The sequence below is a fragment of the Oncorhynchus mykiss genome, unplaced genomic scaffold (assembly GCF_013265735.2).
Source record: "Oncorhynchus mykiss isolate Arlee unplaced genomic scaffold, USDA_OmykA_1.1 un_scaffold_173, whole genome shotgun sequence".
In the NCBI taxonomy this organism is placed as follows: Eukaryota; Metazoa; Chordata; class Actinopteri; order Salmoniformes; family Salmonidae; genus Oncorhynchus; species Oncorhynchus mykiss.
This window is the reverse complement of record NW_023493670.1, coordinates 125,543-269,721: the sequence shown is the minus strand read 5'-3', so window position 1 is coordinate 269,721 and position 144,179 is coordinate 125,543. Positions and strand designations below refer to the sequence as shown.

At 41.7% G+C, this 144,179-nt stretch overlaps 9 protein-coding genes and 1 pseudogene across 15 annotated transcripts in view; 1 reads left to right on the top strand and 9 right to left on the bottom strand.

Annotated features, from left to right (window-relative positions):
- The window catches only part of LOC118947626 (zinc finger protein 501-like), a 9,007-nt gene extending 5,043 nt beyond the window's left edge, over nucleotides 1-3,964 (bottom strand). The window contains exon 1 of the mRNA XM_036972571.1: nucleotides 3,354-3,964. Within this exon, the coding sequence (XP_036828466.1) occupies nucleotides 3,354-3,696 (343 nt within the window). The 5' untranslated portion in view covers nucleotides 3,697-3,964. The remainder of the gene's footprint in view (nucleotides 1-3,353) is intronic.
- Nucleotides 3,965-11,323: 7,359 nt separating this feature from the next.
- On the bottom strand, nucleotides 11,324-24,517 carry LOC118947627 (zinc finger protein 664-like). 4 transcript variants are annotated; one of them, XR_005041830.1, is made up of 2 exons: nucleotides 24,174-24,517; nucleotides 11,324-12,710 (listed from the first exon to the last, which is right to left on the bottom strand). XR_005041830.1 is itself a non-coding variant. In XM_036972572.1 (2 exons), the coding sequence occupies exons 1-2, from the start codon at nucleotides 20,934-20,936 to the stop codon at nucleotides 11,932-11,934; spliced, it is 1,233 nt and encodes a 410-aa protein (XP_036828467.1). In that variant the 5' UTR covers nucleotides 20,937-21,182; the 3' UTR covers nucleotides 11,324-11,931. The 4 variants fall into 4 exon arrangements, 2 of the variants coding, with proteins under 2 accessions (XP_036828467.1, XP_036828468.1); XR_005041831.1 differs by having other exon boundaries at nucleotides 11,324-12,707; nucleotides 24,174-24,516; XM_036972572.1 differs by lacking the exon at nucleotides 24,174-24,517 and adding an exon at nucleotides 20,483-21,182.
- A 155-nt stretch (nucleotides 24,518-24,672) lies between these two features.
- Nucleotides 24,673-27,258, top strand: LOC118947618 (piggyBac transposable element-derived protein 4-like). Its single transcript, XM_036972554.1, has 2 exons — nucleotides 24,673-24,921; nucleotides 25,193-27,258. The coding sequence occupies exons 1-2, from the start codon at nucleotides 24,740-24,742 to the stop codon at nucleotides 26,940-26,942; spliced, it is 1,932 nt and encodes a 643-aa protein (XP_036828449.1). The 5' UTR covers nucleotides 24,673-24,739; the 3' UTR covers nucleotides 26,943-27,258.
- A 1,156-nt stretch (nucleotides 27,259-28,414) lies between these two features.
- LOC110514247 (zinc finger protein 501-like) lies at nucleotides 28,415-44,327 on the bottom strand. Of its 3 annotated transcripts, XR_005041829.1 has the most exons (4): nucleotides 43,541-44,327; nucleotides 35,569-35,651; nucleotides 31,439-31,672; nucleotides 28,415-28,739 (listed from the first exon to the last, which is right to left on the bottom strand). XR_005041829.1 is itself a non-coding variant. In XM_036972567.1 (3 exons), the coding sequence occupies exons 1-3, from the start codon at nucleotides 43,956-43,958 to the stop codon at nucleotides 28,678-28,680; spliced, it is 714 nt and encodes a 237-aa protein (XP_036828462.1). In that variant the 5' UTR covers nucleotides 43,959-44,269; the 3' UTR covers nucleotides 28,432-28,677. The 3 variants fall into 3 exon arrangements, 2 of the variants coding, with proteins under 2 accessions (XP_036828462.1, XP_036828461.1); XM_036972567.1 differs by lacking the exon at nucleotides 35,569-35,651 and having other exon boundaries at nucleotides 28,432-28,739; nucleotides 43,541-44,269; XM_036972566.1 differs by lacking the exons at nucleotides 28,415-28,739; nucleotides 35,569-35,651 and having other exon boundaries at nucleotides 30,531-31,672; nucleotides 43,541-44,283.
- A 6,070-nt stretch (nucleotides 44,328-50,397) lies between these two features.
- On the bottom strand, nucleotides 50,398-58,519 carry LOC110519500 (zinc finger protein 436). Its single transcript, XM_036972564.1, has 4 exons — nucleotides 57,822-58,519; nucleotides 57,261-57,358; nucleotides 56,882-57,059; nucleotides 50,398-52,508 (listed from the first exon to the last, which is right to left on the bottom strand). Exons 1-4 carry the CDS (start codon nucleotides 58,183-58,185, stop codon nucleotides 51,433-51,435), a joined length of 1,716 nt encoding a protein of 571 aa, XP_036828459.1. The 5' UTR covers nucleotides 58,186-58,519; the 3' UTR covers nucleotides 50,398-51,432.
- A 9,703-nt stretch (nucleotides 58,520-68,222) lies between these two features.
- On the bottom strand, nucleotides 68,223-107,077 carry LOC118947602 (zinc finger protein 271-like). Its single transcript, XM_036972530.1, has 6 exons — nucleotides 106,339-107,077; nucleotides 105,927-106,024; nucleotides 105,776-105,797; nucleotides 95,293-95,451; nucleotides 89,001-89,710; nucleotides 68,223-69,864 (listed from the first exon to the last, which is right to left on the bottom strand). The coding sequence occupies exons 1-6, from the start codon at nucleotides 106,733-106,735 to the stop codon at nucleotides 68,659-68,661; spliced, it is 2,592 nt and encodes an 863-aa protein (XP_036828425.1). The 5' UTR covers nucleotides 106,736-107,077; the 3' UTR covers nucleotides 68,223-68,658.
- On the bottom strand, nucleotides 76,542-77,821 carry LOC110512362 (protein MNN4). Its single transcript, XM_036972570.1, has 2 exons — nucleotides 77,107-77,821; nucleotides 76,542-76,792 (listed from the first exon to the last, which is right to left on the bottom strand). Exons 1-2 carry the CDS (start codon nucleotides 77,522-77,524, stop codon nucleotides 76,635-76,637), a joined length of 576 nt encoding a protein of 191 aa, XP_036828465.1. The 5' UTR covers nucleotides 77,525-77,821; the 3' UTR covers nucleotides 76,542-76,634.
- On the bottom strand, nucleotides 100,030-105,664 carry LOC118947624 (gastrula zinc finger protein XlCGF26.1-like). The gene is made up of 2 exons (XM_036972565.1): nucleotides 105,617-105,664; nucleotides 100,030-101,895 (listed from the first exon to the last, which is right to left on the bottom strand). Exons 1-2 carry the CDS (start codon nucleotides 105,642-105,644, stop codon nucleotides 100,244-100,246), a joined length of 1,680 nt encoding a protein of 559 aa, XP_036828460.1. The 5' UTR covers nucleotides 105,645-105,664; the 3' UTR covers nucleotides 100,030-100,243.
- Nucleotides 107,078-114,268: 7,191 nt separating the features above from the next.
- On the bottom strand, nucleotides 114,269-143,697 carry LOC118947623 (zinc finger protein 883-like). 2 transcript variants are annotated; one of them, XM_036972563.1, is made up of 4 exons: nucleotides 143,213-143,697; nucleotides 142,661-142,758; nucleotides 142,358-142,505; nucleotides 114,269-116,374 (listed from the first exon to the last, which is right to left on the bottom strand). In XM_036972563.1, the coding sequence occupies exons 1-4, from the start codon at nucleotides 143,427-143,429 to the stop codon at nucleotides 115,020-115,022; spliced, it is 1,818 nt and encodes a 605-aa protein (XP_036828458.1). In that variant the 5' UTR covers nucleotides 143,430-143,697; the 3' UTR covers nucleotides 114,269-115,019. The 2 variants fall into 2 exon arrangements, with proteins under 2 accessions (XP_036828458.1, XP_036828457.1); XM_036972562.1 differs by lacking the exons at nucleotides 142,358-142,505; nucleotides 142,661-142,758; nucleotides 143,213-143,697 and adding exons at nucleotides 121,858-122,038; nucleotides 122,168-122,265; nucleotides 122,580-123,312.
- On the bottom strand, nucleotides 132,068-138,364 carry LOC118947629 (annotated as a pseudogene).
- Nucleotides 143,698-144,179: the final 482 nt, after the last annotated feature.

The window sequence follows — 144,179 nt, the reverse complement described above, 5'->3', positions numbered from 1 at the left end:
TAGATTCTACTAGGGTTTTACTAGTAGGGTAGGTTTTAGTAGGGTTTTACTAGCAGGGTAGGTTCTACTAGGGTTTTACTAGTAGGGTAGGTTTTAGTAGGGTTTTACTAGTAGGGTAGGTTTTAGTAGGGTTTTACTAGTAGGGTAGGTTTTAGTAGGGTTTTACTAGTAAGGTAGGTTTTACTAGGGTTTTACTAGTAGGGTAGGTTTTACTAGGTTTTACTAGTAGGGTAGGTTTTACTAGGGTTTTACTAGTAGGGTAGGTTTTACTAGGGTTTTACTAGTAGGGTAGGTTTTACTAGGGTTTTACTAGTAGGGTAGGTTTTACTAGGGTTTTACTAGTAGGGTAGGTTTTACTAGGGTTTTACTAGTAGGGTAGGTTTTACTAGGTTTTACTAGTAGGGTAGGTTTTACTAGGTTTTACTAGGGTTTTACTAGTAGGGTGGGTTTTAGTAGTAGGGTAGGTTTTACTAGCAGGGTAGGTTTTACTAGCAGGGTAGGTTTTACTAGCAGGGTAGGTTTTAGTAGGATTTTACTAGCAGGGTAGGTTTTCGTAGGGTTTTACTAGCAGGGTAGGCTTTACTAGGGCTGATCTTCGCACAATTTGAGGAGTTGCCACATAAGAATGGTATCGTGGGAGAGGTTAAAGTTCTCCTCTATTAAGGTCATGTCTCAATGTGTTTCAGTGTCCAAATGACCGTTTCTATTAGACCAAACCTCAAATAGCGAGTTGAAACTGCTTGTCGTCAGAGAGGAAGAAGTGATCTTTAGTCTGTTGTTGTGAGTAACAGGGGGAGAGGCTTGGTGACAGGGGGGGGGGGGGGGGGGGGGGGGGGCTTGGTGACAGGGGGGGGGGGGGGGGCTTGGTGACAGGGGGGGGGGGGGGGCTTGGTGACAGGGGGGGGGGCTTGGTGACAGGGGGAGGGGCTTGGTGACAGGGGGGGGGGGCTTGGTGACAGGGGGAGGGGCTTGGTGACAGGGGGGGGGGCTTGGTGACAGGGGGGAGGCTTGGTGACAGGGGGAGGGGCTTGGTGGCTGTACGGTGGGAAGGTGCACAGTGAACACAGAAGAAGCGAGTGTGAATACTTATGTAATTGAGATATTTCTGTAATTAATTTTCAATAAACTGGCAACAATTTCTAAAAACATGCGTTCACTTTGTCATTATGGGGTATTGTGATGTCATTATGGGGTATTGTGATGTCATTATGGGGTAGTGAACAGTGTGTTTAGATGGTTGAGAAAAGACAAATGTATTAAATTTTGAATTCAGGCTGTGACAACAAAATGTGGAATAAGTGGTATGAATAAGTACTGAAGGCACTGTAAATTGAGGGGCTTTCATTTGTAGAAAATAAATAGACAGATTGTTGATAGGTGGCAGGGTAGCCTAGTGGTTAGAGCGTTGGACTAGTAACCGGAAGGTTGCAAGTTCAAACCCCCGAGCTGACAAGGTACAAATCTGTCGTTCTGCCCCTTAACAGGCAGGAACGTCATTGAAAATAAGAATTTGTTCTTAACTGACTTGCCTAGTTAAATAAAGGTAAAATAAAATAAAATAAAAAAATAAACACCTTAAATCATCTTTCTATTAAAACAACAGTTTTCATTTCAGTATATTTTCTAAGAGAATCCAATTGCTTATGGATGTTAATGATATCAGAACGCTGAAAAATGATACTGAAAAGAGAGAAACCAATTATAGACCATGTAAAACCTTGATGAAAGTTAGCTTTAGAGAGAAAGTTTCAAGATGATCCGAACATTACATTGCCTGTCCCAGTCAACCCCCTATCTCTACAAGACTCCAGAACAGGCAAACTAAACTCAAGACACTTCAATTTGGCCTGTATGGCTTCTTTAACATCTTCTTAACTAATACTGGAGGAAAGCTGTGATTGGGGGAAAAAATAAGCTTTCTAAAAGCCATGAAATATGATTGACTGAGAACGCCTCTTTATAGACTTGGCCTCCTACTCTGTAATAGTCCAAATTAATGCAATTTCCTACTTAAAACGTCTCAAATGAAGCCCGGAACTCCCAACATATAGACTTTAACAGTCCTTAAGGATGAAGCCTGAACTCCAACATATAGACTTTAACAGTCCTTTAGGATGAAGCCTGAACTCCAACATATAGACTTTAACAGTCCTTTAGGATGAAGCCTGAACTCCAACATATAGACTTTAACAGTCCTTTAGGATGAAGCCTGAACTCCAACATATAGACTTTAACAGTCCTTTAGGATGAAGCCTGAACTCCAACATATAGACTTTAACAGTCCTTAAGGATGAAGCCTGAACTCCAACATATAGACTTTAACAGTCCTTAAGGATGAAGCCTGAACTCCAACATATAGACTTTAACAGTCCTTAAGGATGAAGCCTGAACTCCAACATATAGACTTTAACAGTCCTTTAGGATGAAGCCTGAACTCCAACATATAGACTTTAACAGTCCTTTAGGATGAAGCCTGAACTCCAACATATAGACTTTAACAGTCCTTAAGGATGAAGCCTGAACTCCAACATATAGACTTTAACAGTCCTTAAGGATGAAGCCTGAACTCCAACATATAGACTTTAACAGTCCTTTAGGATGAAGCCTGAACTCCAACATATAGACTTTAACAGTCCTTAAGGATGAAGCCTGAACTCCAACATATAGACTTTAACAGTCCTTAAGGATGAAGCCTGAACTCCAACATATAGTCCTTAAGGATAATTATGAACATTGTTTCATTTGGAAATGACTCCCTTTATTTGTGCATTGCTCAGGTTGAGCTTTCCACAGAATTAACCACAGACTTGTGCTAATATGTTCAGTCTGCCAAAAAAAAGCTTCATGTAACATCCAGCTTCCATTTGTTTTTATTTCTCCAACATGCCAAAATGTAGATTCCAGATTTCTTGGGTATACACTCTGCCCAAGGGGTACTACAGTACCCCAAGGGGTACTACTATTTTGTCTATCTATTCTGTGAGACTTAAATAAAGTTTTGATTTGCGTACAAAATGTATTTTATTTTACCTTTATTTAACTAGGCAAGTCAGTTAAGAACAAATTCTTATTTTCAATGACAGCCTAGGAACAGTGGGTTAACTGCCTGTTCAGGGGCAGAACGACAGATTTGTACCTTGTCAGCTCGAGGATTTGAACTTGCAACCTTTCGGTTACTAGTCCAAAGCTCTAACCACGCCACAGGTACAACATGTAATGTCCATAGAACTGGAATCACCCATAACTTCAGTAGAAATACCCTTTAAAATCACATTAGTTCGACAGAAAGAGATATTCAGAGACATGGATTCAACAACAACATAGTTTGTGCCCCAGTTTAAGACAGTACTCACTGGTGTTAATCAGATCTCCATTATTCTCTTCTTCCTCTTCTTCCTCCTCCTCCTCCAATGTGACAGTAATCTCCCCCTCCTCCTTCACTCCAAAAACTTGTTCCGTTTCTTTTACTAATACAGTCATATTCTCCTCTTCAACAAAAACGACATTCTCTTGTTTATCTTCCTCCTCTTTCACTCCGAAAGCTTCTTCTTCTTCTTTCACTGTAACAGCTTCACCCTCTACTTCCTTTTTAACTGTAACAGCCTCCTCTTCCTTCTCCTCTTTCACAATAACTTCTTTCTCCGTCCAGCAGACCTCCTCTTCTTTAGCAGGAGGGGAGTAGCTTAATGAACTCATGGTCGGGGACGTTAACTAGCTAGTTAGCTTTAGCGACTAGCCTAGTGCTCGGCTAATTTAACCAGTCAGCTAGCTGACTAACAACGTAAATATTAAATGGAGTATCTAGTAAAGACGCAGACAGTATGTTAAAAACACTGAAGTTAATACAAACCCAATGATCTACAGAGCTTCAATGTTTCGGTTTTATGTTAGCAAGCAAGCTACCGAGGTGGTTGAATCAGCCGTTTTGTTGTTGAGGAAGCTGTTCCGTCCACTAGTTAATACGTCACGCAAGAAGCGCCACCTGAAAGACGCATATCGCCATTTGCTGACTGGAGTGGGTAACACAGTTCAGGAAAATATTCCCAAGGTTGTGTTTGTTCTGGCATGCAATATCATGGCATGCAATATCATAACAAGTCATTTCAAAACCTGTTGTTTATTGTATTTAGCCGATTGTAATACTCAAATGCTAGTTGTACTGTTCAGCATGTTGCTGCCATTTGTACAATGTGCTGTTGAAAAAAACCTGTGAAAAACAACATTCCTTCTCTCGCTCCCTCTCAAATATATATATGTTTTTTACAGTTATATATATATATATATATATATAAGAGGGAGCGAGAGAAGGAATGTTTTTTTTTACTTTACAGTTTATATATATGTGTGTGTATACATATATATGTGTGTGTGTGGCCGTAACTAAGAATATTTGACTGTAGATATGCAAAAAACGCATATCTAAGTTTCCTAATGTCCCATCCCCTTCCGAAATGTGAAATATGCTAACGCCTGCAACGTCGTGAATTGAACAAATCGCCGGAAGTAATCGTTATCTCACGCAATTTGTAAATTGCAGTGCATGGAGAATTGTGTTATTTCGATCGAAAAAAAAGAAATTCGATGTTTTTCCACTTGCTCAACTTTATTCATGGTTCCCTCGCACAAAAGGTGGTGGAATTATGAGGGAATGAAGCCAAGGTCAGAATACACTTATCTGTAGACGCACCCTTGCCACGACTCTGCGATCTCCACTCCAAACAAACAGTTCAACGTCAGAATGTGTGAGGAAACTGCGTGAAAAGGGAATGACGTTTCATTTTCGTGTGTGTTTCTCAGGTCTGAATTCCCTCCATTATTAATAAATACTCATTGTTTAAAAAAAAGTTATTTTTAACATCTAGATGTGACCATATTCCTGTCACAGGCAGGCTGTTGCCTGGACCGTATCAATGAAAGGAATCGCTGGACCACGTTGTATAATGGATATTTATAACAAACATGGTACGGTAGCGGTGGCAATGAGAAGGCCTCCTGGTGACGTCTTCCCTCATGGTCTCCCAGGTCCTGGGAGGGGCCAGACATTTTTGAAGCGTTTAATCTGAATCAGAATGAACCAGATTCTGTATTTTGTAACATTGATTTTTCAGAAAATAAACTGACACGATCTGATACCACAATATCAAGATCACAGAATCCATATTTTCCAGAACTTTGAACAGGCCTCCACTTCGATATCTACTGTACAGGTGGTGGTACTAATTCTACATGGAGATTATTTTTATTTTTATTTAACCGTTATTTAACTAGGCAAGTCAGTTAAGAACACATTCTTATTTACAATGACGGCCTAGGAACAGTGGGTTAACTGCCTTGTTCAGGGGCAGACTTTAACCTTATCAGCTCGGGGATTCGATCCAGCAACCTTTCGGTTACTGACCCAAAGCTCTAACCATTAGGCTACCTGCTGTAAACTACATGAATAAAGATACCTTGATGGAACATAATAGAACCTTTCACTTATCAATATACCAACTGACCACATACCTTTACTGCAGTCAACTTAACACAATGAACCTTTCTGTTTTCACATGTAAGAACGTTTTCTAAACCTCCTCACCTTAGTTAACATCACAGAACTCTGTCATACACCCGATAATGACATCACAGAACTCTGTCATACACCAGATAATGACATCACAGAACTCAGTCATATACCAGATAGAAGGATAAACACATCAACATTCATACAGCCACTCTCTCATACTCAGCCCTCTCATCAACATTCATACAGCCACTCATACTCAGCCTTCTCATCAACATTCATACAGCCACTCATACTCAGCCCTCTCATCAACATTCATACAGCCGCCCTCTCATCAACATTCATACAGCCACTCTCTCATACTCAGCCCTCTCATCAACATTCATACAGCCACTCTCTCATACTCAGCCCTCTCATCAACATTCATACAGCCACTCTCTCATACTCAGCCCTCTCATCAACATTCATACAGCCACTCTCTCATACTCAGCCCTCCCTTCCAGATAGTGAAGCCCTCCCTTCTAGATAGAGAAGGCAGGGCACCAGTGAAGGTCTCCCTTCTAGATAGAGAAGGCAGGGCACAAGTGAAGGCCTCCCTTCTAGATAGAGAAGGCAGGGCACCAGTGGTGTTCTAGATAGAGAAGGCAGGGAATCAGTGAAGGCCTCCCTTCTAGACAGAGAAGGCAGGGCACCAGGGAAGGCCTCCCTTCTAGATAGAGAAGGCAGGGCACCAGTGAAGGTCTCCCTTCTAGATAGAGAAGGCAGGGCACAAGTGAAGGCCTCCCTTCTAGATAGAGAAGGCAGGGCACAAGTGAAGGCCTCCCTTCTAGATAGAGAAGGCAGGGCACAAGTGAAGGCCTCCCTTCTAGATAGAGAAGGCAGGGCACAAGTGAAGGCCTCCCTTCTAGATAGAGAAGGCAGGTCATGAGTGAAGGCCTCCCTTCTAGATAGAGAAGGCAGGGCACCAGTGGTGTTCTAGATAGAGAAGGCAGGGAATCAGTGAAGGCCTCCCTTCTAGACAGAGAAGGCAGGGCACCAGGGAAGGCCTCCCTTCTAGATAGAGAAGGCAGGGCACCAGGGAAGGCCTCCCTTCTAGATAGAGAAGGCAGGTCGTGAGTGAAGGCCTCCCTTCTAGATAGAGAAGGCAGGTCATGAGTGAAGGCCTCCCTTCTAGATAGAGAAGTCAGGGAATCAGTGAAGGCCTCCCTTCTAGACAGAGAAGGCAGGGCACCAGGGAAGGCCTCCCTTCTAGATAGAGAAGGCAGGGCACAAGTGAAGGCCTCCCTTCTAGATAGAGAAGGCAGGGCACAAGTGAAGGCCTCCCTTCTAGATAGAGAAGGCAGGTCATGAGTGAAGGCCTCCCTTCTAGATAGAGAAGGCAGGGCACCAGTGGTGTTCTAGATAGAGAAGGCAGGGAATCAGTGAAGGCCTCCCTTCTAGACAGAGAAGGCAGGGCACCAGGGAAGGCCTCCCTTCTAGATAGAGAAGGCAGGGCACCAGGGAAGGCCTCCCTTCTAGATAGAGAAGGCAGGGCACCAGTGAAGGCCTCCCTTCTAGATAGAGAAGGCAGGGCACAAGTGAAGGCCTCCCTTCTAGATAGAGAAGGCAGGTCATGAGTGAAGGCCTCCCTTCTAGATAGAGAAGGCAGGGCACCAGTGGTGTTCTAGATAGAGAAGGCAGGGAATCAGTGAAGGCCTCCCTTCTAGACAGAGAAGGCAGGGCACCAGGGAAGGCCTCCCTTCTAGATAGAGAAGGCAGGGCACCAGGGAAGGCCTCCCTTCTAGATAGAGAAGGCAGGGCACCAGGGAAGGCCTCCCTTCTAGATAGAGAAGGCAGGGCACCAGTGAAGGCCTCCCTTCTAGATAGAGAAGGCAGGGCACCAGTGAAGGCCTCCCTTCTAGATAGAGAAAGCAGGGCACAAGTGAAGGCCTCCCTTCACATTCCCTTAAAGCTGTAAGATACAGATCCAGCCACTGTAAACAATATAGCACCATGGAAACAGCATCATGGAAACAGCACTTGGAAACAGCACTTGGAAACATTGGAAACAGCACTTGGAAACAGCACTTGGAAACAGCTCTTGGAAACAGCACTTGGAAACATTGGAAACAGCACTTGGAAACAACACTTGGAAACAGCACTTGGAAACATTGGAAACAGCACTTGGAAACAGCACTTGGAAACAGCACTTGGAAACATTGGAAACAACACTTGGAAACAGCACTTGGAAACAGCAACATGGAAACAGCACTTGGAAACAGCACTTGGAAACAGCACCATGGAAACAGCACTTGGAAACAGCACCATGGAAACAGCACTTGGAAACAGCACCATGGAAACAGCACCATGGAAACAGCAACATGGAAACAGCACCATGGAAACAGCAACATGGAAACAGCACTTGGAAACAGCACCATGGAAACAGCACTTGGAAACAGCACCATGGAAACAGCACATGGAAACAGCACCATGGAAACAGCACTTGGAAACAGTACCATGGAAACAGCACTTGGAAACAGCACCATGGAAACAGCACTTGGAAACAGCACCATGGAAACAGCACCATGGAAACAGCACTTGGAAACAGCACCATGGAAACAGCACTTGGAAACAGCACCATGGAAACAGCACTTGGAAACAGCACCATGGAAACAGCACTTGGAAACAGCACCATGGAAACAGCACTTGGAAACAGCACCATGGAAACAGCACCATGGAAACAGCACCATGGAAACAGCACTTGGAAACAGCACCATGGAAACAGCACCTGGAAACAGCACCATGGAAACAGCACTTGGAAACAGCACCATGGAAACAGCACTTGGAAACAGCACCATGGAAACAGCACCATGGAAACAGCACTTGGAAACAGCACCATGGAAACAGCACTTGGAAACAGCACCATGGAAACAGCAGCATGGAAACAGCACCATGGAAACAGCACCATGGAAACAGCACCATGGAAACAGCACCATGGAAACAGCACTTGGAAACAGCACCATGGAAACAGCACCATGGAAACAGAATCTTTGCCAGAGTTGAAGAAAAGGACCATTTAATCACAGTCCAATGAGATAAAAAAATATATTCAATTAAATGTTGAGATAAAAAAATATATTCAATTAAATGTTGAGATAAAAAAATATATTCAATTAAATGTTGAGATAAAAAAATATATTCAATTAAATGTTGAGATTTAAAAAATATATTCAATTAAATGTTGAGATTTAAAAAATATATTCAATTAAATGTTGAGATTTAAAAAATATATTCAATTAAATGTTGAGATTTTAAAAAACATAAATGTATTTTTTTGTAGAAATTTGATTTCATATGGCACAAACAAAAGCACAACATTTCAGTAAAAAATATGAGACAATGGGAGCAATGTCTTCTCTCATGAATTGTAAGTTTATGTGATGGTAAATATATTTTACACACTGGGAGCAGAGGGAAGGCAACTCCCCTGTGTTTCCTTGTGTTCATTTAGGTCTCCTAACTGAGGAAATATATTTTCCACACAGGGAGCATTGACAACACTTTTCCCAGGTGTGGATTCCTTCATGCTCTATCTGTTTCCGTAACCAGGTAAACTTCAATGCACAGTGGGAGCAGTGGAAAGGCGATTTCTCAGCTCTGTGTGTGTTCTCTTATGTGATTTCAGGTTTGTTAGCTGGTTAAAACTCTATCCACGGTAGGAGCAGGGATGAGGCTTTTCTCCTGTGTGTGTTCTCTTATGTATTGTCATGCTCCTTAACTGGGTAAAACTTTTTCCACACTAGAAGCAATGATGAGGCTTCTCACCCTTATGTCCCCTTTCATGCCTTTTCAGATTCCCTAACCAGGTAAAACTCTTTCCCCGACTGGAAGCATTGGTAAGGCTTCTCTCCTGTGTGTAATCTCTCATATATTTTCAGGCTGCATAACTTGGTAAAGCTCTTTCCACACTGGGAGCATTGGTAAGGCTTCTCTCCAGTGTGCATTCTCTCGTGGTCTTTAAGGTTCCCTAACTTAGTAAAACTCTTTCCACGGTGGGAGCAGGGGTGTGGTCTTGCTGATTTGGACATCTCTGGCTCTGGTTCCTCTGAGTCTGGTCTCTCTCCTGCCAAATACAGAGTATTTAGTTTAACAGAGAGATCAGGGTCCTTTTCACTTGAAACTAAATGGAAGAAAACAGACCGAAATGGCAAGGGATGACTAGTGGAACTTGTACATTTAAGAAACGCTTGTTTTTTGTTTTCTGTTGCAGAACTTTTGCTACGGTGTGCACTAATTAATACAACCTAGCAACAGCTGAAAACCAAGCCAAATCTAGCATTGTCTTCATACTTACACCAACCCGTAGCGTGAGTAATATCCAAGACATTGGTCACCAACCTTTTCTGAGTTAAGACACATTTCTCAGTCAAACATCAAGCTTTTAACATGAAAAATAATGTAATGCTATGCAACATTAACCTATCAAACAACACTTCTGTAGCAATGAGGTTTGTGCAGTAGGCTAAAGTCCCAGTACAGATGTAGGATCTGCAGGAATTTTAAAACCTTTTTTTTTTATTTTGAAGTTTATAAAGACTTCTTGAGTTTGTAGTTTCCACTTTTACATTTCAGACTTGATTTTCCCTTACAAACATCGTTTCAACCGCTACAAATTTATTCATTAATTATAATCCACATAATAATTGGGTTAAATGCGGAAGACACATTTCAGTTGAAGGCATTTAGTTGTACACCTGACTAGGTATCCCCCTTTCCATAATGATCCTACTGAAAGGACGAAGCACCCCATTTAGCCACGGTAAAAGTCAAGTCAGGACTTATCCTGTTAACTGAAAGGACGAAGCACCCCATTTAGCCACGGTAAAAGTCAAGTCAGGACTTATCCTGTTAACTGAAAGGACGAAACACCCCATTTAACTACGGTAAAAATGACTGCAAACATGGACGAGTATGAAACAGCTATGAGCTCCATAAGACAATCAAAGAGGCAAAACAGACAGTATAGGGACCAAACGGCTCAGACATGGGATGTATGTGGAAGAGATTACAAAGGGAAAACCACACCGATGCCTCACCTCCCCAGCCAGCTGGTCTGCACATGCTCTGAGGACGCTATAAAGGTGTTTGTATGGACACCATTGTTCCTGTACGCAAGCAAGCAAAGGTAACAGAACTAAAAATGACTGTCACTCCCCCGTACTACTCACTTCTGTCATCGAGTGGCTCCCAAGTGGCGGCAGCGAGAGGCGTCACTAGAGACACCCTGGTTCTAGTCCAGGCTGTACCACAGTGGTCTGAGACACTGCATCTCTACAGACACCCTGGTTCGATTCCAGGCTGTATCACAGTGGTCTGAGACACTGCATCTCTACAGTACCTGGTTCTAGTCCAGGCTGTATCACAGTGGTCTGAGACACTGCATCTCTACAGTACCTGGTTCTAGTCCAGGCTGTATCACAGTGGTCTGAGACACTGCATCTCTACAGTACCTGGTTCTAGTCCAGGCTGTATCACAGTGGTCTGAGACACTGCATCTCTACAGTACCTGGTTCTAGTCCAGGCTGTATCACAGTGGTCTGAGACACTGCATCTCTACAGTACCTGGTTCTAGTCCAGGCTGTATCACAGTGGTCTGAGACACTGCATCTCTACAGACACCCTGGTTCGATTCCAGGCTGTATCACAACCGGCCGTGATTGGGAGTCCCATTGGGCGGCGCACAATCGGCCCAGCGTCGTCCGGGTTTGGCCGGTGTAGGTCGTCATTGTTCTTAACCGACTAGTTAAATAAAAGGTTAAATAACAAAAAAAACACATGAAGTCTTCTCCTTTATTTATTTATTGAACTGGGCACGTTGGGCTCGGGGAGGGAACAACTGTTGAAGTACCTACATCATTATATTATTCATCAATAGTGGGAATATGGGTTAAGACATGCAACATCATGTTGTATATATAGTGTATGTAAGATTACCCCTTCAAAATGAGTGGATTCATCTATTCCATCTAGTTAGCACTGACTCACAAACCTACCTCAAACTTCCCCCATACTGGACACGGACACCTAAAAAAATAATATCCACGAGTTCATCGGACTCTGGTGAGGTAGATAAAGGGCCTCGTTGCCAAAATCACAAAGTATCCCTTTAATGACTTGTATACGCCCACAACATTCTGTAGTCTGGATATGCACACTGTTCCAACACAGAAAAGCTACCTTTTTTAATGTACTTAATTACCATTTTTTGGGAAAATGATTTCACTCATATTGTAATTAATTATACGTCATAGAAATCTGGGAAAGCCATGCACTTACTCACTCCATATTTAATTTATATTTTAAAATAAAATAAATAAATCATAGAAATGTATTTTTGAGTCCACTTTCTATAATTAGATTTCATGTATAGCATAAACAAAAACACATTCTCAGTCAAAAATATGAGACAATTGTGGGAGCACAATGTGTGTTTTCTGATGAATTTTAAGTCCATGTGAGGTGCTATATCTCTTTCCACACTCGGAGCATTGGTATGGCTTCTCCCCTGTGTGTGTTACCTCATGGACTTTCAGGTGCCCTAACTGCATAAATATCTTTCCACACCGGAGGCACTGATAACTTTTCTCTACAATGTGGATTCTTTCATGCTCTTTAAGTTGTTGAAACCATGTAAATTTAATTCCACAGTGGGAGCATTGGAAAGGCTTCTCCATTGTGTGTCTTTGCTCATGTTCTTTCAGGTTCCATAAATTCCTAAAACTCTTTTCACAATGAGAACAGTGGAAAGGTTTTTCCACAGAGTGTGTCCCCTCATGTCTTTTCAAGGACCCCGATGAGAAAAAATTCCTTTCACACTGTGAGCAGTGGTAAGGCTTCTCTCCTGTGTGTGTCCTCTCATGTGATTTCAGGTCCCCCCGTTGGGTAAAACTTCTTTCACACTGGGAGCAGTGGTAAGGCTTAGAGTGTATTTTTTCATGTTTTTTCATATATTCTGATGAATTAAAATTCTTTCCACACTGAATGCATTGGTAGGGTCTCTCCTTTGTGTGTGTCCTCTCATGTCGTTTCAGGTTCCCAAACCAGCTAAAACTCTTTCCACACTGAGAGCAGTGTCGTCGTCTTTCTGGTTTGGACGTCTCTGGGTCTGGTTCCCCTGAAGCACTCTTCAAGCTGTCACAGTGAGAGTCTGTGTCTGGTCTCTCCCCTGCTGAAGACAAACAGAGAGTTTAGTTAAACAGAGAGACCTCAATGAAACCTCCACATAATAACAGTCTTCCTATGAGGTTTAATCTAGACTAGAGCTTGTCATCACAGAGTGGCTGTAGTGCTTTGTAAGCTAATAAAAACACTATTAAACTTAGTGGTGTTGTGCATTTATTAGACCTAATGGGTAAATAGACAGTCAGTATAGGATACATGTAATAGACTAGTCAGTATAGGATACATGTATTAGACTAGTCAGTATAGGATACATGTAATAGACTAGTCAGTATAGGATACATGTAATATACCTAATGGATAAATAGACTAGTCAGTATAGGATACATGTAATAGACTAGTCAGTATAGGATACATGTATTAGACTAGTCAGTATAGGATACATGTAATAGACTAGTCAGTATAGGATACATGTAATATACCTAATGGATAAATAGACTAGTCAGTATAGGATACATGTATTAGACCTAATGGATAAATAGACTAGTGATGGTATTAATGACAATTTTAAAAGCGTCTATGAAAATCTATATAAATCTGAATTAAACAACTGTTGGACTGATCCTACGGCATTATTAGACTCAATACCCCTGAACAACTATCAGCAGACAAAAAATGATCGACCCCCCCCCCCCCAAAAAAAAAATACTAGACACTTTCAAAACATTCACGTGGAGAAAAGCACCAGACTGCTTTGCCATAGAATTGTATTTAACATTCTGGGAAAAAAATAGCACCCCTATTTACTCAGACTAACAACACACATGCAACTCAACAAAAATATGAACGCTACATGTAAAGTGTTGGTCCCATGTTTCATGAGCTAAAAATAAAAGATCCCAGAAATGTTCAATTTCTGCGCACAAAAAAGCTTATTTCTCTCAAATGTCGTGCACACATTTGTTTACACCCCTGTTAGTGAGCATTTCTACTTTGCCAAGATAATCCATCCACCTGACAGGTGTGGCAAATCAAGAAGCTGATTGAACAGCTTGATTATTACACAGGTGCACCTTGTGCTGGGGCCAATAAAAAGCCACTCTAAAATGTGCAGTTTTGTCACAACACAATACCACAAATGTCTGACATTTTGAGGGGGAGTGGAATTGGCATGCTTACTGCAGGAATATCCACCAGAGCTGTTGCCAGAGAACGGAATATTCATTTCTCTACCATAAAAGCCACCTCCAACATAGTTGTAGGGAACTTGGCAACAGGCCTCACAACTACAGACCACGTGTATGACGTCGTTTGGGCGAGCGGGTTGTGAACAGAGTGCCCCATGGTATCGGAGGGGTTATGGTATGGGCAGGCATAAGCTACGGACAACGAACAAAAACTGAATTTTATCGATGCCAATTTGAATGCATGAAAATGCACGGCTCAATGTCGCAAGGGTCTGTACACAATTCCTGGAAGCTGAAAATGTCCCAGTTCTTCCATGGCCTGCAGACTCACCCAGAACACCACCCAGTTTTACTTCACATTATGGGGCATGTCTTACCTTGCTTCAAAGTAGCCGAGGCAAAATATAACCATAGAAACATGGAGGCTATTATTTATAAAGACTGCCTCATGTCAGTGAAACCAGCATTTATAAAGACTGCCTCATGTCAGTGAAACCAGCATTTATAAAGTCTGCCTCATGTCAGTGAAACCAGCATTTATAAAGTCTGCCTCATGTCAGTGAAACCAGCATTTATAAAGTCTGCCTCATGTCAGTGAAACCAGCATTTATAAAGTCTGCCTCGTGTCAGTGAAACCAGCATTTATAAAGACTGCCTCATGTCAGTGAAACCAGCATTTATAAAGTCTGCCTCATGTCAGTGAAACCAGCATTTATAAAGTCTGCCTCATGTCAGTGAAACCAGCATTTATAAAGTCTGCCTCATGTCAGTGAAACCAGCATTTATAAAGTCTGCCTCGTGTCAGTGAAACCAGCATTTATAAAGACTGCCTCATGTCAGTGAAACCAGCATTTATAAAGTCTGCCTCATGTCAGTGAAACCAGCATTTATAAAGTCTGCCTCATGTCAGTGAAACCAGCATTTATAAAGTCTGCCTCATGTCAGTGAAACCAGCATTTATAAAGTCTGCCTCGTGTCAGTGAAACCAGCATTTATAAAGACTGCCTCATGTCAGTGAAACCAGCATTTATAAAGTCTGCCTCATGTCAGTGAAACCAGCATTTATAAAGACTGCCTCATATGTCAGTGAAACCAGCATTTATAAAGACTGCCTCATGTCAGTGAAACCAGCATTTATAAAGACTGCCTCATACGTCAGTGAAACCAGCATTTATAAAGACTGCCTCATATGTCTGTGAAACCAGCATTCATAAAGACTGCCTCATGTCAGTGAAACCAGCATTTATAAAGACTGCCTCATATGTCAGTGAAACCAGCATTTATAAAGACTGCCTCATGTCAGTGAAACCAGCATTTATAAAGACTGCCTCATGTCAGTGAAACCAGCATTTATAAAGACTGCCTCATATGTCTGTGAAACCAGCATTTATAAAGACTGTCTCATATGTCAGTGAAACCAGCATTTATAAGGACTGTCTCATATGTCAGTGAAACCAGCATTTATAAAGTCTGCCTCATGTCAGTGAAACCAGCATTTATAAAGACTGCCTCATATGAAACCAGCATTTAGAAAGACTGCCTCATATGTCAGTGAAACCAGCATTCATAAAGACGGCCTCATATGTCAGTGAAACCAGCATTCATAAAGACTGCCTCATGTCAGTGAAACCAGCATTCATAAAGACGGCCTCATATGTCAGTGAAACCAGCATTCATAAAGACTGCCTCATATGTCAGTGAAACCAGCATTCATAAAGACTGCCTCATGTCAGTGAAACCAGCATTCATAAAGACTGCCTCATGTCAGTGAAACCAGCATTCATAAAGACTGCCTCATGTCAGTGAAACCAGCATTCATAAAGACGGCCTCATATGTCAGTGAAACCAGCATTCATAAAGACTGCCTCATATGTCAGTGAAACCAGCATTCATAAAGACGGCCTCATGTCAGTCAAACCAGCATTTATAAAGACTGCCTCACAGTTTAAAGCTATGATCCCCTTATTGATGTCACTAGTTAAACCCACTTCAATCAGTGTAGATAAAGGGAGGGGGGGGAGACAGGTTAAAGCTATGATCCCCTTATTGAAGTCACTAGTTAAACCCACTTCAATCAGTGTAGATGAAGGGGGGGGGGGGGGGGGGGAAGACAGGCTAAAGCTAGGGGGGGGGGAGAAGGATTTTTAAGCTTCGATTGAAACATGGACTGTGTTCAGTGCCTTCAGAAAGTATTCACACCCCTTGACTTATTCCACATGTTGTGGTGTTACAGCCTTTATTCAAAATGGATTCTTATTCCACATGTTGTGGTGTTACAGCCTTTATTCAAAATGGATTCTTATTCCACATGTTGTGGTGTTACAGCCTTTATTCAAAATGGATTCTTATTCCACATGTTGTGGTGTTACAGCCTTTATTCAAAATGGATTCTTATTCCACATGTTGTGGTGTTACAGCCTTTATTCAAAATGGATTCTTATTCCACATGTTGTGGTGTTACAGCCTTTATTCAAAATGGATTCTTATTCCACATGTTGTGGTGTTACAGCCTTTATTCAAAATGGATTCTTATTCCACATGTTGTGGTGTTACAGCCTTTATTCAAAATGGATTCTTATTCCACATGTTGTGGTGTTACAGCCTTTATTCAAAATGGATTCTTATTCCACATGTTGTGGTGTTACAGCCTTTATTCAAAATGGATTCTTATTCCACATGTTGTGGTGTTACAGCCTTTATTCAAAATGGATTCTTATTCCACATGTTGTGGTGTTACAGCCTTTATTCAAAATGGATTCTTATTCCACATGTTGTGGTGTTACAGCCTTTATTCAAAATGGATTCTTATTCCACATGTTGTGGTGTTACAGCCTTTATTCAAAATGGATTCTTATTCCACATGTTGTGGTGTTACAGCCTTTATTCAAAATGGATTCTTATTCCACATGTTGTGGTGTTACAGCCTTTATTCAAAATGGATTCTTATTCCACATGTTGTGGTGTTACAGCCTTTATTCAAAATGGATTCTTATTCCACATGTTGTGGTGTTACAGCCTTTATTCAAAATGGATTCTTATTCCACATGTTGTGGTGTTACAGCCTTTATTCAAAATGGATTCTTATTCCACATGTTGTGGTGTTACAGCCTTTATTCAAAATGGATTCTTATTCCACATGTTGTGGTGTTACAGCCTTTATTCAAAATGGATTCAATATTATTTTTCTCTCACCCATCTATCTACACATAATACTCCATAACGACAAAGTTATTTTTTTTGTTGTTGACATTTTTAGCAAATGTATTACAAATGAAATATCTCATTTACTTACGTGTTCTGTTCACACCCCAGAGTCAATACATGTTGGAATCACATTTGACAGTGATTACAGCTGTGAGTCTTTCTGGGTACGTCTCTAAGAGCTTTGTATTGGATTTGCCCCAAACATAACACATCTTATTCAGGACCCTTTCTTCTTTAAGGTTGCTGCCCCTATCATCTTCAACCTTTTTAACCTGACTCTCCTCTCTGGGGAGGTTCCCATTGCTTGGAAGGCAGCTACAGTTCGTCCTTTATTTAAAGGGGGAGATCAAGCTCATCCTAACTGTTATAGGCCTATTTCTATTTTGCCCTGTTTATCAAAAGTGTTGGAAAAACTTGTCAATAATCACCTGACTGGTTTCTTGATGTCTATAGTATTCTCTCTGGTGTGTGCAATCTGGTTTCCGCTCCGGTTATGGATGTGTCACCGCAACCTTAAAGGTCCTCAATGATGTAACCATTGCCCTTGACACTAAGCAATGTTGTGCTGCTATTTTTATTGACTTGGCCAAAGCTTTTGATACGGTAGACCATTCCCTTCTTGTGGGCCGGCTAAGGAGTATTGGTGTCTCTGAAGGGTCTTTGGTCTGGTTTGCTAACTACCCTTCTCAAAGAGTGCAGTGTATAAAGTCAGAAAATCTGCTGTCTCAGCCACTGCCTGTCACCAAGGGAGTACACCAAGGCTCAATCCTAGGCCCCACACTCTTCTCAATTTACATCAACAGCATAGCTCAGACAGAGGAAGCTCTCTCATCCATTTATATGCAGATGATACAGTCTTATACTCAGCTGGCCCCTCCCGGATTTTGTGTTAAACGCTCTACAACAAAGCTTTCTTAGTGTTCAACAAGCTTTCTCTACCCATAACCTTGTTCTGAACACCTCCAAAACAAAGGTAATGTGGTTTGGTAAGAAGAATGCCCCTCTTCCCACAGGTGTTATTGCTACCTCTGAGGGTTTAGAGCTTGAGGTAGTCACCTCATACAAGTACTTGGGAGTATGGCTGGATGGCGCACTGTCCTTCTCTCAGCACACATCAAAGCTGCAGGCTAAAGATAAATCTAGACTTGGTTTCCTCTATCGTAATCGCTCCTCTTTCACCCTAGCTGCCAAACTAACCCTAATTTAGATGACCAACCTACCCATGCTAGATTACGGAAACATAATTTATAGGTCAGCAGGTAAGTTCGCTGCAGCTAGCGACTGGAACGAGCTGCAACAAACACTCAAACTGGACAGTTTTATCTCAATCTCTTCATTAAAAGACTCAATCATGGACACTCTTACTGACAGTTGTGGCTGCTTTGTGTGATGTATTGTTGTCTCTACCTCCTTGACCTTTGTGCTGTTGACTGTGCCCAATAATGTTTGTACCATGTTTTGTGCTGCTACCATGTTGTGTTGCTACCATGTTGTGTTGTCATGTGTTGCTGCCTTGCTATGTTGTTGTCTTAGGTCTCTCTTTATGTAGTGTTGTCTATCTTGTTGTGATGTGTGTTTTGTCCTATTTATATTGCATTTATTTATTTATTTTAATCCCAGGCCCCCGTCCCCACAGGAGGCATTTTGTCTTTTGGTAGGCCGTCATTGTCAATAAGAATTTGTTCTTAACTGACTTGCCTAGTTACATTAAGGTTAATTTCTTTGCCACATTCTTTGCAGTTTTGCTTTAGTTCCTTAATGCAAACAGGATGCATGTTTTGGAATATTTGTATTCTGTACAGGCTTCCTACTTTTACTTGTCAATTAGGTTAGTGTTGTGGAGTAACTACAATGTTGTTGATCCGCTGGGGCGCTACTTGGCTCATCGTGCTCTTTAGTGACTCCTTGTGGTGGGTCAGACGCCTGCAGGCTGACTTCGGTCGTCAGTTGAACTGTGTTTCCTCTGACACATTGGTGCAGAGTTAAGCGGGCGGGTGTTAAGGAGCGCGGTTTGGCGGGTCATGTTTCGGAGGACACATGACTCTACCTTCGCCTCTCCCAAAGCTTAAGTATCTTTAAAACCAAATACTTTCTTGGCTTATTTCTCTAGTATTTTTCCATTTGAGTCATTTTCATTAAGGTATCTTTTACTCAGGTATGACAATTAGCTACTTTTTCCCCCCACCCCTACTTGTCAATTAATCCAGGAATATTTTGGTAACTTTGTCAGAATTATTGAATAGAGGAAAAGCCAACGTTGAGTTCTTGAGAGACGGTTTTCCAACCGGAGTAGGCAGTGTTTCATTTCAACAACTGTGAACCTGTATTGACTGCTGCGTGTCGGGCCAATTTGCGGTTAAACACGAGTGCAGGTGGTAAATTATTTTAGGACAGTGGGGACAAGACATTTACATTAATACATGTCAATGTACTGTCAGTAAGCATTTCACTAAGGTCGACACACCTGTTGTATTTGGTGCGTGTGACCAATAACATTTGGTTTGACGCTACTAGCTCAATAGTTAACTAGATGATTTGAATTGCCTATCTAGTTCCTCTGTTGTCTGACTATTATTTTTTTAATTTGTGCAAGCGGACAAAGCGTTAATATCGCTATTTAAAAAAAATGTCTACATTATTTTACCTTTATTTAACTAGGTAAGTCAATCAATAACAAATTATTATTTACAATGATGGCCTACCAGGGGAACAGTGGGTTAACTGCCTTGTTTCAGGGGCAGAACGGCAGATTTTTTTTACCATGTCAGTTCGGGGATTCGATCTAGCAACCTTTACGGTTACTGGCCTAACACTCTAACCGCTAGGCTGCCTGACCACCCCGACAACCTTCCACATGATTCGGTTCGGCTGGCGAACCTAACGAGTGTGCTCACATAAGTACTATTAAGGAGAGTAGCCTAAAACTGCAATAGTACTGTTTGTCCATCTTGAGATGCCGGAGGCAGTATACATTTCTTCAAAATGGTCAGAATTAATCTAAGATATACTGTTTATACAAAAGTATGTGGACACCACTTCAAATTAGTGAATTTGGCTATTTCTGTAAGTCTCTCTGGAGATGATTGTCTTCTAAATGACTCAGTACTGCAAGTCTCTCTGGATAAGAGTGTCTGCTAAATGACTCAAAAGTAAATAGGCCTACCCCTGGGGTACGACAGTTGAACTAAGCTCATTGGGCTTTTATAATTATCCTAGAATCAATGGCTAGGGCTGTTGACCACAGAATTGAGTTAAACAAAACACGCATGTACCATTGGCCATCTTCTCCTTTAACAACTCATACAGTACTGAACAACATATTCAAGAGTAGAACTTCAGTAGAATGCTCCTTTAAAAGTTCCTTTAAAAACACACAGCCTAGTTCAACAACTGCAGAGCTTGTGTCCCCTGTTTTTAAGACAATACTCACTGGTGTTAACAGGATCTTCAGTCTCTTCCTCCTCTCCATTTTCATCCTCCTCTGTCACTCCCAAAACATCTTCCCCCTCCTCTTTTATTGAGATAGCCTCCTCTTCCTCTTTTATTGAGATAGCCTCCTCTTCCTCTTTTACTCCAAAAGGTTCCTTCTCTTCTTTCAATGTTATGGCCTCTTCCTCCTTTTTCATTCTGAAAGCTTCTACATCCTCCTCTTCCTCTGTGACAGCCTCTATCCCCTCTTCCTCTTTCACTCCAAAAGGTTCCTTATCTTCTTTCCCTATAACAGCCCCTTCTTCCTCCTGTTTTATTCTGAAAGCTTCTTCCTCTCCTTTCACTGTAATATACTCCTCTTCTTGTTTTACAATAATGTTCAGCCCCAGAGCTTCTTTCTCCGTCCAGTAGACATCCTCTTCTTTAGCAGGGGGGCAGTGGCTTAGTGAACTCATATTAGCTAGCTAGCTAGTTAGCATTAGCAACTAGCCTAGTGCTAAACTCAGTACGAATTTAACAAATATGCTTATTTAAGTAAACAAGCAAATTGCATGTAAGTTAAGGAGTGTATATGTAAACAGAATTGTGTTTAAAACACTGGGATTCATATTAACAGAAATGGTCGAAAGAGCTTCAATGTTCAGGTTTTGTGTTTGCTTGCAAGCTAGCGAAGTGGTTGAATCAGTAGCCGTGTTGTTGTTGAAGAAGCATCACGCGCCGTCCACTAGAATACACGTCACCAAGAAGCATCACCTGAAAGACACGTCGCCATCTGCTGACTGGAGTGGGTAACGCTGTTCAATTAAATAAAAAATGTTGGCAAATAACCAGATATGTTTTCTCTTACTTCTAAGTACCTTTACACAGATGTAGAAGCTGAATATGAATATGTACATAATTAATAAATCCTGTTTTGAAAAGATAATGTGTTAGAAACAATTATCTGTTGTTGTTGTTGTTTGTTATGTTTTCACCTCCAGAGTTTTTATCTCGATGAGAGCATTTTATTACTTTACAGGGGAAATCTGCAGTTCAACCAATAACAAGTCGCTACCCCGCCACTGTTTTGGTAAAAAAAAAAAAAAGGATTATAGTTTTAACCAAACTGTGAGAATATACAGCGTTTGTTTAGAATTACATTGTTTTACAAACAACGAGGTAAAAACAGGCTTTTATGTTCTGATGGGGTACGGCAGTTGAACTAAGCCCATGAGGCATGTATAAGTTATATTTGGGTTCTGATGGGGTACGGCAGTTGAACTAAGCCCATGAGGCATGTATGTATAAGTTATATTTGGGTTCTGATAGGGTACAACAGTTGAACTAAGCCCATGAGGCATGTATAAGTTATATTTGGGTTCTGATAGGGTACGGCAGTTGAACTAAGCCCATGAGGCATGTATAAGTTATATTTGGGTTCTGATAGGGTACAACAGTTGAACTAAGCCCATGAGGCATGTATAAGTTATATTTGGGTTCTGATAGGGTACAACAGTTGAACTAAGCCCATGAGGCATGTATGTATAAGTTATATTCTCCAATAATCCATGAGTGTATATCATTATTTTAAAAGTTTGAAATTAGATGTAGCAATCCCAGATTTCCCCTTTAAAGCCACACTCTGTAAAATGTGAACATATATTTCCTTAAAATCACACACTGGTCAGGTCACTTGCACTTTCCATTCAGCTTCAGGCAACCTGGATGTAAAGGCTTGTTCACACCTGTAGTGACTCCTTCTATCCGTCACAACCCCATTGTTACGTATCCATTGTTTACTAGATACATCAACGTAATTACACCCAACACAATGTTGAAAAATCAGAATGCTTCCCGCCACTAGATCACATGACGAGACGTGAGCTGGACGTGATCCCAGTGAACCGGTAGAGAGAGGACTCTTAACCAGGAATCATACGTGGTAAAGTAACCCTCATGAAATCAGACAGCACCAGAGTCCCAAAGTATTAAGCGAAAACAAGCATAGAGAACAGTTTTGGCTTTAATTTTAAAAAACAACGGAAGACTACTATTATAAGTATTTCGGTGACAACCTGGTTGATTAATAACAATATTGGATTGTTAACACGTTTGTTTTTTTAATATAAATAAATGTGGGACACAAAAAAAGCCAGTGTAGAACCCCATTACCCAAAATGCACTGCTCCAATTACTTTCAAATGTTTGTCCCCCCCAATGTATTTTCCGAAAAATGAAGTCTCACAAAAACCTGTATTTTCCTACGAATTGAGTTGCACAAAAATGTGTATTTTCACACTAATTAAGCCACACAAAAACGAAACAAAACCTACAAAAACGGACAAAACTAAAAATACTTTTTTTGTACATATTTGCAGGAATTGAGTGTGAGACAGTCTTTATTCAGGAGCCTTTATTCAGGTGTCAGACTTGATGCCCCTGTACCGCTTGCTGTGCAGAAGCAGAGAGAACAGTCTGTCTTTTGATTGGTTGGAGTATTTAGACTTGACGCTCCTGTACGGCTTGCTGTGCAGAAGCAGAGAGAACAGTCTGTGTGTTTTGATTGGTTGGAGTATTTAAAACACTGCCTATAGAATGTCTACACCTCCCTTGTATTTCTTCACATATTATTGTGTTACAAAGTGGGATTAAAATGGACTGAATTGTCATTTTTTTGTCAACTATCTACATAAAATGCTCAGTGGAAAATGTTTTAATTTTTTATTAAAAAATGTACCTTGATAAGTAATTCCCGATAAGTAATTCCCCATCCTGACTCAATGTTTTATTTTACCTTTATTTAACTCGGCAAGTCAGTTAAGAACAAATTCTTATTTTCAACGACAGCTTTCAACGACATCTCGGGGATTTGAACTTGCAACCTTCCGGTTACCATCCCAATGCTCTAACCACTAGGCTACCCTGCCGCCCCATGGTAGAAACCAGTGGTGGGAAAAGTACTCAATTGTCAGACTTAAAGGTAAAGACACCTTAATAGAAAATGACTCAAGTAAAAGTGAAAGTCACCCAGTAAATTACTACTTGAGTAAAAGTCTAAAAGTATTTGGTTTTAAATATGCTTAAGTATCAAAAGTAAAAGTATAAATAATTTCAAATTCCTTATATTAAGGAAATTGTGTGGGCAAGAGGCTCGTTTCAGCCGTCACCTCATGTTTCAGCCGTCACCTCATGTTTCAGCCGCCACCTCATGTTTCAGTAACCACCTCATGTTTCAGCCGTCACCTCATGTTTCAGCCGTCACCTCATGTTTCAGCCGCCACCTCATGTTTCAGCCGTCACCTCATGTTTCAGCCGCCACCTCATGTTTCAGCCGCCACCTCATGTTTCAGCCGCCACCTCATGTTTCAGCCGCCACCTCATGTTTCAGCTGCCACCTTATGTTTCAGTAACCACCTCATGTTTCAGTCGTCACCTCATGTTTCAGCCGTCACCTCATGTGTCTAGGACATCCATTCCCCTAGTGGAACGTTTGACCAGAAATTGCCTGATATGTCATTATTATAAATATTTAACTTCAATTAAATCAGAAGTGCAGCACATCAAATGAAAGCTAAACCTCTTGCTAATCTAGCCACCATGTAAGATTTCAAAAACCTTTCCAGCAAAACCGCTTATCGATCAGTAGACAACACATTGGGTACAGTTACAGCAAAGTAGATTTGTCAAAAATAGCAATAAAATTCATCACTTACCTTTGAATATCTTCTTCTTTTGGCAACACTAAAGGTCACGACGAAACAATAAAGTGTTGTTTTGTTCATATAATCCATTTCTATAGCCTAACTGAAACATTTTGTAAATGGCTTGTGTAGTCAATTCCGTGTCCTCCAACTTTGGATGTAACGTTCGATGTAATTACTCAATCTAAAATGACGTTTATCGAGTCATGTTTGGTCTCATTGCAGTCCTCTGTTTGTTAGTAGAACAAACAGCATGGTTCTTTTCCGGGACATATTGACCGAAAGGAAGTGATTTGAACCCAGCAAACAATGACCTAATTGCGCACCAACGATTGGATCGGTTCTTCGTTGATTGACTGGATTTCGGACCAATGACCACTGATCCTCTTGAAATCTACCTGGTTAGATAGCCAATGAGCTCAGGTAAACGACAACATGTGATGGTTCTATCCAGGAAGCCTATCTTTTGTGGGAAAGCCATGCGTGTCGACAACCATTCTCCATTGAAAATTCTTCCAGACGCACCGACTGTGGTTACACGCAGCATTTCTTTCGGAGAGCATTTTCAAAGAATAAATATGGCAAGTAAATCTTTAAAATCGAAGACCAAGACAAAGCATACAGATCTACACGATATAATTGATGAGATTGATAGAGATAGTGACAGTGAATTACTACAAGATGAGTCAGACAGTGACAATTCTTTTGACTCGGTTTCTGAGGTTATGTTCTTATATGGAGAAGATTCTGTGTTGGATTGGTGAGTAACGTTGTTTGAAATTAATAATATTAAATAATAATATTAAATATTCATTTGAGTTGTTTGAGATATTTATATTTTATTTGCCATATATAAAAATATGACATGAAATATAAAGTACATATAAGTATAATGAAATGTATAAAGTAAACATTGCTCTACATTGTGGGTGTATGTCTGTGGGCCTGTATATATTACATGTTTTTTATCTAAACATGGAATGAACAACACCTCACTTACTCTGTATATAATCTGTGTCTTTATTTCACAGTCCCAGTGATTCTGATTGGGAGCCCATACTGCCAAGGTGCAAATCCCCCACTGAAGCTGGTCCATCCAGCCGGACCCCTGCTGTCTCCGGCACCACACCTACCCCCGCCCGGCCATCAAGAGGTGTGAAGTCGGTGACAAAGAAGCGGAGGAAGGGAAGTGTGGAACCTGCTGGCAGTGCGGAGGAGGGTCGTTGGCACTCTGTGCTGGAGGAGGATGTGGCCCCACCACCTCCAATTTTCAGACCAAAGAGGCCACCAGGTCCTCAGCTAGACATGAACTCAAAGTACAGCCCCATACAACTTTTTCAGTTGTTTTTCACCCCACGAGTTGTTGATTCCCTGGTGTTGAACACTAATAGGAACGGAGCTAAGAAGCAGGAAGGCAAGAAAGAGGCATGGAAGCCCATTTCCATGTCAGATCTTTTTTGTTACTTTTCTATGGTCATTTACATGGGTGTTGTGAAGCTAAAAACCCTGAAGGACTACTGGAAATCTGCACCCCTCTATCAACTGCCTTTCCCCACCACGGTCATGTCGTGCAAAAGGTTTCTGACAATTTCACGGGCACTTCATATCAGTGACCCAGAAGTTGATAAGGACAATGAGATGAAACGAGGCACGGCGAGGTTTGATAAGCTCTGCAAAATTAAACCTCTCTACCTCGACATCATTGAGGCCTGCAATACTTATTTTCAGCCTGCCCAGAACCTTTCCATAGATGAGAGGATGGTAGCCTCAAAGGCCAGAAATGGCCTAAAACACTACATGCGTAACAAACCGACTAAATGGGGTTACAAACTGTTTGTTTTGGCCGATTCTGCGTGTGTATACACGTGCAATTTTTTTGTCTATGAAGGGAAGAACAGTTGTGCGACCGGGAAGGGACTTAGCTATGACTCCGTTATGCAGTTATTAGATTTTCAGCTGCTAGGGAAGGGCTACAAACTGTTTGTGGATAACTTTTACACAAGCCCTACCCTGTTTGCAGACCTGAGAAAGCTGGAGATGTGGGCCTGTGGCACCATTCGGTCCAACAGAGTGGGCTTTCCGAAAACCAGGGTGAACGACATGCCTAAGCAGGCTGAGCGGGGTACCATGAGATGGATCCGTGAAGATGGCCTGCTGTTTGTGAAGTGGATGGACACCAGAGAGGTGGCGATGTGCTCCACTATCCACAAGTCCTTCAGTGGTGATCACGTCGTCAGGCGTGTGAAGGACGCTACTGGGGCATGGACCACAAAAAATGTCCCCATTCCAACTGCAGTAAAGGACTACAATAAGAACATGGGAGGAGTCGACCTGTCGGATGCGCTGATAGGATACTATAATGTTCTCCACAAAACCATGAAATGGTACAAGACATTGTTTTACCATTTCATTGACATTGCTGTGGTGAATTCCTTCATCCTCCAAAAGGAAATGGCCAAGAGCTGTGGACAGCCCCCCATCTCACAGCTAGCCTTCAGAGAGCTGCTCATCCAGGAGCTTGCTAGCTACAGCAAGACCACTGTAGCACCTTCATTCCCCTCTACCTCTGTCCCTTCTGCTCCTTCAACCAGTGGTGTGCACATGCTTAAATTCCTTATTGCAGGCAGGAATGAGTGCAAAAGGGGCTCAGTAAGGAGGCTTCGTTGTGCTCTTTGCCACAAGAAATCCTCTGTCGGCTGCACCACCTGTTCAGTGACCCTCTGCTTCACAGCAGAAAGAGACTGCTATGGGCTATGGCATCAGCAGCACAATATTGTGTAGAGGGTCTTCACATTATTGAACATTGAGTGTAAATAGTTACCCATGTTATTTTCCTGGGTATGTTTGAATATTTTTTTTGTGTTTTGTATATAGTTATTTGCATCAATGTTTCGATGTTCCAATTCGGCCACTTGGGAAACTTGTGAGGGACACCTGGGTGACTTCATGCCCAATGGCATGTACCTCACTCATTCCTGAAGGTATCTGTCTGAAACTTTGGTCAAATACTGTAGCCTACTTATGCTCTTATTTGAAATTATCCCCAGTATCATAACTGAATGTTTTTGTTTATTTTAAAGATGCAACAACAATAAAAGAACAGAAAAATGTATGTTTATTTCCTTGTATTTTCTTCTACATTCAATTCACATTTACACAAACTTCAGAGTGTTTTCTATGAAATGGTAACAAGAATATGCATATCCTTGCTTCTGGGCCTGAGCTGTTAGAATTGGGTATGTCTTCAGGCGGAAATTGCACAAAGTAACAGGTTTTAAGAACAAATTCTTATTTACAATGACGGCCTAGGAACAGTGGGTTAACTGCCTGTTCAGAGGCAGAACGACAGATTTGTACCTTGTTAGCTCGGGGATTTGAACTTGCAACCTTCCGGTTACTAGCCCAATGCTATAACCACTAGGCTGCCCTGCCGCCCCATGGTAGAAACCAGTGGTGGGAAAAGTACTCAATTGTCAGACTTAAAGGTAAAGACACCTTAATAGAAAATGACTCAAGTAAAAGTGAAAGTCACCCAGTAAATTACAACTTGAGTAAAAGTTTAAAAGTATTTGGTTTTAAATATGCTTAAGTATCAGAAGTCAATGTAATTGCTAAAATATACTTAAATAATCAAAAGTAAAAGTATAAATAATTTCAAATTCCTTATATTAAGCTAATTGTGTGGGCAAGAGGCTCGTGTTTCAGTAACCACCTCATGTTTCAGCTGTCACCTCATGTTTCAGCCGTCACCTCATGTTTCAGCCGCCACCTCATGTTTCAGCCGCCACCTCATGTTTCAGCCGCCACCTCATGTTTCAGCCGCCACCTCTTGTTTCAGCCGTCACCTCATGTTTCAGCCGCCACGTCAAGTCACCACCTCATGTTTCAGCCGCCACCTCATGTTTCAGTCACCACCTCATGTTTCAACAAGATAATGCACAGCCCCATGCCGCAAAGATCTGTACACAATTCCTGGAAGCTGAAAATGTACCAGTTCTTCCACGGCCTGCATACTTACCAGACATGTCACCCATTGAGCATGTTTGGGATGCTCTGGATCGACTTGTACGACAGTGTGTTCCAGTTCCCGCCAATATCCAGCACTCCATGCGAAGGAGATGTGTCGCACTGCATGAGGCAAATGGTGGTCACACCAGATACTGACTGGTTTTCTGATCCACAACCCTACTCCTTCTTTATGGTATCTGTGACCAACGGATGCATATCTGCATTCCCAGTCATGTGAAATCCATAGATTAGGGCCTAATGAATTCATTTCAAATGATTAATTTCCTTGTAGAAAAAAAAGAGGAGGAAAGGAAGCACTGCTAAGGAACACAACATTGTGGTAGATAGAAGGTGCTCTTTGGTGAAAGGGGTAAATTGGTCATTAAAAAGAAAGGAGGACCAATGCACTCTTCATATAATTAATTAAAATGGCTTTATTTGTATGGCATGTTCAATTGGAAACAAAGTTTAAAAAAATATTTCACACGTTTCGGCTGCACGGCTTTCGTCAGGGAGTACAGAGAAATGTTAATACGTTGTCCTCTTTTGAACAGCTTTTTCCAATCGGCCCTAATTGGAAGAGGGGGTGGTTACACAATTGATTGGACAACACCTAGTAAGAAATACTATACACGTTAAAATGTGAAATACTGTAGATATGTTATTAAAACAAAATTCAACTCAAAGCTAGAAGCATCAGAATGCCTGGAAAGGTAGATCAAACCTTTAAATATGACTTTGCCCAGTCATATATAAGGGTGGAACTAATGACTTTGCCCAGTCATATATAAGGGTGGAACTAATGACTTTGCCCAGTCATATATAAGGGTGGAACTAATGACTTTGCCCAGTCATATTTAAGGGTAGAACTAATGACTTTGCCCAGTCATATATAAGGGTGGAACTAATGACTTTGCCCAGTCATATATAAGGGTGGAACTAATGACTTTGCCCAGTCATATTTAAGGGTAGAACTAATGACTTTGCCCAGTCATATTTAAGGGTAGAACTAATGACTTTGCCCAGTCATATTTAAGGGTAGAACTAATGACTTTGCCCAGTCATATTTAAGGGTAGAACTAATGACTTTGCCCAGTCATATTTAAGGGTGGAACTAATGACTTTGCCCAGTCATATATAAGGGTGGAACTAATGACTTTGCCCAGTCATATTTAAGGGTAGAACTAATGACTTTGCCCAGTCATATTTAAGGGTAGAACTAATGACTTTGCCCAGTCATATATAAGGGTGGAACTAATGACTTTGCCCAGTCATATTTAAGGGTAGAACTAATGACTTTTTCCCAGTCATATTTAAGGGTAGAACTAATGACTTTGCTCAGTCATATTTAAGGGTAGAACTAATGACTTTGCCCAGTCATATATAAGGGTGGAACTAATGACTTTGCCCAGTCATATATAAGGGTGGAACTAATGACTTTGCCCAGTCATATTTAAGGGTAGAACTAATGACTTTGCTCAGTCATATTTAAGGGTAGAACTAATGACTTTGCCCAGTCATATATAAGGGTGGAACTAATGACTTTGCCCAGTCATATTTAAGGGTAGAACTAATGACTTTTTCCCAGTCATATTTAAGGGTAGAACTAATGACTTTGCCCAGTCATATTTAAGGGTAGAACTAATGACTTTGCCCAGTCATATTTAAGGGTAGAACTAATGACTTTGCCCAGTCATATTTAAGGGTAGAACTAATGACTTTGCCCAGTCATATTTAAGGGTAGAACTAATGACTTTGCCCAGTCATATATAAGGGTGGAACTAATGACTTTGCCCAGTCATATTTAAGGGTAGAACTAATGACTTTGCTCAGTCATATTTAAGGGTAGAACTAATGACTTTGCCCAGTCATATATAAGGGTGGAACTAATGACTTTGCCCAGTCATATTTAAGGGTAGAACTAATGACTTTGCCCAGTCATATTTAAGGGTAGAACTAATGACTTTGCCCAGTCATATTTAAGGGTAGAACTAATGACTTTGCCCAGTCATATTTAAGGGTAGAACTAATGACTTTGCCCAGTCATATTTAAGGGTAGAACTAATGACTTTGCCCAGTCATATTTAAGGGCGGAACTAATGACTTTGCCCAGTCATATTTAAGGGTAGAACTAATGACTTTGCCCAGTCATATTTAAGGGTAGAACTAATGACTTTGCCCAGTCATATTTAAGGGTAGAACTAATGACTTTGCCCAGTCATATTTAAGGGTAGAACTAATGACTTTGCCCAGTCATATTTAAGGGTAGAACTAATGACTTTGCCCAGTCATATTTAAAGGTTAGAACTACCTTTCTAGGCACTCTGATGCTTCTAGCTTTGAGTTGAATTTTGTTTTAATAACATATCTACAGTATTTCACATGTTTAACGTGTATAGTATTTCTTACTAGGTGTTGTCCAATCAATTCTGTAACCACTCCCTCTTCATGTGATGTGAAATATCAATTTCCACACTGGAAGTAGTGGTAAAGATTCTATCTCGTGTGTATTCTCTCATGTACTTTAAGATTCTGTGATGTGGTAAAACATTTTCCACACAGAGAGCATTGGTAGGGCTTCTCCCCTGTGTGTGTTCTTTCATGCACTTTTAAGTGCCCTGACAGGGTGAAACTCTTCCCACACTGGGAGCATTGGTAAGGCTTCTCCCCGGTGTGTGTTCTCTTATGTTCTTTCATGTGCCCTGACCGGGCAAAACGCTTTCCACACTGGGAGCATTGGTAGGGTTTCTCTTTTGTGTGTATTCTCATGTGTATTTTTAGGCCTCCTGATTGTGCAAAACTTGTTCTACACTGGGAGCAGTGGAACGGCTTCTCCCCTGTGTGTTTACTTTTGTGTTCTTTCAATTGAACTAATGTGGTAAAGCTCTTTCCACTCTGGGCGCATTTGTAAGGCTTCTCCCCCGTGTGTGTTCTTTCATGCACTTTTAGGTGACTTGACAGGGTAAAACGCTTCCCACACTGGGAGCATTGGTAAGGATTCTCCCCTGTGTGTGTTCTCTTATGGTCTTTCAAGTGTCCTGACTGGGTAAAACTCTTTCCACACTGGGAGCATTTGTAGGGTTTCTCTCTTGTGTGTGTCCTCGTATGGGTTCTCAAGTACCCTGACTGGGTAAAACGCTTCCCACAATGGGAGCATTGGTAAGGCTTTTCTCCTGTGTGTATTCGTTCATGTATTTTTAAGTTCCCTAACTGAGTAAAATGCTTTCCACAGTGGGAACAGTGGTGTGGTCTTGCTAAATGCTTCTCACCTGTGTGTGTTCTTTCATGCACTTTTAGGTGTCCTGACAGGGTAAAACGCTTCCCACACTGGGAGCATTGGTAAGGCTTTTCTCCTGTGTGTATTCGTTCATGTATTTTCAAGTTCCCTAACTGAGTTAAACTCTTTCCACACTGGGAGCAGCAGTGTCGCCTTGCTGGGTTGGATGTCTCTGGTTCCTCTGAAGGACTCTTCCCACTGTCAGAATGAAAGTCTGTTCTCTTTCCTGCCAAAGACAAACAGATTATTTAACTCGAAAATGAGATTTACTGAAGAAATGTGTGTTTAAAGTATTTATGGTTGTGAAACAGTCTTGGTAGTGGTAGGATGGCAGTAGTCATGGTAGGGTGTTATGCGGATAAAATAAACATTGCTTTTAAAGCTGATACAACATACTCTCAGAAGCACAGTGGACTTTGTTTCACGTCTTTAGGCCTTACCATTGCTGAGATATTGCAATTGGTGTGACCGAAGTCTGGGTCAAAAGGTCATTAAATACGATGTCATATCTGGGCAAGAGTATCTGCTGGCGTCGTGCTTGACTGCCGCGTACTGCCTGGTACCTGTTTAGTTAACAGTGTTTGTTTTTCATTGGTTTTTTTTGTCTACTTTTAGGCCTGTTATTTTTGTCAACTTTTAGAGCTAAGGGAGTTTTGTGACTTTTACCACCTTGGTTTAATAGTGCTAGCTAGCTTGCGTATTGGCTGTTTTTCCTACGTCTGAGTCTGGACTGCACTGGTTTGATAATATCCACCTGTTTAGCTTCTTCCTCTGATTGCTGGCCTCCTGGTTCCCTGACCCAGCTCTGGATTATTGCCTTGGGAATGTGTTTATTTGGGATTTCCCTCGCCATACATACTCTGACTCTCCCTCGCCATACATCTCTCTGGAAAACCCATCAGATTACCCTCTGACTCTCCCTCGCCATACATCTCTCTGAAATACCCATCAGATTACCCTCTGACTCTCCCTCGCCATACATCTCTCTGCAATACCCATCAGATTACCCTCTGACTCTCCCTCACCATACATCTCTCTGAAATACCCATCAGATTACCCTCTGACTCTCCCTCGCCATACATCTCTCTGCAATACCCATCAGATTACCCTCTGACTCTCCCTCGCCATACATCTCTCTGGAAAACCCATCAGATTACCCTCTGACTCGCCATACATCTCTCTGGAAAACCCATCAGATTACCCTCTGACTCTCCCGTGGCCATACATCTCTCTGGAATACCCATCAGATTACCCTCTGACTCTCCCGTGGCCACACATCTCTCTGGAAAACCCATCAGATTACCCTCTGACTCTCCCTCGCCATACATCTCTCTGGAAAACCCATCAGATTACCCTCTGACTCTCCCTCGCCATACATCTCTCTGAAATACCCATCAGATTACCCTCTGACTCTCCCTCGCCACACATCTCTCTGGAAAACCCATCAGATTACCCTCTGACTCTCCCGTGGCCATACATCTCTCTGGAAAACCCATCAGATTACCCTCTGACTCTCCCGTGGCCATACATCTCTCTGAAATACCCATCAGATTACCCTCTGACTCTCCCTCGCCACACATCTCTCTGGAAAACCCATCAGATTACCCTCTGACTCTCCCTCGCCATACATCTCTCTGGAAAACCCATCAGATTACCCTCTGACTCTCCCTCGCCACACATCTCTCTGGAAAACCCATCAGATTACCCTCTGACTCTCCCGTGGCCATACATCTCTCTGGAAAACCCATCAGATTACCCTCTGACTCTCCCTCGCCATACATCTCTCTGGAAAACCCATCAGATTACCCTCTGACTCTCCCTCGCCATACATCTCTCTGGAAAACCCATCAGATTACCCTCTGACTCTCCCGTGGCCATACATCTCTCTGGAAAACCCATCAGATTACCCTCTGACTCTCCCTCGCCATACATCTCTCTGAAATACCCATCAGATTACCCTCTGACTCTCCCGTGGCCATACATCTCTCTGAAATACCCATCAGATTACCCTCTGACTCTCCCTCGCCATACATCTCTCTGGAATACCCATCAGATTACCCTCTGACTCTCCCTCGCCATACATCTCTCTGGAAAACCCATCAGATTACCCTCTGACTCTCCCTCGCCATACATCTCTCTGGAAAACCCATCAGATTACCCTCTGACTCTCCCTCGCCATACATCTCACTGGAATACCCATCAGATTACCCTCTGACTCTCCCTCGCCATACATCTCTCTGGAAAACCCATCAGATTACCCTCTGACTCTCCCGTGGCCATACATCTCTCTGGAAAACCCATCAGATTACCCTCTGACTCTCCCTCGCCATACATCTCTCTGGAATACCCATCAGATTACCCTCTGACTCTCCCGTGGCCACACATCTCTCTGGAAAACCCATCAGATTACCCTCTGACTCTCCCTCGCCACACATCTCTCTGGAATACCCATCAGATTACCCTCTGACTCTCCCTCACCATACATCTCTCTGGAAAACCCATCAGATTACCCTCTGACTCTCCCTCGCCATACATCTCTCTGGAAAACCCATCAGATTACCCTCTGACTCTCCCGTGGCCACACATCTCTCTGGAATACCCATCAGATTACCCTCTGACTCTCCCTCGCCATACATCTCTCTGGAATACCCATCAGATTACCCTCTGACTCTCCCTCGCCATACATCTCACTGGAATACCCATCAGATTACCCTCTGACTCTCCATCGCCATATATCTCTCTGGAAAACCCATCAGATTACCCTCTGACTCTCCCGTGGCCATACATCTCTCTGGAAAACCCATCAGATTACCCTCTGATTCTCCCTCGCCATACATCTCTCTGGAATACCCATCAGATTACCCTCTGACTCTCCCTCGCCATACATCTCTCTGGAAAACCCATCAGATTACCCTCTGACTCTCCCTCGCCATACATCTCTCTGGAAAACCCATCAGATTACCCTCTGACTCTCCCTCGCCACACATCTCTCTGGAAAACCCATCAGATTACCCTCTGACTCTCCCGTGGCCACACATCTCTCTGGAAAACCCATCAAATGACCCTCTGACTCTCCCTCGCCATACATCTCTCTGGAAAACCCATCAGATTACCCTCTGACTCTCCCTCGCCATACATCTCTCTGGAAAACCCATCAGATTACCCTCTGACTCTCCCGTGGCCACACATCTCTCTGGAAAACCCATCAGATTACCCTCTGACTCTCCCGTGGCCACACATCTCTCTGGAAAACCCATCAAATTACCCTCTGACTCTCCCTCGCCATACATCTCTCTGGAAAACCCATCAGATTACCCTCTGACTCTCCCTCGCCATACATCTCTCTGGAATACCCATCAGATTACCCTCTGACTCTCCCTCGCCATACATCTCTCTGGAAAACCCATCAGATTACCCTCTGACTCTCCCTCGCCATACATCTCTCTGGAAAACCCATCAGATTACCCTCTGACTCTCCCGTGGCCATACATCTCTCTGGAAAACCCATCAGATTACCCTCTGACTCTCCCTCGCCATACATCTCTCTGGAAAACCCATCAGATTACCCTCTGACTCTCCCGTGGCCATACATCTCTCTGAAATACCCATCAGATTACCCTCTGACTCTCCCGTGGCCCGGCGTAGCTCCTGCCTCCCCCCTCTGCTTATTTGCCGGCTAGCTCTACGGCCCCTTCCTTGAAGCGCTTCTCTTCCTGGCTGTTGCTCTGGTAACCCAGCCCCTATGAAGCAAGGTAAGACAAAGCAACCCTAACATTTCATCAGTCCTCTGCCTCAAATATTGTTCATATGAAGCGGAAGATGTTAATCTGTGTTGTTGTTTGTGTCGAATTGCTTTGCTTTATCTTGGCCAGGTCGCAGTTGCAAATGAGAACTTGTTCTCAACTAGCCTACCTGGTTAAATAAAGGTGAAATAAATAAATAAATAAAAAAATAAAAACGCAATCTTAGCGAGAGGGCAAACCCCAGAAATATATGTTGGGTATCTCAGATTGTTCTGGTAATTCCCACATAGAAACTTAATGTGGAGACCTATTCATGCTTCCATTAAGACCCTATGATCTGTGAACCGTTCATGATACGGACAACATCTCGGTGTCTTACACCCCTTATAGCAGGGTTCCCCAACTTCCGGCCCGCGGACCGAATTTGGCCCACAGGTGTTTTTATTTGGCCCACCAAGTTTTCTGTGAAGAAAAAAATAATATTTATTTATATATATATTTATATATAAAGTGTTATTGTTGGACATGAGACAACAACAAAAAACACCAGAAAAATCAGCTCCAAGTTTTTAATTTAAGAAATGACCCTTTTTGCTTCTTTTTAGATTGTTTCTTTTAAACACGTCACATCTCTCTGAAGATATCTCCCATTTTATACATAGAAATGTACATTGTAGGTCATTAACCAATCACATCCCTCCTTGACGATTGCACATTCAGCAAATCGCCAACAGAGAGAGGTCCCTTTTTTTAATGCATTTTCACATTCACTGTGTTGGTGAAGCTCATAAAATGAAGCACAGCTTCAAAATGAACAAGAGAGCCCACTCTGGACATGTGAAGTAGGCCTAATTGAGGAGTACACTTTGACAAACAATATGCCTTCAAATGAACCAAATTAAAAAGGAGAACTTTTGAGATAAAATGAATATTTGAATGTTGAATAAATTGAAACTGACAGTATAACGACACCTAGATGTTGTCTGCATCATGTAGGGGTCAGAGGTCATGGGGTCTGACAGTATAATGACTAGATGATGTCTGTATCACGTAGAGGTCATAGGGTCATACAGTTTAATGACTAGATGTCTGTATCATGTAGGGTTCAGAGGTCATGGGGTCTGACAGTATAATGACTAGATGATGTCTGTATCACGTAGAGGTCATAGGGTCATACAGTTTAATGACTAGATGGCTGTATCATGTATGGGTCAGAGGTCATGGGGTCTGACAGGAGGCATGTAGAGGTCTAAAATGGGCCTAAAATGGCCACTTTCATCCTGATTTTCTCAAAAACGGTTTGTGATACAAATGTTTAAAAAAACATACATCCTTCCTCCTAATTACGTTTTTATGTGAGAATGACCAATACAATCTGAGATGCCCCCCAACATGTTGGGCTATCCTGGTGTAGAATCACTACTACACATGGCTTCTATCCTGGTGTGGAATCACTACTACACATGGCTTCTATCCTGGTGTAGAATCACTACTACACATGGCTTCTATCCTGGTGTAGAATCACTACTACACATGGCTTCTATCCTGGTGTAGAATCACTACTACACATGGCTTCTATCCTGGTGTAGAATCACTACTACACATGGCTTCTATCCTGGTGTGGAATCACTACTACACATGGCTTCTATCCTGGTGGAGAATCACTACTACACATGGCTTCTATCCTGGTGTAGAATCACTACTACACATGGCTTCTATCCTGGTGTGGAATCACTACTACACATGGCTTCTATCCTGGTGTGGAATCACTACTACACATGGCTTCTATCCTGGGGTGGAATCACTACTACACATGGCTTCTATCCTGGTGTGGAATCACTACTACACATGGCTTCTATCCTGGTGTAGAATCACTACTACACATGGCTTCTATCCTGGTGTAGAATCACTACTACACATGGCTTCTATCCTGGTGTGGAATCACTACTACACATGGCTTCTATCCTGGTGTAGAATCACTACTACACATGGCTTCTATCCTGGTGTAGAATCACTACTACACATGGCTTCTATCCTGGTGTAGAATCACTACTACACATGGCTTCTATCCTGGTGTGGAATCACTACTACACATGGCTTCTATCCTGGTGTGGAATCACTACTACACATGGCTTCTATCCTGGTGTAGAATCACTACTACACATGGCTTCTATCCTGGTGTGGAATCACTACTACACATGGCTTCTATCCTGGTGTAGAATCACTACTATCACTACTACACATGGCTTCTATCCTGGTGTGGAATCACTACTACACATGGCTTCTATCCTGGTGTAGAATCACTACTATCACTACTACACATGGCTTCTATCCTGGTGTGGAATCACTACTACACATGGCTTCTATCCTGGTGTAGAATCACTACTATCACTACTACACATGGCTTCTATCCTGGTGTAGAATCACTACTACACATGGCTTCTATCCTGGTGTGGAATCACTACTACACATGGCTTCTATCCTGGTGGAGAATCACTACTACACATGGCTTCTATCCTGGTGTAGAATCACTACTACACATGGCTTCTATCCTGGTGTGGAATCACTACTACACATGGCTTCTATCCTGGTGTGGAATCACTACTACACATGGCTTCTATCCTGGTGTGGAATCACTACTACACATGGCTTCTATCCTGGTGTAGAATCACTACTACACATGGCTTCTATCCTGGTGTGGAATCACTACTACACATGGCTTCTATCCTGGTGTAGAATCACTACTACACATGGCTTCTATCCTGGTGTAGAATCACTACTACACATGGCTTCTATCCTGGTGTGGAATCACTACTACACATGGCTTCTATCCTGGTGTAGAATCACTACTACACATGGCTTCTATCCTGGTGTAGAATCACTACTACACATGGCTTCTATCCTGGTGTGGAATCACTACTACACATGGCTTCTATCCTGGTGTAGAATCACTACTACACATGGCTTCTATCCTGGTGTAGAATCACTACTACACATGGCTTCTATCCTGGTGTAGAATCACAACTACACATGGCTTCTATCCTGGTGTAGAATCACTACTACACATGGCTTCTATCCTGGTGTGGAATCACTACTACACATGGCTTCTATCCTGGTGTAGAATCACTACTATCACTACTACACATGGCTTCTATCCTGGTGTGGAATCACTACTACACATGGCTTCTATCCTGGTGTAGAATCACTACTATCACTACTACACATGGCTTCTATCCTGGTGTAGAATCACTACTACACATGGCTTCTATCCTGGTGTGGAATCACTACTACACATGGCTTCTATCCTGGTGTAGAATCACTACTACACATGGCTTCTATCCTGGTGTAGAATCACTACTACACATGGCTTCTATCCTGGTGTGGAATCACTACTACACATGGCTTCTATCCTGGTGTAGAATCACTACTACACATGGCTTCTATCCTGGTGTAGAATCACTACTACACATGGCTTCTATCCTGGTGTGGAATCACTACTACACATGGCTTCTATCCTGGTGTAGAATCACTACTACACATGGCTTCTATCCTGGTGTAGAATCACTACTACACATGGCTTCTATCCTGGTGTAGAATCACTACTACACATGGCTTCTATCCTGGTGTAGAATCACTACTACACATGGCTTCTATCCTGGTGTGGAATCACTACTACACATGGCTTCTATCCTGGTGTAGAATCACTACTATCACTACTACACATGGCTTCTATCCTGGTGTAGAATCACTACTACACATGGCTTCTATCCTGGTGTGGAATCACTACTACACATGGCTTCTATCCTGGTGTGGAATCACTACTACACATGGCTTCTATCCTGGTGTGGAATCACTACTACACATGGCTTCTATCCTGGTGTAGAATCACTACTATCACTACTACACATGGCTTCTATCCTGGTGTGGAATCACTACTACACATGGCTTCTATCCTGGTGTAGAATCACTACTATCACTACTACACATGGCTTCTATCCTGGTGTAGAATCACTACTACACATGGCTTCTATCCTGGTGTGGAATCACTACTACACATGGCTTCTATCCTGGTGTAGAATCACTACTATCACTACTACACATGGCTTATAACCTGGTGTGGAATCACTACTACACATGGCTTCTATCCTGGTGTAGAATCACTACTATCACTACTACACATGGCTTCTATCCTGGTGTGGAATCACTACTACACATGGCTTCTATCCTGGTGTGGAATCAGTACTACACATGGCTTCTATCCTGGTGTAGAATCATTACTACACATGGCTTCTATCCTGGTGTAGAATCATTACTACACATGGCTTCTATCCTGGTGTAGAATCACTACTATCACTACTACACATGGCTTCTATCCTGGTGTAGAATCACTACTACACATGGCTTCTATCTTGGTGTGGAATCACTACTACACATGGCTTCTATCCTGGTGTAGAATCACTACTACACATGGCTTCTATCCTGGTGTAGAATCACTATTACACATGGCTTCTATCCTGGTGTGGAATCACTACTACACATGGCTTCTATCCTGGTGTAGAATCACTACTATACATGGCTTCTATCCTGGTGTAGAATCACTACTATCACTACTACACATGGCTTCTATCCTGGTGTAGAATCACTATTATCACTACTACACATGGCTTCTATCCTGGTGTGGAATCACTACTACACATGGCTTCTATCCTGGTGTAGAATCACTACTACACATGGCTTCTATCCTGGTGTGGAATCACTACTACACATGGCTTCTATCCTGGTGTAGAATCACTACTACACATGGCTTCTATCCTGGTGTAGAATCATTACTACACATGGCTTCTATCCTGGTGTGGAATCACTACTACACATGGCTTCTATCCTGGTGTAGAATCACTACTACACATAACTTCTATTCTGGTGTGGAATCACTACTACACATGGCTTCTATTCTGGTGTAGAATCACTACTACACATGGCTTCTATCCTGGTGTGGAATCACTACTATCACTACTACACGTGGCTTCTATCCTGGTGTGGAATCACTACTACACATGGCTTCTATCCTGGTGTAGAATCACTACTACACATGGCTTCTATCCTGGTGTAGAATCACTACTACACATGGCTTCTATCCTGGTGTAGAATCACTACTACACATGGCTTCTATCCTGGTGTAGAATCATTACTACACGTGGCTTCTATCCTGGTGTAGAATCATTACTACACGTGGCTTCTATCCTGGTGTAGAATCACTACTATCACTACTACACATGGCTTCTATCCTGGTGTAGAATCACTACTATCACTACTACACATGGCTTATATCCTGGTGTGGAATCACTACTACACATGGCTTCTATCCTGGTGTAGAATCACTACTATCACTACTACACATGGCTTCTATCCTGGTGTGGAATCACTACTACACATGGCTTCTATCCTGGTGTGGAATCAGTACTACACATGGCTTCTATCCTGGTGTAGAATCATTACTACACATGGCTTCTATCCTGGTGTAGAATCATTACTACACATGGCTTCTATCCTGGTGTAGAATCACTACTATCACTACTACACATGGCTTCTATCCTGGTGTAGAATCACTACTACACATGGCTTCTATCTTGGTGTGGAATCACTACTACACATGGCTTCTATCCTGGTGTAGAATCACTACTACACATGGCTTCTATCCTGGTGTAGAATCACTACTACACATGGCTTCTATCCTGGTGTGGAATCACTACTACACATGGCTTCTATCCTGGTGTAGAATCACTACTACACATGGCTTCTATCCTGGTGTAGAATCACTACTATCACTACTACACATGGCTTCTATCCTGGTGTAGAATCACTATTATCACTACTACACATGGCTTCTATCCTGGTGTGGAATCACTACTACACATGGCTTCTATCCTGGTGTAGAATCACTACTACACATGGCTTCTATCCTGGTGTGGAATCACTACTACACATGGCTTCTATCCTGGTGTAGAATCACTACTACACATGGCTTCTATCCTGGTGTAGAATCATTACTACACATGGCTTCTATCCTGGTGTGGAATCACTACTACACATGGCTTCTATCCTGGTGTAGAATCACTACTACACATAACTTCTATTCTGGTGTGGAATCACTACTACACATGGCTTCTATTCTGGTGTAGAATCACTACTACACATGGCTTCTATCCTGGTGTGGAATCACTACTATCACTACTACACGTGGCTTCTATCCTGGTGTGGAATCACTACTACACATGGCTTCTATCCTGGTGTAGAATCACTACTACACATGGCTTCTATCCTGGTGTAGAATCACTACTACACATGGCTTCTATCCTGGTGTAGAATCACTACTACACATGGCTTCTATCCTGGTGTAGAATCATTACTACACGTGGCTTCTATCCTGGTGTAGAATCATTACTACACGTGGCTTCTATCCTGGTGTAGAATCACTACTATCACTACTACACATGGCTTCTATCCTGGTGTGGAATCACTACTACACATGGCTTCTATCCTGGTGTGGAATCACTACTACACATGGCTTCTATCCTGGTGTAGAATCACTACTATCACTACTACACATGGCTTCTATCCTGGTGTGGAATCACTACTACACATGGCTTCTATCCTGGTGTAGAATCACTACTATCACTACTACACATGGCTTCTATCCTGGTGTAGAATCACTACTACACGTGGCTTCTATCCTGGTGTGGAATCACTACTACACATGGCTTCTATCCTGGTGTAGAATCACTACTATCACTACTACACATGGCTTCTATCCTGGTGTAGAATCACTACTATACTTTATTAACACATGGCTCCACACCATAACTCGCAGCTCAGACACTTGAGTCAGGACAAAGTGGAGTTAATCTGCCTCCTGATTGGCCCTTAACCTGCCTAGTGATTTGAGTTGAATGATTTGTTGCCATAGAAACTTAGCTGGCTAAGAGGTAAGCCACCTTCAACGGTTATCCTTAGTTGAATTCAGAATTGACTCTGTCCAGGACTCTATATTTAATATTCCCCTCCATCCACATCGACTGATGGACAAGACTCTGTCCAGGACTCTATATTTAATGTTCCCCTCCATCCACATCGACTGATGGACAAGACTCTGTCCAGGACTCTATATTTAATATTCCCCTCCATCCACATCGACTGATGGACAAGACTCTGTCCAGGACTCTATATTTAATGTTCCCCTCCATCCACATCGACTGATGGACAAGACTCTGTCCAGGACTCTATATTTAATATTCCCCTCCATCCACATCGACTGATGGACAAGACTCTGTCCAGGACTCTATATTTAATGTTCCCCTCCATCCACATCGACTGATGGACAAGACTCTGTCCAGGACTTTATATTTAATATTCCCCTCCATCCACATCGACTGATGGACAAGACTCTGTCCAGGACTCTATATTTAATGTTCCCCTCCATCCACATCGACTGATGGACAAGACTCTGTCCAGGACTCTATATTTAATGTTCCCCTCCATCCACATCGACTGATGGACAAGACTCTGTCCAGGACTTTATATTTAATATTCCCCTCCATCCACATCGACTGATGGACAAGACTCTGTCCAGGACTCTATATTTAATATTCCCCTCCATCCACATCGACTGATGGACAAGACTCTGTCCAGGACTCTATATTTAATGTTCCACTCCATCCACAGCGACTGATGGACAAGACTCTGTCCAGGACTCTATATTTAATGTTCCACTCCATCCACAGCGACTGATGGACAAGACTCTGTCCAGGACTCTATATTTAATGTTCCACTCCATCCACAGCGACTGATGGACAAGACTCTGTCCAGGACTCTATATTTAATGTTCCACTCCATCCACAGCGACTGATGGACAAGACTCTGTCCAGGACTCTATATTTAATGTTCCACTCCATCCACAGCGACTGATGGACAAGACTCTGTCCAGGACTCTATATTTAATGTTCCACTCCATCCACAGCGACTGATGGACAAGACTCTGTCCAGGACTCTATATTTAATGCTCCACTCCATCCACTGATGGAGAACCTATTATATTCATACAGAGCGCAGGAATGTAAATCAGCTCTCTACCTTTATCAAAGAAAGAACAGTAGAATGCATTTAATCCATTGTTACGTTTTGTTGGTGGTCTCCACTATTTGTAACTTCAACAATCCCTACAGTACAGAAGAACAACATATTCAACTGTACAATATCAGTACAATACCCCCTTAAAAAACACACACACACACACACACACACACACACACACACACACACTCAACGTTTTTACCCGTTTTTGAGACAGTACTCACTGGTGTTAATGATATCTCCAGTCTCCTCTTCCTCCAACGAGACAGTCATCTCCTCCTCTTTCACTCTAAAAACGTCTTCCTCTACCTTTACTGTCATCGCCGCCTCCTCTTTCACTCCAAACAACGCATCGTCTTGTTTCTCTTCAACCTCTTCTTTCACGGTAAAATCTTTCTCCTCTTTCACTCCAAAAAACGCATCGTCTTGTTTCTCTTCCTCCTCTTCTTTCACGGTATAATCATTCTCCTCTTTCACTCCGAAAGCTTCTTTCTCTTCTTCTTTCAATGTACCAGCTTCACCCTCTACTTCTTGTTTTACTGTAACAGCCTCCTCTTCCTTCTCCTCTTTCACGGGAGTTTCTGTCTCCGTCCATCCGACCTCCCCTTCTTTAGCAGGGAGGGAGTTGTTTAGGGAGCTCATATTCGGAGATGTTATCTAGCTAACGTTAGCTAGTTACCGTTAGCGACTAGCCTAGTGGTAATGTAACCATCCAGCTAGCTGACTGACAACCACAACGTAAATATGCTATTAAATTGGGTAACTGGTAGATACGACGAAAGTGTGTTGAAAACAAAATGGCTAATAATCACAGATAGCGTCTAAAGGGCTCCAATGTTTCTGCTATGTTTGTTAGCAAGCTGCTGAACAATGGTGGCCGACTAGCTGCTGTTGTGGTTGCCAGGTCTAGATACAATTTCTATCTATAACAATGACCACTCCAAACCCGCCCAGAAGGCCTGAAAACGAACGCACCCTCTAAAAAAAACTAAAACAACATTTCGCAGCAACATCGGAGTTGCCAGATTTAGTCAAACTCCTTTTCCAGGACGTTATCGAGCGATTTAACGATTTAAGTAGGAATATCAACTTAACTTGCAACAATGTAAGAAGCAACATTCGGTTTCCCATTGAAACAATAATTATTGCGAGCTAAAGGTGACTAAAAATAATTGAATTATGTCGCAAGAGAAATTATAATTCGCCATCATTAAATTTGCCGTATCATTTTCCATCAATGGATGTCGATTTAACTCGTTTGTCTGTTATGATTGTAAATAAATCCCGTATGGCACGTGCATAATAGCTACAGATAAATCCAACAGGAGAGTGTGAGGGATGAAAGTTGGACAGAGGATCTCAACCTCTGTGCAAGAAACACTTGGATGAATTATAAAAACGAATGTTAGGCAATTTTCTGGCAATTGTGACGTTATTGTGTCCCAGATGTTAAGACTACAAATCGTTAAGACTACAAACGTTTGTCATTTCAACAGGCATAGTTTTACTGACTAAACTCTGGGTTTATGACTGTAATTAACCTTTGCCATGGGTTGGTTAGCTAGATGCAGGTCACCTATAGTCCCCGATAGGCCTACATCTCATTTCAGATAGCCTTTCAGTAACCTGGGCAATATGTAAAATGATCGATTTAGGAGCTTGCTTAGTTCAAATGGACAGACTAATTTATTCGACATGAAGAGTGAAGCGTTTTCGAGGTAAGAAGCGCTTCCGTTGCCCTGCTGGAATAGGCTACTGAGGATGAGGTCGCATTAATATGGATATGAACTGAATAGGCTACTGAGGATGAGGTCGCATTAACATGGATATGAACTGAATAGGCTACTGAGGATGAGGTCATATTAACATGGATATGAACTGAATAGGCTACTGAGGATGAGGTCGCATTAACATGGATATGAACTGAATAGGCTACTGAGGATGAGGTCGCATTAACATGAATGAGTCTGTCCTCATGAATGTTCCATCAGTATTATTAAAACCCTCACTACCTCATGAATGTTCCCATCAGTATTATTAAAACATGGGACCATTCATGAGGTAGTGAGTGTTTTAATAATACTGATGGGGACATTCATGAGGTAGTGAGGGTTTTAATAATACTGATGGGACATTCATGAGGTAGTGACTGTTTTAATACTGATGGGAACATTCATGAGGTAGTGACTGTTTTAATACTGATGGGAACATTCATGAGGTAGTGAGTGTTTTAATACTGATGGGAACATTCATGAGGTAGTGAGTGTTTTAATACTGATGGGAACATTCATGAGGTAGTGAATGTTTTAATAATACTGATGGAACATTCATGAGGTAGTGAATGTTTTAATACTGATGGGAACATTCATGAGGTAGTGACTGTTTTAATAATACTGATGGGAACATTCATGAGGTAGTGAATGTTTTAATAATACTGATGGAACATTCATGATGTAGTGAGTTTTTAAAATACTTTTATGTCAACAACTTATCAATGTTATCATAACGTCATCACATTTTCATACACCTTTAGCTTGATGACGAGTTACACAAATTATCTCAATGAAACACAACGACTAAATTAAAGAGGTTTCAAGGTTAGAATAAATAAAATGAAAATGATATTAATCTATTTGTTAATTAGCATTTATAAATATCCAAATTATGAACATGAAGGGTTAATATCCAAATCATACAATGAGCATCTAAGGGTTTATGTACCAATCATACAATGAGCATCTAAGGGTTTATGTACCAATCATACAATGAGCATCTAGGGGTTTATGTACCAATCATACAATGAGCATCTAAGGGTTTATGTACCAATCATACAATGAGCATCTAAGGGTTTATGTACATGAGCATCTAAGGGTTTATATCCAATCATACAATGAGCATCTAAGGGTTTATGTACCAATCATACAATGAGCATCTAAGGGTTTATGTACCAATCATACAATGAGCATCTAAGGGTTTATGTACCAATCATACAATGAGCATCTAAGGGTTTATATCAAAACAAAATACACATTAATTTTTCCAATCTGATTTTAGATGTCTCGACATGTCTCGTCATGAAACAAAAGTAGGTCTAGATGTCAGAGATGGAATTAGATGTCAGAGATGGAATTAGATGTCAGATACAGAATTAGATGTCAGAGATGGAATTAGATGTCAGATACAGAATTAGATGTCAGAGATGGAATTAGATGTCAGATACAGAATTAGATGTCAGATATATATTAATTAGATGTCAGATACAGAATTAGATGTCAGATATATATTAATTAGATGTCAGATATATATTAATTAGATGTCAGATACAGAATTAGATGTCAGATATATATTAATTAGATGTCAGATACAGAATTAGATGTCAGAGATATATTAATTAGATGTCAGATACAGAATTAGATGTCAGATATATATTAATTAGATGTCAGATACAGAATTAGATGTCAGATATATATTAATTAGATGTCAGATACAGAATTAGATGTCAGATATATATTAATTAGATGTCAGATACAGAATTAGATGTCAGATACAGAATTAGATGTCAGAGATATATTAATTAGATGTCAGAGATGGAATTAGATGTCAGATACATAATTAGATGTCAGAGATGGAATTAGATGTCAGATACAGAATTAGATGTCAGAGATATATTAATTAGATGTCAGAGATATATTAATTAGATGTCAGAGATATATTAATTAGATGTCAGAGATGGAATTAGATGTCAGAGATGGAATTAGATGTCAGATACAGAATTAGATGTCAGAGATGGAATTAGATGTCAGAGACGGAATTAGATGTCAGAGATATATTAATTAGATGTCAGAGATATATTAATTAGATGTCAGAGATATATTAATTAGATGTCAGAGATGGAATTAGATGTCAGATATATATTAATTAGATGTCAGAGATATATTAATTAGATGTCAGATATATATTAATTAGATGTCAGAGATATATTAATTAGATGTCAGAGATATATTAATTAGATGTCAGAGATATATTAATTAGATGTCAGAGATATATTAATTAGATGTCAGAGATATATTAATTAGATGTCAGAGATATATTAATTAGATGTCAGAGATATATTAATTAGATGTCAGAGATATATTAATTAGATGTCAGAGATATATTAATTAGATGTCAGAGATATATTAATTAGATGTCAGAGATATATTAATTAGATGTCAGAGATATATTAATTAGATGTCAGAGATATATTAATTAGATGTCAGAGATGGAATTAGATGTCAGAGATATATTAATTAGATGTCAGAGATATATTAATTAGATGTCAGAGATATATTAATTAGATATATAAATATAATTTGTTTTCATGTGGCATGAACAAAAACACACTCCCTTTAAAAAAAACTCCCTTAAAGATAGAAGCAAAAGAGAGGTAGAAGTAAGCAGTGAACAGACTGTTGATCAGGAAGATGTCTCTGAAGTTCAACTGGGGGAGAGAGAAAAATAACAACCGGTTTAGACTCTGCCAAGTTGAACCACCCAGAGGCCAGGCGTCAGTTTAACATCATCCCTAAACAATATATTTAATCGTCCCCCACAAGGAAGTGGATAGGACCACCTACGCTTTTGAACCGGCCAATGGAAGAGGCTGGCAAGACAGTTCTGGGCTGTAGGAGGGAAAAACAGTCGCTATCATCCGCAACATGGAAGACAATGGAACAATGGAAAGATGTCAAGAAACGCATCAGGTGCATCAAATCTGAAAGACAAAAGCCCCCTGAATAGCCATATAAAAAACACTTTTGCCACTATGGAATCTCTCCCAAAATAGTCAATGTCATTAAGACTTTCTACACCGATTTCTGCTGTCAGGTTGTCTGTAATGGACAAGGATGCCCCCCCCCCCCCCCCAATGACTGGTTTATGACACAGATCCTGAAAAATGGCAAGAGGGGCATCAGATGGACCAGATCACCTCAACTCTAGAAGACCTGGTTTATGACACAGATCCTGAAAAATGGCAAGAGGGGCATCAGATGGACCAGATCACCTCAACTCTAGAAGACCTGGTTTATGACACAGATCCTGAAAAATGGCAAGAGGGGCATCAGATGGACCAGATCACCTCAACTCTAGAAGACCTGGTTTATGCAGATGAACCTGCTCTCCAGCAAGAAAAAAAAGTTGACAAGCTCAAACACATCCCTCCAAATTGGTTTGAAAAATCAATTAAAGAAAAGCAAGCTCATGAAGAAAAAAAACATAAAACAGACACATCCGTTAACACGGTCCAGTGTGGCTCAGTTGGTAGTAGCTTGCAATGCCAGTGTTGAGGGTTTGATTCCCACGGGGGACCTGTACGAAAACATATGCACTCACTGCTGTAAGTCTCTCTGGATACGAATATCTCTGGATATAGATACTTTTGTACCTGTTTCCTCCAGCATCTTCACAATGTCCTTTGCTGTTGTTCTGGGATTGATTTGCACTTTTCGCACCAAAGTACGTTCATCTCTAGGAGACGGGTCTCTTTTCTGAGCAGTATGACGGCTGCGTGGTCCCATGGGGTTTATACTTGCGTACTATTGTTTGTACAGATGAACATGGTACCTTCAGGCATTTGGAAATCGCTCCCAAGGATGAATCAGACTTGTGGATGTCTACATTTGTTTTCTGAGGTCTTGGCTGATTTCTTTTGATTTTCCCATGATGTCAAGCAAAGAGGCACTGAGTTTGAAGGTAGGCCTTGAAATACATCCACACCTCCAATTGACTTAAATTATGTCAATTAGCCTATCAGAAGCATCTAAAGCCATGTCATCATTTTCTGGAATTTTGCACAGTCAACCTAGTGTATGTAAACTTCTGACCCACTGGAATTGTGATACAGTGAATTATAAGTGAAATAATCTGTCTGTAAACAATTGTTGGAAAAAATTACTTGTGTCATGCACAAAGTAGATGTCCTAACCGACTTGCCAAAACTATAGTTTGTTAACAAGACATTTGTGGAGTGATTGAAAAACAAGTTTTAATGACTCCAACCTAAGTGTATGTAAACTTCCAACTTCAACTGTGTGTATATATATATATATATATACTACAGCAAGATAATGACCCAAAACATACCTCCAGGCGATGTCAGAACTACCTTAGAAGAAAAGAACAAGACGGTAGTCTTCAAATCATGGAGTGGCCAGCACAGTCTCTCCAGCCTTAAACCCCATGGTGCTGGTTTGGGATCAACTGTGCCAAAGGGCGAAAGCAAAGAAACCAGTGTAACACATTTGTGAGAATTTCTGTAACAATGTTGGGAAGAACATTCCAAACAATAATTTTATTTCCATTGTAGAAAGAATGCCACGAGTTTGTTCGGCTGTTATGTCTGCAAAAGGTTCTAGAAGAAAAAGAAACGCACACCTATTGAGGTGAGGTGCTGGCTAGCGGAGTAGAAAACTTGAAAACTCAAGAGAGCCGCACACTCTAGGAGCTCAGATGCAAAAATTTAATTACCAACAGCCAAGCTGTCTTCATCAGGGTATAATCACAAACACTGCGGGATGACTCGTTTATGTCGTGTCAAAAGACACAGGTGTCTGTAATCATGGCCAAGAGTGGCCTAATATCATTGGTTAATTATCAAATATTAAAATGTCACACAAAGAACAGCATACAAACAACAAATGGATAGCATACGATCATAGATTCATTTGACTACACAAGCTTACAAACAATTACAATGGCAAAGTCCCAATAATCACAAGAATGGCTTCAGATCAAAGTCTACGTTGAGACAGAAAGGGAGCAAGGGTCTTTAAGTTAAAGATCCAGGCAGCCTCTCGTATTAACAATAAATTATCAAGGTCACCCCCTCTCCTAGGGAGGGTGACATGTTCGATGCCAATATAACACAGAGACGAAATCGAGTGGCCTGCCTTGGAGGCATCCCGCAGTGTTTGTGATTATACCCTGATGAAGACAGCTTGGAGCTCCTAGAGGGTGATTATACCCTGATGAAGACAGCTTGGAGCTCCTAGAGTGTGATTATACCCTGATGAAGACAGCTTGGAGCTCCTAGAGTGTGATTATACCCTGATGAAGACAGCTTGGAGCTCCTAGAGTGTGATTATACCCTGATGAAGACAGCTTGGAGCTCCTAGAGGGTGATTATACCCTGATGTGCGGCTCTGAGTCAAAAAATGTTGATTACATTTTGATAAATAAAAAGATTCCATTATTTATTCATTTTGTCTCCAATTGTTTATTTGTTCGATGCTTTAATTTCAGAGTACATGAAAAAATTAGGTGTTCTAAAAGTTTTGAACAGTAGCAGGCTGGTAAGGCTAACGTTAGCAGGCTGGTAAGGCTAACGTTAGCAGCCTGGTAAGGCTAACGTTAGCAGGCTGGTAAGGCTAACGTTAGCAGGTTGGTAAGGCTAACGTTAGCAGGTTGGTAAGGCTAACGTTAGCAGGCTGGTAAGGCTAACGTTAGGTTGGTAAGGCTAACGTTAGCAGGCTGGTAAGGCTAACGTTAGCAGGCTGGTAAGGCTAACGTTAGCAGGCTGGTAAGGCTAACGTTAGCAGGCTGGTAAGGCTAACGTTAGCAGGCTAGTTAGCTAGAAACCTTGCAAGTTGATTTGTAACAATAAATTCATAAAATATTTGCTTGTTAGTTTGATGAAAATGTCAATTGAAACCAGTAGTCATGAGTGAAAATTATTGTTTAACTTAAAGTCATACATGTTAATGTATTTCTGGTGGAGTTTACTACCTAATTATCCCCAACATCATTCTGAGATAACAGTATATATGTACATTTACCCCCCAAAATATATGGGTAATTGGAAATGATGCAGACAATTACATTGATGGAATCTACAATCTATGATCAATAGTAAAGCTGATCATCCCCCAAGGACCGAGTTGAGGAAAAACTGCTCTAATTGGATTTTTTCTCTCAAATTGAGGACAGAGTACGATATACAAAATATGATATACGGAGTACGGAAAACACTGGAAAGTCAAGACACATTCAGAGTCTCTGGGGACTACTGACCCACCATGTATTGGACCTTTATCTGTCCCACTGTTCAGAAGCCTTCATCTTCCCGATGTCATGCTGTTCAGAAGCCAACATCTTGATCTCCTCTGTGTTTTATCTCATGTTTTCTCATGTTACCTAACTCTGTAAAACTCTTTTCACAATGGGAGCAGTGGTAAGGCTTCTCCCCTGTGTGTATTCGTTCATGAGTTTTCAGGTTACACAAGTGGGTAAAACTCTTTCTACACTGGGAGCAGTTGTAGGGCTTCTCCCCTGTGTGTATTCTATCGTGTGTTTTCAGGTTACTTAAGTGGGTAAAACTCTTTCCACAATGGGAGCAGTGGTACGGCTTTTCTCCTGTATGCATTCTCTCATGTATTTTCAGGCTCCCTAACGTTGTAAAACTCTTTCCACACTGGGAGCAGTGGTACGGCTTTTCTCCTGTATGCATCCGCTCATGTATTTTCAGGCTCCCCAACATTGTAAAACTCTTTCCACACTGGGAGCAGTGGTGAGGCTTCTCCCCCGTCTGTATTCTCTCATGTCGTTTCAGGTCCCTTAACTTGTTAAAACCCTTTTCAAACTGGGAGCCGTGGTGAGGCTTCTCCCCTGTGTGTATTCTCTCATGTTGGTTCAGGTGGGCTTTCTGGTTAAAACTCTTTCCACACTGGGAGCAGTGGTAAGGCTTCTCCCCTGTGTGTATTCTCGCATGTTGTTTCAGGTATCCTTTCTGGTTAAAACTCTTTCCACACTGGGAGCAGTGGTACAGCTTTTCTCCTGTATGTATTCTCTCATGTATTTTCAGGCTCCCAAATGTTGTATAACTCTTTCCACACTGGGAGCAGTGGTAACGCTTCTCCCCTGTGTGTATACGCTCATGTGTTTTCAGGTTACATAACTGGGTAAAACTCTTTCCACACCGGGAGCAGTGGTAAGGCTTCTCCCCTGTGTGTATTCTCTCGTGTTGTTTCAGGTCCCTTAACCGGTTACAACCCGTTCCACACTGGGAGCAGTGGTAAGGCTTCTCCCCTGTGTGTATTCTCTTATGTGTTTTCAGGTTACGTATGTGGTTAAAACTCTTTTCACACTGGGAGCACTGGTGTCGTCTTGCTGGTTTGGACGTCCCTGGCTCTGGTTCCTCTGAGTCTGGTCTTTCTCCTGCCAAAGACAGAGTGTTTATTTAAATAGAGACATGAATGAAACCTCCACATGATAAAGGGTAAATCCTATTGAGATCCCTCAATAACCTGGGGCCAGTTTTAATCTTGGTGTGATTTTAAAACAAATGATGTTGTAGAGCTTCCTGGTAATTACTGCTATGTTTACATTACTTATTATTCTTTCTGTTTTAGAAATCAGAACACAAAAAAATTAAACAGTTCTCGGACACTGAAGACACAGACGTCGCTGGATTCCAATCGAGCAGGTGGTTCTAAATATATAACATTCATAGCTGTATGATACAGAATGTGACGTACACACTTCCTTAAACATAAAATAAAGTAATTTTGTGTGGAAGTCCAAAGCTTGTTTTCACGCCGAAGACACAAAGCACATCAGTAACATCTCCCCGTTGTGGAAAGGGTTTCTTGAGATGTTCATACATTTTCTACATTTTTGACTAATCGCTGATGTTATGACTTTTCGGGTAGAGTAAAAAGTCTGGTGAAATATTTTGGGGAGATGTTCCTAAAACTATATAGCCATATTACAAAATATGAAAAGGCTTGTTCATTCACATGTTATGAATTCGCTAGGACATCATATGTTCCTAAAACTGACAGCAACTATACTGAACAAAAAAATATAAACGCAACATGTAAAGTGTTGGTCCCATGTTTCATGAGCTGAAATAAAAGATTGCAGAATTTTGTTGCACAATGTTGTTTCTGTCCCTGGTAGTGAACATTTATCCTTTGCCAAGATAATCCATCCACCTGACAGGTGTGGCATATCAAGAAGCTGATTAAAAAGCATTATCATTACTCAGGTGCACCTTGTGCTGGGGATAATAAAAGGCTACTCGAAAATGTGCAGTTTGTTCACACAACAATGCCACAGATCTCTGAGGGAGCGGGCAATTGGCATGCTGACTGCAGGAATGTCCACTGGAGCTGTTGTCAGGGAATTGAATGTACAGTACCAGTCAAAAGTTTGGACTCACCTACTCATTCAAGGGTTTTTCATTATTTTTTTACATTGTGGAATAATAGTGAAGACATCAAAACTAGGAAAAAACAATATGGAATCATGTAGTAACCAAAAGAAGTGTTAAACAAAGGAGTTCCCACACCCTTGCTTTCTCTAAACCAGTTTCACCTGGAATCCCTTTCCAACAGTCTTGTAGGAGTTCCCACATATGCTGAAAACTTGTTGGCTGCTTTTCCTTCACCCTGCGGTCCAACTAATCCCAAACCATCTCGATTTGGTTGAGGTTAGGGGGTTGTGGAGGCCAGGTCATCTAATGCAGCACTCTCCTTGGTAAAATAGCCCTTACACTACCTGGAGGTGTGTCGGGTCATTGTCCTGTTGAAAAGCAAATGACAGTCCAACTAAGCCCAAACTAGATGGGATGGCATATCGCTGCAGAATGCTGTGGTAGCCATGCTGGTTAAGTGTGCCTTGAATTCAAAATAAAATCACTGATATAGTCAACAGCAAAGCACCCACACCTACTCACCATCACACCTCCTCCTCCATGCTTCACGGTGGGAACCACACATGTGGAGATCATCTGTTCATCTACTCCTCGTCTCACAAAGACATGATGTCACAAAGACACTTGGAACCAAAAATCTCAAATTCGGATTCATCAGACCAAAGGACAGATATCCACCGGTCTAATGTCCATTGCTCATGTTTCTTGGCCCAAGCAAGTCTCTTCTTCTTATTGGTGTCCTTTAGTAGGGTTTTCTTTGCAGCAATTCAACCATGAAGGCCTGATTCACACAGTCTCCTCTGAACAGTTGACGTTGAGATGTGTCTGTTACTTGAACTCTGTGAAGCATGTGTTTAGGCTGCAATTTCTGAGGCTGGTAACTCTAATGAACTTATCCTCTGCAGCAGAGGTAACTCTGGGTCTTCCTTTCCTGTGGCAGTCCTCATGAGAGCCAGTTTCATCATAGCGCTTGATCGTTTTTGCGACTGCACTTGAAGAAACATTTTCCTGATTGACTGACCTTAAAGTAATGGACTGTCATTTCACTTTGCTTATTTGAGCTGTTGTTGCCATAATATGGACTTGGTCTATTACCAAATAGGGCTGTCTTCTGTATACCACCCCTACCTCATCACAACACTGTATACCCCCCCTACCTCATCACAACACTGTATACCACCCCACCTCATCACAACACTGTATACCCCTCCTACCTCATCACAACACTGTATACCCCCCCTACCTGTATACCCCCCCACCTCATCACAACACTATATACCCCCCCTACCTCATCACAACACTGTATACCACCCCTACCTCATCACAACACTGTATGGCTCCAACGCCAACTCCAATTAAGAACTAAATAAATTCCACAAATTAACTTAACAAGGCACACATGTTAATTGAAATGCATTCCAGGTGACTACCTCATGAAGCTGGTTGAGAGAATGCCTAGAGTGTGCAAAGCTGTCATCATCAAGGCAAAGGGTGGCTACTTTGAAGAATCTTAAATATACAATTTTACTCAATTTTGTTGCCAGCGGTTTAGACATTAATGTCTGTGTGTGGAGTTATTTTGAGGGGACAGCAGATTTACACTGTTATACAAGCTGTACACTCACTAATTTACATTGTTGCAAAGTGTCATTTCTTCAGTGTTGTCACATGAAAAGATATACTCAAATATTTACAAAAATGTAAGGGGTGTACTCACTTTTGTGATATACTGTATATTTTGATTTGTTTAACACTTTTTGGTTACTACATGATGTGTTATTTCGTAGTTGATGTCTTCACTATTATTCTACAATGTAGAACATAGTAAAAATAAAGATAAACCCTGGAATGAGTCGGTGTCCCCACACTTTTGACTGGTACTGTACATTCCTCTACGCTAAGCTGCCTCCAACGTCGTTTTAGAGAATTTGGCAGTATGTCCAAACTGGCCTCACAAACACAGACCACGAATAACCGCCCAGGACCTCCACAGGAGGATCTCCACAGCCAATAGTGTTTTATTATGTAATCGATCACATGGGTTGAAAAGTGTTTTTTCTCTCAGATAATCAAACAATTCAAAGCCAAAGGCCTATAGCTTTAATAAAAGAACAAACACACTGCGGATTTCTGAATAATTCATTAACTGGCAAAGTAGCAAAGGGACGGCCGCATCCAGAAACAAGCCACAAGTCACGTGACACTACAGGGAGAGAGCAGCTGTTTCAGTACAGCACTACAGGGAGAGAGCAGCTGTTTCAGTACAGCACTACAGGGAGAGAGCAGCTGTTTCAGTACAGCACTACAGGGAGAGAGCAGCTGTTTCAGTACAGCACTACAGGGAGAGAGCAGCTGTTTCAGTACAGCACTACAGGGAGAGAGCAGCTGTTTCAGTACAGCACTACAGGGAGAGAGCAGCTGTTTCAGTACAGCACTACAGGGAGAGAGCAGCTGTTTCAGTACAGCACTACAGGGAGAGAGCAGCTGTTTCAGTACAGCACTACAGGGAGAGAGCAGCTGTTTCAGTACAGCACTACAGGGAGAGAGCAGCTGTTTCAGTACAGCACTACAGGGAGAGAGCAGCTGTTTCAGTACAGCACTACAGGGAGAGAGCAGCTGTTTCAGTACAGCACTACAGGGAGAGAGCAGCTGTTTCAGTACAGCACTACAGGGAGAGAGCAGCTGTTTCAGTACAGCACTACAGGGAGAGAGAGCTGTTTCAGTACAGCACTACAGGGAGAGAGCAGCTGTTTCAGTACAGCACTACAGGGAGAGAGCAGCTGTTTCAGTACAGCACTACAGGGAGAGAGCAGCTGTTTCAGTACAGCACTACAGGGAGAGAGCAGCTGTTTCAGTACAGCACTACAGGGAGAGAGCAGCTGTTTCAGTACAGCACTACAGGGAGAAAGAGGGGGAGCAGCTGTTTCAGTACAGCACTACAGGGAGAGAGAGGGGGAGCAGCTAACTCAGTACAACACTACAGGGAGAGAGAGGGAGAGCAGCTGTTTCAGTACAGCACTACAGGGAGAGAGAGGGGGAGAGCAGCTGTTTCAGTACAGCACTACAGGGAGAGAGAGGGAGAGCAGCTGTTTCAGTACAGCACTACAGGGAGAGAGAGGGGGAGCAGCTGTTTCAGTACAGCACTACAGGGAGAGAGAGGGGGAGCAGCTGTTTCAGTACAGCACTACAGGGAGAGAGAGGGGTAGAAGGAAAACTCCAATGGACTAGTTTCAATGTATGGAATCATTGGTTGTCCTGGTAACAGATACCAGTCTATCTTCCTGTCAAGTAACATAACTCTGCTGGTTGTCCTGGTAACAGATACCGGTGGGCAGATCTATTGTATTTGTTCAAACTGAACTACAGCACTTACTTTGATGTGTCAAATCTGATCCTTTCTTCTCTTCTCCTCCTCTCACAGTTCCACTCAGCCCCGTTGTTTTCCTGCAGTCCACCAGCAGCACAGACAACCTCTTTATACCCAGCAGTAAGGCGCTACCGGGAAAGGCATGACACGGGGACTCCAGGAGGGAGGAAGGGCTAGCGTTGTCCTGGTAACCACAAAGAGGGGACACAGACACATATCATTATGGATGCTGATGCCACTGTTGTCATAAAGTGATTTACAGAAACCCAGCCCAGAGCCCGATAGAGAAAGCTGTATGCTAGACCAGACCAAGCTGTATGCTAGACCAGACCAAGCTGTATGCTAGACCAGACCAAGCTGTTTGCTAGTCCAGACCAATCTGTACCATCTGGTGTTCTGATCTGGAGAGACTCTTCTCAGCCTTGCCAGCATCAGGATGTTGTTGAGGCTTCCCAGAGGATCCACGATAGTCATGTCTCTCTCCTGTGTGAATGAGAACATCAAACAGATGGTAAACTTATGATCTTCTATTACAATCAGAGTCTTACAAGAGGCATGACTATGTCTACAAAGGTCCTATAAAATATTGTTTGTGATGCAAATGTAAAAGGGTCGTTCCACTAAATGGCCTTTTCCGTCCCTTTGATATTTTAAGTAGAGATTTTGTTTCAATATTGAATTTTAAAAGCCTGTTATACTAGATGAGGGGAACTTCAATATAGACAACATGGAGAATTCAATACATCTAATTGAAAAGTCCCTAAAATATATGAACCAATGGCAGATTGATCCTTTAACAATTCCTACAGTACTGTAGGAAGTTCAGGAAGTACAGTTCAGTAGAACAACATATTCAAGTGTAGAACTTCAGTAGAATGCCCCTTTAAAACCACACATTAGTTCAACAACGGGCATAGTTTGTGACCCTGTTGAAGACAGTACTCACTGGTGTTAATCTGATATTCTGTCTCTTCCTCTTTCACTGCCAAAACGTCTTCCCCCTTCACCTTTATTGAGATAGCATCCCCTTCCTCTCCAAAATGTTCATTATCTTCTTTCACTATAACAGCCTCCTCTTCCTCCTTTTTCATTCTGAAATATTCTTTCTCTTCTTTCACTATAACAGCATCTTCTTCCTTCACTATAACAGTCTCATCTTCCTCCTTTTTCATTCTAAAAGGTTCTTTCTCTTCTTTCACTGTAACATCCTCCTCTTCATCTTCCATGACAATGTTCAGCGCCAGAGCTTCTTTCTCCGGACGGCAAACCTCCTCTTCTTTAGCAGGGGATGAGTAGTTTAGTGAGCTCATGGTAAGGGATGGTAGCTAGCTAGCTAGTTAGCTATTATTAGCGACTTGCCTAGTGCTAACCTCAGTATCAATATATAACAAGTTTGCAAATTAGGTTACAGTTAACCAGTTAATGCGTCAACAGATTTGTGTTTAAAACACTGAGATTAGATAATGTACATTAAGATGATCTAAAGCGTCAATCTTTCAGTTTTATGTTGTCTAGCAAGCTAAAGAGGTGGTTGAAAGAGTAGCCGCCTTGTTGTTCCTGAAGAAGCGTCCGTCCAGTCCATTATACGTCACGGAAGAAGCAGCACCTGAAAGACGCCCATCGCCATCTGCTGTCTGGAGTGGGTAACGCAGTTTGGAAACAGTACACTTTTTGTATTGGAAAGAACGTCATAATAATTTAACAATGAGCTGATATAATTTCTCTTACGTCTTACAACTAATACTTTCCTGTACACAGACGTAGAAGCTTAATATGAATATGTAGATGATGCATAAATACTTCCATGAATAGGAAGTGTGTTTATACACATTTACTCTGTTAATTTTATATCTAGATGTGACCATACTATTCCCTTAAACCTACAATACAAAGCTACAACAGGTGTAGACATTACCGTGAAATTCTTACTGACAAGCCCTTAACCAACAATGTAGTTAAGAAAAATAAGAGGTAAGAATGTATACAGGAGGTACCGGTACAGAGTCAATGTGGAGGCTGTATACAGGATGTACCAGTACAGAGTCAATGTGGAGGCTGTATACAGGGGGTACCGGTACAGAGTCAATGTGGAGGCTGTATACAGGGGGTACCAGTACAGAGTCAATGTGGAGGCTGTATACAGGGGGTACCGGTACAGAGTCAATGTGGAGGCTATATACAGGGGGTACCAGTACAGAGACAATGTGGAGGCTATATACAGGGTGTACCGGTCCAGAGTCAATGTGGAGGCTATATACAGGGGGTACCAGTACAGAGTCAATGTGGAGGCTATACACAGGGGATAACAGTACAGAGTCCATGTGGAGGCTATATACAGGAGGTACCAGTACAGGGTCAATGTGAAGGCTATATACAGGAGGTACCAGTACAGAGTCAATGTGGAGGCTATATATAGGAGGTACCAGTTCAGGGTCAATGTGAAGGCTATATACAGGATTACCAGTACAGGGTCAATGTGAAGGCTTGCTCGTGTTTCTTGGCCCAAGCTAGTCTCTTCTTCTTTTTGCTGTCCTTGAGTAGTGGTTTCTTTGCAGCAATTCGACCATGAAGGCCTGATTCACACAGTCTCCTCTGAACAGTTGATATTGAGATGTGTCTGTTCATTCAACTCTGTGAAGCATTTATTTGGGCAGCAATTTCTGAGGCTGGTAACTCTAATGAACTTATCCTCTGCAGCAGAAGTAACTCTGGGTCTCAATAAAATGCTAATTAATTACTTAAAAATCATTCAATGTGATTTTCTGGATTTTTGTTTTAGATTCCGTCTCTCATGGTTGAAGCCTGCTATAGACCACCCTCTGCCCCCAGCTGTGCTCTGGACACCATATGTGAACTGATTGCCCCCCATCTATCTTCAGAGCTCGTGCTGCTAGGCGACCTAAACTGGAACATGCTTAACACCCCAGCCACCCTACAATCTAAGCTTGATGCCCTCAATCTCACACAAATTATCAATGAACCTACCAGGTACCTCCCCAAAGCCGGAAACATGGGCACCCTCATAGATATCATCCTAACCAACTTGCCCTCTAAATACACCTCTGCTGTTATCAACCAAGATCTCAGCGATCACTGCCTCATTGCCTGCATCCGTAATGGGTCAGCGGTCAAACGACCTCCACTCATCACTGTCCAACGCTCCCTGAAACACTTCAGCGAGCAGGCCTTTCTAATCGACCTGGCCGGGGTATCCTGGAAGGATATTGATCTCATCCCGTCAGTAGAGGATGCCTGGGTATTTTTTTTTAAATGCCTTCCTAACCATCTTAAATAAGCATGCCCCATTCAAGAAATTTAGAACCAGGAACAGATATAGCCCTTGGTTCTCCCCAGACCTGACTGCCCTTAACCAACACAAAAACATCCTATGGCGTTCTGCATTAGCATCGAACAGCCCCCGTGATATGCAGCTGTTCAGGGAAGCTAGAAGCCATTATACACAGGCAGTTAGAAAAGCCAAGGTTAGCTTTTTCAAGCAGAAATTTGCTTTCTGCAACACTAACTCAAAAAAGTTCTGGGACACTGTAAAGTCCATGGAGAATAAGAACACCTCCTCCCTGCTGCCCACTGCACTGAAGATAGGAAACACTGTCACCACTGATAAATCCACCATAATTGAGAATTTCAATAAGCATTTTTCTATGGCTGGCCATGCTTTCCACCTGGCTACTCCTACCCTGGTCAACAGCACTGCACCCCCCACAGCAACTCGCCCAAGCCTTCCCCATTTCTCTTTCTCCCAAATCCAGTCAGCTGATGTTCTGACAGAGCGGCAAAATCTGGACCCCTACAAATCAACCCGGGCTAGACAATCTGGACCCTTTCTTTCTAAAATTATCTGCCGAAATTGTTGCCACCCCTATTACTAGCCTGTTCAACCTCTCTTTCGTGTCGTCTGACATTCCCAAAGATTGGAAAGTAGCTGCGGTCATCCCCCTCTTCAAAGGGGGGGACACTCTTGACCCAAACTGCTACAGACCTATATCCATCCTACCTTGCCTTTCTAAGGTCTTTGAAAGCAAAGTCAACCAACAGATTACCGACCATTTCGAATCTCACCATACCTTCTCTGCTATGCAATCTTGTTTCAGAGCTGGTCATGGGTGCACCTCAGCCACGCTCAAGATCCTAAACGATATCTTAACCGCCATCGATAAGAAACATTACTGTGCAGCCGTATTCATTGATCTGGCCAAGGCTTTCAACTCTGTAAATCACCACATCCTCATCGGCAGACTCAACAGCCTTGGTTTCTCAAATGATTGCCTCGCCTGGTTCACCAACTACTTCTCTGATAGAGTTCAATGTGTAAAATCGGAGGGTCTGCTGTCCGGACCTCTGGCAGTCTCTATGGGGGTGCCACAGGGTTCAATTGTTGGACCGACTCTCTTCTCTGTATACATCAATGATGTCGCTCTTGCTGCTGGTGAGTCTCTGATCCACCTCTACGCAGACAACATCATTCTGTATACTTCTGGCCCTTCTTAGGACACTGTGTTAACAACCCTCCAGGCAAGCTTCAATGCCATACAACTCTCCTTCCGTGGCCTCCAATTGCTCTTAAATACAAGTAAAACTAAATGCATGCTCTTCAACCGATCGCTGCCTGCACCTGCCCGCCTGTCCAACATCACTACTCTGGACGGCTCTGACTTAGAATACGTGGACAATTACAAATACCTAGGTGTCTGGTTAGACTGTAAACTCTCCTTCCAGACCCACATCAAACATCTCCAATCCAGAGTTAAATCTAGAATTGGCTTCCTATTTCGCAACAAAGCATCCTTCACTCATGCTGCCAAACATACCCTTGTAAAACTGACCATCCTACCAATCCTCGACTTCGGTGATGTCATTTACAAAATAGCCTCCAATACCCTACTCAACTAATTGGATGCAGTCTATCACAGTGCAATCTGTTTTGTCACCAAAGCCCCATATACTACCCACCATTGCGACCTGTACGCTCTCGTTGGCTGGCCCTCGCTTCATACTCGTCGCCAAACCCACTGGCTCCATGTCATCTACAAGACCCTGCTAGGTAAAGTCCCCCCTTATCTCAGCTCGCTGGTCACCATAGCATCACCCACCTGTAGCATGCCCTCCAGCAGGTATATCTCTCTGGTCACCCCCAAAACCAATTCTTTCTTTGGCTGCCTCTCCTTCCAGTTCTCTGCTACCAATGACTGGAACGAACTACAAAAATCTCTGAAACTGGAAACACTTATCTCCCTCACTAGCTTTAAGCACCAACTGTCAGAGCAGCTCACAGATTACTGCACCTGTACATAGCCCACCTATAATTTAAGCCCAAACAACTACCTCTTTCCCTACTGTATTTATTTTATTTATTTTGCTCTTTTGCACCCCATTATTTTTATTTCTACTTTGCACATTCTTCCACTGCAAATCTACCATTCCAGTGTTTTACTTGCTATATTGTATTTACTTTGCCACCATGGCCCTTTTTTTGCCTTTACCTCCCTTATCTCACCTCATTTGCTCACATCGTATATAGACTTGTTTATACTGTATTATTGACTGTATGTTTGTTTTACTCTGGTGTAACTCTGTCCTTGTATGTGTCGAACTGCTTTGCTTTATCTTGGCCAGGTCACAATTGTAAATGAGAACTTGTTCTCAACTTGCCTACCTGGTTAAATAAAGGTGTTCTCAACTTGCCTACCTGGTTAAATAAAGGTGAAATAAATAAATTTTAAAAAAGTGTATCTATGATAAAAATGACAGACCTCTACATGCTTTGTAAGTAGGAAACACTGGCGATTTTGCAGGCTATCAAATACTTGTTCTCCCCACTGTATAGCCATATTATAAAGTATGAAAAGGCTTGTTCGTTCACATGTCATGAATTCACTATGACATGATATTTGTATACGTTTTGTTAGACTTTTATTATGTAATAGATCATATGGGTTGAAAAGTGTTTTATTAGAAAAGTATGAAAATCAAATTAAATATTATTATTCACGTGCCGAATACAACCGGTGTAGACCTTAGTGAAATGCTTACTTACAAGCCCTTCACCAACAATGCAGTTAAGAAAAATACTTGTAAAGTACAAAAAAAGTCCCTCTGACACCGCCTGCTATAGAAGTCCTGAGTGGCAGGAAGCTTGGCCCTAGTGATGTACTGGGCCGTACGCACTGCCCTCTGTAGTGCCTTGCACTACAAAATAGCATTCTCACTTTTTTTCATCTAGGCAAGTCAGTTAAAGAACAAATTCTTATTTACAATGACAGCCTATGAAAGTTTTTCAGATCTTACAGTTGTCTGCGCCAGACCCTAGCGTGAGAGAAAAGAGCGCTTCCCCTTAGTTAAATGGGGGCTATACATTTTCAAAATTAACACCTACATTTTAACACACGTTATAATTCAACATTTTTTTTACTATTTCTTCCAGATATAGGTGTCCTGTTAGCCCTGAACATTATCCGTTTCCAATTCCCCATCGCAAAGTCTTTTCCGCGCTCCGTCGAAGCTCTGTCCACTTTCCATCCAGGGAAAGATCCGCCTTCGACTTTGTTGTTCCTGGGTATGTCTCAACGATAACCGCGGCCATCGCCGTAATTGTTCCCGATTTTCGAAAAGACTGTCCAGCTTATTCATCAGTGTTCCGAAAATATGGTAATCGCGCCATTTAAAACTGAACATTATTTGAAAAAAATGTACATCCTTGCATGCTTTGGAAGATACATATGAACTGACCGTTTTCGAAGCATTTGCACTATCAAATTGTTCACATGCTAAAATTGTCACTCTGGAGTGCGGGGTATACGCCATTGAAGCGATTCTTAGGGCCATTAGATCACTTCGGCCACAGACCTGTTCTTCCAACGCATATCCGGGCAGCCTTGAAGCACTCAGGGCGCGTTCCATTTGACACAGCGCTAGTCTTATTTTAAGCCATTCTCTCATCCTTAGCGCTGGAGAAAAACTCTCGGGTTCTGCCCGATAAAAGGGTTGGGACACGCTGTCTGTGAATATCTTAACCGTAGATTCCTCCGGGCTGAATATGTAAGACATATGACCCTCGCTTGTTCACAAAAATCCTTTAAAACATTCGGGAGCCTCACGCAAAACATCATCCAGGCTTTTGTCATTGGATTCATGACATGAGCTGCAAAGCACTCCGATAATTGCCCTTGTAGACATATTTTAGATGTTTAATATTCAGGTCTTTATTTAAAAAATTGCTTGTTCTGGACATTTATAAGGCATATGCCACAGCCCAGGACATTCCTGCTTCATCAGATAACAAACATAAGGGCGATAAAACTGGGGGGTGGGGGGGTCATACCCTGTCCACAACTTCAAACACAACCCCCCCAGTTCAACCAGGCCCCTAGACATCAATCACCAGGACTACTTCAAAGGATGACATATAGCTATGAAATAACACACAACCCCTAACACGTGACCACTGGAACAGGGGGGACGGGGCGGGGGCACATATTCGGACATGCACAGGTCATCATGACGCAAGGTCATCAATCAATCACTTTGCCGCGTGCCGTCTACTTTAATCTCTCTCTCTGCTCAACAACACTGACTGTGAATCAATCTGGTTGATTCTTTGCTCAACAACACTGACTGTGAATCAATCTGGTTGATTCTCTGGTTGATTCTCTGCTCAACAACACGGACTGTGAATCAATCTGGTTGATTCTCTGCTCAACAACACTGACTGTGAATCAATCTGGTTGATTCTCTGGTTGATTCTCTGCTCAACAACACTGACTGTGAATCAATCTGGTTGATTCTCTGCTCAACAACACTGATCGCGTCAAACTTTGCTGTGTGTCCAGGCTGTCACTTCTGTCATCAGCTACTAACACCAGTGCTGCACCTTTGTCCTTGTCCCTGGATGACGTCTTCCTGCTCCCTCTTCCATAGTGAGAACACTGATGGCTCAACATGGTTTTCTGAGAGACTGGATGAAGGCATCCTGCTCCCTCTTCCATAGTGGGAACACTGCTGGCTCAACATGGGCTTCCTGGTTATGAAAGAAAGTGTGATGGTCAATGGTAGCCACTCTCATTGTTTGAAGCATTTGTAGTCTTTGTTGGCATGTATCCAGACCTCAGAATGGTAGTAGAAAGGAGCCTGTTCCCCACATTGCTTCCTCACAATCATTGGCTGCCTCGACCACTCCCCCACCTGACCACAGGACCAGTATTGCTGACTGATCTTCATTCCTACCGCCCTCATCACCACCCCTGAAGTCTCTTCACTGTCTGATCTTCATTCCCACAGCCTTCATCACCACCCCTGGAGTCTCTGCACCGAGTAAGTGAAGATAGTATAAGAAACCTCTCCCATTCTACTTGTCTATTATCTTTGTTTAGAAATAGTCATTTGTGTGACCTACTGATTTTCCTTACAATTTCTTTTAAGGATTTAGAAATATAGAAATGGTAGAACCGGAAACTAATATAAAAGGTGTGTACAGCAGTAGTTATATAGGATGATAGGAGGCCGGCTAGAGGTGACTATTTAACAGTCTGATGACCTGGAGATGACCTGGAGATAGACCACACATTAAGTATTGTGGTGGCAGCATCATGTTATGGGTATGCTTGTCACTGGCAGGGACTGGAGAGTTTATCAGGATCAAAATAAATATGAAAGGAGCAAAGTGTAGACTTTGTATAGGCACTGTACAGCCTTAACTGTGGAGTGACCCCATAAAATGGGATATCAGCCAACTCAGTGACAACCACAGAACACAACTATGTATAGTTTACACAAATATGAGTCTCTTAGCTCTTTTTGCAGGACTTTGACTGTGATACATCACCCTCCATAACCAACCTATTGTGTGTATTGAACATTCATATTGGACAGCCTTACCTATAGAGTAGCACCACCACCCATCAGCCCATTCTCTTCTTGATGTCAAAGCTGCATTGTATTGCTGCTATAGGAGTTTATGATTAATAATCCTATTTACTTCAAGCCCCACTAAGATGTCACCATACTATTCATTTAAAGCCCCTCTGTCAGATATACATCATCAGAGTGGGAAACCAACTGACATGGAAACAATGGAGCAAATGTATCACTATCAGAGGGGTGTATTATGACATCAGATAGAACTACTCAGACATTCCAAATATCACTTGATTATCGAGGGGTGTATTATGACATCATATAGAACTACTCAGACATTCCAAATCAGGCTTCATCCACATCATGAAGGTGGATATTGATCCAACCATTTCAAAAGTAATGACCGGGCTGACGGAAACAGGATATGCCTGAATATTTTTATAAATGCTGACAGACGATATGTTAGTTTGTCTGACATGGTTGGGTCTTTTTGTGCCAGTATAAACGTTTTAGTGAGAAATGGCGATGGAAACTCCTTTATGTACAAATATTTATATATCAATGATGACTAATTATGTATACATTTCAATCAGGACTGACTAATCAGAATACTAGCGTGTTACTGTATATGTACTAACCCGAATACTATTATGTTACTGTATATGTACTAATCAGAATACTATTCTGTATATGTATGAGTTTTCTTTCTTGATCCCAGTACTGAAAATAATGTGTGTGTGAATGTGGTCAAGAGTTTAGAACAATGACGGTCTGTTCCTTGGTACAAATGAATGAACTATATCTCCAAACTGACTAGAATGCTTATCTACACTAGCTGACCTTGGCTCAAGGCCTTGGCTCAAGGCGAGGAGGGAAGGCTTGAGAACTATAGAGCCTTTCTACCAGTGTCAAGAAGAGACGGAACATTTAGAAAACGCTGACGTCATTTTCCGTTTATAACCTGTGGTAAAATGTGTACTCAGTACTCTCTTGAATAAACTCTGCAGTCTGATTTTAAGACTGGGCTCTGTCTATCATTATAGAATAAGGGAATTACAATTCCTTATGAATTGACAGTGTTTCATTTTAATTGGGTATTAAAACAGAGAGCAATTTAATTCCTTCAACAAATAACCATCATATCTGAGTTAACTTGGAGTCACGTGATGATATGTTGTGTGGTCCTCCCTCTAAAACTTGGAAAACCATGTCGTTTATTAGGCTACAGATGAAATAAGTTATGAACTTCACAGGGTGGTGAAACTACATGTGATGAGCTTGATGCTCAATTCCAATACATTTTGAGGGTCTTATTCTGGTGACATGATGACCGATGCTTGGTTGCCATTTGACAAATAAAATAATTGCTCTCACCCATAATAATCTCATCAATCGGGTAACAATGTTTATTCAACCAGTGGGAGGTTTGTAATTGCCCCCAGGAAAGTCGAAAGAGGAACTCTTCATTGAGACAATGATAAACAGCAATCTGTGGGAGAGTTGTGGTGGATATTATAAAATAAGGATCTGCTGGAGTCCAAGTCAAACCAAGATTCTTTATTTCTGAGGTCAAATCAAATGACATTTTATTTGTCACATACACATGGTTAGCAGATGTTAGTGCGAGTGTAGCGAAATGCTTGTGCTTCTAGTTCCGACAATGCAGTAATAACCAACAAGTAATCTAGCTAACAATTCCAAAACTACTACCTTATAGACACAAGTGTAAGGGGATATGTACATAAAGATATATGAATGAGTGATGGTACAGAGCGGCATAGGCAAGATACAGTAGATGGTATTGAGTGCAGTATATACATATGAGATGAGTATGTAAACAAAGTGGCATAGTTAGTGGCTAGTGATACATGTATTACATAAAGATGCAGTAGATGATATAGAGTACAGTATATACGTATGCATATGAGATGAATAATGTAGGGTATGTAAACCTTATATTAGGTAGCCTTGTTTAAAGTGGCTAGTGATATATTTTACATCATTTCCCATCAATTCCCATTATTAAAGTGGCTGGAGTTGAGTCAGTGTGTTGGCAGCAGCCACTCAATGTTAGTGGTGGCTGTTTAACAGTCTGATGGCCTTGAGATAGAAGCTGTTTTTCAGTCTCTCGGTCCCAGCTTTGATGCACCTGTACTGACCTCGCCTTCTGGATGATAGCGGGGTGAACAGGCAGTGGCTCGGGTGGTTGTTGTCCTTGATGATCTTTATGGACTTCCTGTGACATCGGGTGGTGTAGGTGTCTTGGAGGGCAGGTAGTTTGCCCCCGGTGATGCGTTGTGCAGACCTCACTACCCTCTGGAGAGCCTAACGGTTGTGGGCGGAGCAGTTGCCGTACCAGGCGGTGATACAGCCCGACAGGATGCTCTCGATTGTGCATCTGTAGAAGTTTGTGAGTGCTTTTGGTGACAGGCCGAATTTCTTCAGCCTCCTGAGGTTGAAGAGGCGCTGCTGGGTGGACCAATTCAGTTTGTCTGTGATGTGTATGCCGAGGAACATAAAACTTACTACCCTCTCCAATACTGTTCCATCGATGTGGATAGGGGGGTGTTCCCCCTGCTGTTTCCTGAAGTCCACAATCATGTCCTTAGTTTTGTAGGTCAAATATATGTTTGAGTATACCCTGTACCATTTAATTTCATATGGTAAAGACAGGTAAACACATTGTCGGTCAACAATATAAGACAATGGGAGCACTGTGTATGTTCTCTGATGAATTTTAAGCCAATGTGATGTGAAATATCAATATACACGCTAAGAGAAGTAATTTCTCTCTCCTGTGTGGATTCTCTAATGACGTTTAAATGACTGTTATGAGTACTATGTTTTCCCACAGTCTGAGCTTTTCTAAGCCTTCTCCTCTGTGTGCAGTCTAATGTGTTCTTTCAGGCTTCCTAACTGGGCAAAAGCTTTGCACCCTGGGAGGAGTGGTAAGGCTTCTGCCCTGTGTGTATTCTCTCATGTCGTTTCAGCGTCCCTGAATTGTTGAAACACTTTCCACACTGGGAGCAGTGGTAAGGCTTTTCCCCCGTGTGTATTCTCTCATGTTGTTTCAGGTATCCTATCTGGCTGAAAAACTTTCCACATTGGGAGCAGTGGTATGGCTTCTCTCCTGTGTGTATTCTCTCATGCCGTTTCAGCTTTCCTGAATGGCTGAAACGCTTTCCACACTGGGAGCAGTGGTAAGGCTTCTCTCCCGTGTGTATTCTCTCGTGTTGTTTCAGGTCCCCCGGCTGGTTGAAACACTTTCCACATTGGGAGCAGTGGTAAGGCTTCTCTCCTGTGTGTATTCTCTCATGCCGTTTCAGCTTCCCTGAATGGTTGAAACGCTTTCCACACTGGGAGCAGTGGTAAGGCTTCTCCCCCGTGTGTATTCTCTCGTGTTGGTTCAGGAATGCTTTCCGGCTGAAACTCTTTCCACATTGGGAGCAGTGGTAAGGCTTCTCTCCTGTGTGTATTCTCTCGTGTTGTTTCAGCTCCACCGAACGGACGAAACACTTTCCACAATGGGAGCAGTGGTAAGGCTTCTCTCCTGTGTGTATTCTCTCATGTAGTTTCAGGTGTCCTCTCTGGTTGAAACCCTTTCCACACTGGTAGCAGTGGTAAGGCTTCTCCCCTGTGTGTATTCTCTCATGCTGTTTCAGCACCTCCAAATGGACGAAACACTTTCCACAATGGGAGCAGTGGTAAGGCTTCTCTCCTGTGTGTATTCTCTCATGTAGTTTCAGCTCCCCCGACTGGTTGAAACACTTTCCACATTGGGAGCAGTGGTAAGGCTTCTCTCCTGTGTGTATTCTCTCATGAGCTTTCAGGTTTGCTTTCCGGCTGAAACTCTTTCCACACTGGGAGCAGTGGTAAGGCTTCTCTCCTGTGTGTATTCTCTCATGTTGTTTCAGGTTTACTCTCTGGTTGAAACACTTTCCACATTGGGAGCAGTGGTAAGGCTTCTCTCCTGTGTGTATTCTCTCATGTTGTTTCAGCTCCCCCGACTGGTTGAAACACTTTCCACATTGGGAGCAGTGGTAAGGCTTCTCTCCTGTGTGTATTCTCTCATGAGCTTTCAGGTGTGCTTTCTGGTGAAAACTCTTTCCACACTGGGAGCAGTGGTGTCGTCTTGCTAGTTTGGACGTCCCTGGCTCTGGTTCCTCCGAGTCTGGCCTTTCTCCTGCCAAAGACAGTGTTATTTTTAAATAGAGACCCGAATGAAACCACATGATAAAACAACCTTGCTACGAGGGTAAATCCTAAATCAGATCTCTCAATAACCTGAGGCCAGATTTAACAATCTTAGTGTGATTTTAAAACAAATGTAGAGCTTCCTGGTAATTACTGCTATGTTTACATTACTTATTTTATTCATCCTGTTTTACAAGTCAGAACACAAAAAACTGGACAGTTCTAGGACACTGAAGACACAGACGTCACTGGATTCCAATTGAACAGGTGGTTCTAAATATATAACATTCATAGCTGTATGATACAGAATGTGACCTACACACTTCCTTAAACATAAAATAACTAAAGAAGTCATTTTGTGTGGAAGTCCAAAACTTGTTTTTACGTCGAAGATACAAAGCACATCAGTAACATCTCCCCGTTGTTGAAAGGGTTCGACACCTGCTGTTTAAATGGCCCGATTTCTTATTTAGACATTCACAGATTTTCAACATTTTGATTATCGCTGATGTCATATTTTGGGTAAATGTTCCTAAAACTGATAGTAACAACAATAAACAAAAATATAAACGCAACATGTAAAGTGTTGGATGTTTCATGAGCATCACTGTTAGTCAACATTTATTCTTTGCCAAGATAATCCATCCACCTGACAGGTGTGGCATATCAAGAAGCTGATTGAACAGCTTGCTTATTACACAGGTGCACCTTGTGCTGGGGATAATAAAAGGCTACTCGAAAATGTGCAGTTTGTTCACACAACAATGCCACAGGTCTCTGAGGGAGCGGGCAATTGGCATGCTGATTGCAGGAATGTCCACTGGAGCTGTTAGGAAATGTAATGTACAGTACCAGTCAAAAGGTTGGACTTACCTACTCATTCAAGGGTTTTTCTTTATTTTTACTATTTTCTACATTGTAGAATAATAAAGACATCAAAATGATTAAAAACACATGGAATCATGTAGTAACCACAAGTGTTAAATCAAAATATATATTTTATTCTTCAAAAGTTGCCACCCTTGCTTTCTCTCAACCAGATTCACCTGGAATCCTTTTCCAACAGTCTTGTAGGCATTCCCACATATGTTGAGAACTTGTAGGCCGCTTTCCCTTCACCTCTGCGATCCAACTCATCCCAAACCATCTTGATTTGGTTGAGGTCGGGGGATTGTGTAGGCCAGGTCATCTGATGCAGCACTCCATCACTCTTCTACTTAATCAAATAGCTCTTACACAACCTGGAAGTGTGTTGGGTCATTGTCCTGTTGAAAAACAAATGACAGTGGGACTAAGCCCAAACCAGATGGGATGGCATATAGCTGTAGAATGCTGTGGAAGCCATGCTGGTTAAGTGTGACTTGAATAAATAAATCACTGACATTGTCAATAGCAAAGCACCCGCACACCATCACATCTCCTCCTCCATGCTTCACGGTGGGAACCACACATGCGGAGATAAACTGTTCATCTACTCCTCGTCTCACAAAGACATGACGCTCGGATCCAAAAATCTCAAATTTGGACTCATCAGACCCAAGGACAGATATCCACCGGTCTAATGTCCATTGCTCGTGTTTCTTGGCCCAAGCAAGTCTCTTCTTATTATTGGTGTCCTTTAGTAGTGGTTTCCTTGCAGCAATTCGACCATGAAGGCCTGATTCACGCAGTCTCCTCTGAACCGATGATGTTGAGATGTGTCTCTTGCTTGAACTTTGTGAAGCATTTATTTGGGTTGCAATTTCTAAGTCTGGTAACTCTAATGAACTTATGCATCAGAAGTAACTCTGGGTCTTCCATTCTTGTGGTGGTCCTTAAAGTAATGATGGACTGTTGCTTCTCTTTGCTTATTTGAGCTGTTCTTGACATAATATGGACTTCACCTTTTACCCAATAGGGCTATCTTCTGTATACCCCCATACCTTGTCACAACACAACTGATTGGCTCAAACACATTAAAACCTGTTATGGCACATTAACTCTTGAAACTAGGGGGCACTATTTTAATTTATGGAAAAATAACGTTCCCAAAGTAAACAGGCTATTTCTCAGGACCAGGTACAAGAATATGCATATAATTGACAGCTTAGGATAGAAAACACTCAATATTGTCTGTGAATATAACAGAACTGATATTGCAGGCGAAAGCCTGAGAAAAATCCAATCAGGAAGTGACTCTTATTTTGAAGCCTCTGCATTCCTATGCATCCCTATTTACCATTGAAAGGGATATCAACCAGATTTTTATATGGCTTCCCTAATGTGTCTTCAGTCACTAGACATAGTTTCAGGCTTTTATTTTGAAAAATGAGCGTGAACGACAACATTGCGTCAGTGGTCAGGTGGTGGCTCTCAGAGTGATTTGTGCGTAATAGACAAAGGCGGCCATTGATATATTATCGAATAGATATTTGAAAAACACCTTGAGGATTGATTATAAAAAACATTTGCCATGTTTCTGTCGATATTATGGATCTAATTTGGAGTTTTTTTTCGGCGTTGTCGTGATCACAACTTCCGGTGGATTTCTCAACAAAACGTGAAGAATAAACGGAGGTATTTTGGCTATAAAAAATAATCTTTATGGAACAAAATTAACATTTGCTGTCTAACTGGGAGTCTCGCGAGTGAAAACATCCGAAGCTCAAAGGTAAACGATTTAATTGGATTGCTTTTCTGATTTTCGTGACCAAGCTCCCTGCTGCTAGCTGGACATAATGCTATGCTATCGATAAACTTACACAAATGCTTGTCTTGCTTTGGCTGTAAAGAATAATTTCAAAATCTGAGATGACAGGGTGATTAACAAAAGGCTAAGCTGTGTTTCACTATATTTCACTTGTGATTTCATGAATATGAATATTTTCTAGTAAGAATGTTTGTCTGTTGCGTTATGCTAATTAGTGTAGTTGATGACAATTCTCCCGGAAACGGGAGGAGTAGTTCCAAAAGGTTAAAACACATTAAAACCTGCTAGTGGAACGTTGACAACATCCGGTGAAATTGCAGAGTGCAAAATATTTATTTATTTGAACTTTAACTTTCATACATTCACAAGTGCAAAGCTTAACTTCTTGTTAATCTAGCCACCGTGTCAGATTTCAGAAAGGCTTTACGGCAAAAGCAAACCATGCAATTATCTGAGGACAGCACCCCATCAAACAAACATACAACAATCATATTTCAACCCGCCAGGCGCGACACAAACCTCAGAAATAACAATATAATTTGTGCCTTACCTTTGAAGAGCTTCTTCTATTGGCACTCCAATATGTCCCATAAACATCACAAATGGTCCTTTTGTTCGATTAATTCTGTTGTTATATTTCCAAAATGTCCATTTATTTGTTGCATTTGATTAAAAAAAACACTGGTTCCAACTCGCCCAGCATGACTACAAAACATCTAATAAGTTACCTGTAAACGCTGTCCAAACATTTCAAACAACTTTCCTAATCTAACTTTAGGTATTTTAAAACATAAATAATCGAGAAAATTTAAGATGGGATAAACTGTGTTCAATACCGGATAAAAACAACGTGAAGCGCGTGACCTGGAGTGCGCATCAAAACATTAGAGAGCACTAGGCTGGACCCTCGTTCTGAATAGCCGAACTTCTTCATTTCTCTAAAGAAAAACATCAACCAATTTCTAAAGACTGTTGACATCTAGTGGAAGCAATAGGAACTGCAACCAAGTGCCACACAAAACCATTTGAAAACAGAGTCACCTCAACAACAAAAAGTTCCTCCTGGATGGTTTGTCCACGGGGTTTCACCTGCCAAATAAGTTATGTTAAACTCACAGACATTATTTTTACAGTTTTAGAAACTTTAGAGTGTTTTCTATCCAAACCTACCAATTATATGCATATCCTAGCTTCTGGGCCTGAGTAGCAGGTAGTTTACTTTGGGAACGCTTTTCATCCGGACGTGAAAATACTGCCCCCTATCCCAAACAGGTTATAGGGAAAGAAATTCCACAACTTAACTTCTAAAAAGGCAATTAATTGAAATTCATTCCCGGTGACTACCTCATGATGCTACAGTCCTCCTTTAAGACTCCATAATGTTTCATCATTAGATGCTACAGTCCTCCTTTAAGACTCCATAATGTTTCATCATTAGATGCTACAGTCCTCCTTTAAGACTCCATAATGTTTCATCATTAGATGCTACAGTCCTCCTTTAAGTCTCCATAATGTTTCATCATTAGATGCTACAGTCCTCCTTTAAGACTCCATAATGTTTCATCATTAGATGCTACAGTCCTCCTTTAAGTCTCCATCGTGTTTAGAATGTGTCTGGAAGCGCTACTCTATCTATTCTACTCTCATCCTTTCAGTTTTAATAATATTTAATAATAATAATAATAATAATGTTATAATAGGTAATAACTAACTTTAATAACTAGGGTTAATACCTGCCTGGCGCCCCAACAAAATCTTCATATTTACCCCCCTCTAACAATACCGCTACAGAATTAGCGTAGTAGGCCATGTAACTTAAGGTAATCAGAAATATGTATTCCTTGCCACCCATTCTGAAACTAACTGCAGCTCTATGTTAAGTGTTGCAGTCATTTCAGTCGCTGTAGTAGCTGACGTGTACAATGTTGAGTCATCCGCATATATAGACACACTGGCTTTACTCAAATGTCACTGGCATGTTGTTGGTAAAGATTGAAAAAAAGTGAATGCCAAACAGCTGCCCTGGGGAATTCCTGATTCTACCTGGATTTTGTTGTACAGGCTTCCATTAAAGAACACTCTTTGTGTTCCGTTAGACAGGTAGCTCTGGGGCGGCAGGTAGCCTAGTGGTTAGAGCGGTAGGCCAGTAACCGAGAGATTGCTGGATTGAATCCCCGAGTTGACAAGGTAAAACTCTGTCGTTCTGCCCCTGAACAAGGCAGTCCTAGGCCATCATTGAAAAAAATTAATTTGTTCTTAACTGACTTGCCTAGTTAAATAAAGGTTACATTTTAAAAGAAAAACTCTTTATCCACAATATAGCAGGGGGTGTAAAGCCATTTTTATCATCAATTTCGCTCAGCCAATCAGTCATTTGCAAGTGCTGTGCTTGTTGAATGAACTTCCCTATAAGCTAAAAGTCTATATTTGTTTACTGTAAAATAGCATTGTATCTGGTCAAATACTTTTTTTCCAAAATTGTAAGGGTCGGTAACAGGCTGATTGGTTGGCTATTTAAGCCAGTAAAGGGAGCTTTACTATTCTTGGGTAGTGGAATGACTTTAGCTTCCCTCCAGGCCTGAGGGCACACACTTTCTAGTAGGCTTAAATTAAAGACAAGGCAAATAAGAATGGCAATATCGGCCGCTATTATCCTCAATTTTCCATCCTCGTTGTCAGACACCAGTGACTTGTCATTGTTGATTTTATTTGCACAACATTTCATTGAAGATTCTCCAAAGATTTTTTACAATCATTCTTCATGTATTTTATCTTTGTTTCATTGTGTACTTTCTTCTTTTTACTCAGTTTAGTCAAATGATGTCTCAATTTGCAATAGGTTTGCCAATCAGTTATTCAGCCAGACCTATATGCCATCTCTTTTGCCTCCCTCTTCATCATACCATTTTTTAAATTCCTCATCAATTCATGTGGATTCAACCGTTTTTACAGTCATTTTCTTAATGGGTGCATGCTTATTAGTAACTGGGATAAGCAGTTTCAAATGTGTCAAGGGCAGTGTCTGGTTGCTCATCATTACACACCACGGACCAACAAATATTATTTACATCAACAACATAGGAATCACTACAAAAAAATGTATGACCTCTTATACACAATATTAGTCCCAGCCTTTGGAACGGTGGTTTTCCTAGACATGGCTCCTATATTGTGATCACTACATCTGGTGGATCTGGATACTGCTTTAAAACCCATTTCTGCAGCATTAGTAAAGACATGATCAAAACATGTTGATGATTTCATTCCTCTACTGTTTGTCACTACCCTGGTAGGTTGATTGATAACCTGAACCAGGTTGCCGGCACTGGTTACAGTTTGAAGCTTTTGCTTGAGTAGGCAGCCTGATCACAGTTTTTCTTCAGTACTAGTTAATTAATGACCAAAGTCTTGAGTTTAGTTTGCCTGTTCTACAGTCTTGTAAAGATAGCCGCGTTGACTGGGACAGGCAATGTAACATCCATAATGTTTTAAGGAAAAGTTTTTGTAAAACAAGCACCTTACATTGGATCATCTAGAAACTTTCTCTCCAAAGCTGACTTTCATCAAGGTTTTATATGGTCTATTGGTTTCTCTCTTTTCATTGGCAGAATCCTTTTTCAGTGTTATGATATTCATTACATCCATATACACTACTCTAACTTCCTGTCAACTAACATAACTCTGCTGGTTATCCTGGTAACAGATACCAGTGGGCAGATCTATTGTATTTGTTCAAACTAAACTACAGCACTTACTTTGATGTGTCAAATCTGATCCTTTCTTCTCTTCTCCTCCTCTCACAGTTCCACTCAGCCCTGTTGTTTTCCTGCAGTCCACCAGCAGCACAGACAACCTCTTCATACCCAGCAGTAAGGTGCTACCGGGAGAGGCACGATACAGGGACTCCGGGAGGGAGGAAGGGCAAGTGTTGTCCTGCTAACCATAAAGAGGGGACACAGACGCACATCATTATGGATGCTGATGTCACTGTTGTCATAAAGTGCTTTACAGAAACCCAGCCCACAAGCGAGAGAAAGCTGTTTGCTCGTCCAGACCAAGCTGTACCATCTGGTGTTCTGATCTGGAGAGACTCTTCTCTGCCTCGTCAGCATCAGGATGTTGTTGAGGCTCCCCAGAGGATCCACCATAGTCATGTCTCTCTCCTGTGTGAACGAGAACATCAAAATGAGTAGTAAACTCCCTTTGATATTTTAAGTAGAACATATGCTTCAATATTGAATTTTAAAAGCCTGTTATACTAGATGAGGGGAACTTTAATATAGACAACATGGAGAATTCAATACATCTAATTGAAAAGTCCCTAAAATATATGAACCAATGGCAGATTGACCCTTTAACAATTCCTACAGTACTGAACAACATATTCAAGTGTAGAACTTCAGTAGAATGCCACTTTAAAACCACACATTAGTTCAACAACGGCATAGTTTGTGTCCCTGTTGAAGACAGTACTCACTGGTGTTAATCTGATATTCTGTCTCTTCCTCTTTCACTCCAAAAACGTCTTCCTCCTTCACCTTTATTGAGATATCATCCTGTTCCTCTCTAAACGGTTCTTTCTCTTCTATCACTATAACAGCCTCCTCTTCCTCCTTTTTCATTCTGAAATGTTCTTTCACTATAACAGCATCTTCTTCCTTCACTATAACAGTCTCCTCTTCCTCCTTTTTCATTCTGAAATGTTCTTCCACTATAACAGCATCTTCTTCCTTCACTATAACAGCCTCATCTTCCTCCTTTTTCATTCTAAAAGCTTCTTTCTCTTCTTTCACTGTAACCTCATCCTCTTCTTCAATGTTCAGCGCCAGAACTTCTTTCTCCAAACAGCAGACCTCCTCTTCTTTAGCAGGGGATGAGTACTTTAATGAGCTCATGGTCAGGGATGTTAGCTAGCTAGTTAGCATTAGCGACTAGCCTAGTGCTAGGCTCAGCATCAATCTTTAACAAGTTTGCAAATTAGGTTACAGTTAACCAGTTAATACGTCAACAGAACTGTGTTTAAAACACTGAGATTAGATAATGTACATTAACATGGTCTAAAGCGTCAATCTTTCACTTTTATGTTGGCTAGCAAGCTACCGACGTGGTTGGAAGAGTTGGCGCCTTGTTGTTCCTGAAGAAGGGTCCCGGCCAGTCCATTATACGTCACGGAAGAATCATCACCTGAAAGACGCTCATCGCCATCTGCTGACTGGAGTGGGTAACGCAGTTTGGAAACAATAGTTACAACACTTTTTGTATTGGAAAGAACGTCATAATTATTTAACAATAAGCTGATACATTTTCTCTTCCAAATAATAAGTTCCTGTACACAGACGTAGAAGCTCAATATGAATATGTAGATGATTAATAAATACTTATATGAATAGGTAGTGTGTTGATATACATTTTCTCTGTTAATTTTTCACATTCTTTTTTATCTACATGTGACCATACTATTCCCTTAAAGCCACGCTCTATAAGATACAAATCATCCTGTAAACAACAGAACAAATGCATCACATGCAAATAGCACTTGATTATCTGTAGTGCTTTACACTGGGTAGACAAAACATTAAGAACAGCTGCTCCTTCCATGACTTAGACAGACCAGGTGAATCCAGGCTAAAGCTATGATCCCTTACTGATGTCACTAGTTAAATCCACTTCAATCCGTGTAGATGAAGGGGGGAGACAGGTTAAATAATGATTTTTAAGCCTTGAGACATGAGACATGGATTGTGCATGTGTGCCATTTAGAGAGTTAATGGGGAAGACAAAATATTTAAGTTACTTTGCACGGGGTATGGTAGTGGGTGCCAGGCGCACCGGTTTGTGTCAAGAACTGCAACGCTGCTGGGTTTTTCAGCTCAACAGTTTCCCATGTGTACCAAGAGTGGTCCACCACCCAAACAGTGGAGGTCAGTGCCGTTTAAGATGAGGCAGGACGATTTGTTTTTTCATGAGCATGGCCTTAATTCTATTACAGCATATTGGACGACTGTCATTCATATTTCACTCACCCTGTTCAATGTAACAGCAATAGGTTTAGGCTACTACATGATACTCTAATTGTCCCTATACCCATCATGAGGTAGCAACCTAGCCTATGAATGAAAGTTTAGAATGTAGGTTCACACAGGTCGAGATAACATTTTGCGATGACAGACAGTGACACATAGACAGACAGTGACACATTCAATACTGCCTTGCACACTCTCGCCTGCATCTAGCTAAAATAGAGATATCACTGGACAAATTCAGGTATGTTTATCCCCGTTTTGTTCCATTTAAACGTTTGTCAACAGAATCGGCGGAATGAATACACCCCTGATCATGCATAAACACAGTTCACTTTCATTACAGACACGTTGTATTCCTTCTTGCATCTATGTGCTCTCCTCTTATCACCTTCTCCCTTTGTTTCTGTACTTCAATGCACAACACATCAGCTGTATGTCACCAGGAGAAAAAACCTTTCCAAGCCAAACCATTTCATAACTGCTACACACAGCTTACATTGTTGTCAACATATTAGCTAAAATAACATCATAGTCAACAGAGCTAAAATAACTAACTCGTGAGTAAACCTGCTACAATCATGCAGTAACGTTACAGTGTACAGTCAGTAAGCAGTTTAGCACTTACCTTGGCGGGTCCCAGTGGCAATAAATTAGTAAAACCAAAGGCTAGCCTTGACTTGGAAGAGTTCTAGTGTTGTGTTGGATAGTCATAGCCAGCTAGCTAACATAGCATCCCTTTGTTTGAGCCAAGTGTTTGAGTAGACTAAACTAGATAGCTGCATTTGCTAGCTAAGTAAGTGAAACTGAAAGTGGAAAATAAATGACAAAATATCTCTCTCTCGCTTCTCCTTCATTTTGGAATAAAATAATTTGTTCAAAACTGTTCAACTATTGTATTTTTCTCTCTTTTAGTCAACTACTCACCACATGTTATGCACTGCAGTGCTAGCTAGCTGTAGCTTATGCTTTCAGTACTAGATACATTATCTGATCCTTTCATTGGTTGGACATCATGTCAGTTCATGCTGCAAGAGCTCTGATAGGTTGGAGGACGTCCTCCGGAAGTTGTCATAATTACTGTGTAAGTCTATGGAAGGGCTTGAGAACCATGAGCCTCCAAGGTTTTGTATTGAAGTCAATGTACCCAGAGGAGGATGGAGGATGCAAAATAGTATGTTTTAATAAATTATTTGGTGACGTGATTATATTTAGTATAGTTTTATCTAAAAAGGACCACTTTTAAATATTTTACCATTTTAATTTTTCTGAAAATAACTGAGGACGATTGTTCTCCACTTCCTCCTCTGAGGAGACCCCACTGCACCCAAAGGACACCCAGCCAACTTGACACAATTGTGGGAAGCATTGGAGTCAACATGGGCCAGCATCCCTGTGGAATGCTTTCGACACCTTGTAGAGTCCATGCCCCGACGAATTGAGGCGGTTTAGAGGGGAAAAGGGGAGGGTCCAACTCCATATTAGGAAGGTGTTCCAGATGTTTGGTATAATCAGTGGATACATCTGCAATGTAGCAGACACTTTTATCTAAAGGGATTTGCAGTCATGTGTGCAAACACTTTACATATGGGTGGTCCCAGGAATCAAACCCACTACCCTGGTTTAACAAGCACTATACTCCACCAACTGAGCTACAGGACCACAAGGAATGATCAAGGAATGACGCAGATAAACACACACAGCCTGAGTTTCAGAAATATAATTGTATCAAAGACCGTAACATTGAAACTGCATATTTAGTTACAATCAAATATTATTTGTCACATGCGCTGAATACAACAGGTGTAGATCTTAACGTGAAATGCTTACTGACAAGCCCTTAACCAACAACGTAGATAAGAAAAATAAGGGTTGAGAAAATATTCCCAAAATAAAAAGTTTTAAAAAGTAGCTCAGTACCGAGGGGTAGCTCAGGCCTGAGGTGTAGACATTACCTGAGGTACCCCTCGGTCCTGAGCTTCCTTAGTAATGAGGCAGCCCTCAGTCCAGGTGGGCCCTTTGTTAGGGTTACTAGGCCAAGGTCGGCGGCGAGGGTCGCCACTCAAATGACGCTAAGAAAGCGGACTAAGACTATGGTAGAGTGGCGTCCACATCCCGCCACAGTGGACAAACGCCCACCCAGACCCTCTCCTATGGGTTTAGGTGTGCGGCCGGGAGTCCTCACCTTTGGGGGGGGGGGGTACTGTCACGCCCTGTCCTTAGTTATCTTTGTTTTCTTTATTATTTTGGTTAGGCCAGGGTGTGACATGGGTGATTTATGTGTTTCGTCTTGTCTAGGGGTTTATTAGATTTATGGGGTTGTGTTCATGTTAGGTGTCTAGGTAAGTCTATGGTTGCCTAGATTGGTTCTCAATCAGAGGATATATATACAGGAGGTACCAGTACAGAGGCAATATACAGGAGGTACCAGTACAGAGTCAATGTGGAGACTAGTACAGGGGGTACCAGTACCGAGTCAATGTGGAGACTATATACAGGGGGTACCAGTACAGAGTCAATGTGGAGGCTATATACAGGAGGTACCAGTCCCGAGTCAATGTGGAGACTATATACAGGGGGTACCAGTACAGAGTCAATGTGGAGGCTATATACAGGAGGTACCAGTACCGAGTCAATGTGGAGACTATATACAGGGGGTACCAGTACAGAGTCAATGTGGAGGCTATATACAGGAGGTACCAGTACCGAGTCAATGTGGAGGCTATATACAGGGGGTACCAGTACAGAGTGGAGGCTATACAAAGGATGTTTACATACGCTTAGGTTGGAGTCATTAAAACTCGGTTTTCAACCACTCCACAAATGTCTTGTTGACAAACTATAGTATATGCAAGTATAAACACCATGGGACCACACAGCCGTCATACCGCTCAGGAAGGAGACTTGTTCTGTCTCCTGGAGATCAACATACGTTGGTGCGAAAAGTGCAAACCAGTCCCAGAACAACAGCAAAAGACCTTGTGAAGATGCTGGAGGAAACAGGTACAAAAATATCTATATCCATAGTAAAATGAGTCCTATATCAACGTAACCTGAAAGGCCGCTCAGCAAGGAAGAAGCCACTGAAGAAGGACCTTGGCTAGGGATGTATTCTTGTTTTGAATCCCAGCCACCGTAGGAGGCCTTTTGCCTTTTGGTTGGCCACCGTTGTAAATAAGAATTTGTTCTTAACTGACTTGCCAAGTTAAATAAAGGTTCAATAATAAATAAATCAAATATAAATAAAGTACAGAGAGATAATTGATGAAAACCTGCTCCAGAGCACGCAGGACCTCAGACTGGGGCAAAGGTTCACCTTCCAACAGAACAACGACCCTAAGCACACTGACAAGACAACACAGAAGTGGCTTCGGGACAAGTCTCTGAATGTCCTTGTGTGGCCCAGCCAGAGCCTGGACTTGAACCCGATCGAACATCTCTGGAGAGACCTGAAAATACTTGTGCAGCGACGCTCCCCATCCAACCTGACAGAGGTTGAGAGGATCTGCAGAGAAGAATGGGAGAAAAATACAGGTGTGCCAAGCTTGTAGCGTCATACCCAAGAATACTTGAGGCTGTAATCGCTGCCAAAGGTGCTTCAACAAAGTACTGAGTTAAGGGTCTGAATACTTATGTAAATGTTATATTTCAGTTTTTAATTATAAAATACATTTGCAAACATTTCTAAAACCCTGTCTTTGCTTTGTCATTATGGGGTGTTGTGTGTAGATTGATGAGGAAAACATCCCAATTGAATCCATTTTAGATTAAGACGAACATAACAAAATGTGGAACAAGTCAAGAGGTCTGAATACCTCCCGAATGCGTTGTATGTAGACCAGAATATCAGGAACAGGCTGGATGTGAGAAGGAGTGTGGCATCTCACTGCCATTCAGCATTCAGGAAGTAAACTGAAAATGACAATTCCCTTCTATGGTTTTCAATTATGAAGAGGTGGAATTGGAATTTGATTTACTTCCTGAATTGACTGGAATTGAATTGGAATTGAATTGGAATTGAATTGGAATTGACTCCAAACCTGGTTTTACTACAAAGCTGTCAGCTTCATCATTCAGTCAATCGATGTAATAATGCATAACGCTCACAGATGTGCTTGTTCTCATTCAGAGAACATTTTTTAGTTGAATAACAAGAATAGAAGAAAAACATTTTATTATGCACCTGAATAACTTGGACATGTACAACCTGGTTGATTCTCTGCTCAACAACACTGATTGTGAATCAATCTGGTTGATTCTCTGCTGAACAACATTGACTGTGAATCAATCTGATTGATTCTCTGCTCAACAACACTGACTGTGAATCAATCTGGTTGATTCTCTGCTCAACAACACTGACTGTGAATCAATCTGGTTGATTCTCTGCTCAACAACACTGACTGTGAATCAATCTGGTTGATTCTCTGGTTGATTCTTCATCACCGTCACTGGAGTCTCTTCACTGTCTGATCTTCATTCCCACAGCCTTCATCTCAATCCCTGAAGTCTCTTCATTCCTACAGCCTTCATCTCCATCCCTGGAGTCTCTTCACTGTCTGATCTTCATTCCTACAGCCTTCATCTCCATCCCTGGAGTCTCTTCACTGTCTGATCTTCATTCCTACAGCCTTCATCTCCATCCCTGGAGTCTCTTCACTGTCTGATCTTCATTCCTACAGCCTTCATCATCGTCCCTGGAGTCTCTTCACTGTCTGATCTTCATTCCTACAGCCTTCATCTCCGTCCCTGGAGTCTCTTCACTGTCTGATCTTCATTCCTACAGCCTTCATCTCCATCCCTGGAGTCTCTTCACTGTCTGATCTTCATTCCTACAGCCTTCATCTCCGTCCCTGGAGTCTCTTCACTGTCTGATCTTCATTCCCACAGCCTTCATCTCCATCCCTGGAGTCTCTTCACTGTCTGATCTTCATTCCTACAGCCTTCATCTCCGTCCCTGGAGTCTCTTCACTGTCTGATCTTCATTCCCACAGCCTTCATCTCCATCCCTGGAGTCTCTTCACTGTCTGATCTTCATTCCTACAGCCTTCATCTCCATCCCTGGAGTCTCTTCACTGTCTGATCTTCATTCCTACAGCCTTCATCACCATCCCTGGAGTCTCTTCACTGAGTAAGTAAAGATAGTATAAGAAACCTCTCCCATTCTACTTGTCTATTATCTTTGTTTAGAAATAGTCATTTGTGTGACCTACTGATTTTCCCTACAATTCATTTTAAGGATTTAGAAATATTGAAATGGTAGAACGAGGAATGTCAGAGTCTGGAATATAAATATATACAATTTGTTTAAAATGTACATTATGGACCGTATATGAATATAAAAGGTGTGTACAGCAGTAGTTAGAGTGCCTTGCGAAAGTATTCGGCCCCCTTGAACTTTGCGTCCTTTTGCCACATTTCAGGCTTCAAACATAAAGATATAAAACTGTATTTTTTTGTGAAGAATCAACAACAAGTGGGACACAATCATGAAGTGGAACGACATTTATTGGATATTTCAAACTTTTTTAACAAATCAAAAACTGAAAAATTGGGCGTGCAAAATTATTCAGCCCCCTTAAGTTAATACTTTGTAGCGCCACCTTTTGCTGCGATTACAGCTTTAAGTCGCTTGGGGTATGTCTCTATCAGTTTTGCACATCGAGAGACTGACATTTTTTCCCATTCCTCCTTGTAAAACAGCTCGAGCTCAGTGAGGTTGGATGGAGAGCAATTGTGAACAGCAGTTTTCAGTTTTTTCCACAGATTCTCGATTGGATTCAGGTCTGGACTTTGACTTGGCCATTCTAACACCTGGATATGTTTATTTTTGAACCATTCCATTGTAGATTTTGCTTTATGTTTTGGATCATTGTCTTGTTGGAAGACAAATCTCCGTCCCAGTCTCAGGTCTTTTGCAGACTCCATCAGGTTTTCTTCCAGAATGGTCCTGTATTTGGCTCCATCCATCTTCCCATCAATTTTAACCATCTTCCCTGTCCCTGGTGAAGAAAAGCAGGCCCAAACCATGATGCTGCCACCACCATGTTTGACAGTGGGGATGGTGTGTTCAGGGTGATGAGCTGTGTTGCTTTTACGCCAAACATAACGTTTTGCATTGTTGCCAAAAAGTTCAATTTTGATTTCATCTGACCAGAGCACCTTCTTCCACATGTTTGGTGTGTCTCCCAGGTGGCTTGTGGCAAACTTTAAACAACACTTTCTATGGATATCTTTAAGAAATGGCTTTCTTCTTGCCACTTCCATAAAGGCCAGATTTGTGCAATATACGACTGATTGTTGTCCTATGGACAGAGTCTCCCACCTCAGCTGTAGATCTCTGCAGTTCATCCAGAGTGATCATGGGCCTCTTGGCTGCATCTCTGATCAGTCTTCTCCTTGTATGAGCTGAAAGTTTAGAGGGACGGCCAGGTCTTGGTAGATTTGCAGTGGTCTGATACTCATTCCATTTCAATATTATCACTTGCACAGTGCTCCTTGGGATGTTTAAAGCTTGGGAAATCTTTTTGTATCCAAATCCGGCTTTAAACTTCTTCACAACAGTATCTCGGACCTGCCTGGTGTGTTCCTTGTTCTTCATGATGCTCTCTGCGCTTTTAACGGACCTCTGAGACTATCACAGTGCAGGTGCATTTATACAGAGACTTGATTACACACAGGTGGATTGTATTTATCATCATTAGTCATTTAGGTCAACATTGGATCATTCAGAGATCCTCACTGAACTTCTGGAGAGAGTTTGCTGGGGCTGAATAATTTTGCACGCCCAATTTTTCAGTTTTTGATTTGTTAAAAAAGTTTGAAATATCCAATAAATGCCGTTCCACTTCATGATTGTGTCCCACTTGTTGTTCAGTTTTATATCTTTATATCTTTATGTTTGAAGACTGAAATGTGGCAAAAGGTCGCAAAGTTCAAGGGGGCCGAATACTTTTGCAAGGCACTGTATATAGGATGAGCCTTGACTAGAATACAGGGTGGAGTACTGGGTGGTAGACGGCTAGTAACAGTGACTAAATTCAGGGCAGGATACTGGGCGGAGGCCGGCTAGAAGTGACTATTTGAACATTGATATTGGACAGCCTTACCTATAGAGTAGCACCACCACCCATCAGACCATTCTCATGTTGATGTCAAAGCTGCAGTGTATTGTTGCTATAGGAGTTTATGATTAATAATCCTATTTCAAGACACACTAAGATGTCACCATACTATTCATTTAAAGCCCCTGTCAGATATAATCCATCAGAGTGGGAAACCAACTGACATGGAAACAATGGAGCAAATGTATCACTATCAGAGGGGTTTATTATGACATCATATAGAACTACTCAGACATTCCAAATATCACTTGATTATCAGAGGGGTGTATTATGACATCATATAGAACTACTCAGACATTCCAAATATCACTTGATTATCAGAGGGGTGAATTATGACATCATATAGAACTACTCAGACATTCCAAATCAGGCTTCATCCATATCATGAAGGTGGATATTGATCCAACCATTTCAAAAGTAATGACCAGGCTGATGGAAACAGGATATGCCTGTACACTTTTATAAATGCTGACAGACGATGTGTTAGTTTGTTTGACATGGTGGGTTGTGTCAGTAAAAACGTTTTAGTGAGAAATGGGATGGAAACTCCTTTATGTACAAATATTTATATAATAACCATCATGTCTTAGTTAACTTGGAGTCACGTGATGATATGTTGTGTGGTCCTCCCTCTAAAACTTGGAAAACCATGTAGTTTATTAGGCTACAGATGAAATAAGTTATGAACTTCACAGGGTGGTGAAACTACATGTGATGAGCTTGATGCTCCTTTCCAATACACTTTGAGGGTCTTAATCTGGTGACATGATGACCGATGCTTGGTTGCAATTTGACAATTAAAATAATTGCTCTCACCCATAATAATCTCATCATTCAGGTAACAACGTTTATTGAACCAGTGGGAGGTTTGTAAATGCCCCCAGGAAAGTCGAAAGAGGAACTCTTCATTGAGACAATAATACACAGCAATCTGTGGGAGAGTTGTGGTGGATATTATAAAATAAGGATCTGCTGGAGTCCAAGTCAAACCAAGATTCTTTATTTCTGAGCTCAGAGAGAATAACAGAGTTACACAGCGCAGTGTAGACAGTCTGAATTCCTGAAGCATTGGGTGATGAGCACATATCTTTATAGTTTCCTGTTCCTGGGAGGGACTTTATTCATACAAGGATGCAGGTGCAGCTGGTTTGCAACACAGAATGATAGTCCCAAGAACAGGAGATTATAATTGGACAGTTTCACAAGGTTAGTCACATACTCAGTTATGTGGACACACAAACATTTTCCATTACAGAGTCTGAACATTTTCATTTCATTAAATCATCAGTGGGCCAACAATGCAGATGTCAACAATGGAACTAATGCATCACATCCAAATATCACTTGATTATCTGTAGTGCTGGAGGAATGACACACCCAGATAAACACACACAAAGAGTTTAAAAAAGGACAATTTAAACACATGGAATCTGATCTATCCTACATTTGAACACAAGGAAACTGATTTACATTATATTCAAACTGAAATACTCCATATTGTCATGATGTGGCCTTTTCTGGGTATAGATTGTGGCTTCCCCCTCTCCTACACCCAGGTTCTGTTATCTCAGGTCGTAAATACCTGGCAGAGACTCTCTCACCCTTTTCATACAGAGAGAGACCACAGAGTGAACAAAGGAATTCACATGGCCGAACTCCTAAATCCCCAAAATGGCAAAATTAAACTATATGTCCACCTTTGAGAGTGTGGGAAGGGACTGTGGACACTTAAGGGACAGTTATGTTGAGTGTGTTTCATTTGGTGACCTCAGAGAGGACAGGAAACACTCATAACTATGTCTCTGAATGTGTACATTTCTCAATTATGGGGTTTGCATCTAATTATTGTATGAAATGAATGAGTAAAGATGCAACTATATATGAAATGTGATGTTAAACCTTTAATGTGAGAGAATTGTATTCCTTTAAAAGTTTAACTAAGTCATTGGTCCGTCCCCGAGGGCACAGACATGATCTGGTGTCATGGAACCGCCTATCCTATTGGTTTAACTAAGTCATTGGTCCGTCCCCGAGGGCACAGACATGATCTGGTGTCATGGAACCGCCTATCCTATTGGTTTAACTAAGTCATTGGTCCGTCCCCGAGGGCACAGACATGATCTGGTGTCATGGAACCGCCTATCCTATTGGTTTAACTAAGTCATTGGTCCGTCCCCGAGGGCACAGACATGATCTGGTGTCATGGAACCGCCTATCCTATTGGTTTAACTAAGTCATTGGTCCGTCCCCGAGGGCACAGACATGATCTGGTGTCATGGAACCGCCTATCCTATTGGTTTAACTAAGTCATTGGTCCGTCCCCGAGGGCACAGACATGATCTGGTGTCATGGAACCGCCTATCCTATTGTTTCGAATAAAAGCCCCTCCTAAAAAAAATCCTCTTCAGACTGAGCAAACCAATCACAGCATGAGCTGTGATTGCGAATAGTTTAGACAACGCATACCTCGGTGTAAGCTGAGGTGGCACATTTGAGTACCAAGACTAGAAAATCATCCCACGTGGAGCATTGGCTACACGGCTGGAAATGGTTCAACTCTGAGACTATCAATCCCAACAGAGTAAGAGCATTGGTAGGTCTGTGGGGGCAGCTAGAAATGATGTAAACCTGGGATGCGAATGACGACAACCGCCGAAACATCTATTCTATGAGAACATTTCTGAATGGTAATCTGAGGTATCCATTCTAACCAAGAAAGACTTTGAACTTCAGGGAAACAGAAGGAGAGAGACTCAGATGAGCTCTCCAGCAGACGGACTGGATTCCAACAGATCACAACGGCGTAAATATATATTGACTGCAATTATTCCTGAATGAGTGAGCATTCGTGTGCAAAGGATTAGCATTTAAAATAACATACAGTTGAAGTTGGAAGTTTACATACACTTAGTGGGGCAAAAACGTATTTAGTCAGCCACCAATTGTGCAAGTTCTCCCACTTAAAAAGATGAGAGAGGCCTGTAATTTTCATCATAGGTACACTACAACTATGACAGACAAAATGAGAAGACAAAAATCCAGAAATATTTATATATAAACAAGTAAACATTCTCTCCTGTGTGGATTCTCACGTTTTTTTTACGCTACTGATGAGTAAAATGCCTTCCCCCCAGTCTGAACATTTGTAAGGCTTCTCCCCCGTGTGCGGTCTCATGTCTTCTTTCAGGTGTCCTAATTGGGTAAAAACGCATTGCACGCTGGGATCAGTGGTAAGATTTCTTCCCTGTGTGAATTCGCTCATGCACTTTCAGGTTTCCTGACTGGCTAAAACTCTTTCCACACTGAGCGCAAAGGAAAGGCTTCTCCCCTGTGTGTATTCGCAAATGATCTTTGAGGATACCTAACTGCATAAAACTCTTTCCACACTGGGAGCAATGGTGAGGCTTCACTCCTGTGTGTATCCTCTCATGTCTTTTCATGTTAAGTAAATGGTTAAAACTCTTTCCACAATGGGAGCAGTAGTAAGGCTTCTCCCCTGTGTGTATTCGCAAATGATCTTTGAGGATACCTAACTGCATAAAACTCTTTCCACACTGGGAGCAATGGTGAGGCTTCACTCCTGTGTGTATCCTCTCATGTCTTTTCATGTTAAGTAAATGGTTAAAACTCTTTCCGCAATGGGAGCAGTGGTATGGCTTCTCCCCTGTGTGTATCCTCCCATGTCTTTTCATGTTTCCTAACTGGCTAAAACTATTTCCACACTGGCCGCAATGGTATGGCTTCTCTCCTGAGTGTATTCGCTCATGAGCTTTCAGGCTTCCTAACAGGCTAAAACTCTTTCCACACTGGCCGCAATGGTATGGCTTCTCTCCTGTGTGTGTCCTCTCAGGTCTTTTCAGGCTTCCTAACTTGATCTGGGAGCAGAGGTGTTGTCTTGATGTTGTGGAGGTCTTTGGTTCCTCCAAGTTTGGTTTTCCTCCTGCCAAAGACAGTGTTTATATAAAAAGAGACCAGAATGAAACCTCCACTCTCCAATTTTGTGTAAATTTGTTTACATTGCTTTGCCAAGATAATCCATCCACGTGACAGGTGTAGCATATCAAAAAGCTGATTAAACAGCATTACACAGGTGTACCTTGTGCTGGGCACAATAAAAAGCCACTCTAAAATATACAGTTGTCACACAACACAATGCCACAGATGTCTCAAGTTTTGAGGGAGTGTGCAAATGGATTGGGGACTGCAGGAATATCCAGTGGAGCTGCTACCAGAGAATTTAATGTTGCATTCTCTACCATCAGCCGCCTCCAATGTCTTTTTAGAGAATTTGGAAGTCCGTCCAACAGGCCTCACAACCGCAGATCAAGGCCCTCCACATCGTCTGAGATCAGCCACCCGGACAACTGATGAAACTGAGGAGTGTTTATCTCTGTAACAAAGCCCTTTTGTGGAGAAAACTAATTCTGATTCGCTGGGCATGGCTCCCAAGTGGGTGGGCTTACGTCCCAACAGACCCACCAATGGCTGCGCCCCTGCCCATTCATGTGAAGTCCATAGATTAGGGCCTAATAAATGTATTTACGTTGACTACTTTCCTAATTTGAACTGTAAATCATTGAAATTGTTGTTTTTATATCTGTTCAATATATACATACAGTGGGGAGAACAAGTATTTGATACACTGCCGATTTTGCAGGTTTTCCTACTTACAAAGCACGTAGAGGTCAGTCATTTTTATCATAGGTACACTTCAACTGTGAGAGACGGAATCTAAAACAAAAATCCAGAAAATCACATTGTAGGATTTTTAAGTAATTAATTAGCATTTTATTGCAGGACATCAGTATTTGATCACCTAGCAACCAGTAAGAATTCCGTCTCTCACAGACCTGTTAGTTTTTCTTTAAGAAGCCCTCCTGTTCTCCACTCATTACCTGTATTAACTGCAGCTGTTTGAACTCGTTACCTGTATAAAAGACACCTGTCCACACACTCAATCACACAGACTCCAACCTCTCCACAATGGCTAAGACCAGAGAGGGTGTAAGGACATCATGGATACAATTGTAGACCTGCAAAAGGCTGGGATGGGCTACAGGACAATAGGCAAGCAGCTAGCTTGGCCTAGCCAGTCTCCAGACCTGAACCCAATAGAAAATCGTTGGAGCGAGCTGAAAGTCCGTATTGCCCAGCGAGAGCCTCGAAACCTGAAGGATCTGGAGAAGGTCTGTATGGAGGAGTGGGCCAAAATCCCTGCTGCAGTGTGTGCAAACCTGGTCAAGAACTACAGGAAACATATGATCTCTGTAATTGCAAACAAAGGTTTCTGTACCAAACATTAAGTTGTGCTTTTCTGATGTATCAAATACTTATGTCATGCAATAAAATGCAAATTAATTACTTAAAAATCATACAATGTGATTTTCTGGATTTTTGTTTTAGATTCCGTCTCTCACGGTTGAAGTGTACCTATGATAAAAATTACAGACCTATACATGCTTTGTAAGTAGGAAAACCTGCAAAATCGGCAGTGTGTTAAATACTTGTTCTCCCTACTGTGTATAGAGAACCAGTCAAAAATTTGGACACACCTACTCATTCAAGGGTTTCTTTATTTTTTAAAACTATTTTCTACATTGTAGAATAATAGTGAAGACATCAAAACTATGAAATAACACAAATGGAATCATGTGTTAAACAAATCAAAATATATTTTATATTTGAGATTCTTCAAAGTAGCCACCCTTTGTCTTGACAGCTTTGCACACTCTTGGCATTCTCTCAACCAGCTTCATGAGGTAGTCATCTGGAAAGCATTTCAATTAACAGGTGTGCCTTGTTTAAATATTAATTTGTGTTTTTCCTTCTTAGTGCGTTTGAGCCAATCAGTTGCGTTGTGACAAGTTAAAGGGGTATACAGAAGACAGCCCTATTTGGTAAAAGACCAAGTCCAAATGGCTCAAATAAGCAAAAAGAAACAGCCCATCATTACTTGAAGACATGGTCAGTCAATACCAAATATTTCAAGAACATTGAAAGTTTCTTTAAGCACAGTCGCAAAAAACATCAAAAGCTACGATGAAACTGGCTCTCATGAGGACCTCCACAGGAAAGGAAGACCCAGAGTTACCTCTGCTATGATGAAACTGGCTCTCATGAGGACCTCCACAGGAAAGGAAGACCCAGAGTTACCTCTGCTACGATGAAACTGGCTCTCATGAGGACCTCCACAGGAAAGGAAGACCCAGAGTTACCTCTGCTATGATGAAACTGGCTCTCATGAGGACCTCCACAGGAAAGGAAGACCCAGAGTTACCTCTGCTACGATGAAACTGGCTCTCATGAGGACCTCCACAGGAAAGGAAGACCCAGAGTTACCTCTGCTACGATGAAACTGGCTCTCATGAGGACCTCCACAGGAAAGGAAGACCCAGAGTTACCTCTGCTATGATGAAACTGGCTCTCATGAGGACCTCCACAGGAAAGGAAGACCCAGAGTTACCTCTGCTATGATGAAACTGGCTCTCATGAGGACCTCCACAGGAAAGGAAGACCCAGAGTTACCTCTGCTATGATGAAACTGGCTCTCATGAGGACCTCCACAGGAAAGGAAGACCCAGAGTTACCTCTGCTATGATGAAACTGGCTCTCATGAGGACCTCCACAGGAAAGGAAGACCCAGAGTTACCTCTGCTATGATGAAACTGGCTCTCATGAGGACCGCCACAGGAAAGGAAGACCCAGAGTTACCTCTGCTATGATGAAACTGGCTCTCATGAGGACCTCCACAGGAAAGGAAGACCCAGAGTTACCTCTGCTATGATGAAACTGGCTCTCATGAGGACCTCCACAGGAAAGGAAGACCCAGAGTTACCTCTGCTACGATGAAAATGGCTCTCATGAGGACCTCCACAGGAAAGGAAGACCCAGAGTTACCTCTGCTATGATGAAACTGGCTCTCATGAGGACCTCCACAGGAAAGGAAGACCCAGAGTTACCTCTGCTACGATGAAACTGGCTCTCATGAGGACCTCCACAGGAAAGGAAGACCCAGAGTTACCTCTGCTATGATGAAACTGGCTCTCATGAGGACATCCACAGGAAAGGAAGACCCAGAGTTACCTCTGCTATGATGAAACTGGCTCTCATGAGGACCTCCACAGGAAAGGAAGACCCAGAGTTACCTCTGCTATGATGAAACTGGCTCTCATGAGGACCTCCACAGGAAAGGAAGACCCAGAGTTACCTCTGCTATGATGAAACTGGCTCTCATGAGGACCTCCACAGGAAAGGAAGACCCAGAGTTACCTCTGCTATGATGAAACTGGCTCTCATGAGGACCGCCACAGGAAAGGAAGACCCAGAGTTACCTCTGCTATGATGAAACTGGCTCTCATGAGGACCGCCACAGGAAAGGAAGACCCAGAGTTACCTCTGCTATGATGAAACTGGCTCTCATGAGGACCTCCACAGGAAAGGAAGACCCAGAGTTACCTCTGCTATGATGAAACTGGCTCTCATGAGGACCGCCACAGGAAAGGAAGACCCAGAGTTACCTCTGCTATGATGAAACTGGCTCTCATGAGGACCTCCACAGGAAAGGAAGACCCAGAGTTACCTCTGCTATGATGAAACTGGCTCTCATGAGGACCTCCACAGGAAAGGAAGACCCATAGTTACCTCTGCTACGATGAAACTGGCTCTCATGAGGACCTCCACAGGAAAGGAAGACCCAGAGTTACCTCTGCTACGATGAAACTGGCTCTCATGAGGACCTCCACAGGAAAGGAAGACCCAGAGTTACCTCTGCTACGATGAAACTGGCTCTCATGAGGACCTCCACAGGAAAGGAAGACCCAGAGTTACCTCTGCTACGATGAAACTGGCTCTCATGAGGACCTCCACAGGAAAGGAAGACCCAGAGTTACCTCTGCTACGATGAAACTGGCTCTCATGAGGACCTCCACAGGAAAGGAAGACCCAGAGTTACCTCTGCTATGATGAAACTGGCTCTCATGAGGACCGCCACAGGAAAGGAAGACCCAGAGTTACCTCTGCTATGATGAAACTGGCTCTCATGAGGACCTCCACAGGAAAGGAAGACCCAGAGTTACCTCTGCTATGATGAAACTGGCTCTCATGAGGACCTCCACAGGAAAGGAAGACCCAGAGTTACCTCTGCTACGATGAAACTGGCTCTCATGAGGACCTCCACAGGAAAGGAAGACCCAGAGTTACCTCTGCTACGATGAAACTGGCTCTCATGAGGACCTCCACAGGAAAGGAAGACCCAGAGTTACCTCTGCTACGATGAAACTGGCTCTCATGAGGACCTCCACAGGAAAGGAAGACCCAGAGTTACCTCTGCTACGATGAAACTGGCTCTCATGAGGACCTCCACAGGAAAGGAAGACCCAGAGTTACCTCTGCTACGATGAAACTGGCTCTCATGAGGACCTCCACAGGAAAGGAAGACCCAGAGTTACCTCTGCTACGATGAAACTGGCTCTCATGAGGACCTCCACAGGAAAGGAAGACCCAGAGTTACCTCTGCTACGATGAAACTGGCTCTCATGAGGACCTCCACAGGAAAGGAAGACCCAGAGTTACCTCTGCTACGATGAAACTGGCTCTCATGAGGACCTCCACAGGAAAGGAAGACCCAGAGTTACCTCTGCTACGATGAAACTGGCTCTCATGAGGACCTCCACAGGAAAGGAAGACCCAGAGTTACCTCTGCTATGATGAAACTGGCTCTCATGAGGACCTCCACAGGAAAGGAAGACCCAGTTACTTCATTACTTACCAGCCTCAGAAATTGCAGCCCAAATAAATGATTTACAGAGTTCAATTAAGAGACACAACTCAACATCAACTGTTCAGAGGAGACTGTGTGAATCAAGAAGCATGAGCAATGGACCGGTGGAAATCTGTCCTTTGGTCTGATGAGTCCAAATTTGAGATTTCCGGTTCCAACCGACATGTCTGTGAGACGCAGAGTAGGTGAACGGATGATCTCCACGTGTGTTTCCCACCGTGAAGCATTGATGAGCATTCATGAGTGATGGTGCTTTGCTGGTGACACTGTTTGTGATTTATTTAGAATTCAAGTCACACTTAACCAGCATCGCTATCACAGCATTCTGCAGCGATACACCATCCCATCTGGTTTGTGCTTAGTGGGACTATCATTTGTTTTTCAACAGGACAATGACCCAACCACAACCAGGCTGTGTAAGTTCTATTTGACCAAGAAGGAGAGTGATGGAGTGCTGCATCAGATGACCTGGCCTTCACAATCACCTGACCTCAACCCAAATTGAGATGAATTGAGATGGTTTGGGATGAGTTGGACCGAAGAGTTACGGAAAAGTAGCCAACATGTGCCCAGCATGTGGGAACTCCTTCAAGACTGTTGGAAAAGCATTCCAGGTTAAGCTGGTTGAGAGAATACCAAGCGTGTGCAAAGTTGTTTTTGTTTTAGTCAGGGACAGCCCTATTGGGAACAGATACCAATGGGCAGATCTATTTTATTTGTTCAAACTAAACTACAGCACTTACTTTGATGTGTCAAATCTGATCCTTTCTTCTCTTCTCCTCCTCTCACAGTTCCACTCAGCCCTGTTGTTTTCCTGCAGTCCACCAGCAGCACAGACAACCTCTTCATACCCAGTAGTAAGGTGCTACCGGGAGAGGCACGATAGAGGGACTCCGGGAGGGCGGAAGGGCTAGCATTGTCCTGGTAACCATAAAGAGGGGACACAGACACATATCATTATGGATGCTGATGTCACTGTTGTCATAAAGTGCCTTACAGAAACCCAGACCCAGATAGAGCAAGCTGTATGCTAGACCAGACCAAGCTGTACCATCTGGTGTTCTGATCTGGAGAGACTCTTCTCTGTCTCGTCAGCATTAGGATGTTGTTGAGGCTCCCCAGAGGATCCACGATAGTAATGTCTCTCTCCTGTTTGAACGAGAACATCAAACAGATGCATTAATATCTCTAAATTAATTGGGTGCCTTTTGTGTCCCTTTGATATTTTAAGTATAAATTATGCTCCATTATTACATTTTAAAAGCCTGTTATATATAATTAAATCTCATTTAAAAGTCCCAAAAATATATGTAGCAATGGCAGATTGACCCTTTAACAATTTATATAGTACTGAACATCACATTGAAGTGAAGAACTTAAGTAGAATGCCCCTTAAAAACCACACATTAGTTCAACAACTGCATAGTTTGTGCCCCTGTTTTTAAGACAATACTCACTGGTGTTAATGAGATATTCTGTCTCCTCCTCTTTCACTCCCAAAACGTCTTCCTCCTTCACCTTTACTGAGATAGAACCTTTTAGAGAGGAAGAGGATGCTTTCTCTTCTTTCCCTATAACAGCCTCCTCTTCCTCCTTTTTCATTCTGAAAGGTTCTTTCTCTCCTTTCACTGTAATATCCTCCTCTTCGTCTTTCACGACAATGTTCAGCGGCAGAGCATCTTTCTCTCCTTTCACTGTAATATCCTCCTCTTCGTCTTTCACGACAATGTTCAGCGCCAGAGCTTCTTTCTCCGTACAGCAGACATCCTCTTCTTCAGCAGGGGATGAGTAGTTAAATGAGCTCATGGTCAGGGATGTTAGCTAGCTAGTTAGCATTAGCGAATAGCCTAGTGCTAGGCTCAGTATCAATCTTTAACCAATTTGCAACTTGAACAAGCAAATTAGGTTCAAGTTAACGTCAACTGAAATGTGTTTTAAACACTGCGATTAGCTAATGTACGTTAACATGGCCTAAAACGTCAATCTTTCAGTTTTACCTTGTCTACCAAGCTACGGAGGTGGTTGAAAGAGTAGCAGTGTTGTTGTTCATGAAGAAGCGTCCCGTCCAGTCCATTATACGTCACGCTAGAAGCATCTGCTGGCTGGAGTGGGTAACGCAGTTTGGAAACAGTTAGTACACTTTTTGTATTGGAAAGAACGTCATAATTATTTAACAATGAGCTGATATATTTTCTCTTTCGTCTTACAACTAATACTTTCCTGTACACAGACGTAGAAGCGTAATATGAATATGTAGATGATGAATAAATACTTCCATGAATAGGTAGTGTGTTTATACACATTTACTCTGTTAATTTTTTCTCTAGATGTGACCATACTATTCCCTTAAAGCTACAATACAAAGCTACAACAGGTGTAGACATTACCGTGAAATTCTTACTGACAAGCCCTTAACCAACAATGTAGTTAAGAAAAATAAGAGGTAAGAAAATAAGTTACACAATAAAAAAATATACCGTGTTTATACAGGATGTACCAGTACAGAGTCAATGTGGAGGCTGTATACAGGGGGTACCAGTACAGAGTCAATGTGGAGGCTATATACAGGGGGTACCAGTACAGAGTCAATGTGGAGGCTGTATACAGGGGGTACCGGTACAGAGTCAATGTGGAGGCTGTATACAGAAGGTACCAGTACAGAGTCAATGTGGAGGCTATATACAGGGGGTACCGGTACAGAGTCAATGTGGAGGCTGTATACAGGGGGTACCGGTACAGAGTCAATGTGGAGGCTGTATACAGGAGGTACCAGTACAGAGTCAATATGGAGGCTATATACAGGGGGTACTGGTACAGAGTCAATGTGGAGGCTATATACAGGAGGTACCAGTACAGAGTCAATGTGGAGGCTATATACAGGAGGTACCAGTACAGAGTCGATGTGGAGGCTATATACAGGGGGTACCAGTACAGAGTCAATGTGGAGGCTGTATACAGGGGGTACCGGTACAGAGTCAATGTGGAGGCTATATACAGGAGGTACCAGTACAGATTCGATGTGGAGGCTGTATACAGGAGGTACCAGTATAGAGTCAATGTGGAGGCTATATACAGGAGGTACCAGTACAGAGTCGATGTGGAGGCTATATACAGGAGGTACCAGTACAGAGTCAATGTGGAGGCTATATACAGGAGGTACCAGTACAGAGTCGATGTGGAGGCTGTATACAGGAGGTACCAGTATAGAGTCAATGTGGAGGCTATATACAGGAGGTACCAGTACAGAGTCAATGTGGAGGCTATATACAGGAGGTACCAGTACAGGGTCAATGTGAAGGCTATATACAGGAGGTACCAGTACAGAGTCAATGTGGAGGCTATATACAGGAGGTACCAGTACAGAGTCGATGTGGAGGCTGTATACAGGAGGTACCAGTATAGAGTCAATGTGGAGGCTATATACAGGAGGTACCAGTACAGAGTTAATGTGGAGCCTATATACAGGGGTACCAGTACAGAGTCAATGTGGAGGCTATATACAGGGGGTAACAGTACAGTGTCAATGTGGAGGCTATATATAGGGGGTACCGGTACAGAGTCAATGTGGAGGCTATATACAGGGGGTAACAGTACAGTGTCAATGTGGAGGCTATATATAGGGGGTACCGGTACAGAGTCAATGTGGAGGATATATACAGGGGTACCAGTACAGAGTCAATGTGGAGGCTATATACAGGAGGTACCGGTACAGAGTCAATGTGGAGGATATATACAGGGGGTACCAGTACAGTGTCAATGTGGAGGCTATATACAGGAGGTACCAGTACAGAGTCAATGTGCCGGGGCACCGGTTAGTCAAGGTAAATGAGGCAATATGCACATGTAGGTAGAGTTAAAGTGACTACGCATAGATAATAAACAGAGAGTAGCAGCAGCGTAAAGGGGTGGGGGTTGGACCATGATAGTTTGTTGTTGATGCGGACACCAAGGAACTTGAAACTCTCAACCTGCTCCCCTACAGCTCCGTCGATGAGAAATGGGGCGTGCTTGGGCCTCCTTTTCCTTTAGTCCACAATCATCTTCTTTATCTTGATCACATTGAGGGAATGGTTGCTGTCCTGGCACCACACAACCAGGTCTCTGACCTTATCCCTGTAGGCTTTCTTGTTGTTGTTGTCAGTGATCAGGCCTGATGACACTGTTGTGTCATCAGCGAACTTAATGATGGTGTGGGAGTCGTGTCTGGCCATGCATTCATGAGTGAACAGGGAGTACAGGAGGGGGCTGAGCATGCACCCCTGAGGGGCCCCCTGTGATGAGGATCAGCGTGGCAGATGTGTTGTTACTTACTCCTACCACCTGGGGGTGGCCTGTCAGGAAGTCCAGGATCCAGTTACCAGGTTCCCAAGCTTAGAGATGAGCTTTGAGGGCACTATGGTGTTGAAAGCGGAGCTGTAGTCAATGAATAGCATTCTCACCTTTGTTATTTTTTTTATCTAGGTAAGTCAGAACAAATTCTTATTTACAATGACAGCCTATGAAAGTGGGTTAACTTGTCACGAATCCAACACCTGCTGCTTATTCAAACCAGCCCACTGGGCTCAGACGTCAGTTCAACATCTAGTTTCTATTTACATTTCTTTGATTCGTCAACTAATGTGAATTTAACATGAAATCAACACAAAATGTCACCAGTCATTGGATATTGGTTGCAAGTTGGGTGATACACAAAATGTTACCCGTCATTGGATTTAGGTCGCAAGTTGGGTGAAACACAAAATGTTACCCGTCATTGGATTTAGGTCGCAAGTTGGGTGAAACACAAAATGTTACCAGTCATTGGATTTAGGTTGCAAGTTGGGTGAAACACAAAATGTTACCTGTCATTGGATTTAGGTCGCAAATTGGGTGAAACACAAAATGTTACCCGTCATTGGATTTAGGTCGCAAATTGGGTGAAACACAAAATGTTACCAGTCATTGGATTTAGGTTGCAAGTTGGTTGAAACACAAAATGTTACCTGTGGAAACAATGTTTATTCAATCAGTGGGAGGCTTGTAAATTCCCCCAGGAAAGTGGAACGAGGAACTCTTCTTTGAGACAATGATAAACAGCAATCCTTGGGAGAGTTGTGGTGGATATTATAAAATAAGGATCTGCTGGAGTCCAAGTCAAACCAAGATTCTTTATTTCTGAGCTCAGAGAGAATAACAGAGTTACACAGCGCAGTGTAGACAGTCTGAATTCCTGAAACATTGAGTGATTAGCACATATCTTTATAGTTTCCTGTTCTTGGGAGGGACTTTATTCATACAAGGACACATGTACAAATTGGTTTGCAACACAGGATGATACTCCCAAGAACAGGAGCTTATAATAGGACAGTTTCACAAGGTTAGTCACATACTCAGTTATGTGGACACACAAACAATTAACATTTTCCATTACAGAGTCTGAACATTTTCATTTCATTAAATCATGTTTTCTAATAAAAACAAACAAATATATGTTTGAGTATACCCTGTACCATTTAATTTCATCTGGTAAAGACAGGTAAACACATTGTCAGTCAACAATATAAGACAACGGGAGCACTGTGTATGTTCTCTGATGAATTTGAAGTCAATGTGATGTGAAATATCAATATACACGCTAAGAGAAGTAATTTCTCTATTCTCTAATGACGTTTAAGTGACTTATGAGTAATATGTTTTCCCACAGTCTGAGCTTTTCTAAGCCTTCTCCTCTGTGTGCAGTCTAATGTGTTCTTTCAGGCTTCCTAAATGGGCAAAAGCTTTGCAACCTGGGCGGAGTGGTAAGGCTTCTGCCCTGTGTGTATTCTCATGCTTTTTCAGGTTTCCTCTCTGGTTGAAACACTTTCCACATTGGGAGCAGTGGTAAGGCTTCTCTCCTGTGTGTATTCTCTCATGTCGTTTCAGATCCCCTGAATGGATGAAACACTTTCCACATTGGGAGCAGTGGTAAGGCTTCTCTCCCGTGTGTATTCTCTCATGTTGTTTCAGCTCCCCCGACCGGTTGAAACACTTTCCACATTGGGAGCAGTGGTAAGGCTTCTCTCCTGTGTGTATTCTCTCATGTTGTTTCAGCTCCCCCGACTGGTTGAAACACTTTCCACATTGGGAGCAGTGGTAATGCTTCTCTCCTGTGTGTATTCTCTTATGTCGTTTCAGCTCCTCCGACCGGTTGAAACACTTTCCACATTGGGAGCAGTGGTAAGGCTTCTCTCCTGTGTGTCTTCTCTCATGAGCTTTCAGGTTTGCTTTCCGGTTGAAACTCTTTCCACACTGGGAGCAGTGGTAAGGCTTCTCTCCTGTGTGTATTCTCTCATGAGCTTCCAGGTTTACTCTCTGGTTGAAACACATTCCACATTGGGAGCAGTGGTAAGGCTTCTCTCGTGTGTGTATTCTCTCATGTCGTTTCAGATCCCCTGAATGGATGAAACACTTTCCACATTGGGAGCAGTGGTAAGGCTTCTCTCCCGTGTGTATTCTCTCGTGTTGTTTCAGCGCCCACAACTGGTTGAAACACCTTCCACATTGGGAGCAGTGGTAAGGCTTCTCTCCTGTGTGCATTCTCTCGTGAGCTTTCAGGTTTGCTTTCTGGTTGAAACACCTTCCACATTGGGAGCAGTGGTAAGGCTTCTCTCCTGTGTGTATTCTCTCGTGTTGTTTCAGCGCCCACGACTGGTTGAAACACCTTCCACATTGGGAGCAGTGGTAAGGCTTCTCTCCTGTGTGTATTCTCTCGTGAGCTTTCAGGTTTGCTTTATGGTTGAAACACATTCCACATTGGGAGCAGTGGTAAGGCTTCTCTCCTGTGTGTATTCTCTCATGTTGTTTCAGCTCCCTCGACTGGTTGAAACTCTTTCCACACTGGGAGCAGTGGTAAGGCTCCTCCCCTGTGTGTATTCTCTCATGTTGTTTCAGCTCCCTCGACTGGTTGAAACACTTTCCACATTGGGAGCAGTGGTAAGGCTTCTCTCCTGTGTGTATTCTCTCGTGAGCTTTCAGGTTTGCTTTCTGGTTGAAACACTTTCCACATTGGGAGCAGTGGTAAGGCTTCTCTCCTGTGTGTATTCTCTCATGAGCTTTCAGGTTTGCTTTCTGGTTGAAACTCTTTCCACATTGGGAGCAGTGGTAAGGCTTCTCTCCTGTGTGTATTCTCTCATGTTGTTTCAGCTCCCCCGAACAGACGAAACACTTTCCACATTGGGAACAGTGGTAAGGCTTCTCCCCTGTGTGCATTTTCTCATGTTGTTTCAGGTCCCATAACCGGTTACAATTTTTTCCACAGTGGGAGCAGTGGTGTCGTCTTGCTAGTTTGGACGTCCCTGGCTCTGGTTCCTCTGAGTCTGGTCTTTCTCCTGCCAAAGACAGTGTTATTTTTAAATAGAGACCCGAATGAAACCACATGATAAAACAACCTGTTTTAACAATCTTAGTGTGATTTTAAAACAAATGTAGAGCTTCCTGGTAATTACTGCTATGTTTACATTACTTATTTTATTCATCCTGTTTTACAAGTCAGAACACAAAAACCTAGACAGTTCTAGGACACTGAAGACACAGACGTCGCTGGATTCCAATTGAACAGGTGGTTCTAAATATATAACTTTCATAGCTGTATGATACAGAATGTGACCTACACACTTCCTTAAACATCAAATAACTAAAGAAGTCATTTTGTGTGGAAATCCAAAACTTGTTTTTACATCGAAGATACAAAGCACATCAGTAACATCTCCCCGTTGTTGAAAGGGTTCGACACATTGCTGTTTAAATGGACCAATTTCTTATTTAGACATTCACAGATTTTCAACATTTTGATTATCGCTGATACCACAGCAGAATGCTGGTGGAATGGTTAAGTGTGACTTGAATAAATAAATCACTGACATTGTCAATAGCAAAGCACCCGCACACCATCACATCTCCTCCTCCATGCTTCACGGTGGGAACCACACATGCGGAGATAATCTGTTCATCTACTCCTCGTCTCACAAAGACATGACGCTCGGATCCAAAAATCTCAAATTTGGACTCATCAGACCCAAGGACAGATATCCACCGGTCTAATGTCCATTGCTCGTGTTTCTTGGCCCAAGCAAGTCTCTTCTTCTTATTGGTGTCCTTTAGTAGTGGTTTCCTTGCAGCAATTCGACCATGAAGGCCTGTTTCACGCAGTCTCCTCTGAACCGATGATGTTGAGATGTGTCTCTTGCTTGAACTTTGTGAAGCATTTATTTGGGTTGCAATTTCTAAGTCTGGTAACTCTAATGAACTTATGCATCAGAAGTAACTCTGGGTCTTCCATTCTTGTGGTGGTCCTTAAAGTAATGATGGACTGTTGCTTCTCTTTGCTTATTTGAGCTGTTCTTGACATAATATGGACTTCACCTTTTACCCAATAGGGTTATCTTCTGTATACCCCCATACCTTGTCACAACACAACTGATTGGCTCAAACACATTAAAACCTGTTATGGCACATTAACTCTTGAAACTAGGGGGCACTATTTTAATTTATGGAAAAATAACGTTCCCAAAGTAAACGGGCTATTTCTCAGGACCAGGTGCTAGAATATGCATATAATTGACAGCTTAGGATAGAAAACACTCAATATTGTCTGTGAATATAACAGAACTGATATTGGAGGCGAAAGCCTGAGAAAAATCCAATCAGGAAGTGACTCTCATTTTGAAACCTCTGCGTTCCTATGCATCCCTATTGACCATTGAAAGGGATATCAACCAGATTCCTTTTTCTAGCTTCCCTAATGTGTCTACAGTCACTAGACATAGTTTCAGGTTTTTATTTTGAAAAATGAGCGTGAACGACAACATTGCGTCAGTGGTCAGGTGGTGGCTCTCAGAGTGATTTGTGCGTAATAGACAAAGGCGGCCATTGATATATTATCGAATAGATATTTGAAAAACACCTTGAGGATTGATTATAAAAAACATTTGCCATGTTTCTGTCGATATTATGGATCTAATTTGGAGTTTTTTTTCGGCGTTGTCGTGATCACAACTTCCGGTGGATTTCTCAACAAAACGTGAAGAATAAACGGAGGTATTTTGGCTATAAAAAATAATCTTTATGGAACAAAATTAACATTTGCTGTCTAACTGGGAGTCTCGCGAGTGAAAACATCCGAAGCTCAAAGGTAAACGATTTAATTGGATTGCTTTTCTGATTTTCGTGACCAAGCTCCCTGCTGCTAGCTGGACATAATGCTATGCTAGGCTATCGATAAACTTACACAAATGCTTGTCTTGCTTTGGCTGTAAAGCATAATTTCAAAATCTGAGATGACAGGGTGATTAACAAAAGGCTAAGCTGTGTTTCACTATATTTCACTTGTGATTTCATGAATATGAATATTTTCTAGTAAGAATGTTTGTCTGTTGCGTTATGCTAATTAGTGTAGTTGATGACAATTCTCCCGGAAACGGGAGGACTAGTTAGAGCGGTAGGCCAGTAACCGAGAGATTGCTGGATTGAATCCCCGAGTTGACAAGGTAAAACTCTGTCGTTCTGCCCCTGAACAAGGCAGTCCTAGGACGTCATTGAAAAAAATTAATTTGTTCTTAACTGACTTGCCTAGTTAAATAAAGGTTACATTTTAAAAGAAAAACTCTTTATCCACAATATAGCAGGGGGTGTAAAGCCATTTTTATCATCAATTTCGCTCAGCCAATCAGTCATTTGCAAGTGCTGTGCTTGTTGAATGAACTTCCCTATAAGCTAAAAGTCTATATTTGTTTACTGTAAAATAGCAGTGTATCTGGTCAAATATTTTTTTCCCCAAAATTGTAAGGGTTGGTAACAGTCTGATTGGTCAGCTATTTAAGCCAGTAAAGGCAGCTTTACTATTCTTGGGTAGTGGAATGACTTTAGCTTCCCTCCAAGCCTGAGGGCACACACTTTCTAGTAGGCTTAAATTAAAGACAAGGCAAATAAGAATGGCAATATCGGCCGCTATTATCCTCAATTTTCCATCCACGTTGTCAGACACCAGTGACTTGTCATTGTTGATTTTATTTGCACAAAATTTCATTGAAGATTCTCCAAAGATTTTTTACAATCATTCTTCATGTATTTTATCTTTGTTTCATTGTGTACTATCTTCTTTTTACTCAGTTTAGTCAAATGATGTCTCAATTTGCAATAGGTTTGCCAATCAGTTATTCAGCCAGACCTATATGCCATCTCTTTTGCCTCCCTCTTCATCATAACATTTTTTAAATTCCTCATCAATTCATGTGGATTCAACCGTTTTTACAGTCATTTTCTTAATGGGTGCATGCTTATTAGTAACTGGGATAAGCAGTTTCAAACGTGTCAAGGGCAGTGTCTGGTTGCTCATCATTACACACCACGGACCAACAAATATTATTTACATCAACAACATAGGAATCACTACAAAAAAATGTATGACCTCTTATACACAATATTAGTCCCAGCCTTTGGAACGGTGGTTTTCCTAGACATGGCTCCTATATTGTGATCACTACATCTGGTGGATCTGGATACTGCTTTAAAACCCATTTCTGCAGCATTAGTAAAGATATGATCAAAACATGTTGATGATTTCATTCCTCTACTGTTTGTAACTACCCTGGTAGGTTGATTGATAACCTGAACCAGGTTGCCGGCACTGGTTACAGTTTGAAGCTTTTGCTTGAGTGGGCAGCCTGATCAAAACTTTTCTTCAGTACTAGTTAATTAATGACCAAAGTCTTGAGTTTAGTTTGCCTGTTCTACAGTCTTTTAAAGATAGGGGCGTTGACTGGGACAGGCAATGTAACATCCATAATGTTTTAAGGAAAAGTTTTTGTAAAACAAGCACCTTACATTGGATCATCTTGAAACTTTCTCTCTAAAGCTGACTTTAATCAAGGTTTTATATGGTCTATTGGTTTCTCTCTTTTCATTGGCAGAATCCTTTTTCAGTGTTATGATATTCATAACATCCATATACACTACTCTAACTTCCTGTCAACTAACAGAACTCTGCTGGTTGTCCTGGTAACAGATACCAGTGGGCAGATCGATTGTATTTGTTCAAACTAAACTACTTACTTTGATGTGTCAAATCTGATCCTTTCATCTCTTCTCCTCCTCTCACAGTTCCACTCAGCCCTGTTGTTTTCCTGCAGTCCACCAGCAGCACAGACAACCTCTTCATACCCAGCAGTAAGGTGCTACCGGGAGAGGCACGATACAGGGACTCCGGGAGGGAGGAAGGGCAAGTGTTGTCCTGCTAACCATAAAGAGGGGACACAGACGCACATCATTATGGATGCTGATGTCACTGTTGTCATAAAGTGCTTTACAGAAACCCAGCCCACAAGCGAGAGAAAGCTGTTTGCTCGTCCAGACCAAGCTGTACCATCTGGTGTTCTGATCTGGAGAGACTCTTCTCTGCCTCGTCAGCATCAGGATGTTGTTGAGGCTCCCCAGAGGATCCACCATAGTCATGTCTCTCTCCTGTGTGAACGAGAACATCAAAATGAGTAGTAAACTCCCTTTGATATTTTAAGTAGAACATATGCTTCAATATTGAATTTTAAAAGCCTGTTATACTAGATGAGGGGAACTTTAATATAGACAACATGGAGAATTCAATACATCTAATTGAAAAGTCCCTAAAATATATGAACCAATGGCAGATTGACCCTTTAGCAATTCCTACAGTACTGAACAACATATTCAAGTGTAGAACTTCAGTAGAATGCCACTTTAAAACCACACATTAGTTCAACAACGGCATAGTTTGTGTCCCTGTTGAAGACAGTACTCACTGGTGTTAATCTGATATTCTGTCTCTTCCTCTTTCACTCCAAAAACGTCTTCCTCCTTCACCTTTATTGAGATATCATCCTGTTCCTCTCTAAACGGTTCTTTCTCTTCTATCACTATAACAGCCTCCTCTTCCTCCTTTTTCATTCTGAAATCTTCTTCCTTCACTATAACAGTCTCCTCTTCCTCCTTTTTCATTCTGAAATGTTCTTCCACTATAACAGCATCTTCTTCCTTCACTATAACAGCCTCATCTTCCTCCTTTTTCATTCTAAAAGCTTCTTTCTCTTCTTTCACTGTAACCTCATCCTCTTCTTCAATGTTCAGCGCCAGAACTTCTTTCTCCAAACAGCAGACCTCCTCTTCTTTAGCAGGGGATGAGTACTTTAATGAGCTCATGGTCAGGGATGTTAGCTAGCTAGTTAGCATTAGCGACTAGCCTAGTGCTAGGCTCAGCATCAATCTTTAACAAGTTTGCAAATTAGGTTACAGTTAACCAGTTAATACGTCAACAGAACTGTGTTTAAAACACTGAGATTAGATAATGTACATTAACATGGTCTAAAGCGTCAATCTTTCACTTTTATGTTGGCTAGCAAGCTACCGACGTGGTTGGAAGAGTTGGCGCCTTGTTGTTCCTGAAGAAGGGTCCCGGCCAGTCCATTATACGTCACGGAAGAATCATCACCTGAAAGACGCTCATCGCCATCTGCTGTCTGGAGTGGGTAACGCAGTTTGGAAACAATAGTTACAACACTTTTTGTATTGGAAAGAACGTCATAATTATTTAACAATAAGCTGATACATTTTCTCTTCCAAATAATACGTTCCTGTACACTGACGTAGAAGCTCAATATTAATATGTAGATGATTAATAAATACTTCTATGAATAGGTAGTGTGTTGATATACATTTTCTCTGTTAATTTTTCACATTCTTTTTTATCTACATGTGACCATAGTATTCCCTTAAAGCCACGCTCTATAAGATACAAATCCTCCTGTAAACAACAGAACAAATGCATCACATGCAAATAGCACTTGATTATCTGTAGTGCTTTACACTGGGTAGACAAAACATTAAGAACAGCTGCTCCTTCCATGACTTAGACAGACCAGGTGAATCCAGGCTAAAGCTATGATCCCTTACTGATGTCACTAGTTAAATCCACTTCAATCCGTGTAGATGAAGGGAGGAGACAGGTTAACAGACAGTGACACATTCAATACTGCCTTGCACACTCTCGCCTGCATCTAGCTGAAATAGAGATATCACTGGACAAATTCAGGTATGTTTATTCAGGTATGTTTATCCCCGTTTTGTTCCATTTAAACGTTTGTCAACAGAATCGGCGGAATGAATACACCCCTGATCATGCAAAAACACAGTTCACTTTCATTACAGACACGTTGTATTCCTTCTTGCATCTATGTGCTCTCCTCTTATCACCTTCTCCCTTTGTTTCTGTACTTCAATGCACAACACATCAGCTGTATGTGACCAGGCAAAAAAACCTTTCCAAGCCAAACCATTTCATAACTGAAACACACAGCTTACATTGTTGTCACCATATTAGCTAAAGTAACATCATAGTCAACAGAGCTAATAGAACTAACTCGTTAGTAAACCTGCTACAATCATGCAGTAACATTACAGTGTACAGTCAGTAAGCAGTTTAGCACTTACCTTGGCGGGTCCCAGTGGCAATAAATTAGTAAAACCAAAAGCTTGCCTTGACTTGGAAAAGTTCCAGTGTTGTGTTGGATAGTCATAGCCAGCTAGCTAACATAGCATCCCTCTGTTTGAGCCAAGTGTTTGAGTAGACTAAACTAGATAGCTGCATTTGCTAGCTAAGTAAGTGAAACTGAAAGTGGAAAATAAATGACAAAATATCTCTCTCTCGCTTCTCCTTCATTTTGGAATAAAATAATTTGTTCAAAACTGTTCAACTATTGTATTTTTCTCTCTTTTAGTCAACTACTCACCACATGTTATGCACTGCAGTGCTAGCTAGCTGTAGCTTATGCTTTCAGTACTAGATTCATTCTCTGATCCTTTCATTGGTTGGACATCATGTCAGTTCATGCAGCAAGAGCTCTGATGGGTTGGAGGATGTCCTCCGGAAGTTGTCATAATAACAGTGTAAGTCTATGGAAGCCTTGAGAACCATAATCCTCCAAGGTTTTGTATTGAAGTCAATGTACCTAGAGGAGGATGGAGGATGCAAAATAGTATGTTTTAATAAATTATTTGGTGACGTGATTATATTTAGTATAGTTTCATCTAAAAAGGACCACTTTTAAATATTTTAATATATGGTCCTCCCCTTCCTCCTCTGAGGAGACCCCACTGCACCCAAAGGACACCCAGCCAACTTGACACAATTGTGGGAAGCATTGGAGTCAACATGGGCCAGCATCCCTGTGGAATGCTTTCGACACCTTGTAGAGTCCATGCCCCGACGAATTGAGGCTGTTCTGAGGGAGAAAGGGGAGGGTCCAACTCCATATTAGGATGATTATATTTAGTATAGTTTTATAGCTCAGGCCTGAGGTGTAGACATTACCATGAAATTCTTACTGACAAGCCCTTAACCAACAATGTAGTTAAGAAAAATAAGAGGTAAGAAAAAAAGTTACACAATAAAAAAATATACAGTGTTTACAGAGTTAATGTGGAGGCTGTATACAGGGGGTACCAGTACAGAGTCAATGTGGAGGCTATATACAGGGGGTACCAGTACAGAGTCAATGTGGAGGCTATATACAGGGGGTACCAGTACAGAGTCAATGTGGAGGCTATATACAGGGGGTACCAGTACCGAGTCAATGTGGAGGCTATATACAGGAGGTACCGGTACAGAGTCAATGTGGAGGCTATATACAGGGGGTACCGGTACAGAGTCAATGTGGAGGCTATATACAGGAGGTACCAGTACAGAGTCAATGTGGAGGCTATATACAGGGGGTACCGGTACAGAGTCAATGTGGAGGCTATATACAGGAGGTACCAGTACAGAGTCAATGTGGAGACTATATACAGGAGGTACCGGTACAGAGTCAATGTGGAGGCTATATACAGGGGGTACCGGTACAGAGTCAATGTGGAGGCTATATACAGGAGGTACCAGTACAGAGTCAATGTGGAGGCTATATACAGGGGGTACCGGTACAGAGTCAATGTGGAGGCTATATACAGGAGGTACCAGTACAGAGTCAATGTGGAGACTATATACAGGAGGTACCAGTACAGAGTGAATGTGGAGGCTATATACAGGGGGTACTGGTACAGAGTCAATGTGGAGGCTATATACAGGAGGTACAAGTACAGAGTCAATGTGGAGGCTATATACAGGAGGTACCAGTACAGAGTCAATGTGGAGGCTGTATACAGGAGGTACCAGTACAGAGTCAATGTGGAGGCTATATACAGGAGGTACTGGTACAGAGTCAATGTGGAGGCTATATACAGGAGGTACCAGTACAGAGTCAATGTGGAGGCTATATACAGGAGGTACCAGTACAGAGTCAATGTGGAGGCTGTATACAGGAGGTACCAGTACAGAGTCAATGTGGAGGCTATATACAGGAGGTACCAGTACAGAGTCAATGTGGAGGCTATATACAGGAGGTACCTGTACAGAGTCAATGTGGAGGCTATATACAGGGGGTACTAGAACAGAGACAATGTGGAGGCTATATACAGGGGGTACCAGTACAGAGTCAATGTGGAGGCTATATACAGGGGGTACCAGTACAGAGACAATGTGGAGGCTATATACAGGGGGTACCAGTACAGAGTCAATGTGGAGGCTATATACAGGAGGTACCAGTACAGAGTTAATGTGGAGGCTATATACAGGAGGTACCAGTACAGAGTCAATGTGGAGGCTATATACAGGAGGTACCAGTACAGAGTCAATGTGGAGGCTATTTTCAGGGGGTACCAGTACAGAGTCAATGTGGAGGCTATATACAGGAGGTACCAGTACAGAGACAATGTGGAGGCTATATACAGGAGGTACCAGTACAGAGACAATGTGGAGGCTATATACAGGGGGTACCAGTACAGAGTCAATGTGGAGGCTATATACAGGGGGTACCAGTACAGAGACAATGTGGAGGCTATATACTCGAGGTACCAGTACAGAGACAATGTGGAGGCTATATACAGGAGGTACCAGTACAGAGACAATGTGGAGGCTATATACAGGAGGTACCAGTACAGAGACAATGTGGAGGCTATATACAGGGGGTACCAGTACAGAGTCAATGTGGAGGCTATATACAGGAGGTACCAGTACAGAGTCAATGTGGAGGCTATATACAGGGGGTACCAGTACAGAGTCAATGTGGAGGCTATATACAGGAGGTACCAGTACAGAGACAATGTGGAGGCTATATACAGGAGGTACCAGTACAGAGTTACATATCAGGAGCAGGTGTTGAAATAAAATACATACAGCTTTATACAGTTTGATTTAATGAGGCTTAATGACCAAAAGCACAATTCTATTTTGTAAACATGAGACAAGTGTACGAGGAGATGCGTGTCTCATGAACTTTAAGTAGCCTTTATTTGTTGTGATATAATCCTTTCGAGACAGGATTGTGTCACGGATCTGGGGAAGTGGACCAAAGCATTTCTGCAGCATTGAAGGTCCTAAAGAACACAGTGGCCGCCATCATTCTTAAATGGAAAGTTTGGAAGTTTGGAACCACCAAGACTTCCTAGTGCTGGCCGCCCAGCCAAACTGAACAATTGGGGGAGAAGGGCCTTGGTCAGGGACGTTACTGAGAACCCGATGGTCACTCTGACAGAGCTCCAGAGTTCCTCTGTGGAGATGGGAGAACCTTCCAGAAGGACAACCATCTCTGCAGCACTCCACCAATTTGGCCTTTTTGGTAGAGTGGCCAGACGGAAGCCACTTCTCAGTAAAAGGCACATGAAAGTCTGTTTGGAGTTTGCCAAAAGGCACCTAAAGGACTCTCAGACCATGAGAAACAAGATTCTCTGATCTGGTGAAACCAAGATTGAACTCTTTGACCTGAATGCCAAGCGTCAGGTCTGGAGGAAACCTGGCACCATCCCTACGGTGAATCGTGATGATGGCAATATCATGGTGTTATTGGGGATATTTTTCAGTGGCAGGGACTGGGAGACTAGTCAGGATCGAGGGAAAGATGTACGGAGCAAAGTACAGAGAGATAATTGATGAAAACCTGCTCAAGAGCACTCAGGACCTCAGACTGGGGCAAAGGTTCACCTTTCCACAGGACAACGACCCTAAGCACACAGCAAAGACAACATAGAAGTGGCTTTGGGACAAGTCTCTGAATGTCCTTGAGTGGCCCAGCCAGAGCCCGGATTTGAATCTGATCAAACAACTCTGAAGAAATCCTGAAAATAGCTGCGCATTGACGCTCTCCATCCAACCTGACAGATCTTGAGAGGATCTGCAGAGAAGAATGGGAGAAAACACCACAAATACAGGGGTGCCAAGATTGTAGTGTTATACCCAAGGCGGCTTGAGGCTATAATCACTGCCAAAAGAGCTTCAACAAAGCACTCTCTGCTCAACAACACTGACTGTGAATCAATCTGGTTGATTCTCTGGTTGATTCTCTGCTCAACAACACTGATCGCGTCAAACTTTGCTGTGTGTCCAGGCTGTCACTTCTGTCATCAGCTACTAACACCAGTGCTGCACCTTTGTCCTTGTCCCTGGATGACGTCTTCCTGCTCCCTCTTCCATAGTGAGAACACTGATGGCTCAACATGGTTTTCTGAGAGACTGGATGAAGGCATTCTGCTCCCTCTTCCATAGTGGGAACACTGCTGGCTCAACATGGGCTTCCTGGTTATGAAAGAAAGTGTGATGGTCAATGGTAGCCTCTCCCATTGTTTGAAGCAGTTGTAGTCTTTGTTGGCATGTATCCAGACCCCAGAATGGTAGTAGAAAGGAGCCTGTTCCCCGCATGCTTCCTCACAATCATTGTCTGGATCGACCACTCCCCCACCTGACCACAGGACCAGTATTGCTGACTGATCTTCATTCCTACAGCCTTCATCACCGCCCCTGGAGTCTCTTCACTGTCTGATCTTCATTCCTACAGCCTTCATCACCATCCCTGGAGTCTCTTCACTGTCTGATCTTCATTCCTACAGCCTTCATCACCATCCCTGGAGTCTCTTCACTGTCTGATCTTCATTCCTACAGCCTTCATCACCGTCCCTGGAGTCTCTTCACTGTCTGATCTTCATTCCTACAGCCTTCATCTCCATCCCTGGAGTCTCTTCACTGTCTGATCTTCATTCCTACAGCCTTCATCTCCGTCCCTGGAGTCTCTTCACTGTCTGATCTTCATTCCTACAGCCTTCATCACCGCCCCTAGAGTCTCTTCACTGACTGATCTTCATTCCTACAGCCTTCATCACCGTCCCTGGAGTCTCTTCACTGTCTGATCTTCATTCCTACAGCCTTCATCTCCGTCCCTGGAGTCTCTTCACTGTCTGATCTTCATTCCTACAGCCTTCATCACCGCCCCTGGAGTCTCTTCACTGTCTGATCTTCATTCCTACAGCCTTCATCACCGTCCCTGGAGTCTCTTCACTGAGTAAGTATAGATAGTATAAGAAACCTCTCCCATTCTACTTGTCTATTATCTTTGTTTAGAAATAGTCATTTGTGTGACCTACTGATTTTCCCTACAATTCATTTTAAGGATTTAGAAATATAGAAATGGTAGAACGAGGAATGTCAGAGTCTGGAATATAAATATATACAATTTGTTTAAAATGTATATGATGGTGTGTCTAGACATTATGGACCGTATATGAATATAAAAGGTGTGTACAGCAGTAGTTATATAGGATGAGCCTTGACTAGAATACAGGGTGGAGTACTGGGTGGTAGACGGCTAGTAACAGTGACTAAGTTCAGGGCAGGATACTGGGCGGAGGCCGGCTAGAAGTGACTATTTGAACATTCATATTGGACAGCCTTACCTATAGAGTAGCACCACCACCCATCAGCCCATTCTCTTCTTGATGTCAAAGCTGCAGTGTATTGTTGCTATAGGAGTTTATGATTAATAATCCTATTTCAAGACACACTAAGATGTCACCATACTATTCATTTAAAGCCCCTCTGTCAGATATAAACCATCAGAGTGGGAAACCAACTGACATGGAAACAATGGAGCAAATGTATCACTATCAGAGGGGTCTATTATGACATCATATAGAACTACTCAGACATTCCAAATATCACTTGATTATCAGAGGGGTGAATTATGACATCATATAGAACTACTCAGACATTCCAAATCAGGCTTCATCCACATCATGAAGGTGGATATTGATCCAACCATCTCAAAAGTAATGACCGGGCTATGACCGGGAAACAGGATATGCCTGTACACTTTTATAAATGGTGACAGACGATTTGTTACTTCGTTTGACAATTTGTTTGTATATTTGTGTCAGTAAAAATGTCTAAGTGAGAAATGGCTGTGGAAACTCCTTAATGATAACAATCACATCTTAGTTAACTTGGAGTCACATGATATGTTGTGTGGTCCTCCCACTATGACTTGAGAAACCACGTAGTTTATTAGGCTACAGATGAAATAAGTTATGAACTTCACAGGGTTGTGAAAGTGCACGTGATGAGCTTGATGCTCCATTCCAATACATTTTGAGGTTCTTATTCTGGTGACATGATGATCGAAGCTTGGTTGCCATTTAACAAATAAAATAATAATCTCATCTATCGGGTAATGTTTATTCAACCAGTGGGAGGTTTGTAAATGCCCCCAGGAAAGTGGAACGAGGAACTCTTCATTGAGACAATAATACACAGCAATCTGTGGGAGAGTTGTGGTGGATATTATAAAATAAGGATAAAATAAGGATCTGCTGGAGTCCAAGTCAAACCAAGATTCTTTATTTCTGAGCTCAGAGAGAATAACAGAGTTACACAGCGCAGTGTAGACAGTCTGAATTCCTGAAGCATTGGGTGATGAGCACATATCTTTATAGTTTCCTGTTCCTGGGAGGGACTTTATTCATACAAGGACACAGGTGCAAATTGGTTTGCAACACAGGATGATACTCCCAAGAACAGGAGCTTATAATAGGACAGTTTCACAAGGTTGTGAACATTTTTATTTCATTAAATCATCAGTGGGCTACAATGCAAATGTCAACAATGGAACTAATGCATCACATCCAAATATCACTTGATTATCTGTAGTGCTGGAGGAATGACACACCCAGATAAACACACAGAGTTTAAAAAAAGGACAGTTTAAAAGAAGGAACCTGATCTTCTTTATATTCAAACTGACAGACTCCATATTCACTTCATGTTTTCTAATAAAAACAAACAAATATATGTTTAAGTATACCCTGTACCATTTAATTTCATCTGGTAAAGACAGGTAAACACATTGTCAGTCAACAATATAAGACAACGGGAGCACTGTGTATGTTCTCTGATGATTTTTAAGTCAATGTGATGTGAAATATCAATATACACGCTAAGAGAAGTAATATCTCTCTCCTGTGTGGATTCTCTAATGACGTTTAAATGACTGTTATGAGTACTATGTTTTCCCACAGTCTGAGCTTTTCTAAGCCTTCTCCTCTGTGTGCAGTCTAATGTGTTCTTTCAGGCACCCTATATGGGCAAAAGCTTTGCACCCTGGGAGGAGTGGTAAGGCTTCTGCCCTGTGTGTATTCTCTCATGTCGTTTCAGGTTTCCTCTCTGGTTGAAACACTTTCCACATTGGGAGCAGTGGTAAGGCTTCTCTCCTGTGTGTATTCTCTCATGTTGTTTCAGCTCGTCTGAACGGCCGAAACACTTTCCACATTGGGAGCAGTAGTAAGGCTTCTCTCCTGTGTGTATTCTCTTATGTTGTTTCAGCTCCGCCGAACGGTCGAAACACTTTCCACATTGGGAGCAGTGGTAAGGCTTCTCTCCTGTGTGTATTCTCTCATGCCATTTCAGCAATCCTGAATGGTTGAAACACATTCCACACTGGGAGCAGTGGTAAGGCTTCTCTCCTGTGTGTATTCTCTCATGTTGTTTCAGCTCACCCGAACGGCCGAAACACTTTCCACATTGGGAGCAGTGGTAAGGCTTCTCTCCGGTGTGTATTCTCTCATGCCGTTTCAGCGTCCCTGAATGGTTGAAACACATTCCACACTGGGAGCAGTGGTAAGGCTTCTCTCCTGTGTGTATTCTCTCATGCTGTTTCAGCTCCTCCGAACGGCCGAAACACTTTCCACATTGGGAGCAGTGGTAAGGCTTCTCTCCGGTGTGTATTCTCTCATGCCGTTTCATCTCCCATGAATGGTTGAAACACCTACCACATTGGGAGCAGTGGTAAGGCTTCTCTCCGGTGTGTATTCTCTCATGCCGTTTCAGCTTCCCTGAATGGTTAAAACACATTCCACACTGGGAGCAGTGGTAAGGCTTCTCTCCTGTGTGTATTCTCTCATGCTGTTTTAGCTCCTCCGAACGGCCGAAACACTTTCCACATTGGGAGCAGTGGTAAGGTTTCTCCCCTGTGTGTATTCTCTCGTGAGCTTTCAGGTGTGCTTTCTGGTGAAAACTCTTTCCACACTGTGAACAGTGGTAAGGCTTCTCTCCTGTGTGTATTCTCTCATGTTGTTTCAGCTCCTCTGAACGGCCGAAACACTTTCCACATTGGGAGCAGTGGTAAGGCTTCTCTCCGGTGTGTATTCTCTCATGCCGTTTCAGCTCCCATGGATGGTTGAAACACCTACCACATTGGGAGCAGTGGTAAGGCTTCTCTCCGGTGTGTATTCTCTCATGCCGTTTCAGCTTCCCTGAATGGTTAAAACACATTCCACATTGGGAGCAGTGGTAAGATTTCTCCCCTGTGTGTATTCTCTCATGAGCTTTCAGCTGTGCTTTCTGGTTACAACTCTTTCCACAGTGGGAGCACTGGAGTCGTCTTGCTGGTTTGGACGTCCCTGGCTCTGGTTCCTCTGAGTCTGGTCTTTCTCCTGCCAAAGACAGTGTTATTTTTAAATAGAGACCCAGATGAAACCACATGATAAAACAACCTTGCTACGAAGGTAAATCCTAAATCAGATCTCTCAATAACCTGAGGCCAGTTTTAACAATCTTATTACAAACTTATTTCATTCATCCTATTTTACAAGTCAGAACACAAAAACCTAGACAGTTCTAGGACACTGAAGACACAGACGTCGCTGGATTCCAATTGAACAGGTGGTTATAAATATATAACTTTCATAGCTGTATGATACATAATGTGACCTACACACTTCCTTAAACATAAAATAACTAAAGAAGTAATTTTGTGTGGAAATCCAAAACCTGTTTTTACGTCGCAGATACAAAGCACATCAGTAACATCTCCCCGTTGTTGAAAGGGTTCGACACATTGCTGTTTAAATGGACCAATTTCTTATTTAGACATTCACAGATTTTCAACATTTTGATTATCGCTGAGTAGTCATGCTGGTTAAGTGTGACTTGAATAAATAAATCACTGACATTGTCAATAGCAAAGCACCCGCACACCATCACATCTCCTCCTCCATGCTTCACGGTGGGAACCACACATGCGGAGATAATCTGTTCATCTACTCCTCGTCTCACAAAGACATGACGCTCGGAACCAAAAATCTCAAATTTGGACTCATCAGACCCATGGACAGATATCCACCGGTCTAATGTCCATTGCTCGTGTTTCTTGGCCCAAGCAAGTCTCTTCTTCTTATTGGTGTCCTTTAGTAGTGGTTTCCTTGCAGCAATTTGTCCATGAAGGCCTGATTCACGCAGTCTCCTCTGAACCGATGATGTTGAGATGTGTCTCTTGCTTGAACTTTGTGAAGCATTTATTTGGGTTGCAATTTCTAAGTCTGGTAACTCTAATGAACTTATGCATCAGAAGTAACTCTGGGTCTTCCATTCTTGTGGTGGTCCTTAAAGTAATGATGCACTGTTGCTTCTCTTTGCTTATTTGAGCTGTTCTTGACATAATATGGACTTCACCTTTTACCCAATAGGGCTATCTTCTGTATACCCCCATACCTTGTCACAACACAACTGATTGGCTCAAACACATTAAAACCTGTTATGGCACATTAACTCTTGAAACTAGGGGGCACTATTTTAATTTATGGAAAAATAACGTTCCCAAAGTAAACGGGCTATTTCTCAGGACCAGGTACAAGAATATGCATATAATTGACAGCTTAGGATAGAAAACACTCTAAAGTTACCAAAACTGTAAAAATATTGTCTGTGAATATAACAGAACTGATATTGCAGGCGAAAGCCTGAGAAAAATCCAATCAGGAAGTGACTCTTATTTTGAAGCCTCTGCATTCCTATGCATCCCTATTTACCATTGAAAGGGATATCAACCAGATTCCTTTTTATATGGCTTCCCTAATGTGTCTTCGGTCACTAGACATAGTTTCAGGCTTTTATTTTGAAAAATGAGCGTGAACGACAACATTGCGTCAGTGGTCAGGTGGTGGCTCTCAGAGTGATTTGTGCGTAATAGACAAAGGCGGCCATTGATATATTATCGAATAGATATTTGAAAAACACCTTGAGGATTGATTATAAAAAACATTTGGCCATGTTTCTGTCGATATTATGGATCTAATTTGGAGTTTTTTTTCGGCGTTGTCGTGATCACAACTTCCGGTGGATTTCTCAACAAAACGTGAAGAATAAACGGAGGTATTTTGGCTATAAAAAATAATCTTTATGGAACAAAATGAACATTTGCTGTCTAACTGGAAGTCTCGCGAGTGAAAACATCCGAAGCTCAAAGGTAAACGATTTAATTGGATTGCTTTTCTGATTTTCGTGACCAAGCTCCCTGCTGCTAGCTGGACATAATGCTATGCTAGGCTATCGATAAACTTACACAAATGCTTGTCTTGCTTTGGCTGTAAAGCATAATTTCAAAATCTGAGATGACAGGGTGATTAACAAAAGGCTAAGCTGTGTTTCACTATATTTCACTTGTGATTTCATGAATATTTTCTAGTAAGAATGTTTGTCTGTTGCGTTATGCTAATTAGTGTAGTTGATGACAATTCTCCCGGAAACGGGAGGAGTAGTTCCAAAAGGTTAAAACACATTAAAACCTGCTAGTGGAACGTTGACAACATCCGGTGAAATTGCAGAGTGCAAAATATTTATATATTTGAAATATTTAACTTTCATGCATTCACAAGTGCAAAGCTTAACTTCTTGTTAATCTAGCCACCGTGTCAGATTTCAGAAAGGCTTTGCGGCAAAAGCAAACCATGCAATTATCTGAGGAAAGCACCCCATCAAACAAACACATGACAATCATATTTCAACCCGCCAGGCGCGACACAAACCTCAGAAATAACAATATAATTTGTGCCTTACCTTTGAAGAGCTTCTTCTGTTGGCACTCCAATATGTCCCATAAACATCACAAATGGTCCTTTTGTTCAATTAATTCCGTCGTTATATCTCCAAAATGTCCATTTATTTGGTGCATTTGATTAAAAAAAACACTGGTTCCAACTCACCCAGCATGACTACAAAATATCTAATAAGTTACCTGTAAACGCTGTCCAAACATTTCAAACAACTTTCCTAATCTAACTTTAGGTATTTTAAAACATAAATAATCGAGAAAATTTAAGATGGGATAAACTGTGTTCAATACCGGATAAAAACAACGTGAAGCGCGTGACCTGGAGTGCGCATCAAAACATTAGAGAGCACTAGGCTGGACCCTCGTTCTGAATAGCCGAACTTCTTCATTTCTCTAAAGAAAAACATCAACCAATTTCTAAAGACTGTTGACATCTAGTGGAAGCAATAGGAACTGCAACCAAGTGCCACACAAAACCATTTGAAAACAGAGTCACCTCAACAACAAAAAATTCCTCCTGGATGGTTTGTCCACGGGGTTTCACCTGCCAAATAAGTTATGTTAAACTCACAGACATTATTTTTACAGTTTTAGAAACCTTAGGGTGTTCTCTATCCGAATCTACCAATTATATAAATATCCTAGCTTCTGGGCCTGAGTAGCAGGTAGTTTACTTTGGGAACGCTTTTCATCCGGACGTGAAAATACTGCCCACTATCCCAAACAGGTTATAGGGAAAGAAATTCCACAACTTAACTTCTAAAAAGGCAATTAATTGAAATTCATTCCCGGTGACTACCTCATGATGCTACAGTCCTCCTTTAAGACTCCATAATGTTTCATCATTAGATGCTACAGTCCTCCTTTAAGACTCCATAATGTTTCATCATTAGATGCTACAGTCCTCCTTTAAGACTCCATAATGTTTCATCATTAGATGTTACAGTCCTCCTTTAAGTCTCCATCATGTTTAGAATGTGTCTGGAAGCGCTACTCTATCTATTCTACTCTCATCCTTTCGGTTTTAATAATATTTAATAATAATAATAATAATAATGTTATAATAGGTAATAACTAACTTTAATAACTAGGGTTAATACCTGCCTGGCGCCCCAACAAAATCTTCATATTTACCCCCCTCTAACAATACCGCTACAGAATTAGCGTAGTAGGCCATGTAACTTAAGGTAATCAGAAATATGTATTCCTTGCCACCCATTCTGAAACTAACTGCAGCTCTTTGTTAAGTGTTGCAGTCATTTCAGTCGCTGTAGTAGCTGACGTGTACAATGTTGAGTCATTCGCATACATAGACACACTGGCTTTACTCAAATGTCACTGGCATGTTGTTGGTAAAGATTGAAAAAAAGTGAGTGCCAAACAGCTGCCCTGGGGAATTCCTGATTCTACCTTGATTTTGTTGTACAGGCTTCCATTAAAGAACACTCTTTGTGTTCCGTTAGACAGGTAGCTCTGGGGCGGCAGGTAGCCTAGTGGTTAGAGCGGTAGGCCAGTAACCGAGAGATTGCTGGATTGAATCCCCGAGTTGACAAGGTAAAACTCTGTCGTTCTGCCCCTGAACAAGGCAGTCCTAGGCCGTCATTGAAAAAAATTAATTTGTTCTTAACTGACTTGCCTAGTTAAATAAAGGTTACATTTTAAAAGAAAAACTCTTTATCCACAATATAGCAGGGGGTGTAAAGCCATTTTTATCATCAATTTCGCTCAGCCAATCAGTCATTTGCAAGTGCTGTGCTTGTTGAATGAACTTCCCTATAAGCTAAAAGTCTATATTTGTTTACTGTAAAATAGCAGTGTATCTGGTCAAATATTTTTTTCCCAAAAATTGTAAGGGTTGGTAACAGTCTGATTGGTCAGCTATTTAAGCCAGTAAAGGCAGCTTTACTATTCTTGGGTAGTGGAATGACTTTAGCTTCCCTCCAGGCCTGAGGGCACACACTTTCTAGTAGGCTTAAATTAAAGACAAGGCAAATAGGAATGGCAATATCGGCCGCTATTATCCTGACTTGTCATTGTTGATTTTATTTGCACAACATTTAATTGAAGATTCTCCAAAGATTTTTTACAATCATTCTTCATGTAATTTATCTTTGTTTCATTGTGTACTTTATTCTTTTTACTCAGTTTAGTCAAATGATGTCTCAATTTGCAATAGGTTTGCCAATCAGTTATTCAGCCAGACCTATTTGCCATCTCTTTTGCCTCCCTCTTCATCATACCATTTTTTAAATTCCTCATCAATTCATGTGGATTCAACCGTTTTTACAGTCATTTTCTTAATGGGTGCATGCTTATTAGTAACTGGGATAAGCAGTTTCAAACGTGTCAAGGGCAGTGTCTGGTTGCTCATCATTACACACCACGGACCAACAAATATTATTTACATCAACAACATAGGAATCACTACAAAAAAATGTATGACCTCTTATACACAATATTAGTCCCAGCCTTTGGAACGGTGGTTTTCCTAGACATGGCTACTATATTGTGATCACTACATCTGGTGGATCTGGATACTGCTTTAAAACCCATTTCTGCAGCATTAGTAAAGATATGATCAAACCATGTTGATGATTTCATTCCTCTACTGTTTGTAACTACCCTGGTAGGTTGATTGATAACCTGAACCAGGTTGCCGGCACTGGTTACAGTTTGAAGCTTTTGCTTGAGTAGGCAGCCTGATCACAGCTTTCCTCCAGTATTAGTTAATTAATGACCAAAGTCTTGAGTTTAGTTTGCCTGTTCTACAGTCTAGTAAAGATAGGGGGGTTGACTGGGACAGGCAATGTAACATCCATAATGTTTTAAGGAAAAGTTTTTGTAAAACAAGCACCTTACATTGGATCATCTTGAAACTTTCTCTCTAAAGCTGACTTTAATCAAGGTTTTATATGGTCTATTGGTTTCTCTCTTTTCATTGGCAGAATCCTTTTTCAGTGTTATGATATTCATAACATCCATATACACTACTCTATCTTCCTGTCAACTAACAGAACTCTGCTGGTTGTCCTGGTAACAGATACCAGTGGGCAGATCGATTGTATTTGTTCAAACTAAACTACTTACTTTGATGTGTCAAATCTGATCCTTTCATCTCTTCTCCTCCTCTCACAGTTCCACTCAGCCCTGTTGTTTTCCTGCAGTCCACCAGCAGCACAGACAACCTCTTCATACCCAGCAGTAAGGTGCTACCGGGAGAGGCACGATACAGGGACTCCGGGAGGGAGGAAGGGCAAGTGTTGTCCTGCTAACCATAAAGAGGGGACACAGACGCACATCATTATGGATGCTGATGTCACTGTTGTCATAAAGTGCTTTACAGAAACCCAGCCCACAAGCGAGAGAAAGCTGTTTGCTCGTCCAGACCAAGCTGTACCATCTGGTGTTCTGATCTGGAGAGACTCTTCTCTGCCTCGTCAGCATCAGGATGTTGTTGAGGCTCCCCAGAGGATCCACCATAGTCATGTCTCTCTCCTGTGTGAACGAGAACATCAAAATGAGTAGTAAACTCCCTTTGATATTTTAAGTAGAACATATGCTTCAATATTGAATTTTAAAAGCCTGTTATACTAGATGAGGGGAACTTTAATATAGACAACATGGAGAATTCAATACATCTAATTGAAAAGTCCCTAAAATATATGAACCAATGGCAGATTGACCCTTTAACAATTCCTACAGTACTGAACAACATATTCAAGTGTAGAACTTCAGTAGAATGCCACTTTAAAACCACACATTAGTTCAACAACGGCATAGTTTGTGTCCCTGTTGAAGACAGTACTCACTGGTGTTAATCTGATATTCTGTCTCTTCCTCTTTCACTCCAAAAACGTCTTCCTCCTTCACCTTTATTGAGATATCATCCTGTTCCTCTCTAAACGGTTCTTTCTCTTCTATCACTATAACAGCCTCCTCTTCCTCCTTTTTCATTCTGAAATCTTCTTCCTTCACTATAACAGTCTCCTCTTCCTCCTTTTTCATTCTGAAATGTTCTTCCACTATAACAGCATCTTCTTCCTTCACTATAACAGCCTCATCTTCCTCCTTTTTCATTCTAAAAGCTTCTTTCTCTTCTTTCACTGTAACCTCATCCTCTTCTTCAATGTTCAGCGCCAGAACTTCTTTCTCCAAACAGCAGACCTCCTCTTCTTTAGCAGGGGATGAGTACTTTAATGAGCTCATGGTCAGGGATGTTAGCTAGCTAGTTAGCATTAGCGACTAGCCTAGTGCTAGGCTCAGCATCAATCTTTAACAAGTTTGCAAATTAGGTTACAGTTAACCAGTTAATACGTCAACAGAACTGTGTTTAAAACACTGAGATTAGATAATGTACATTAACATGGTCTAAAGCGTCAATCTTTCACTTTTATGTTGGCTAGCAAGCTACCGACGTGGTTGGAAGAGTTGGCGCCTTGTTGTTCCTGAAGAAGGGTCCCGGCCAGTCCATTATACGTCACGGAAGAATCATCACCTGAAAGACGCTCATCGCCATCTGCTGTCTGGAGTGGGTAACGCAGTTTGGAAACAATAGTTACAACACTTTTTGTATTGGAAAGAACGTCATAATTATTTAACAATAAGCTGATACATTTTCTCTTCCAAATAATACGTTCCTGTACACTGACGTAGAAGCTCAATATTAATATGTAGATGATTAATAAATACTTCTATGAATAGGTAGTGTGTTGATATACATTTTCTCTGTTCATTTTTCACATTCTTTTTTATCTACATGTGACCATAGTATTCCCTTAAAGCCACGCTCTATAAGATACAAATCATCCTGTAAACAACAGGACCTGCTCCTTCCATGACTTAGAAAGACTAGGTGAATCCAGGCTAAAGCTATGATCCCTTACTGATGTCACTAGTTAAATCCACTTCAATCCGTGTAGATGAAGGGGGGAGACAGGTTAACAGACAGTGACACATTCAATACTGCCTTGCACACTCTCGCCTGCATCTAGCTGAAATAGAGATATCACTGGACAAATTCAGGTATGTTTATTCAGGTATGTTTATCCCCGTTTTGTTCCATTTAAACGTTTGTCAACAGAATCGGCGGAATGAATACACCCCTGATCATGCAAAAACACAGTTCACTTTCATTACAGACACGTTGTATTCCTTCTTGCATCTATGTGCTCTCCTCTTATCACCTTCTCCCTTTGTTTCTGTACTTCAATGCACAACACATCAGCTGTATGTGACCAGGCAAAAAAACCTTTCCAAGCCAAACCATTTCATAACTGAAACACACAGCTTACATTGTTGTCACCATATTAGCTAAAGTAACATCATAGTCAACAGAGCTAATAGAACTAACTCGTTAGTAAACCTGCTACAATCATGCAGTAACATTACAGTGTACAGTCAGTAAGCAGTTTAGCACTTACCTTGGCGGGTCCCAGTGGCAATAAATTAGTAAAACCAAAAGCTTGCCTTGACTTGGAAAAGTTCCAGTGTTGTGTTGGATAGTCATAGCCAGCTAGCTAACATAGCATCCCTCTGTTTGAGCCAAGTGTTTGAGTAGACTAAACTAGATAGCTGCATTTGCTAGCTAAGTAAGTGAAACTGAAAGTGGAAAATAAATGACGAAATATCTCTCTCGCTTCTCCTTCATTTTGGAATAAAATAATTTGTTCAAAACTGTTCAACTATTGTATTTTTCTCTCTTTTAGTCAACTACTCACCACATGTTATGCACTGCAGTGCTAGCTAGCTGTAGCTTATGCTTTCAGTTCTAGATACATTATCTGATCCTTTCATTGGTTGGACATCATGTCAGTTCATGCTGCAAGAGCTCTGATAGGTTGGAGGACGTCCTCCGGAAGTTGTCATAATTACTGTGTAAGTCTATGGAAGGGCTTGAGAACCATGAGCCTCCTAGGTTTTGTATTGAAGTCAATGTACCCAGAGGAGGATGGAGGATGCAAAATAGTATGTTTTAATAAATTATTTGGTGACGTGATTATATTTAGTATAGTTTTATCTAAAAAGGACCACTTTTAAATATTTTACCATTTTAATTTTTCTGAAAATAACTGAGGACGATTGTTCTCCCCTTCCTCCTCTGAGGAGACCCCACTGCACCCAAAGGACACCCAGCCAACTTGACACAATTGTGGGAAGCATTGGAGTCAACATGGGCCAGCATCCCTGTGGAATGCTTTCGACACCTTGTAGAGTCCATGCCCCGACGAATTGAGGCGGTTTAGAGGGGAAAAGGGGAGGGTCCAACTCCATATTAGGAAGGTGTTCCAGATGTTTGGTATAATCAGTGGATACATCTGCAATTTAGCAGACACTTTTATCCAAAGGGATTTGCAGTCATGTGTGCAAACACTTTACATATGGGTGGTCCCAGGAATCAAACCCACTACCCTGGTTTAACAAGCACTATACTCCACCAACTGAGCTACAGGACCACAAGGAATGATCAAGGAATGACGCAGATAAACACACACAGCCTGAGTTTCAGAAATATAATTGTATCAAAGACCGTAACATTGAAACTGCATATTTAGTTACAATCAAATATTATTTGTCACATGCGCTGAATACAACAGGTGTAGATCTTAACGTGAAATGCTTACTGACAAGCCCTTAACCAACAACGTAGATAAGAAAAATAAGGGTTGAGAAAATATTCCCAAAATAAAAAGTTTTAAAAAGTAGCTCAGTACCGAGGGGTAGTTCAGGCCTGAGGTGTAGACATTACCTGAGCTACCCCTCGGTCCTGAGCTTCCTCAGTAATGAGGCAGCCCTCAGTCCAGGTGGGCCCTTTGTTAGGGTTACTAGGCCAAGGTCGGCGGTGAGGGTCGCCACTCAAATGACGCTAAGAAAGCGGACTAAGACTATGGTAGAGTGGCGTCCAAGTCCCGCCACAGTGGAAAGACGCCCACCCAGACCCTCTCCTATGGGTTTAGGTGTGCGGCCGGGAGTCCGCACCTTTGGGGGGGGGGGTACTGTCACGCCCTGTCCTTAGTTATCTTTGTTTTCGTTATTATTTTGGTTAGGCCAGGGTGTGACATGGGTGATTTATGTGTTTCGTCTTGTCTAGGGGTTTATTAGATTTATGGGGTTGTGTTCATGTTAGGTGTCTAGGTAAGTCTATGGTTGCCTAGATTGGTTCTCAATCAGAGGATATATATAGAGGAGGTACCAGTACAGTGTCAATGTGGAGGCTATATACAGGAGGTACCAGTACAGAGTCAATATACAGGAGGTACCAGTACAGAGTCAATGTGGAGACTATATACAGGGGGTACCAGTACAGAGTCAATGTGGAGGCTATATACAGGGGGTTACCGGTACAGAGTCAATGTGGAGGCTATATACAGGAGGTACCAGTACAGATTCAATATACAGGAGGTACCAGTACAGAGTCAATATACAGGAGGTACCAGTACAGAGTCAATATACAGGAGGTACCAGTACCGAGTCAATGTGGAGACTATATACAGGGGGTACCAGTACAGAGTCAATGTGGAGGCTATATACAGGAGGTACCAGTACAGAGGCAATATACAGGAGGTACCAGTACAGAGTCAATGTGGAGACTAGTACAGGGGGTACCAGTCCCGAGTCAATGTGGAGACTATATACAGGGGGTACCAGTACAGAGGCAATATACAGGAGGTACCAGTACAGAGTCAATGTGGAGACTAGTACAGGGGGTACCAGTCCCGAGTCAATGTGGAGACTATATACAGGGGGTACCAGTACAGAGTCAATGTGGAGGCTATATACAGGAGGTACCAGTACCGAGTCAATGTGGAGACTATATACAGGGGGTACCAGTACAGAGTCAATGTGGAGGCTATATACAGGAGGTACCAGTACCGAGTCAATGTGGAGGCTATACACAGGAGGTACCAGTACAGAGTGGAGGCTATACAAGGGATGTTTACATACACTTAGGTTGGAGTCATTAAAACTCGGTTTTCAACCACTCCACAAACGTCTTGTTGACAAACTATAGTATATGCAAGTATAAACACCATGGGACCACACAGCCGTCATACCGCTCAGGAAGGAGACTTGTTCTGTCTCCTAGAGATCAACATACGTTGGTGCGAAAAGTGCAAACCAGTCCCAGAACAACAGCAAAAGACCTTGTGAAGATGCTGGAGGAAACAGGTACAAAAATATCGATATCCATAGTAAAATGAGTCCTATATCAACATAACCTGAAAGGCCGCTCAGCAAGGAAGAAGCCACTGAAGGACCTTGGCTAGGGATGTATCCTTGTTTTGAATCCCAGCCACCATAGGAGGCCTTTTGCCTTTTGGTAGGCCGCCGTTGTAAATAAGAATTTGTTCTTAACTGACTTGCCAAGTTAAATAAAGGTTCAATAATAAATAAATTAAATAAAAATAAAGTACAGAGAGATAATTGATGAAAACCTGCTCCAGAGCACGCAGGACCTCAGACTGGGGCAAAGGTTCACCTTCCAACAGGACAACAACCCTAAGCACACAGACAAAAGACAACGCAGAAGTGGCTTCGGGACAAGTCTCTGAATGTCCTTGTGTGGCCCAGCCAGAGCCTGGACTTGAACCCGATCGAACATCTCTGGAGAGACCTGAAAATAGCTGTGCAGCGACGCTCCCCATCCAACCTGACAGAGGTTGAGAGGATCTGCAGAGAAGAATGGGAAAAAATACAGGTGTGCCAAGCTTGTAGCGTCATACCCAAGAATACTTGAGGCTGTAATCGCTGCCAAAGGTGCTTCAACAAAGTACTGAGTAAAGGGTCTGAATACTTATGTAAATGTTATATTTCAGTTTTTAATTATAAAATACATTTGCAAACATTTCTAAAACCCTGTCTTTGCTTTGTCATTATGGGGTGTTGTGTGTAGATTGATGAGGAAAACATCCCAATTGAATCTATTTTAGATTAAGACGAACATAACAAAATGTGGAACAAGTCAAGAGGTCTGAATACCTCCCGAATGCGTTGTATGTAGACCAGAATATCAGGAACAGGCTGGATGTGAGAAGGAGTGTGGCATCTCACTGCCATTCAGCATTCAGGAAGTAAACTGAAAATGACAATTCCCTTCTATGGTTTTCAATTATGAAGAGGTGGAATTGGAATTTGATTTACTTCCTGAATTGAATTGGAATTGAATTGGAATTGAATTGGAATTGACTCCAAACCTGGTTTTACTACAAAGCTGTCAGCTTCATCATTCAGTCAATCGATGTAATAATGCATAACGCTCACAGATGTGCTTGTTCTCATTCAGAGAACATTTTTTAGTTGAATAACAAGAATAGAAGAAAAACATGTTATTATGCACCTGAATAACTTGGACATGGACAACCTGGTTGATTCTCTGCTCAACAACACTGACTGTGAATCAATCTGGTTGATTCTCTGCTCAACAACACTGATTGTGAATCAATCTGGTTGATTCTCTGCTCAACAACACTGATTGTGAATCAATCTGGTTGATTCTCTGCTGAACAACACTGACTGTGAATCAATCTGGTTGATTCTCTGCTCAACAACACTGATTGTGAATCAATCTGGTTGATTCTCTGCTCAACAACACTGATTGTGAATCAATCTGGTTGATTCTCTGCTGAACAACACTGACTGTGAATCAATCTGGTTGATTCTCTGCTCAACAACACTGATTGTGAATCAATCTGGTTGATTCTCTGCTCAACAACACTGACTGTGAATCAATCTGGTTGATTCTCTGCTCAACAACACTGACTGTGAATCAATCTGGTTGATTCTCTGGTTGATTCTTCATCACCGTCACTGGAGTCTCTTCACTGTCTGATCTTCATTCCCACAGTCTTCATCTCCATCCCTGGAGTCTCTTCACTGTCTGATATTCATTCCTACAGCCTTCATCACCGTCCCTGGAGTCTCTTCACTGTCTGATCTTCATTCCTACAGCCTTCATCTCCATCCCTGGAGTCTCTTCACTGTCTGATCTTCATTCCTACAGCCTACATCACCGTCCCTGGAGTCTCTTCACTGTCTGATCTTCATTCCTACAGCCTTCATCACCGTCACTGGAGTCTCTTCACTGTCTGATCTTCATTCCTACAGCCTTCATCACCGTCCCTGGAGTCTCTTCACTGTCTGATCTTCATTCCTACAGCCTTCATCTCCGTCCCTGGAGTCTCTTCACTGTCTGATCTTCATTCCTACAGCCTTCATCTCCGTCCCTGGAGTCTCTTCACTGTCTGATCTTCATTCCCACAGCCTTCATCTCCATCCCTGGAGTCTCTTCACTGTCTGATCTTCATTCCTACAGCCTTCATCTCCATCCCTGGAGTCTCTTCACTGTCTGATCTTCATTCCTACAGCCTTCATCACCATCCCTGGAGTCTCTTCACCGAGTAAGTATAGATAGTATAAGAAACCTCTCCCATTCTACTTGTCTATTATCTTTGTTTAGAAATAGTCATTTGTGTGACCTACTGATTTTCCCTACAATTCATTTTAAGGATTTAGAAATATTGAAATGGTAGAACGAGGAATGTCAGAGTCTGGAATATAAATATATACAATTTGTTTAAAATGTATATGATGGTGTGACATTATGGACCGTATATGAATATAAAAGGTGTGTACAGCAGTAGTTACAGTGCCTTGCGAAAGTATTCGGCCCCCTTGAACTTTGCGTCCTTTTGCCACATTTCAGGCTTCAAACATAAAGATATAAAACTGTATTTTTTTGTGAAGAATCAACAACAAGTGGGACACAATCATGAAGTGGAACGACATTTATTGGATATTTCAAACTTTTTTAACAAATCAAAAACTGAAAAATTGGGCGTGCAAAATTATTCAGCCCCCTTAAGTTAATACTTTGTAGCGCCACCTTTTGCTGCGATTACAGCTGTAAGTCGCTTGGGGTATGTCTCTATCAGTTTTGCACATCGAGAGACTGAAATTTTTTCCCATTCCTCCTTGTAAAACAGCTCGAGCTCAGTGAGGTTGGATGGAGAGCATTTGTGAACAGCAGTTTTCAGTTTTTTCCACAGATTCTCGATTGGATTCAGGTCTGGACTTTGACTTGGCCATTCTAACACCTGGATATGTTTATTTTTGAACCATTCCATTGTAGATTTTGCTTTATGTTTTGGATCATTGTCTTGTTGGAAGACAAATCTCCGTCCCAGTCTCAGGTCTTTTGCAGACTCCATCAGGTTTTCTTCCAGAATGGTCCTGTATTTGGCTCCATCCATCTTCCCATCAATTTTAACCATCTTCCCTGTCCCTGGTGAAGAAAAGCAGGCCCAAACCATGATGCTGCCACCACCATGTTTGACAGTGGGGATGGTGTGTTCAGGGTGATGAGCTGTGTTGCTTTTACGCCAAACATAACGTTTTGCATTGTTGCCAAAAAGTTCAATTTTGATTTCATCTGACCAGAGCACCTTCTTCCACATGTTTGGTGTGTCTCCCAGGTGGCTTGTGGCAAACTTTAAACAACACTTTCTATGGATATCTTTAAGAAATGGATTTCTTCTTGCCACTCTTCCATAAAGGCCAGATTTGTGCAATATACGACTGATTGTTGTCCTATGGACAGAGTCTCCCACCTCAGCTGTAGATCTCTGCAGTTCATCCAGAGTGATCATGGGCCTCTTGGCTGCATCTCTGATCAATCTTCTCCTTGTATGAGCTGAAAGTTTAGAGGGAAGGCCAGGTCTTGGTAGATTTGCAGTGGTATGATACTCCTTCCATTTCAATATTATCACTTGCACAGTGCTCCTTGGGATGTTTAAAGCTTGGGAAATCTTTTTGTATCCAAATCCGGCTTTAAACTTCTTCACAACAGTATCTCGGACCTGCCTGGTGTGTTCCTTGTTCTTCATGATGCTCTCTGCGCTTTTAACGGACCTCTGAGACTATCACAGTGCAGGTGCATTTATACAGAGACTTGATTACACACAGGTGGATTGTATTTATCATCATTAGTCATTTAGGTCAACATTGGATCATTCAGAGATCCTCACTGAACTTCTGGAGAGAGTTTGCTGGGGCTGAATAATTTTGCACGCCCAATTTTTCAGTTTTTGATTTGTTAAAAAAGTTTGAAATATCCAATAAATGCCGTTCCACTTCATGATTGTGTCCCACTTGTTGTTCAGTTTTATATCTTTATATCTTTATGTTTGAAGACTGAAATGTGGCAAAAGGTCGCAAAGTTCAAGGGGGCCGAATACTTTCGCAAGGCACTGTATATAGGATGAGCCTTGACTAGAATACAGGGTGGAGTACTGGGTGGTAGACGGCTAGTAACAGTGACTAAATTCAGGGCAGGATACTGGGCGGAGGCCGGCTAGAAGTGACTATTTGAACATTCATATTGGACAGCCTTACCTATAGAGTAGCACCACCACCCATCAGACCATTCTCATGTTGATGTCAAAGCTGCAGTGTATTGTTGCTGTAGGAGTTTATGATTAATAATCCTATTTCAAGACACACTAAGATGTCACCATACTATTCATTTAAAGCCCCTGTCAGATATAAACCATCAGAGTGGGAAACCAACTGACATGGAAACAATGGAGCAAATGTATCACTATCAGAGGGGTGTATTATGACATCAGATAGAACTACTCAGACATTCCAAATATCACTTGATTATCAGAGGGGTGAATTATGACATCATATAGAACTACTCAGACATTCCAAATCAGGCTTCATCCACATCATGAAGGTGGATATTGATCCAACCATTTCAAAAGTAATGACCGGGCTGACGGAAACAGGATATGCCTGTACACTTTTATAAATGCTGACAGACGATTTGTTACTTCGTTTGACAATTTGTTTGTATATTTGTGTCAGTAAAAATGTCTAAGTGAGAAATGGCTGTGGAAACTCCTTAATGATAACAATCACATCTTAGTTAACTTGGAGTCACATGATATGTTGTGTGGTCCTCCCACTATGACTTGAGAAACCATGTAGTTTATTGGGCTACAGATGAAATAAGTTATGAACTTCACAGAGTGCTGAAAGTGCACGTAATGAGCTTGATGCTCCTTTCCAATACATTTTGAGGTTCTTATTCTGGTGACATGATGATCGATGATTGGTTGCCATTTGACAAATAAAATAATAATCTCATCATTCGGGTAACAACGTTTATTCAACCAGTGGGAGGTTTGTAAATGCCCCCAGGAAAGTGGAACGAGGAACTCTTCATTGAGACAATAATACACAGCAATCTGTGGGAGAGTTGTGGTGGATATTATAAAATAAGGATCTGCTGGAGTCCAAGTCAAACCAAGATTCTTTATTTCTGAGCTCAGAGAGAATAACAGAGTTACACAGCGCAGTGTAGACAGTCTGAATTCCTGAAGCATTGGGTGATGAGCACATATCTTTATAGTTTCCTGTTCCTGGGAGGGACTTTATTCATACAAGGACACAGGTGCAAATTGGTTTGCAACACAGGATGATACTCCCAAGAACAGGAGCTTATAATAGGACAGTTTCACAAGGTTGTGAACATTTTCATTTCATTAAATCATCAGTGGGCTACAATACAAATGTCAACAATGGAACTAATGCATCACATCCAAATATCACTTGATTATCTGTAGTGCTGGAGGAATGACACACCCAGATAAACACAAAGAGTTTAAAAAAAGGACAGTTTAAAAGAAGGAACCTGATCTTCTTTATATTCAAACTGACAGACTCCATATTCACTTCATGTCTTCTAATAGAAACAAACAAATATATGTTTGAGTATACCCTGTACCATTTAATTTCATCTGGTAAAGACAGGTAAACATATTGTCAGTCAACAATATAAGACAACGGGAGCACTGTGTATGTTCTCTGATGAATTTGAAGTCAATGTGATGTGAAATATCAACATACACGCTAAGAGAAGTAATTTCTCTCTCCTGTGTGGATTCTCTAATGACATTTAAATGACTGTTATGAGTAATATGTTTTCCCACAGTTTGAGCCTTTATAAGCCTTCTCCTCTGTGTGCAGTCTAATGTGTTCTTTCAGGCTTCCTAAATGGGCAAAAGCTTTGCACCCTGGGAGGAGTGGTAAGGCTTCTGCCCTGTGTGTATTCTCTCATGTCGTTTCAGCTCCCCTGACCGGTTGAAACACTTTCCACATTGGGAGCAGTGGTAAGGCTTCTCTCCTGTGTGTATTCTCTCATGTTGTTTCAGGTCCCACGACTGGTTGAAGCACTTTCCACACTGGGAGCAGTGGTAAGGCTTCTCTCCTGTGTGTATTCTTTCATGTTGTTTCAGGTTTCCTCTCTGGTTGAAACACTTTCCACATTGGGAGCAGTGGTAAGGCTTCTCTCCTGTGTGTATTCTCTCATGAGCTTTCAGCATCCCCGACCGGGTGAAACACTTTCCACATTGGGAGCAGTGGTAAGGCTTCTCTCCTGTGTGTATTCTCTCGTGGGCTTTCAGGTTTGATTTCCAGTTGAAACGCTTTCCACACTGGGAGCAGTGGTAAGGCTTCTCTCCTGTGTGTATCCTTTCATGAGCTTTCAGCATCTCCGACCGGGTGAAACACTTTCCACATTGGGAGCAGTGGTAAGGCTTCTCTCCTGTGTGTATTCTCTCGTGGGCTTTCAGGTTTGATTTCCAGTTGAAACAATTTCCACACTGGGAGCAGTGGTAAGGCTTCTCTCCTGTGTGTATTCTTTCATGAGCTTTCAGCTTCCCTGGATGGTTGAAACTCTTTCCAAACTGGGAGCAGTGGTAAGGCTTCTCTCCTGTGTGCATTCTTTCATGTTGTTTCAGGTTTACTCTCTGGTTGAAACACTTTCCACATTGGGAGCAGTGGTAAGGCTTCTCTCCTGTGTGTATTCTCTCATGGGCTTTCAGGTTTGATTTCCAGTTGAAACGCTCTCCACACTGGGAGCAGTGGTAAGGCTTCTCCCCTGTGTGTATTCTTTCATGTTGTTTCAGGTGTGCTTTCCGGCGTAAACTCTTTCCACACTGGGAGCAGTGGTAAGGCTTCTCTCCTGTGTGTATTCTTTCATGTCGTTTCAGGTGTGCTTTCCGGCGAAAACTCTTTCCACACTGGGAGCAGTGGTAAGGCTTCTCTCCTGTGTGTATTCTCTCATGTTGTTTCAGGTCCCCCGACTGGTTGAAGCACTTTCCACATTGGGAGCAGTGGTAAGGCTTCTCTCCTGTGTGTATTCTCTCATGGGCTTTCAGGTTTGATTTCCAGTTGAAACGCTCTCCACACTGGGAGCAGTGGTAAGGCTTCTCCCCTGTGTGTATTCTCTCATGTTGTTTCAGGTATACTCTCTGGTTGAAACACTTTCCACATTGGGAGCAGTGGTAAGGCTTCTCTCCTGTGTGTATTCTCTCATGTTGTTTCAGGTCCCATAACCGGTTACAACTCTTTCCACAGTGGGAGCAGTGGTGTCGTCTTGCTAGTTTGGACGTCCCTGGCTCTGGTTCCTCCGAGTCTGGCCTTTCTCCTGCCAAAGACAGTGTTATTTTTAAATAGAGACCCGAATGAAACCACGTGATAAAACAACCTTGCTACGAGGGTAAATCCTAAATCAGATCTCTCAATAACCCGAGGCCAGTTTTAACAATCTTAGTGTGATTTTAAAACAAATGTAGAGCTTCCTGGTAATTACTGCTATGTTTACATTACTTATTTTATTCATCCTGTTTTACAAGTCAGAACACAAAAACCTAGACAGTTCTAGGACACTGAAGACACAGACGTCGCTGGATTCAAATTGAACAGGTGGTTCTAAATATATAACATTCATAGCTGTATGATACAGAATGTGACCTACACACTTCCTTAAACATAAAATAACTAAAGAAGTAATTTTGTGTGGAAGTCCAAAACTTGTTTTTACGTCGAAGATACAAAGCACATCAGTAACATCTCCCCGTTGTTGAAAGGGTTCGACACATTGCTGTTTAATTGGACCAATTTCTTATTTAGACATTCACAGATTTTCAACATTTTGATTATCGCTGATGTCATATTTTGTGAAAAAGTCAAAAATAAGGTGAAATATTTGGGTAAAATGTTCCTAAAACTGATAGTAACTACAATAAACAAAAATATAAACGCAACATGTAAAGTGTTGGATGTTTCATGAGCTGAAAAAAAAAGATTGCAGAATTTTTTACATCCCTGTTAGTCAACATTTATTCTTTGCCAAAATAATCCATCCACCTGACAGGTGTGGCATATCAAGAAGCTGATTGAACAGCTTGGTTATTACACAGATGTACCTTGTCCTGGGGGTAATAAAAGGCTACTCGAAAATGTGCAGTTTGGTCACACAACAATGCCACAGATCTCTGAGGGAGCGGGCAATTGGCATGCTGACTGCAGGAATGTCCACTGGAGCTGTTGTCAGGGAATTTAATGTACAGTACCAGTCAAAAGGTTGGACTCACCTACTCATTCAAGGGTTTTTCTTGATTTTTACTATTTTCTACATAGCAAAATAATGGAGAAGACATCAAAATGATTAAAAAACACATGGAATCATGTAGTAACCACAAGTGTTAAAATAAAATATATATTTTATTCTTCAAAAGTTGCCACCCTTGCTTTCTCTCAACCAGCTTCACCTGGAATCCTTTTCCAACAGTCCTGTAGGAGTTCCCATATATGCTGAGAACTTGTAGGCTGCTTTTCCTTTTGGGTGAGGTCGAGGCCAGGTCATCTGATGCAGCACTCCATCTTGGTCAAATAGCTCTTACACAGCCTGGAGGTGTGTTGGGTCATTGTCCTGTTGAAAAACAAATGACAGTGGGACTAAGCCCAAACCAGATGGGATGGCATATCGCTGCAGAATGCTGTGGTAGTCATGCTGGTTAAGTGTGACTTGAATAAATAAATCACTGACATTGTCAATAGCAAAGCACCCGCACACCATCACATCTCCTCCTCCATGCTTCACGGTGGGAACCACACATACGGAGATAATCTGTTCATCTACTCCTCGTCTCACAAAGACATGACGCTCGGAACCAAATACTCAAATTTGGACTCATCAGACAGATATCCACCGGTCTCATGTCCATTGCTCGTGTTTCTTGGCCCAAGCAAGTCTCTTCTTCCTATTGGTGTCCTTTAGTAGTGGTTTCCTTGCAGCAATTCGACCATAAAAGCCTGATTAACGCAGTCTCCTCTGAACCGATGATGTTGAGATGTGTCTGTTGCTTGAACTTTGTGAAGTATTTATTTGGGCTGCAATTTCTAAGTCTGGTAACTCTAATGAACTTATGCATCAGAAGTAACTCTGGATCTTCCATTCTTGTGGTGGTCCTTAAAGTAATGATGGACTGTTGCTTCTCTTTGCTTATTTGAGCTGTTCTTGACATAATATGGACTTCACCTTTTACCCAATAGGGCTATCTTCTGTATACCCCCCTACCTTGTCACAACACAACTGATTGGCTCAAACACATTAAAAACCTGTTATGGCACATTAACTCTTGAAACTAGGGGGCACTATTTTCATTTTTGGAAAAATAACATTCCCAAAGTAAACGGGCTATTTCTCAGGACCAGGTGCTAGAATATGCATATAATTGACAGCTTAGGATAGAAAACACTATAGTTTCCAAAACTGTAAAAATATTGTCTGTGAATATAAAAGAACTGATATTGCAGGCGAATGCCTGAGAAAAATCCAATCAGGAAGTGACTCTTATTTTGAAGCCTCTGCGTTCCTATGCATCCCTATTGACCATTGAAAGGGATATCAACCAGATTCCTTTTTCTATGGCTTCCCTAATGTGTCTACAGTCACTAGACATGGTTTCAGGCTTTTGTTTTGAAAAATGAGCGTGAACGACAACATTGCGTCAGTGGTCAGGTGGTGGCTCTCAGATTGATTTGTGCGTAATAGACAAAGGCGGCCATTGTGCCTCTCGCTCTTAGTGAAAAGCCAATTGTCCCGGTTGATATGGCTATCGATAAACTTACACAAATGCTTGTCTTGCTTTGGCTGTAAAGCATAATTTCAAAATCTGAGATGACAGGGTGATTAACAAAAGGCTAAGCTGTGTTTCACTATATTTCACTTGTGATTTCATGAATATTATCTAGTAAGATTTTTTGTCCGTTGCGTTATGCTAATTAGTGTAGTTGATGACAATTCTCCCGGATCCGGGAGGAGTAGTTCCAAAAGGTTCAAACACATTAAAACCTGCTAGCGGAACGTTGACAACATCCGGTGAAATTGCAGAGTGCAAAGTATTTTTTTATTTATTAGAAATATTTAACTTTCATACATTCACAAGTGCAAAGCTTAACTTCTTGTTAATCTAGTCACCGTGTCAGATTTCAAAAAGGCTTTACGGCAAAAGCAAACCATGCGATTATCTGAGGAAAGCACCCCATCAAACAAACACATGACAATCATATTTCAACCCGCCAGGCACGACACAAACCTCAGAAATAATGATATAATTCGTGCCTTACCTTTGAAGAGCTTCTTCTTTTGGCACTCCAATATGTCCCATAAACATCACAAATGGTCCTTTTGTTCAATTAATTTCGTTGTTATATCTCCAAAATGTCCATTTATTTGGCGCGTTTGATTTAAAAAAAACACTGGTTCCAACTCACCCAGCATGACTACAAAATATCTAATACGATACCTGTAAATGCTGTCCAAACATTTGAAACAACTTTCCTAAACCAAACTTTAGGTATTTTAAAAAGTAAATAATCGAGAAAATTTAAGATGGGATAAACTGTGTTCAATACCGGATAAAAACAACGTGAAGCGCGTGACCTGGAGCGCGCATCAAAACATTAGAGAGCACTAGGCTGGACCCTCGTTCTGAATAGCCGAACTTCTTCATTTCTGTAAAGAAAAACATCAACCAATTTCTAAAGACTGTTGACATCTAGTGGAAGCAATAGGAACTGCAACCAAGTGCCACACAAAACCATTTGAAAACAGAGTCACCTCAACAACAAAAAATTCCTCCTGGATGGTTTGTCCTCGGGGTTTCACCTGCCAAATAAGTTATGATATACACACAGACATTATTTTAACAGTTTTAGAAACTTTAGTGTTTTCTATCCAAACCCAAACCTGTATGATACAGAATGTGACCTACACACTTCCTTAAACATAAAATAACTAAAGAAGTAATTTTGTGTGGAAGTCCAAAACTTGTTTTTACGTCGCAGATACAAAGCACATCAGTAACATCTCCCCGTTGTTGAAAGGGTTCGACACATTGCTGTTTAAATGGACCAATTTCTTACTTAGACATTCACAGATGTTCAACATTTTGATTATCGCTGATGTCATATTTTGGGTAAATGTTCCTAAAACTGATAGTAACAACAAAAAAACAAAATATAAATGCAACATGTAAAGTGTTGGATGTTTCATGAGCATCACTGTTAGTCAACATTTATTCTTTGCCAAGATAATCCATCCACCTGACAGGTGTGGCATATCAAGAAGCTGATTGAACAGCTTGGTTATTACACAGGTGCACCTTGTGCTGGAGATAATTAAAGGCTACTCGAAAATGTGCAGTTTGTTCACACAACCTCTGCGATCCAACTCATCCCAAACCATCTTGATACAATACATTAGATTCAAAGGTACCAAAAAGTACAGTAAAAATTACTTCCATCTCTGGAAATGTGGGGGATTGTGTCGGGAGATTGTGTAGGCCAGGTCATCTGATGCAGCACTCCATCACTCTCCTACTTGATCAAATAGCTCTTACACAGCCAGGAGGTGTGTTGGGTCATTGTCCTGTTGAAAAACAAATGACAGTGGGACTAAGCCCAAACCAGATGGGATGGCATATAGCTGTAGAATGCTGTGGAAGCCATGCTGGTTAAGAGTGACTTCTGTTCATCTACTCCTCGTCTCACAAAGACATGACGCTCGGATCCAAAAATCTCAAATTTGGACTCATCAGACCCAAGGACAGATATCCACCGGTCTAATGTCCATTGTTCGTGTTTCTTGGCCCAAGCAAGTCTCTTCTTCTTCTTCTCCTTTAGTAGTGGTTTCCTTGCAGCAATTCGAACATGAAGGCCTGATTCACGCAGTCTCCTTGTTAATCTCCTTGTTAATCTAGCCACCGTGTCAGATTTCAAAAAGGCTTTACGGCAAAAGCGAACTATGCGATTATCTGAGGACAGCACCCCATCAAACAAACACATGACAATCATATTTCAACCCATGACAATCATATTTCAACCCACCAGGCGCGACACAAACCTCAGAAATAATGATATAATTCGTGCCTTACCTTTGAAGAGCTTCTTCTTTTGGCACTCCAATATGTCCCATAAACATCACAAATGGTCCTTTTGTTCGATTAATTTCGTTGTTATATCTCCAAAATGTCCATTTATTTGGCGCGTTTGATTTAAAAAAAACACTGGTTCCAACTCTCCCAGCATGACTACAAAATATCTAATACGATACCTGTAAATGCTGTCCAAACATTTCAAACAACTTTCCTAATCCAACTTTAGGTATTTTAAAACGTAAATAATCGAGAAAATTTAAGATGGGATAAACTGTGTTCAATACCGGATAAAAACAACGTGAAGCGCGTGACCTGGAGTGCGCATCAAAACATTAGAGAGCACTAGGCTGGACCCTCGTTCTGAATAGCCGAACTTCTTCATTTCTCTAAAGAAAAACATCAACCAATTTCTAAAGACTGTTGACATCTAGTGGAAGCAATAGGAACTGCAACCAAGTGCCACACAAAACCATTTGAAAACAGAGTCACCTCAACAACAAAAAATTCCTCCTGGATGGTTTGTCCTCGGGGTTTCACCTGCCAAATAAGTTATGTTATACTCACAGACATTATTTTAACAGTTTTAGAAACTTTAGAGTGTTTTCTATCCAAACCTACCAATTATATGCATATCCTAGCTTCTGGGCAGGTAGCAGGTAGTTTACTTTGGGAACGCTTTTCATCCAGACGTGAAAATACTGCCCCCTATCCCAAACAGGTTAAGACTCCATAATGGTTCATCATTAGATGCTACAGTCCTCCTTTAAGACTCCATAATGCTTCATCATTAGATGCTACAGTCCTCTAAGTCTCCACCATGTTTAGAATGTGTCTGGAAGCATCACTCTATCTATTCTACTCTCATCCTTTCGGATTTAATAAGATTTAATAATAATAATAACAATGTTATAATAGGTAATAACTAACTTTAATAACTAGGGTTAATACCTGCCTGGAGCACCAACAAAATCTTCATATTTACCCCCCACCGCTACAGAATTAGCGTAGTAGGCCATGTAACTTAAGGTGATCAGAAATATTTAGGACTAACATTCCTTGCCACCCATTCTCAAACTAACTGCAGCTCTATGTTAAATGTTGCAGTCATTTCAGTCGCTGTAGTAGATGACGTGTACAGTGTTGAGTCATCCGCATACATAGACACACTGGCTTTACTTAAATGTCACTGGCATGTTGTTGGTAAAGATTGAAAAAAGAAGGTGCCAAACAGCTGCCCTGGGGATTTCCTGATTCTACCTTGATTTTGTTGTACAGGCTTCCATTAAAGAACACTGTGTTCTGTTAGACAGGTGTTGGGGAATAATCAGAATTGGTTGGTAACATAGGTAAGATGTTTTATATTCATCATATGTTTGTAAGTTACTTCTCATCAGAATGTTATTTTTGTATAATACTGTGGCGGGGTTGCAGTATCTGTTCTATGTCAAGACTAAGTTGTTTGGGCCGGAGAGAGGGGAGAGGTCAAGAGTGTATCTCTTGGCTCCACAATGTCTGTGTGCCAGTCAGTGTGTCTCTGTGATCTTGTCAAGATAGGATGGATTTGATATATGCCTGGAGGATTGGTTTATGGTTCTGAGTTTGAGAAAATAACATGTTTTAGGAGACAAAGCTGAACGATGAATTATGCCGATAATGCTGTGTTATCCTATGCTGTCTCACTAGGGAACACACTTTCTAGTGGGCTTAAATTGAAGATAATGCGAATAGAACTGGCAATATCGGCCGCTATTATCCTCAATCATTTTCCATCCACGTTATCAGACACCATGCCATTGTTGATTTTTTGACCCAAAATTCAATTGAAGGTGTTCCAAAGCTTTTTACAATCATTCTTCATGTCATTTATCTTTGTTTCATAGTGTAGTTTCTTCTTTTTATTCAGTTTAGTCACATGATTTCTCAATTTGCAATAGGTTTGCCAATCAGTTATTCAGCCAGACCTATATGCCATCTCTTTTGCCTCCCTCTTCATCATAACATTTTTAAATTCCTCATCAATCCACGTGGATTTAACAGTTTTTAGTCATTTTCTTAATGGGTGCTTGCTTATTAGTAACTGGGATAAGCAATTTCATAAACGTGTCAAGGGCAGCGTCTGGTTGCTCGTCATTACACACCACGGACCAACAAATATTGTTTTCATTGTTGGAATCGGCCAAACTTTGAACATGGAGTCATTAAAGAAGTGATAGGAAGTGAAAGAGACTGGCTGTTATGTCAGAAGTTAATGGTTCTCTGAAGAAAGACAGGTGGCTTTGGAATGTGTTGGGTGGACAAGAGGAGAGCAAAGTGTGAAACAGGGGAGGCAGACAAACATCTGTGGATTAGATGAAGGAGAGGTTGAGGTCAGGACAGATTCTCATCAGGGAGATAAAGGTCTGGTATCCTGTTACCCTCTAGACTCTCTTCCTGTGGAACCATAAGATGTAAGGATTGGAGAGAAGGAGGAGTGTCTTAAGTGGGATATATATCTGGATGGAACAAATGTTGGGTTGTCTGAATTACAGATGTACAGAACCTTTGGGAATAATTAAACTTGGTTAAAGCTTCTCTAGTGTCCGTGAGTTAATTACTGTGAAAATAAACAACCTAATAACATCAACAACACAGGAATCACCACAAACAATTGTATGACCTCTTATATAGAACATTAGGCCCAGCCTATTGGACTTTGGTTGTCCTAGATATGACTACTATATTGTGATCACAACAGCCGATGAATTTGGATACTGCTTTCAAACACATTTCTGCAGCAATAGTAAAGATATGATCAAAATATGTTGATTCAATTTCTGTACTGTTTGTAACTACCCTGGTAGGTTGATTGATAACCTGAACCAGGTTGCAGGCACTGGTTACAGTTCGAAGCTTTCTCTTGAGTAGGCAGCCTGATCACAGCTTTCCTCCAGTATTAGTTTATTAATTAACAGTGTCTTGAGTTTAGTTTGCCTGTTCTACAGTCTAGTAAAGATAGGGGGGGTTGACTGGGACAGGCAATGTAACATCCATAATGTTTTGAGAAAAAGTTTTTGTAAAACAAGCACCTTACATTGGATCATCTTGAAACTTTCTCTCCAAAGCTGACTTTAATCAAGGTTTTATATGGTCTACTGATTTCTCTCTTTTCATTGGCAGAATCCTTTTTCAGTGTTATGATATTCATAACATCCATATCCATCAGTCTATCTTCCTGACAACGAACAGAACTCTGCTGGTTGTCGTGGTAACAGATACCAATGAATATATCTATTTATTTGTTCAAACTAAACTACAGCACTTACTTTGAGTCAAATCTGATCCTTTCCTCTCTTCTCCTCCTCCCACAGTTCCACTCAGCCCCATTGTTTTCCTGCAGTCCACCAGCAGCAAGGTGCTAACAGGAGAGGCATGACACGGGGACTCCGAGAGGGTGGAAGGGCTAGCGTTGTCCTGGTAACCATAAAGAGGGGACACAGACGCACATCATTATGGATGCTGATGTCACTTGTCATGAAGTGCTCTACAGAAACCCAGCCCAGACCCCAATAGAGAAAGCTGTATGCTAGACCAGACCAAGCTGTATGCTAGACCAGACCAAGCTGTACCATCTGGTGTTCTGATCTGGAGAGACTCTTCTCTTCCTCGTCAGCATCAGGATGTTGTTGAGGCTTCCCAGAGGATCCACGATAGTCATGTGTCTCTCCTGTGTGAATGAGAACATCAAACAGATGGTAAACTTATGACCATCTATTGCAATCATAGAGCAATCATAGAGTCTTACAAGAGGCATGCATATGTCTAAAATGGCCACTTTCATCATGATTTCCTAAAATATTGTTTGTGATGCAAATGTAAAAGGGTCGTTCCACAAAATGGGTGGCCTTTGTTATTTTAAGTAGAAAATATGCACCAATATAGAATTTTAAAAGCCTGTTATATTAGATGAGGGGAACTTTAATATAGGCCACATGGAGAATTCAATACATCTAATTGAAAAGTCCCTAAAATATATGAACCAATGGCAGATTGACCCTTTAACAATTTATATAGTACTGAACAACATATTCAAGTGTAGAACTTCAGTAGAATGCCACTTTAAAACCACACATTAGTTCAACAACGGCATAGTTTGTGACCCTGTTGAAGACAGTACTCACTGGTGTTAATCTGATATTCTGTCTCTTCCTCTTTCACTCCCAAAAAGTCTTCCTCCTTCACCTTTATTGAGATAGCATCATCTTCCTCTCTAAACGGTTCTTTCTCTTCTTTCACTATAACAGCCTCCTCTTCCTCCTTTTTCATTCTGAAAGATTCTTTCTCCATACAGCAGACCCCCTCTTCATTAGTAAGGGAGGAGTAGTTTAGTGAGCTCATGGTCAGGGATGTTAGCTAGCTAGCTAGCATTAGCGTCTAGCCTAGTGCTAGGCTCAGTATCAATCTTTAACACGTTTGCAAATTGAACCAGTTGATACGTTAACCGAAAATCGTTTAAAACACTGAGATTAGATAATGTACATTAGCATGGTCTAAAACGTCAATCTTTCAGTTTTATGTTGGCTAGCAAGCTACCGACGTGGTTGAAAGAGTTGGCGCCTTGTTGTTCCTGAAGAAGCGTCCGTCCAGTCCATTATACGTCACGAAAGAAGCATCACCTGAAAGACGCTCGTCGCCATCTGCTGGCTGGAGTTTTTCAGCTCAACAGTTTCCCATGTGTACCAAGAATGGTCCACCACCCAAACAGTGGTGGTCAGTGCCGTTTAAGATGAGGCAGGACGATTTGTGTTTTCATGAGCATGGCCTTAATTCTATTACAGCATATTGGACGACTGTCATTCATATTTCACTCACCCTGTTCAATGTAACAGCAATAGGTTTAGGCTACTACATGATACTCTAATTGTCCCTATACCCATCATGAGGTAGCAACCTAGCCTATGAATGAAAGTTTAGAATGTAGGTTCACACAGGTCGAGAGAACATTTTGCGATGACAGACAGTGACACATAGACAGACAGTGACACATTCAATACTGCCTTGCACACTCTCGCCTGCATCTAGCTGAAATAGAGATATCACTGGACAAATTCAGGTATGTTTATCCCCGTTTTGTTCCATTTAAACGTT

Bases quoted from the DNA above. Each gene is read 5' to 3' on its own strand.
- LOC110512362 (XM_036972570.1), bottom strand. From the start codon at position 77,524: ATGAGCTCATTAAAGTACTCATCCCCTGCTAAAGAAGAGGAGGTCTGC. The intron at 76,793-77,106 runs GTGAGTACTGTC...TCGTTCACACAG, and splicing joins AGAATATCAGATTAACACCA to GAGAGAGACATGACTATGGT.
- LOC118947624 (XM_036972565.1), bottom strand. From the start codon at position 105,644: ATGAAAGGATCAGATTTGACACATCAAA. The intron at 101,896-105,616 runs GTAAGTAGTTTA...TGTCTTTGGCAG, and splicing joins ATCAGATTTGACACATCAAA to GAGAAAGACCAGACTCAGAG.
- LOC118947623 (XM_036972562.1), bottom strand. From the start codon at position 122,976: ATGAGCTCATTAAAGTACTCATCCCCTGCTAAAGAAGAGGAGGTCTGC. The intron at 122,039-122,167 runs GTACAGCTTGGT...CTTTATGGTTAG, and splicing joins CCAGATCAGAACACCAGATG to CAGGACAACACTTGCCCTTC. The intron at 116,375-121,857 runs GTAAGTAGTTTA...TGTCTTTGGCAG, and splicing joins ATCAGATTTGACACATCAAA to GAGAAAGACCAGACTCAGAG.
- LOC110519500 (XM_036972564.1), bottom strand. From the start codon at position 58,185: ATGAGCTCACTAAACTACTCATCCCCTGCTAAAGAAGAGGAGGTTTGC. The intron at 57,359-57,821 runs GTGAGTACTGTC...TCATTCACACAG, and splicing joins AGAATATCAGATTAACACCA to GAGAGAGACATGACTATCGT. The intron at 52,509-56,881 runs GTAAGTGCTGTA...TGTCTTTGGCAG, and splicing joins ATCAGATTTGACACATCAAA to GAGAAAGACCAGACTCAGAG.
- LOC118947627 (XM_036972572.1), bottom strand. From the start codon at position 20,936: ATGAGTTCACTAAGCCACTGCCCCCCTGCTAAAGAAGAGGATGTCTAC. The intron at 12,711-20,482 runs GTGAGTATTGTC...GTTTGTCTTCAG, and splicing joins TGAAGATCCTGTTAACACCA to CAGGGGAGAGACCAGACACA.
- LOC118947602 (XM_036972530.1), bottom strand. From the start codon at position 106,735: ATGAGCTCATTAAAGTACTCATCCCCTGCTAAAGAAGAGGAGGTCTGC. The intron at 105,798-105,926 runs GTACAGCTTGGT...CTTTATGGTTAG, and splicing joins CCAGATCAGAACACCAGATG to CAGGACAACACTTGCCCTTC. The intron at 89,711-95,292 runs GTAAGTGCTGTA...TGTCTTTGGCAG, and splicing joins ATCAGATTTGACACATCAAA to GAGGAAAACCAAACTTGGAG.
- LOC118947618 (XM_036972554.1), top strand. From the start codon at position 24,740: ATGGCAAGTAAATCTTTAAAATCGAAGACCAAGACAAAGCATACAGAT. The intron at 24,922-25,192 runs GTGAGTAACGTT...TTTATTTCACAG, and splicing joins GAAGATTCTGTGTTGGATTG to TCCCAGTGATTCTGATTGGG.
- LOC110514247 (XM_036972566.1), bottom strand. From the start codon at position 43,958: ATGAGCTCCCTAAACAACTCCCTCCCTGCTAAAGAAGGGGAGGTCGGA. The intron at 31,673-43,540 runs GTGAGTACTGTC...TGTCTTTGGCAG, and splicing joins TGGAGATATCATTAACACCA to GAAAGAGAACAGACTTTCAT.